General features: G+C 43.6%; 2 protein-coding genes across 2 annotated transcripts; both read left to right on the top strand.

Moving 5' to 3' along the window:
- Nucleotides 1–10,269: 10,269 nt before the first annotated feature.
- Nucleotides 10,270–35,366, top strand: LOC308149970 (uncharacterized protein; the record flags this gene model as incomplete). Its single annotated transcript, XM_080522847.1, has 5 exons — nucleotides 10,270–10,291; nucleotides 11,271–11,408; nucleotides 12,066–12,149; nucleotides 12,422–12,565; nucleotides 35,031–35,366. Exons 2-5 carry the CDS (start codon nucleotides 11,277–11,279, stop codon nucleotides 35,364–35,366), a joined length of 696 nt encoding a protein of 231 aa, XP_080378973.1. The 5' UTR covers nucleotides 10,270–10,291; nucleotides 11,271–11,276.
- A 10,404-nt stretch (nucleotides 35,367–45,770) lies between these two features.
- Nucleotides 45,771–110,508, top strand: LOC308165270 (aarF domain-containing protein kinase 1-like). The gene is made up of 8 exons (XM_080539421.1): nucleotides 45,771–45,955; nucleotides 71,866–72,024; nucleotides 72,518–72,676; nucleotides 74,260–74,376; nucleotides 89,777–89,926; nucleotides 91,626–91,823; nucleotides 106,005–106,198; nucleotides 110,332–110,508. The coding sequence occupies exons 1-8, from the start codon at nucleotides 45,911–45,913 to the stop codon at nucleotides 110,489–110,491; spliced, it is 1,182 nt and encodes a 393-aa protein (XP_080395547.1). The 5' UTR covers nucleotides 45,771–45,910; the 3' UTR covers nucleotides 110,492–110,508.
- Nucleotides 110,509–144,179: the final 33,671 nt, after the last annotated feature.

The following is a 144,179-nucleotide window of genomic DNA, read 5'->3' as shown; positions in this document are numbered from 1 at the left end:
GGAGAGACAGACAGGGTATAGGAGAGACAGACAGGGTATAGGAGAGACAGACAGGGCATAGGAGAGACAGACAGGGCATAGGAGAGACAGACAGGGTATAGGAGAGACAGACAGGGTATAGGAGAGACAGACAGGGTATAGGAGAGACAGACAGGGCATAGGAGAGACAGACAGGGTATAGGAGAGACAGACAGGGTATAGGAGAGACAGACAGGGCATAGGAGAGACAGACAGGGCATAGGAGAGACAGACAGGGTATAGGAGAGACAGTCAGGGTATAGGAGAGACAGACAGGGCATAGGAGAGACAGACAGGGTATAGGAGAGACATACAGGGCATAGGAGAGACAGACAGGGCATAGGAGGGAGAGACAGACAGGGCATAGGAGAGACAGACAGGGTATAGGAGAGACAGACAGGGTATAGGAGAGACAGACAGGGTATAGGAGAGACAGACAGGGCATAGGAGGGAGAGACAGACAGGGCATAGGAGAGACAGACAGGGTATAGGAGAGACAGACAGGGCATAGGAGAGACAGACAGGGTATAGGAGAGACAGACAGGGTATAGGAGAGACAGACAGGGTATAGGAGAGACAGACAGGGCATAGGAGAGACAGACAGGGCATAGGAGAGACAGACAGGGTATAGGAGAGACAGACAGGGTATAGGAGAGACAGACAGGGTATAGGAGAGAGAGACAGGGTATAGGAGAGACAGACAGGGCATAGGAGAGACAGACAGGGTATAGGAGAGACAGACAGGGTATATGAGAGACAGACAGGGCATAGGAGAGACGGACAGGGTATAGGAGAGACAGACAGGGCATAGGAGGGAGAGACAGGGTATAGGAGAGACAGACAGGGCATAGGAGAGACAGACAGGGTATAGGAGAGACAGACAGGGCATAGGAGAGACAGACAGGGCATAGGAGGGAGAGACAGACAGGGTATAGGAGAGACAGACAGGGCATATGAGAGACAGACAGGGTATAGGAGAGACAGACAGGGCATAGGAGAGACAGACAGGGCATAGGAGGGAGAGACAGGGCATAGGAGAGACAGACAGGGTATAGGAGAGACAGACAGGGTATAGGAGAGACAGACAGGGCATAGGAGAGACAGACAGGGCATAGGAGAGACAGACAGGGCATAGGAGAGACAGACAGGGTATAGGAGAGACAGACAGGGTATAGGAGAGACAGACAGGGCATAGGAGAGACAGACAGGGTATAGGAGAGACAGACAGGGTATAGGAGAGACAGACAGGGTATAGGAGAGACAGACAGGACATAGGAGAGACAGACAGGGTATAGGAGAGACAGACAGGGCATAGGAGAGACAGACAGGGCACAGGAGAGACAGACAGGGCATAGGAGAGACAGACAGGGCATAGGAGAGACAGACAGGGCATAGGAGGGAGAGACAGACAGGGCATAGGAGGGAGAGACAGACAGGGCATAGGAGAGACAGACAGGGTATAGGAGAGACAGACAGGGTATATGAGAGACAGACAGGGCATAGGAGAGACAGACAGGGTATAGGAGAGACAGACAGGGTATAGGAGAGACAGACAGGGCATAGGAGAGACAGACAGGGCACAGGAGAGACAGACAGGGCATAGGAGAGACAGACAGGGCATAGGAGGGAGAGACAGACAGGGCATAGGAGGGAGAGACAGACAGGGCATAGGAGAGACAGACAGGGTATAGGAGAGACAGACAGGGTATATGAGAGACAGACAGGGCATAGGAGAGACGGACAGGGTATAGGAGAGACAGACAGGGCATAGGAGGGAGAGACAGGGTATAGGAGAGACAGACAGGGCATAGGAGAGACAGACAGGGTATAGGAGAGACAGACAGGGCATAGGAGAGACAGACAGGGCATAGGAGGGAGAGACAGACAGGGTATAGGAGAGACAGACAGGGCATATGAGAGACAGACAGGGTATAGGAGAGACAGACAGGGCATAGGAGAGACAGACAGGGCATAGGAGAGACAGACAGGGCATAGGAGAGACAGACAGGGCATAGGAGGGAGAGACAGGGCATAGGAGAGACAGACAGGGTATAGGAGAGACAGACAGGGTATAGGAGAGACAGACAGGGCATAGGAGAGACAGACAGGGTATAGGAGAGACAGACAGGGTATAGGAGAGACAGACAGGGTATAGGAGAGACAGACAGGGCATAGGAGAGACAGACAGGGCACAGGAGAGACAGACAGGGCATAGGAGAGACAGACAGGGCATAGGAGAGACAGACAGGGCATAGGAGGGAGAGACAGACAGGGCATAGGAGGGAGAGACAGACAGGGCATAGGAGAGACAGACAGGGTATAGGAGAGACAGACAGGGTATATGAGAGACAGACAGGGCATAGGAGAGACGGACAGGGTATAGGAGAGACAGACAGGGCAAAGGAGGGAGAGACAGGGTATAGGAGAGACAGACAGGGCATAGGAGAGACAGACAGGGTATAGGAGAGACAGACAGGGCATAGGAGAGACAGACAGGGCATAGGAGGGAGAGACAGACAGGGTATAGGAGAGACAGACAGGGCATATGAGAGACAGACAGGGTATAGGAGAGACAGACAGGGCATAGGAGAGACAGACAGGGCATAGGAGGGAGAGACAGGGCATAGGAGAGACAGACAGGGTATAGGAGAGACAGACAGGGTATAGGAGAGACAGACAGGGCATAGGAGAGACAGACAGGGCATAGGAGAGACAGACAGGGCATAGGAGAGACAGACAGGGTATAGGAGAGACAGACAGGGTATAGGAGAGAGAGACAGGGTATAGGAGAGACAGACAGGGCATAGGAGAGACAGACAGGGTATAGGAGAGACAGACAGGGTATAGGAGAGACAGACAGGGTATAGGAGAGACAGACAGGACATAGGAGAGACAGACAGGGTATAGGAGAGACAGACAGGGTATAGGAGAGACAGACAGGGCATAGGAGAGACAGACAGGGCATAGGAGAGACAGACAGGGTATAGGAGAGACAGACAGGGTATAGGAGAGACAGACAGGGTATAGGAGAGACAGACAGGACATAGGAGAGACAGACAGGGTATAGGAGAGACAGACAGGGCATAGGAGAGACAGACAGGGTATAGGAGAGACAGACAGGGCATAGGAGAGACAGACAGGGCATAGGAGAGACAGACAGGGTATAGGAGAGACAGGCAGGGCATAGGAGAGAGAGACAGGGTATAGGAGAGACAGACAGGGCATAGGAGAGACAGACAGGGTATAGGAGAGACAGACAGGGCATAGGAGAGACAGACAGGGTATAGGAGAGACAGACAGGACATAGGAGAGACAGACAGGGCATAGGAGAGACAGACAGGGCATAGGAGAGACAGACAGGGCACAGGAGAGACAGACAGGGCACAGGAGAGACAGACAGGGTATAGGAGAGACAGACAGGGTATAGGAGAGACAGACAGGGTATAGGAGAGACAGACAGGGCATAGGAGAGACAGACAGGGTATAGGAGAGACAGACAGGGCATAGGAGGGAGAGACAGGGTATAGGAGAGACAGACAGGGCATAGGAGAGACAGACAGGGTATAGGAGAGACAGACAGGGCATAGGAGGGAGAGACAGGGTATAGGAGAGACAGACAGGGTATAGGAGGGAGAGACAGACAGGGTATAGGAGAGACAGACAGGGTATAGGAGAGACAGACAGACAGGGTATAGGAGAGACAGACAGGGTATAGGAGAGACATACAGGGCATAGGAGAGACAGACAGGGTATAGGAGAGACAGACAGGGCACAGGAGGGAGAGACAGACAGGGCATAGGAGAGACAGACAGGGCATAGGAGGGAGAGACAGACAGGGTATAGGAGAGACAGACAGGGCATAGGAGAGACAGACAGGGCATAGGAGGGAGAGACAGACAGGGTATAGGAGAGACAGACAGGGCATAGGAGAGACAGACAGGGCATAGGAGAGACAGACAGGGCATAGGAGAGACAGACAGGGTATAGGAGAGACAGACAGGGTATAGGAGAGAGAGACAGGGTATAGGAGAGACAGACAGGGCATAGGAGAGACAGACAGGGTATAGGAGAGACAGACAGGGTATATGAGAGACAGACAGGGCATAGGAGAGACAGACAGGGTATAGGAGAGACAGACAGGGCATAGGAGGGAGAGACAGGGTATAGGAGAGACAGACAGGGCATAGGAGAGACAGACAGGGTATAGGAGAGACAGACAGGGCATAGGAGAGACAGACAGGGCATAGGAGAGACAGACAGGGTATAGGAGAGACAGACAGGGCATAGGAGAGACAGACAGGGCATAGGAGGGAGAGACAGACAGGGTATAGGAGAGACAGACAGGGCATAGGAGAGACAGACAGGGCATAGGAGAGACAGACAGGGCATAGGAGGGAGAGACAGACAGGGTATAGGAGAGACAGACAGGGCATAGGAGAGACAGACAGGGCATAGGAGAGACAGACAGGGCATAGGAGAGACAGACAGGGTATAGGAGAGACAGACAGGGTATAGGAGAGAGAGACAGGGTATAGGAGAGACAGACAGGGCATAGGAGAGACAGACAGGGTATAGGAGAGACAGACAGGGTATAGGTGAGACAGACAGGGTATAGGAGAGACAGACAGGGTATAGGAGAGACAGACAGGGCATAGGAGAGACAGACAGGGTATAGGAGAGACAGACAGGGTATAGGAGAGACAGACAGGGCATAGGAGAGACAGGCAGGGCATAGGAGAGAGAGACAGGGTATAGGAGAGACAGACAGGGCATAGGAGAGACAGACAGGGTATAGGAGAGACAGACAGGGTATAGGAGAGACAGACAGGGCATAGGAGAGACAGACAGGGTATAGGAGAGACAGAGAGGGTATAGGAGAGACAGACAGGGCATAGGAGAGACAGACAGGGTATAGGAGAGACAGACAGATCATAGGAGAGACAGGGTATAGGAGAGACAGACAGGGCATAGGAGAGACAGACAGGGTATAGGAGAGACAGACAGGGCATAGGAGAGACAGACAGGGCATAGGAGAGACAGACAGGGTATAGGTGAGACAGACAGGGTATAGGAGAGACAGACAGGGTATAGGAGAGACAGACAGGGTATATGAGAGACAGACAGGGCATAGGAGAGACAGACAGGGCATAGGAGAGACAGACAGGGCATAGGAGAGACAGACAGGGTATAGGTGAGACAGACAGGGTATAGGAGAGACAGACAGGGTATAGGAGAGACAGACAGGGCATAGGAGAGACAGACAGGGCATAGGAGAGACAGACAGGGTATAGGAGAGACAGACAGGGTATAGGAGAGACAGACAGGGCATAGGAGAGACAGACAGGGTATAGGTGAGACAGACAGGGTATAGGAGAGACAGACAGGGCATAGGAGAGACAGGCAGGGCATAGGAGAGAGAGACAGGGTATAGGAGAGACAGACAGGGCATAGGAGAGACAGACAGGGTATAGGAGAGACAGACAGGGCATAGGAGAGACAGACAGGGTATAGGAGAGACAGACAGGACATAGGAGAGACAGACAGGGCATAGGAGAGACAGACAGGGTATAGGAGAGACAGACAGGGCATAGGAGAGACAGACAGGGTATAGGAGAGACAGACAGGGTATAGGAGAGACAGACAGGGCATAGGAGAGACAGACAGGGCATATGAGAGACATACAGGGTATAGGAGAGACAGACAGGGCATAGGAGAGACAGACAGGGTATAGGAGAGACAGACAGGGCATAGGAGAGACAGACAGGGCATAGGAGAGACAGACAGGGCATAGGAGAGACAGACAGGGCATAGGAGAGACAGACAGGTTATAGGAGAGACATACAGGGCATAGGAGAGACAGACAGGGCATAGGAGAGAGAGACAGACAGGGCATAGGAGAGACAGACAGGGTATAGGAGAGACAGACAGGGCATAGGAGAGACAGACAGGGCATAGGAGAGACAGACAGGGTATAGGAGAGACAGACAGGGTATAGGAGAGACAGGGTATAGGAGACAGACAGGGCATAGGAGAGACAGACAGGGTATAGGAGAGACAGACAGGGTATAGGAGAGACAGACAGGGTATAGGAGAGACAGACAGGGTATAGGAGAGACAGACAGGGCATAGGAGAGACAGACAGGGTATAGGAGAGACAGACAGGGCATAGGAGAGACAGACAGGGTATAGGAGAGACAGACAGGGTATAGGAGAGACAGACAGGGTATAGGAGAGACAGACAGGGCATAGGAGAGACAGACAGGGTATAGGAGAGACAGACAGGGCATAGGAGAGACAGACAGGGTATAGGAGAGACAGACAGGGCATAGGAGAGACAGACAGGGCATAGGAGGGACAGACAGGGTATAGGAGAGAGAGACAGGGTATAGGAGAGACAGACAGGGCATAGGAGAGACAGACAGAACATAGGAGAGACAGACAGGGCATAGGAGGGAGAGACAGACAGGGTATAGGAGAGACAGACAGGGCATAGGAGAGACAGACAGGGCATAGGAGGGACAGACAGGGTATAGGAGAGAGAGACAGGGTATAGGAGAGACAGACAGGGCATAGGAGAGACAGACAGGGCATAGGAGAGAGAGACAGACAGGGTATAGGAGAGACAGACAGGGCATAGGAGAGACAGACAGGGCATAGGAGAGACAGACAGGGTATAGGAGAGACAGACAGGGCATAGGAGAGACAGACAGGGTATAGGAGAGACAGACAGGGCATAGGAGAGACAGACAGGGTATAGGAGAGACAGACAGGACATAGGAGAGACAGACAGGGCATAGGAGAGACAGACAGGGCATAGGAGGGAGAGACAGACAGGGTATAGGAGAGACAGACAGGGTATAGGAGAGACAGACAGGGTATAGGTGAGACAGACAGGGTATAGGAGAGACAGACAGGGAATAGGAGAGACAGACAGGGCACAGGAGAGACAGACAGGGTATAGGAGAGACAGACAGGGTATAGGAGAGACAGACAGGGTATAGGAGAGACAGACAGGGTATAGGAGAGACAGACAGGGTATAGGAGAGACAGACAGGGTATAGGAGAGACAGACAGGGTATAGGAGAGACAGACAGGGCATAGGAGAGACAGACAGGGTATAGGAGAGACAGACAGGGTATAGGAGAGACAGACAGGGCATAGGAGAGACAGACAGGGCATAGGAGAGACAGACAGGGTATAGGAGAGACAGACAGGGCATAGGAGAGACAGACAGGGCATAGGAGAGACAGACAGGGTATAGGTGAGACAGACAGGGTATAGGAGAGACATACAGGGTATAGGAGAGACAGACGGGGCATAGGAGAGACAGACAGGGTATAGGAGAGACAGACAGGGTATAGGAGAGACAGACAGGGTATAGGAGAGACAGACAGGGCATAGGAGAGACAGACAGGGTATAGGAGAGACAGACAGGGTATAGGTGAGACAGACAGGGTATAGGAGAGACAGGCAGGGCATAGGAGAGAGAGACAGGGTATAGGAGAGACAGACAGGGCATAGGAGAGACAGACAGGGTATAGGAGAGACAGACAGGGCATAGGAGAGAGAGACAGGGTATAGGAGAGACAGACAGGGCATTGGCTCTTCACACATTGCCTTTCCTTGTCTCAGGCTCAGCATGGGAAGAGCCCATAATTAGTCAGAGTTGCATTCTGGTTGTTAAGACCACAATTCACATTTCATCTCAACAGGTTTGATTGCATTTGTTGTTAATTAGGCTATTCAAGAATTCTTCAACCTCAGGCACAGAACAGTGTATCAGTTTCATAAAAAAAAGAAAAAAAGAATGAAACTGAAAATGTTTCCATTTTGTTGATTATCATTATTTAAAAAAATAATAATAAATATTGCAATAGCCTATTTAACAATTGACAGCGCTAAGTACATTCATGGGTAGGCTTATCTTACCTTCTGTATCAAACAAACTATTCTGCCATCTATCCACATGTTCTGAAAGGTTTGAGCTCAGCAGAGCAGCTGTGGTAACACCATGTTCCTACCTGATCCCTGGTGATTGGCCACATCTATACAGTGTTGAATACCTCTACCAGTTGAGAAGGTCAGTCCTGTGACGATTTGTCTTTTCCTCATCATTCAGCAAGCACATCTTAACCTCTGATCCTCCACCTAGAAATATATGGTAAAAATGCACCGCATAAGCCATTCTGGTGCAGGTCATTAAGGAATCATACCCCACGATTATAATTATAATATAGGCTAATAATTACATTAAAACAGCTATTAGAGGTCGGTACTGAATACGGTATGCCGGTCTAATTAAAGTCACAGCCAAGTGAAATAATAATTTGTACTGTAAATTCTCAATGTGACCAGTTAGTGGGAACCAATGTAGGGTTTATACTCTTACTATTGCAGTAAATCTATAGGCGGGATTGATTAGGGTTTGTGTCAAAGTCGATAAGGGTTTGAACTGGAAATGTAACACATTAAAAGTGAATTCCTGTTTTCCCATACTGAGAATACTAAATAAAATGTGTACAATTGTTACAAATTGTTGACCGAGATTCTCTCAGTGAGGAAAATACAATACATCCGCTATACTAGGCCTACTGAATACGAACAATCAGCATTAGCGCAACAGTTGACATGAATAACATTTAGTATTCATGTTAAATTAAGTGGTCAAATGATCTGTTGCACCTGCTCATACCGAAAGATGAGTCCTGCTGTGATTTTTCCGACTTCATCTTCGTCCTCCGGTATCAAGAACATGTACAGTATATGGACTTCATAGCCATATTATACCGCACTTGCAATTCATTAAATTACCGGAAGACCCTGTTAGTGTTGCGTAAAAGTTTTGACCGGCTATCACCGTTTAAAATCTCACTTGTTTTCCTTTAATTGACCGTCTATGCAGCACCATTGTTAAGTGGATTTGTCGCACTTGCAAAATGCTGTGAAATGTTTGACGATAAAACATTTATTCACGTCATTCATTGTCAATATCCGTCATAATGCCCTATTTCATCACCTGTTTCCATGCAGCAGCCGTGATTTTCTGCGCGCTCTGTTGGTGCATAATAATACTAATACTACTACTAATAATAATAATACAATTATTAATATTAATAACAACAATAATAACGTTTATTTGTATAGCACTTTTCTTGCAAACATAATAATAATAATTATAATAATTATAATAATAATAATAATAATAATAATAATAATAATAATAATAATAATAATAATAATAATAATGACCTGCTGTATGCAGAGTGTCGTTATAAAGTTGGTACCGTTATCTTGATGGCGTAGCTTATATATTTGCCTATGTAGATACCATAGACACATATACCATGGCTCGATACACAATATGTTTCTGAAATTCATAAATTAATTGGATATGCAGACAAATAAAAGGACATGGCAACTTCCCTCTGCCCAGTACTGTCTAGTAGAAAGTACCACATGTTATACATTTGTCTAACCATGTCCTTACCGTTACTACTGCACCATTGCTTGTCCCAGTTGAACAACCTTCAAATTAAGTCAATGTTTATTGGAGCAAGAATAGTATTGTGTATGTGTCAGGCTAATATTCCTGATTAAGTTCACTTAGCACATCTTAAACAGTTAAATAATGCAGAAATGTTACACTTATATTAGTGACCTGAATTCGCTGTAGTTCATGATAATGAACATTTTGATAATGACAACAAAATTTCCCCATTGGGGACAATAAAGGTTTTCAATCAATCAAACAAAGATTAGCCTAACAAAACAGGCTATGGCGGGTAGGCTTCATGATTTAAATATGAGCAATAGATAGCCAATATCAGGATAGTTGACAAAATGTTACAAATCTTAATTTGAATCTTCTTGAGAAAGCAATGTAAATACTATAATTGTATATGGTTTCTTGTCTTGACAATCTATTCTAGCCATTCGAGCTCTATGGCAGAAAACAGCTGTCTCAACTACTGTCTTCTGTATTTGGCAGTCTGCTTTTGACGTAATCTAGGGGTTTGCGTTTATGTAGTATTAATTAAACTCTAGAGGTAGCTAAAAGAGGCGATGTCCACGAAAACAAACGTTATCTGTGAAATAGGCGTATATAAAATAAGATACATTCATTATTTGTATTAGTGTACTGTACCATTAAAACGCATATGGACATGTTCAATGTGTTCTCTACGAAAGACTACATCGCCCATAACTCTCCGCGCGTCAACAGAATGAAAACACAAACAAGGAACACGAGTTGAGAGGTCGAAGCACGAAACCGGTGAGTGAGAGACAGCACGCATGCAGCAAAGCACGCGAGTGCTTGATAAAGCTATAAAAACACATCTTCCATAAAGGTTATCAGCTCTCCTTTAGTACTTACACTATATATTGCGCTTAGCAAACATGTTCGTTTGAAACATAGGCTGCTGTCCTTCCATGTTACACAACGTATAGAGCCTATTCAATGTTGCATAACCCTTGTTCTTGCATGACTGCTCAGCCACTGGACTGACTGTCATGTGTCCTGTGCTGCAGTTTCTATCTGTAACATCCACTCGTGACATTATTATAACGGGCACATTGATTTATTACCGTTAGCTAGCTATAGCCAGCCATGTCGTTATTCTAAACAATCTACGTGCTTGTCAGACCCTAGAGCCGTTTGGCTGTCGAATGTCAAGCTCATGACGTCAGCTGGTGTTTTGTCGATACCACCTATCGAGATGCATGCTGGCTGTTAGGGTCAGGGGATATGCTGGTGCTGTCACTTTACTGTAGTAGGCTATGCTTGGTAGACAGTGTTTGAAGAATATTGTGCTACTTTGAGATACAGCAATGCTAGCTGGTAGGCTGATAACACAGTGTCTTTGTTTAGATTGTTTAGAGACAATCCCACTCTAGTTAATTAAGTCATACAGATACACCAACCCCACAACAATGTGAAATGAAGTGAAAAAAGTGATAGATGCTATGCTTCAGATGAAAACACTTTCGGCATTTTTTACATTAGAATGTCACTTACCTTATAAACAGTGATGCTGCAGCCATAACTTACAAGGGTGTATGGTAGGCCTACATGAGGTTTGGAGGCTGTCAAAGGAATGCACATTTGATGTTACCCAACCCCATGGACATTGACAATCTTGGAGACAGCTAGCTGTGATCATAACTCCATTATTTCCTGTGTTATAAATATAATCTTTTTAACAGCTTTAATCTGTAATTTTTCCTAATCTAACATATGTTTTCCCCCATAGCCCCCCATGGCTGGACGGCTACTGAAAGTGTCCTCTGTTGCAACGGCATTGTTCGCCTCCTCAGGATTCTACTTCTACAAGAGGCAGGTGGACCCCAGCGACATCAGCGTTGTACGGTTCGGAAGGGCCGCAGCCACAGTGAGTCATCATCACACTTAATGCTGAACAGCGGCTTGGTGGGGCATTGTTTTTTACATACCAAATTAATGGTCGATCTTTAATTTTCCAACAACACTAGAGCTCACAGCAAAGTGCTTAACGCTAGCTTACCATAAGCAATGTTTTGGTTGGCTAGGGGAATAGCACTACTTCATGTCTCTTGGCAGGGAAAATCACTGCACAATGAACTGCTCTCACTAGCTGATTTGTATACTGTCGGCATTAGCCACTAATCTGGCAAAAACAGATATAAGCCCACTTTCTTTTGGGAAAGTGTTCTCCACATCCATTCTGTCTAACTTCTGCTTCTTCAGCGTGCTTTTCTGTTTACATACCTCAGTAGTGGTAAGTAGTGATAGCAAGGAAAAAGGATGAAACCAGATGAAACAGTAATTGACCAAATAAAAATATTAAGATATCCAAGACATTTTTTCAAACCTGTTTCCATGGCCCACCTCCAACTTATCATGATTTACACAAGGAGTTAACTGACTGATACCTTCCCGGGAAGGAAACTCCGAACATTAAAGAGGTCTTACCAGGCTTTGAGACGCTAGCGGATCAAAGCCCAGAGAATGAGGCTATTAAGCCACTGACCCTCTCAATAAATGACTAAATCCTGTTTATTTCTTGTAGACGGCAGTCATCAGCTATGACTACCTCACGTCTTTCAAGAACGTGGAGCACGGCACAGAGGAGTACTCAGCGCTCAAGTCCCAGGTAAGGCATTTCCCTTCTCTACCAGTTTTCACTGCTTTGCCAAACAAGATCAAATGGCATTAGCAGAATGTATTCTGAGGTGTACAGAAACATCTGTCTGCTTGAGTACAAGCAAATGGCTCCAAATCTATTGGATGTCACTTCATGGTAAGACAATGACCCAAAACATACTGCCCGAGCAACTAGGTCCAAAAGTGAAATGATCTTGACTGGCCAAGTCTATCTTCAAATTAAAATCCAATTGAACATCCATTTCATTTTCTGATGATAAGAATTTAGCCAAAACGACCTCCAAACAAACAACAACTGACGGTAGCAGCAGTACAGGCCTGGCAGAGCATCATCAGAGAAGATACCCAGCGTCCGGTGGGGTCAATGGATCACAGACTTCAGGCAGTTATCGCATGCAAAGGATTGTCGGCCAAATACTATGCATGAGGGCTTAATTTAATTATATGACTCTGTCCCATGAGAACTTTTGGTGTTCTGAAAAAGTGTTGTAATTTGTGAATGGTGAACAAAAAAGTGTGACAATCTGTACTTTAAGGTCATAGCAATTGTTTGATTTAAAATCCATACTTTTGGAGTACAGTGTCAAAAGAAGAAAAAATACTTCACTACCCCATTACTTACGCAGGCCACTGTACTGTCAAGAAATGCTGTGAAGTAGGCCTAATTCATCTTCAGTACTCATATTAGTCTTACACACACAATGTTTTACTTTTTTTTTTACTAGAAGCTACTGTATGTCCCTCTGAGTACTGTTATGCCCTGACATGAGCCTTGGATTACCAGGTGCTAGCGTTGTAATAGATATAACAGGAGGAATATGGCAGGTGTGCATGTGTGTGTGTGTGTGTGTGTGTGTGTGTGTGTGTGTGATGTGGTAGTGACACTGACAGGCTTCTCTGCTTATCCTAATTCATAACATACCACGGCAGTATTGAAACTGATAACTTTCTCTAGCCTTGTTCAATACTCATTTCCGCAACCCTTCCTTATATTCACATTAAATAAGAAATACAGGTACTACAAAGACCTTGGGCCTGGCCTACCATTTATTCCTGTATACTGGCACCACTATCACCATGGGATATAGACCTAGCCTATACTGTAGCTAGCAACTCCAGCTCCTGTTTTTGTGTTCATAGACGTGCCTCTCTCTCAGCTTCTGTTGTCTTCACCGTGCCTCGGACTGGCACTGGGCACAAGGTAAAAGTCGTCCTCAAGTAGGATTGGCCGGTATTGAATTTTCTGTTAAACCGTCCCAAAATATAACCGCGGTTTACCGTATCAGGTACTGTATCATTATTATTTTCACACAACAAAAATGTGATACAAGTTCCAGTTTTATTCTCTGAACAACATCAGAAACAGAATAGCAAACTTTAACAACATTAACAACGTCTATAAAGCTACAAATATAAAGCTTGAGTGCAAATACAGCGGGTAGCCTATAGGCCTAAATAAAGAATAGTGCAAGGACATGGCATTCATTCTCCAGTGTCTGTCAACCAAACCAAATGAAATTAACAACAAATCTATGGGCTACAATGCAGTACAAATAAATTAAATTAAATGCACACCCTATAGCATCCAGTAGGCTTATCAAATAATAACAAAATAACAATAAATACCACCCATCACAGACAACAATAGGCAGTCATCTCTGATTCTGATCGCTCCTCTTTAGCTATCACCTTCTTCATGCAAATGCATACATTGCACAGCACACAGCCTCATCAAGATTTGCTGGCTCGCCATTGTCATTCGGTCGGAACCCGAAATGCTTCCAAATTGCAGCAGTGTTTTCTCGCTTGTACTCACCATATCTTTTTCTAATCTCCGTTCTGAGGAAAAGCTGTCACATGACTGTCTTTTTTGACAGGTTATTTATTAGACAAATTACATTGTTTACCAAAAGTTCTGTCACTTTCATAGCATCTTCAACCACACAGACAGTGGTGCTGGCCAAACACTCTTAAGGCGTTTATAGCAATTTATGACGGTATTGACAAATGCTATTTAAAAAAAATGCGGTTTAAGGTATAACCGTATAACCGCCCAACCCTTCCCTCAAGCACAGGTCTACGATCACATTAATCCTACTCCCCTAAATTAAAACATTAAAGGCATCATTAAACTAAAAAACTATCAGAGCTTTGGAGCAACATTTATATCCGTTTTCTGCCAAGAGGACCTATGATTCCGCTGTGATGTATTTTGTTTTGAGTCTAGCACTCGCTCTCAACGTGGATCAAACACTCTGAGAAAGGAAAACAGCGCAGCGGGAGGCCACAGGTGAGGTTTGACGGGGGTCATTCAAAATCAGAACTCCTTTTTTCCCCCAGAGAGACACAGAGTTCAGTTGCACCACAGATTTGCAGCATTGATCCACTTTCTAAAGCCTCTTTCCAAAGACGCAGTGCTCAGCAGCTCACATTTTGATAAGTCCTTTGAACTCTTCTCTTTTTTAAAACATTTTTTTGCAAATGGTGAAATTACAGAAGGCTAGAGCATGAAAGGTTTTTTTCTTTCTGAAAGGAAGGAGTGTGCGGTTGTGTCGGGGGTGAATTGAGTGTCGGGAGTGTTGGAGCACAAGGATAACAGCAAGCGCTTAAAGGGAGAGGAGAAAGCCACAGTGAACACTTAGTTCAATTCTGCCACTCCAGATACCTGACCCATACCAGGCCTCTCTTAGATTTCTATATTCACTCTTTTTTGCTCTTTTTTGCTCCCCTCCCACTCGCTCTTTGGGTTTTCGCTCTTCAGTCTGCATGCACCGATATCATCTATCAGGGGAGAGAGAGAGAGAGAGAGAGAGAGAGAGTGAGAGAGAGAGAGAGAGAGAGAGAGAGAGAGAGAGAGAGAGAGAGAGAGAGAGAGAGAGAGAGAGAGAGAGAGAGAGAGAGAGAGAGAGAGAGAGAGAGAGAGAGAGAGAGAGAGAGAGAGAGAGAGAGAGAGAGAGAGAGAGAGAGAGAGAGAGAGAGAGAGAGTGCGCGCCCCCCCCCCCCACAGTCACTAAAGTGTTTTGGGAGGCTCAAACACAGATGGTCATCCATTCTTGAAGTCCATTGGTAAAGCAGGGCTCAACATTAAAGCTTGTCCGGGACAAGTACATTTTATGTTCGAACAACTGGACTTCCTCCTGCAGTTGTCCGACGGACAACTAAAAACAAAAAAATAAATCAATATGTATTAATATCCGCAAAAAATGAATTCCTCCTTCAGTTGTCCATTCTCGCTGTGTGTGTTGCAGCAACACCTTTTCGAGCAAATACTACGATTTATAATGCTAGATTATGAAAATGTCTTTTGTGACTGTTGTGTTTCTCTTACAGTCATTATCTTTTTCATAATTTATGGCATTGAAATGTGTTAAATAGGCCTATTTGTAAAATGGAACCATTGATACCTGTATGAAATGAAATTGGCAAAATGTTTTCATGCCAATAAATATTGTTGGTCAGTCAATCCTCTCCACTGGGCTAAAATAGATTTAACAACTTGTTTGTCTGCTTTTGAAGCAAAGCATCTCAATCAAAAGATAATGCAGATGAAGATGTTAAAGCACTACCTATTTGTAAATAGTGTTGAACTGACAGACTCAACACCCATCAGCTCAATACACCATTTACTGACTCAGAGTAAGCAAAAAGCCAAGCTTGACAAGAGCCTTTTGAACTGACTCTAAAAAAACTAGTGGTGTCACTGTAAATCTCTGGAGGACATTTTGTAAAAAACCCTGAAGATAACAGTCATCGCTGTCTCTCCTGCCTCTCCCTGCCTCTCCCTGCATCCCCAAACTGCTGACTTGGCTGCTGTTTTAAAAAAAATGTTATTTATCCCAAATTGCCCCTGGGCCACAGTGACACGGCAGTAAAAACAGTTTTTACTCGCGCCTTCACACCTAGTGCCCTGTCGCATCGATCGACTACCCATCAGGAGCATTCAGTGCCGGGTTAAGGGTCTGTCGAGAGGGCCTGCGTCAGGCTCAAGCTGTTGGGGAAATGATTCTCTCTCTTCCTTTCTCACACTCTCACACACACACTCTCTCACTCATACTCTATCTCTTGCCTACTCCCCTCACCTCCACCCTCTCTCTCACCCCCACAAGGACAGCCATTTTGCCATCTCACACCACCGAGTATTGACTTCTGATCCGTGAAAAAGCCCAAGCTGAGGGACTGGGACCGAGACGGTGACTGAGACGGTGACTTAACAGACTTCAGACAGGGTAGAATGAACACTGGTGTGGTGCCATTGAACATTGCGAGGGGAAACTACCTACGGGACGAAATAACAATGGACATAACTACATACAAATGAAATTAATGTATTATCAAGGACAACCAGTCTGTACAGAAAGTATATCTACTTGTTTATCTTAACCAAATAGCCTGCTGATACAAAATAACAGTAGTTATTCAGACCCCACAAAAAAAGGTTAGCATACAACACAATGAAAGCATGGTAAAAATAAATAAATAATACTACCTCATAACAGTCAAGCACTCATTAAGGAAGCTGGAATTTTGTTTTGGACCATGCTCAAATTGAAGATGACCTTTGATGTCTGTAAAAAACTAGCCTATAGCTTATGATTTATGAAAACTTCAAACAAGCACATCCCGCCACTCAAACACAAATATTTCCGACCTCATCCACAAGGCACAAAAACACTCCCCGGATCACTGCATGAGGCACTAATTGGCAGCAAATGGCCCCTCATTTCACCCAGGCAACCTTTGATGAGCATGGTGGCTAAGTGCTCGTCGGCTAAGTGGCTTTTGAGCAAACCTCTTCAGGGAGGCAGAGAGCAGCTGGCCTCCTCGTCCACAGAGAGAAAGGTAGGGCGAGACAAGAGGGAAGGGGGGGCTAACAGTGTGGAACCTAGAGGTCATTAACTGAGCAGCCACACGGATCGGTTACGACGAGACACACACACACACACACACATACACCTCGGAGTCGGGGAGTGCTAATGCAGCTACACAACGTCTGATGTGATCATACACAAGAGCTCACAACAGCTACACAACAACACCTGGAAGGCAAACTCACCTCTGCTACCACGGCAGGATCGCTACCCGAGCAGCCGCATGGGGCAGTCGTGACAGGGAGTCGAGGCAGTTGTAATGCACATGTAGTGTTTGATACCATTCCTCTTAATGTGCATTACAATGAGCCCATCCACCGATTTCTACCTCCACCAGCCTCCCCTGGTCTAGGCTGAGGAGAGAGTGCACACAGGTCAGCATTTACAAAGTAATCATCTATCCGGTTATCCCTGCCATCCTCTATTGAGGGAACTTTATAACGCAGAACAATCAACAGCATAATGATGCTAAACAAGCCTTGAGCCACGGTGCTACAGCCTCACCTTCATGGCTTCATAATAATTACCAAGCAAACCTCCTCTCTGTATTAAATCAAGAGTCCTGCATTATTTCTAATCAGGGTGTGTAGCCAGGCTTGACCAGAGGGCCCAGGGCGCTCTGTACTGTGTGTGTGTGTGTGTGTGTGTGTGTGTGTGTGTGTGTGTGTGTGTCTGTGTCTGTCTGTGTGTGTGTGTGTGTGTGTGCATGTGCATGCCCTATTGCTCTGTGCACCCACACAGTGGCCATGTTGAACTGTGCTCTGTGTGTGTGTGTGTGTGTGTGTGTGTGTGATGATTGTGTGTGTGTGATGATTGTGTGTGTATGTCGTGTGTGTGTGTGTGCATGTGCATGCCCTATTGCTCTGTGCACCCACACAGTGGCCATGTTGAACTGTGCTCTTCAGTGTCCACCCCCCCCCACCCGCCCTTCACTGAGTGAACAACACCCCCCTCAGCGTAATGTTTTTCGCAGTGCAGGTGAGAAACTTTGACCTTTTGGAGCGCGGGTCGGCTGAGAGTACCTGCCTGGGCTCGGGGATTGACCTTTTTAAAACAACAGTGGAAATGGCAGAAATAATTTTAGCTGGCATTTACAGTTATTAGCTTTAAACTCTTCTGTTTGTTTTCCTCTAATGTGGTTTTTTAAGGTGAGTTTGAAGAAGAATAACGCCCTTTGTTGTATACAATGTGTGTGTGTGTGTGTGTGGTGTGCGCGTGTGCTTTAGGAAGGAAGGTCCTGACTTGGGCCTGTGTCACTCACTACTCCTCTGGACTGAGGGGACCACTGTGGGATAAATCACAATTTAGCAATTAGAAATGTGCGTGTGTGTGGCAGTGGGGCCCCCCATACAAGCTGCTGGGGGACAATTCAAGCCAAATCCCGGCACAATGTTTCAACTCAGAACATTTGGATTGCTTTTCTCTCTCTCTCTCTCTCTCTCTCTCTCTGACATTTACACTTCCTTCATTTGATAGCCTGTCACTCGCTTTTTAAAGTGTGCCTCTGTGTAAGCATATGGTGGGGATGACAGGCCTGGCATGTTCAGCTGTGGCTGGGCCAAGTGTGTGTGTCAGTGCGTGGGTGCTGTTGAGTTCTGTTCCCCTGCCACTGTCATGCCTGCAGGCAGCCACGTTGCCTGAAATTGTTGGGTATTTCCCAAGCAGGAGATATGTTTAGGTGGCATGTCTGTTGTTTGGGATGCAGGCAGGATGTGATTCAAGGATTTCTGTTCTGCGAATATCTGAGCTGAAGGGCATATAGCCTAGGTTAAACCGTGCGTTATTCTTGGAAAAGTTCTGTGAAATGGTTTTGTACGTTTGTGTCTGTGTCTGTGTCTGTGTGTGTGTGTGTGTGTGTGTGTATGTCTGTGTACGTGTGTGTGTGCACGCGTGACGTGTGCATGTGTGTAGGTCTCTCTGGCCCCATGCTGTGTGTGTGTGACCTGCAGTTGTTCAGGGATGACTAGGCACCAGCTGCTCCTCTGGAGGAGTGTAGCTACACCGGCAGAGGTGCACAGGCCCTGGTGCTCGCTACTGGATGCTGCTGCCTGCAACACAGGTGTGTGGGGGTGTGTGTGTGTGTTGTGTGTGGGTGGGTGGTTGGTTGGATGGATGGGCGGGTGCGTGGGCAGGTGCGTGGGTGTGCACGTGCCTCTGTTTTCGTGTTTGTGTATTTAAAGGTAAATCAGAGAGGCTCATCCCTCTCTTCATTGAGTACTCCATCTTCCCCCACTTTTAAGATAGCACAAGCACACTCTCTGTGTGTGTGTGTGTGTGTGTGTGTGTGTGTGTGTGTTTGTCTCTGTCTGTCTGTCTGTCTTATACCTCTGGATCAGGAGAGAGGGCAATAGCTTCCTATGGAGAAGGAAGAAGATGCCTTTAGTGACCCTCTCTGCTTGCTACAGTCATGGTTGAGTAACTGCAGTAGTGTTGTCCATGGTCCTGGAATCCAAAGAAAATGGCAACTGGTATTCAGTAGAAGAAATGTCAAATGTATTCACTTTGGCACGTGAAAACACTCGGCCCTGGGTAGAGACACACACACACACACACACACACACACACAAACACCTATCTTACCCTGCCCTGCCCACATAATCAACGTGATTTTAACTGTTGAGCTCACTCCCACACTTTTATGAGTGTAGCAGAATTTCTCCAAAATGGCAGCCATTGTTCATTGAGATTAATGACCAAAGTCTAGTAAAGAGAGACCAAGGTCACATGGGAGGTTTCCCATTCTGATTCTCATTAGCATGGGCATATTTCAAGACCCCTTCATTTATCATGGGTTTTAACAAGTTTTATTAACATTTCACACACCATCTAATGGGAATTTTTAGGCCCATGTAGCTCCCTCAAGAAAAGAAGAAGACGAAGAAGTAGGACACTTTATTGATGTCATGGAAATGACACACATGCACTGCAAGTTCTGGGCACAGGGTCAGCTCACGTCAGCGGCTCCTGGAGCAATTAGTGGTTAAGTGCCTTGCTCCCAAAAAAAAAAAAGAAGCCTACACAAAAAGCAGTGTAGGCACCTTAGCTACGATGCCAGCCACCCTCCAGTCACCAGCAGGTGACACCCGGCACCGTCCAGGGGTGGGGATCGAACCAGCGGCCTACCTCTGTGCCTACCTTCTGCCAAAACATTACCATGAAGCCTGTTTATTCTTACATATCTGACCATTCCTCACCTGTGCCAGGTATGATTTGTCAGTCTCCATGCGGTAAAGCAAGTCAATGGCACTGTGTTGGGCACATGGAGTCAGTCTATGAGAGAACAGCAGGGTTTCTCACACGTGGAAGGACAGAGATGCTCCTACCAGCATACAGGTTAGATCTCTCTCACCTGCTCTCTTTCTTTCACTGCAAAACAGAGCATATGCAGGATCGATTCATACATTTTCTGTGCTCAAAATTGAGCCCCCAAAGTGTGTGTGTGTGTGTGTGTGTGTGTGTGTGTGTGTGTGTGTGTGTGTGTGTGTATATATATATATATCAGTGGAGGCTGGTGACCTCCAGAATTGAGGAGGCCAATTTTTGGAAAAACGAAATTGACTACATTAAAAATAAAATTGTTCAATAAATCCTAAATGTTGTCTACCTATTCGATGTATAAATCGCGCCAGAATCTCGCCGACTTCCGAGGTCATTTTAAGCAAAAGTATTTGGCCATTTTCAGGGATAATAGCCATGGGTGTTCTAGACGTGTCCTGCAAAGGACAAGTTGATAGGACACTCGTAGCCACTATGGCGAGTGTTTCTTTGACTGAAGTGACTGGCGAATTCTCAAAATGGCTTCATGTGATTGGACGAACAAAAAATTTCAATCTTTCAGCCCTGGACTCAATGCATGGTGAGGCCAGGCCTCCCTTGCCCACCCATTTTCAGTGATTTGGCCAATCACATATTGCCATGCAAAAAATTGCATTACATTGACTTCTATGAGAAACCACTTTCCTGGGGGAGGCCTGGCCTCCCTCAATACAAACGGATAGGGATTCTGGCCTGTAGGTGCTTTACAATTGCAATATTGGGTTTTAGCCATGGAAAAATTCAGATTTATGAACAAAACGGAAATAATATTAATATTTAAAAAATGTAAATATGTTTTTTGTTAACTAAAAAACTAAAAAAATAAAAAATATATAATTATTGCTTTTTTAAATCTCTCTTCTCTCAAATTATTGGGGAGGCCAGGCCTCCTCCACCTCTATGGAGGAGCCTCCACTGATATATACAGTATATATATATATACGTATATATATATATATATATATATATATATATATATATATATATACGTATACGTATATTAGGGCTGTCAATGTTAACGATCATGGTTAATTTGGAAAACGTAACATGTTAAAAAAGATTGTACGCAAATTAATCATATTACCAAGATATATACATATTAGAACTACAGACCTTAGACTGAAGTCAGTTTACGATTCCATTACAGAACCTCCGTCAGCAAACACAAAGTCAGGTTGGCTGAGTGGTCTAAGTTGCTGGGTTCAGGTTGCAATCTCATCTGGAGGCATGGCTTCAAATCCTGCTTCTGGCAACTTTTTTTTTCCTTCTCAGTAATATGAAATACGGTGGACCCACTGCTTACATGTTACTAAATATTAAATAAGTTAGCTAAAGTTCCGTAGCTAACAAACCCCAGCCTCCTCCCTATAGAGTGTTGTTTAGCCTGTGATGTACTGTGTTCCTACATCACAAAACTAACAGCGGTGTCCACCAGGGGCCGAGAAGGGCTTTTGAAGAACCCATAAGTGGAAATCAATGCTGAATATCAATCAAAGACTTGAGTGTGTAAACACACCAGTGGCTTGAGGCTGACCTTCTCCTATACCTGCCTCCCATGGGGAAATATCCAATTATACAGTGTGTGTGTGTGTGTGTGTGTGTGTGTGTGTGTGTGTGTGTGTGTGTGTGTGTGTGTGTGTGTGTGTAAACCGACACTATTCAGATAAGATTAATCTGAGGTAATTAATATATATTCATTGGAAGTGCTGAGATGTGGAAAGTCATTATATGGTGCTGAAAATGCATCTTTTAGGCTAATGTTTTTGTCAAGAAAGCATGATTGGAGTCTAGGATATGAGGCCCCATGGCAGTACTCTCACTCCGCTGACTGTTTATTCTTGAAGTGATGTGTGTGTGTGTGTGTGTGTGTGTGTGTGTGTGTGAGAGAGTAGATTCACACCTAGCTTGTTGGTCCGAATCAGGGAGCGTTTCCCCCATAATTTGGTTGGTTTGGGCATGTGAACACAGCAATCCCACTCTGTTCCGGAGCAAATCAACCAGAGAGGGTGGTCTCAGTCCGCTTGCCATAGCTCCACGGAGCGATTTGTTTGCACTGAGAACGCACGTTACCCACAAACCGAATACAACTCAATTGTTGTACCCTGCACCTCGAAACTTCAACACACAATCACCTTTTGATTGTCAAACACACTATGTATTATGAAAATAAAACACTGAAAATAGATGACGGGTCAAACATAACACATCGATTTATTCCCAATTATTATTTCTAACAGTCATGGACATGATCGAACAAAGTCATTACAAGTGGTCACAACTTAACATTACGTTATATCTGACTCCAAAAGACATTTCATGATGACCACGCCCACATGTTAAGATAAATCGGCTTGCAAGGTGTTTACACTCATGCCAATAGCTGTATAATCTGTCTCATTAACAATGCATGTGAACATTAGACATCGATGGTAAACTGACAACCTGGGGGGTATTCCATTAACGTCGTATAAAGGAAAATCCAGGCTTATTTTCATAAGTCTCGCGAGAGTTGTCAAAAATAATGCTGGCTTTTTCGTAAATCTTGCGAGATTTATCAAAATAAGTCTAGATTTATTTTTAGCGTCGTTGATGGAATACCCCCCTGGCCACGATTATTCTGTTTTGTTTTAACAGAAAATGAGAATAGAGAATCAACAAAAGTTGATTGACACACTGCAAATTCTGACCAATCACAAAACTGTTAGCAAGCGCGTGATGTTGATGGCGTATTCAGAACCACAGCAGACCTGACGATCGTTTGCTCTGTCAAGATTGCAGTGTGAACACGAATCGAACCAGATCCAAGTGCAACATTGTAACATATTATGAATCAGACCAGTCTGAATCGGACCAAATTACAGGTGTGAATCAACCCTGAAATAAGGCCCATCTATTATCTGACTTTGACAGTTAGTTGGGGCCAAAATATAAATACATACAATACATCTGATCTCTGTAAATGTCACTAGGACAATGAACTATTAATCGTTGGCGAGCGTTCACATTCACAGGAACAACTCTCATCAAGTAAACACAGACCTTGCTATTCGATAGCTATGATGCTGCTGTAAGCACATTTATGATAGACACAAAGTTTTTTAGCGCTGTTTTTATTTCTTTTTTTTAAGCACATTTTTCAGCACTGCTTGTGGAAAGTGTTCGAGCAGGTTCATGGAAAGGATAGGGCTTTGATCCACCTTTCACCAGCCACTGTCACAAATTCATCATTTGAAATTGGTAGCTCTGTCAAAGCCCTAGGTTGTGATTTTGAATCCCACAGTAAAACCGTAAACCGCGGTTAAATTCAGGGACGGTTTAACGGAACAAACACACACAAACACTCTTCATGTTCCCTTAGCCCAGTCCCAGTCCCTTGCTGACTCTGCTGATAATAAGACACAGAAGAATAGCCCACACATCAACACAAACACCAAAAGGGGAAAAACAAAGTGGAGAGCTGCCCGATGCAGATATACACTTATCTGGGGCTGATTATGCAATCCTAAACACTTTCTCTCCCACTCTGAGGGCCTCTGGCTCTGGGAATTCAGGCTCCTCAGCTATTAGCATCTCATTACGGACCGACGCCAACAGCTGATTGGGAAATTAAATGTAGCTTACTTAGCCCTGATGAATAATGCATAGCAGATAGGCTACTGTAGTGGGGTGTGTGCATGTGTGTGTGTGTGTGGGGGGGGGGTGTGTGCTTGTGTTTTTATTTTTTATTTTTTTGATCTGTGAAGGTTGTGTGTGTCTGCTGTTGCTCTGTTCAGTCTGTGACTGATTTGCGTGTGTTTGTAGAGCAGGCTCTGTGTGTTATAGCCTTTTGTGTCTTGCAATTCTTGGCTCTCCTGTATGCCCTTGCAGGCTGGCACACATTGGGTCCATTATTAGTTAGCAGAGGAGGTGCTGGATGCTCGGGGGAAAGAGAGTTAAAAGTCTATGAGGAAGGCATTAGTCGCCCACATCAGAAACCAAGGATAGATATAGAAAAGCATAGCCCAAGTCAACGTATTTGCTTTTTAGCAGCACCTGGCTGTGGTGGTGCAGTTGTCCTGTTCCTCGTATAACCGATTGAATTGGAGATGTTTGGATTTTGTGTGTGTTTTTTTCTATCCTATTCTATTCTGTTGTGTTTATTATTCTGTTTCTATCAGAGCAACAGAGCTGTATTTACGCTAAACTGTTATCAGATGAAGTGTGATTTGACGGGAGCCGAGGGGAGAGAAGCAATGTTTGATTACGGCGTAGCAAGATGCGAGGTGCACCCTGGGTACCAGGAAATGGGACGAGTGTGCCAGAAGTCACACAGATGTTTCATTGTCGATCTAGTCTTCACAAAATCAGTGCCGTTCAGAAAGGCTACAGAAATAAAAGGCTGCATGGGCGAGGGAGATAAAATGATAAGATCATGTCATGGAGTGTAAGGACAAATGGAGCTGATTCCAGTGTTTTCACAGCTGTGCAAGAAAAAAGGCAGGAGCATAAGGTTGATTTGGAGGCGGACATTTTGAAGATTGGCTTTTCCAAAAAGCGCTGATTCACTCCCCACATCTGCACCGTGTATCATGCAAATTCACGCACAACACCTCCTCAGGGTAGAGACATTCCCATCACCCCTTGCTCTGATGGAAAATGTACCACATTAACACAAACATGCCCTCTGTAAGATAATGGCGGGTGAGTTTTTGAAATGGAAAGAGCGTTGAGATGGGTAACCTTTTTTTTCCTTCTATTAAAAAGGTAATCATGTAGGCTGAGTCTCTGAATCCCTCTGAGGACGACTCAGTAATATGAAGATGCAGTGGGGCTCCATCCTTTCACACTGAAATGAAATCAAAGGAAGTCACAGCTGATTGGGCTGATTCCTCCACCGAGAAATGTGACTCTTGGCAACGGTTGTCTGCTGCTGCTAGATCTCAGGTGTTTTCTAGGTACACATCAAAGAGCTTGTTTCCTGAATCCCCCTAAGGGACACGTTTACTAAGCATTTGAACCTGTCCAAAATGTGCACCTGCAACATCTACAGTAAGGGGAATGAAATGTGAGTAATGAAAACCTTTTGAAGAGGCAAGCACTCATTTCACACTGGTGCAAAAACGTGTCTTAAAGTCAATGGAGCTAACAACACACAAAGTGAATTTAGCCATCTCTAGAGTCCATAGTATAGACAATGCCAGACAATGAAACGTCTTTGAGGAAATAGCCTATGTGACCTTGAGAGTCATCTATACAGGTAAGGCGACAGCAGTCAATCCTCTGAGTGCCGCAAGTAACAATTTTCTGCCCACTTTTTCTCTGGTAATCATCTGATGGTAGTCCGTAATCGTTCTCCAAAGAGATAAAGATGCCGATGTGTCCCTATGCACAAATCTGCCCTAGCACCAAGTGAATGAAGTTTTCTCCCTTGGTTAGTTAAATAAACGTGATCCCATTGACTTAGTGATGGGGGTTGGGTGAATGGGTGGTTGCGGCCCATAATTGATTGACTTATTCCACCGAGTATTGGAGAGTCTTTTATTTGCCCTATCGGCTTCTCCTCCGCAGTTATTAATGAGAAACATTAGATGGGGGACTTGGCTTGGAGGGGAAACGAATTGTAATTGACTGTGCATTGGCAGTCTCCAGAGGGGGGCGTGTGTCCCCTCCAGGCTATAGTGGGGGATGGCTTCACTGCTGCTCAGTTCATTAGGGAGCGAAAGTTACATTTTTTCGCACTGTTTCAAAGCAATGTTTATGACCCTGTTGCCGAGTTCATTATGGGTTGTGTTTTAAGTGGTTGAGACCTTTGCAGATGCATAGCTGGTAAACCTAAAAAAAGAAATAATAATACCATTATGTGTTTAGATTTGGTTTGGTCTTTAAATTATAGTGCAGTTTCAATCAATCCTGGTCTCGAAAACTGGGATCTACATGCTTTTTTCCAGCCCAGAACTAGCATACCTGATTGAACTCAACAAATCATCAACCAACTGATCAATGAGGTGTGTTTATACTGGGCTGGAATAAAAGCCTGATCCCGCACTGTGGCTCCCCAGGATCAGGATTAAAGGGGGGCGGCTGTGACTCAGGAGGTAGAGCCGGTGTCTAATGATTGCAAGGTCCGCGGTTCGATCACCGGCTGGCCATGTGTCGAGGTGTCCTTGGGCAAGACACAGAACCCCAAAATTACTCCCAATAGGCAGGCCGCCGCCTTGCATGGTAGCTTGCTGCCATTGGTGTGTGAATGTTTGTGTGAATGGGTGAATGAGAGGCTATTGTAAAGCGCTTTGGAATAAGGCGCTATATAAGTGCAGTCCATTTACCATTTAAAGAAAACTGGTCGAAAAGGATACAGCATTGGACATGGTGTTTGTACCCTTCACCAGTAGATGGCAGCACTGACCACAGTCCCTCTTGCCAGTGTTGAGTCTCACAGAGGAAGATCGAGCAAGGAAGGGTGCTTCGCTGTCATTGTTGGAACTCAGACCGTTCTGAGGGACATATGTAAATATTGGGGGATACATGACTCCCGACCTTCAGGGGCTTTCCGCAGCGCTGCTTGGGGGAAAACACGTCTGCGGCGGGAATCCTCAAGGGAGTTGGCAGGGGAAATTGGAGCATTTAACATTTGCATCCCGGCTGCCCGGCACATTTTAGAGGAACACTGACAAGCCCAGTTCAAGAAATACCCATAAATACTACATTTTTCTGTCATTTTTGTCTTCTCTGCCATGGGCAGTGGCAACACAAACATTAGCTGGCACAATGTGTATGGGCAACGGAGGGCTGTCTGTATTGCTGGATGAAAGGAACTTCACTCTGGCTTACTGTGTGAGTGACATTATTAATTTCATAATCAATACCTTCTAATTGATTTTATTACTCTGCCGTCATTGATTAATAGGCTTGTGGAAAGCTAATTAAAATGCTTTTAGCACATGTCGTCTAGGCTAATACTTCCACTATAACCATTATAAGACTGATGTTCAAATTCACCAGCACTTATGGCGGGCCCCTCTATCTATCCATTAACACAAATGGACCAATAAAAGTACTCTGATTGCCGTTAGTGGAGAATTAAATGTTTTGGTCTTCAACCTCAGGGTCTGTGTACTGGATGATTTGCCAGGTCAGAGTCCTGGGCCTGAAGGTTTCTGGAAAAAAACACCAGAGATTCATCTGTGACATCAGTTATCATGGCTTTCCAAGTACTTGCTCAATTTGAAGTGAGCTTTTATTAGCCTACTGCTCATGGCTTCAATTAGTCCGTACTTTCTACTGAGTATAGGCTAAAGTGGACACAGCTTGTTTCTTCTGTACTGTCGAGTGAGTGACACACACACACACACACACACACGCACCGATATAAAGAGGCCCAGGCAGAGATCAGCCATGTGGCTAACTCAGGTCATATGGGTGTCCAGGGAGGATGATGGGTAGGTAGAACCCCACATAGTAGACCTTTCTCTGGGGACAGAGGTCCTCGCTTACCTCCCTCTGGAGGTGACCATGAACTTATCCCAGGGGAACTACAGCCATGGTGCTGATAGACACAAACACTCTAAAGGCCACAAGATCAACAGAGAAGATGATTATCTCTTGATCCTCAAAGAGGGAATGTGATGGCAACAGCCAATACACAAGACACAACAGCGCAGAAAAAGGCAACATCAACCGGTCAACATATAACATTAGACATAAAAAGAATACATGTTTTTGCTATTCCAGATACTTTCAGGGCTACATATTTCCCCTCTGCCTGTAGTAACTAACTGGTCCATACGTCTGTGCTAACTGAATCAGAAAGAATGACAGTATGTAATGAGATATTATATTAAATTGCTCTCTCTTGAAGTGGAGACAGCTGTATTATCATAATGGTAAGAGGAGTTTCATTTTGTATTTGTTGTTGGTTAGCCCCCATTTGACACATTTACACCCAGAACTATTGTAATTTAGATAACCCTTAGATACAGAATTTGACCCTGTTAGTGAAAAGAGCAAAAACTGACACGAAAGAGTGAACAAGCTCAAGTTAGCCATTTTTCTGTTGTCGAGGGAGAGAAGGATGGGAAGAGTGGGAAATGTTTGCCTTTTTGGCATGTTTTCGTACAGAACTAAAAGGTTGCCAAATGGTTATTCAAACCATGTGTGACTAAAACATGCTGTAGGGTGTTTTTTCTTTTTTTTCTTTTTATCCAGAAGGTTGCAGAATCACCCAATTTGCATTTTTAAACACTTAAAAAAAAAAAAACTAGGCCAAATACTAGCGGCATCTTTAATCGGATCCATTGACTTTGCATCAGACTGCCTTTTGTCCAGATCTCGACATTCAAAGGAAGAGTACTTTTCCTTGAGCGAAGCTGCATAATATAAACCTCATTTCAGCACTCATGCCGTGGGGTTGGAGATGACGGAGACATCTGTTTGATAACACCCAGAATCTGAACGTTTTAATTACTCTATCAAACAAAACAAATGGACGGGCGTTGGCGACCAAATCACAGGGGACAGGAGGAAAGCTGTCTCTCAATGTGAGGACTTCTTGTCCAACCCGTACACTCACATTATCTCTCTCACACACACACACACACACACACACACACACACACACATACACACACACACACACACACACACACACACACACACACACACACACATACACACACATACACACACATACACACACACACACACACACATGCTCTTGCTCATACACATCAGATTGGTAATGTCAAAGAGATTCAACACTATAGTGTTGGGATAGGGTCCATTACACATTCTTCGTAAACACAAACACATTCTGGCAGGCCATTATTGATGGCCTTTTTAAATAAATACACCTTTTTTATAAAGGAGATGTTTTTGTGAGGCTTACCAAGTATGTTATTTTTTACTGTCATTGTACTTGTGTTGAATGAATTCCGATCACTTCCTGTTGTTTGTGTGTTTGCATAATCAAAATGTACATGGTTTTCCTACATAATGCAAAATGTTTACAGAGCGCCACATCTAAACCACCCACGTCTGCAAGATTGCACAATTGATAGTGGTAAAGACAATTTCTTGTCTGTTTAGCTGTTAGTAGATAACACCACTAGCTTTAAATTACTAGAAAATTAGGTGTATTCTGAGCACACAAAACGAAACCTGATTTTCAAATGACTAAGAAAATCACCATTCCAATTTAATGACTTGACTTGGATGGGCAATGCATTTTTGTGTCCTTAAGGTATGTTCTCATTATGCAAATCTGATTAATATAGATATATACCTCCTCTCATATTAAATGTAGTATTATATCCCATGGTTGAGGCTCAATTAAATGTGATTGTGGTGAACTAATATAGGAAATGTGAGAATGTAATTTTTTGTGTGAATATGTGTGAATATTCAACATTTTGTAAAGGTGGCAGTGGGAATGGACGCTTCACTTAGATTCTAAACTGGCTCATTTACTTGTTTTACTTGAGCTTTACACTTTCATTGAAAAAACAAATTTTCTGATGTGTTGTTGTTTGAACCCACCCGAAACCCATCCTTAAATGTTTATGTGGTAACAAATGTGAAACCTGAAATGTAGAGTGCAGGAATACAGGAAACTCTTGAAGACAGACCTGCAAGTGAGGGATAGATTAGCATGAGAAAATATTGGTCTTGGGAATCCATTGTCCACAAACATTAGCCAACACCATGCATCATTTTGTCAAGTGTTTGTGTATCTCCAGTGCTCTGAATGTGAGGAAAGAAAGTAGCATTCCCTCAGTGACTGTTTCTCGGTGTGGAGGACAGAGAGTGGAGATGGATGTTGTAAAATCTAGCGCTTCTGAAATACCCTAAATGGTGATGATGATTGTGTTATCTCCATATGAATGCCATTCAGCATGATGATGATGGGTTTATTAACATGATACAGTAGGGTCTTTGAGAGAATTTAGGAGCCCCCAGAGGAGCCCCCTTGTCGCTGAGTGAGAGGGAAAAAGGAACAAATCAGACACCCAAGTCTCTCTCTCTCTCTCTCTCTCTCTCCCCCTCTATGTCTCTCTCTCTCTCTCTCTCTCCCCCTCTATGTCTCTCTCTCTCTCTCTCCCCCCCTCTATGTATAGGGTACTGTTCCAGTGCACGAGTGTGTGTGTGTGTGTGTGTGTGTGCACTCGCGCTCACTTGCACACACACTCATGTGTTAAGCACCCAGTGGCTTATGGTAGGACCATTTCAGTGCGCATGTGGTGCCGGTCGCCGATGCATGAAAATAAAATGAAATAAAATGCAGAGCATGAAATTAGCTGTGGCTCCCAGCAAAATCACTACTGTTCCTTTTTTCTCCTCTCTCCCACCTCCCTTTTGTTTTTTTCCCCCTGCATTTGACATTCAGTAATGTATTCATGCTTATCCTATTCTTTCCTTTTTCTTCCCATCACAGTAGTAGAATAAACATCTCAGTTCCAAAAAGCCTCATAGTTATAGACTCAGATATAGTCTTATAGACTGTTCGATTATAAAACAAATACAGTGTTACTGATTCATGGTGAACAATGTGGGGAAAGAGGATGTGGGTGCATACCGATTCTTAAAACGAGTGCAAGTTGAGTGGTTAGCCATTATGAAATCAATAATGTAGAGATTTTAAATCTACAATGCTAGTTTAATGCTACAATGCTTGTTTAATTCTACAATGCTAGTTCAATGCTACAATGCTAGTTTAATTCTACAATGCTCGTTCAATGCTAGTTTAATTCTGAAATGCTAGCACTCACATTAGTTAGTCCATTAGCATGTCTGTCTTCCAGGTAGTTCATGTCTCTTCTTCCAGGCCTTCTCATTCAACCCCTTTATTATAGCAGGAAGTCCCACTTTTACAAGGAAGACCTGGCCAAGTTGGCAGCTCTACTAAAAACATGAACTCGTAAAAAACATCAGACAGGAGGGTTGTTGGTTCGTTGTGGTTGTATTTCTCAATGCTAACACCAGAAGCCACATTTCCTCCTCTTCCCCCCCAGTGACAGAAAGCTAGATGAGCTCCTCTGAGCTGAGTAAAGAGCTAATCATGAGCATCCCAATAATAAATAGGCCTTGTTCATACTCCACTAATCCCAGTCATTTAGAGCGTGTGGCAGCAAAAATCAATTACTAGCACAGTCCCAGCCCTGCTCTACTCTACTCAGAATGGAGGGGCGAAACCAACCCTCCTGGCTCCTCTATTAGTATAGTCAAAGTGTGTGGGTGTGTGTGTGTGTGTGTGTGTGTGTGTGTGTGTGTGTGGGGGGGGGTGTGTGTGTGTGTTGTGTGTTGTGTGTTGAAACTCAGCTAGTGTGTCACATCTGAAAAGATAGACTCATGATTTTACCATAATCCAATATCCCACACAGTGCTGGTTCTCCATGCAATTAAAGGGGAGTCCATTCTGCCTGATTCTGTATTACCCTGCCTCACCCCGGCACTTAGTACCACATGCGGACAGTGGGAGAGCACAAAGGAAGGAAGGATTCCTAGAAAACAATTTGCCATCTGTGCTTAATAGCATCTGAAGGCTGGCTGATCGACCGGTGCCTCAGCGAATCGGCCCCAGAGCCAGCGCTTTAATTACAGCCCTCTACACGGTGCTCCATACATGCAGCAGGCACAGAGGAGAGGATGCCCATAGCAGGTGGACCCAGAGTCAAATAAACCCAGACACAGATGTACTACATGTGCACACTAGCAGGCACACACGCACCCACACACACACACACACACACGCACATACACAAATTGGAGAGGACAGGTAGTCAGGCACTGCACCTGCACAGGCCTGCCAACCCCCTGGTTCTCGCCGAATGGTCCTAAAGAGCGCTTCATCGCCCCAATGAGAAACAAAACACCTACATCATCATACCAGGAGTGGTTTGTGGAAACAAGACAATGGAATTGTATATATGTGATAGTGGTGAAAGGTGGACCAAGTCGGCAAGATCATTTTTCAGTTTTTTACAGATTATGAAAGTGCAGATTGTAAGCCTCCAAATGATGTGTCATATATTGAAATTAGTTGAAGAAGATATGCTTATTTGAATGTTGGTATACCTCAAGTCAACTAGCAGCGAAAGAACATTGTGCTAGCTAACTAACAACAAAGAACAACTGTTTGGCTAGCCTAATGGGCTAATAATCAAATATCTAAATAAACAAACAAACACTGGCTATTCCTCTTTGGCTGTACTGTAGTATTAGTGGGTGAGCCAGCTTGTTAAAAAATGCAGATTGTAAAACCTAAACAAGACTGGTATCCCCAAACTAACTTGTAGGAAGCAGAGAGTTAGGGCTGACAGTGCTGTGCCTTGTATGTTGTAGCTTAGTTTGTATGGATAAGGTGCCCCCTTCTCGCTTTTGTTTGTTATATCAGAATCAGAATTGCTTTTATTACATCCAATGTATGGGTACAAAAGAGTACAATTCTTAGGCTCAGGTTCTTCGACATTGGCATTGTAGCAGACAAAATCAACAATAATAGAATAAAGTAAAATAAATAAGGTAAGTAATAAAAAAAAAGTAAAACAAGCTAATAAAGTGATAATGTGATGGTAGTTGTACTACAGCGGGACCAGTTGTACTGCAGTAGAACAGTAGTGCAAAATGCTGTGTAGGTTACAATGAGATGAAATACAATATAATATATTGATTGGGCGGAAAAAACACTTAACAATTTAAGCGACTTCACGGTTGCCGACTTGGTGCACCTATCACCAGCCACTGCCACATATTGTACATATGATTCTCTAAGTTCCATCAGTGGTTTAATGATGTAAACCTATAGTGACTGTGGTACAGTAAATGGGGGTTTGACATGCCAGGGTTGTATAGTAACATATGGTAAAAACGTGTCTTAAAAAGTGTCTTTTAGACACTTCCACCTGATGACTGACACATTTTGATTTGGGGGTAAATGATCCGTTTAACACCCCAATGAGAATAGGCCTGAATCCTCTTTCCTGTGTTTAAACCCCTATTGATCAATACATAAGTGCCCAGTGAAACCTTTATTTCCTAAGGAAATTAACTCCAGATACTGTCCACATCCTGATTGTGTCCACATAAAAAGATAGGTGGAAACGGAAAAAAGACTCATTGTGATCTGTAAAAGAAAACGCACACTTGTAAGAAATGGACTGCACTTATATAGCGCCTTATTCCAAAGCACTTTACAATGGCCTGTTATTCACCCATTCACATACACATTTACACATCAATGGCGGCAAGCTACCATGCAAGGTGCCGGTTCAGTGTCTTGCCCAAAGACACCTCGACATTTGGCCAGCCGGGGATAGAACCGCTGAACCACTGACCTTGCGATCCTTAGACGCCGGCTCTACCTCCTGAGCCACAGCCGCCCACTAAGACCCTGAAACCCCTCACTGCAGGGTATTTAAGCAATAATGCCTGAGAGGTCTTGATTCATCGTTAATATTGTCAGGTCTAGGGGTTCTTAGGAGTTATTAGCCACGACATGCAGTGCCCTCAAACCCCCTACCAGGTGACAATATTGATGATAAGTCACGGCCTCGCATTATTGCTTTTTAACGGTTACACAAATCGGAAAATTCTGACAAGAAAACAATGCTTAATGCTTAATACTTATTAAGTATTTATTTTATGATAGATTGTGGTGGTTTCTGCCCTGCACTGAGAAATATAGTTCCCAAAACTACAAGTGCTGTCAAAGGGACGTGATACACAAATCTACTGCGGCGTTGGTATATCATAAGAGGTGATTTAACCGTGACATTATCATTATTAAATCACTCCTTCGAAGGCCTCTCGGCCAGTCACAATGCGTGTTTTTATCAGCCCGTTGATTAATGCTATTCAACCTCTCGTGTAATTAATGACCACACTGAAATGGCTTGTCTGAACATTCTATTTCCAGCTATTGAATTTCAAAGACCACACAGGCAGACATGCACAATAAGTGATTACAATATAAAGCAATGTTGCAAGACTTGTAATAGCACATTTAGGATAATGATGATGAAGTAAATTGCAAAGACTACACACACTATTCGAAATACATTCACAGGTAATTTGTTGGAATTTCTAATGTGAAATAATCAGTCAATCATGTGCACAGATTCCATTGTCAGTGTTTTGTGTGTGTATGAGTGCCTTTTCTGAACCTTCCTTAGGGTGTTGGCCATTTGCCCTTTCTGATGCAAAGCCAGTACCTCATGGTTTAGGGTCTGTTGAGGGGTCCCTGATGATAAGGAATCAGATAAGACTAATTGGATTTATTCTGGAGCCTTGTATGTTTTACGACAGGATCAAAGGGGAAGGTGTGATCTCTACCACACACACACTTATCTCTACCACACACACACACACACACACACACACACACACACACACACACACACACACACACACACACACACACACACAAACACTGTGAGAGATCAAATTGCATGTCTTCTTGCCAGTGGCCATCTTCCTACATCTTCCTACCTGAGCTATCTGAGTTCCTCACCTCTGTCTGATCCATGTCTCCATCTATACTTCTGCTCGGTGACTTCAACATCCACGTGGACTCCAATAGCTGCAGGTTTGCTGCTGAATTCCTGTCACTGCTGGACTGCTTCAACATCACACAGCATGTCTAAGGTCCCACCCACGCCAGAGGCCACACGCTGGATCTGGTGTGCTCCCCTGGCCCACCTCCCTCCTGCCTACAGTGCATGGACCTAGCTGTATTCGACCATCATGCCATCCTCTTCACTGTTCCTGTCTCCCTGCCCAGGCAGCACCCAAAACGCACCATCACGTTCAGGAACACCATGTCTGTGAGTGCACCGGCCCTATCCAAACTGATAGCGACCCACATGGTCTCGGCTCCCCCCGACACCACGGTGGATGGCCTGGTAGCCCACTACAATACTGCCTTATCCCTCAACCAGCTGAACAACCCCAGAACGTTGTTCTCCACCATCAACCGCCTACTCCGCCCCCCTGATGCCCCCCACCCCTCAGGAGCCCCTGATCACTGCTCCAAGTTTCTGGATTTCTTCTAGGAGAAAGTGGACTCCATCCACCACCAGCTCCTGGCACCAGCTCCTCCTCCTCCTCCACCCATGCCTCAGCCACACGGCGTCACTCCCTGAACGGCTCACCTGCCCCAATGCTGCCTTTCCTCATTCTCCCCTGTGGATGCTCCTCAAGTTGCTAAGTTGGTCTTCCTCTTCAAGACACCTCTTCTCTGGACCCCATGCCCACAGCACTGGTCAAGGACTGCCTACCTACCCTCTGGTCCTTCATAGTGGGCATAATCAATTCCTCACTGGAATCCGGCATATTCCCCACCAGCTTCAAAACCGCCTCAGTCACCCCCATCCTCAAAAAGCCTGGTCTGGAACCTGACGACCTCCACAACTATTGTCTGGTCTTACTTTCCTCAGCAAAATCTTGTAAAAAGCATTTGCCCACATGTCCAACCATGAGCTATATGAAACCCTCCAGTCCGGCTTCAGAACTCACCAAAGCACGGAGACCGCCCTCATCAAGATCACTAACGATCTCCTGATCGCTACTGACTCTGGCCGCATCAGCATACTCATCCTCCTGGACCTCTCAGCAGCCTTTGGCACAGTCTCTATTCCTCCTCAAACGCCTAGCTGACCACCGAGGCCTCACCGTGACAGCTCTCTCCTGGTTCCAGTCCGACCTCTCCAACAGGAAACAATTTGTCACCATCAACGGCTCCAGTTCCTCCCCAGCCCCAGTCAACCAAGGCATGCCTCAAGGCTCTCTGCTTGGACCCCATCTCTTCACTATCTACATGCTGCCCCTCGGCCAGATAATCCGCCACCACGGTCTAAACCTCCACTGCTACGCTGATGACGCCCAACTGTATCTCAGCACTACACTATCCTCTCAGCTCCCCCCTCAATCTCTTGTCAGCTTGAAATAAAAACATGGATGTCAGCTAACCTACTAAACTCAACAGCAAAAAAACAGAGCTCATGGTTGTGGCACCCAAGACGGTGCTCTGGAAGATTGGTGACTTTCTTCTCCAGGTCGACCCGTTGCACCATCTCCCCATCTCCCGAAGACCGCAACCTGGGTGTCATCCTTGACTCCACCCTCTCCTTCCAGTCACACATCAAATCCATCACCAAATCTGCCTTCTTCCACCTCAAAAACATTGCCAGACTCCGATCGTCCCTCTTTGACTCGAACAAACGATAACCGGCCAAAACCCTTGTCCACGCCTTCGTCACCTCCCACCTGGACTATTGCAATGGTGTCCTGTTCGGGGTACCCAGCAAAGCCCTGGACGGGCTCCAGTATGTGCAGAACTCAACTGCCAGGGTTCTTATCCACACCAAGCCCTGGCAGCCCATCACCCCCACCCTCATTCACCTCCATTGGCTTCCGGTCAAGTCCCGCATCGTGTACAAAATCCTCCTTCTCACCTACATATCCCTCCATGTCCGTGCCCCCCTGTGCCTAACTGACCTTCTGTGCCAACATAACCCATCCCGGAACCTGTGGTCCTCATGTCCCCAGACATGGGTCTGCTTTTCACCCCCCGCACCAACCTACGAACCTTTGGGGACAGAGCCTTCAGTGTGGCAGCACCGACCCTTTGGAACTCTCTCCCCACTGTGATCCACAATGCCCCTACCCTGGACACCTTCAAATCAGCCCTCAAAACCCATCTGTTCACCAAGGCCTTTGGCCCCTAGTTTAGTTTTTGTCATTGTCTTCTGTGTTTTCTGTTTTGTCTGTCTTACTGTTTCTATGTACATTTGTAAAGCATCATTGGGTTCCTTGAAAGGCGCTATATAAATCCAAGATTTATTATTATTACTTTTCCCTAATTCGTACATTTTGATACTGCTAGTCACCTAACTGCCCTTTTGTAAATCTCATTAAATTCCTTTGGACTGTGTGTGTGTGTGTGTGTGTGTGTGTGTGTGTGTGTGTGTGTGTGTGTGTGTGTGTGCGTGTGCGTGTGCGTGTGCGTGTGCGTGTGCGTGTGCGTGTGTGTGTGTGCGCGCGTGCGTGCGTGCGTGCGAGAGAGCATGTGTCATGGCATGGGCTTGTGTATGTTTCTGATGCTTAGTCTTCAGTGTTTGTGTATGTGTGTGGGTTTGCGTGCCTGTCTGTGTGTGTGCGTGCCCCTCTGTGTATGTGTCAGCGATGCATTGCATTGACCTTGTCTCTGCCATACAGTAGTCAATTAAACCCTCTGCAGCTAGTCAAGCCGTTAGTGTTGTCTTGGAAGGGGCGTTTGACCTCTAGGGCTGGGTATCGCCACTGATTTCCCAAAACGATTCGATTCCGATTCACAGCTTTCGATTCGATTCCGATTCGATTTAGTTACAATATCAATTTTCCTTGAATATGAAGAGATTCTCAGAACTAATGCTATAAATGGTTCAAGGAACCCTATAACATGTAGCATTGTTAAACATATCGATGTTTACATTAAGAATTGACTCCAAAGCAGTTACATGAATGTACTTCTTATTGGAACATAAATGAACATCATTGACCAACATTTTGCTAAATCAGACACTACAAAAAGTGCTTTTTAACGTGCTTTACTGCAGCCAGTGTAAATAAAGGGGCTACAAACATAGCCTATCGGTAAACAAGACATCACATATCCCTCAGGACTGTCTCAAATAGCTTATTTGCATTATATATATATATATATATATATATATATATATATACAAAATAAAAATGTGCAAAACTCAAACAATAGTGCAATAGATGAGGGTATTTTGGGGAACAAAAAAACACATTGTAAACCATAATGTCCATGAAACTAAAGCCCTTCATTACTGTTTTCTCACTTTTTGGAGATTGGAAGATTTTATTCAGGAATAAACATAATTGGAAAATCAATGATTATTAAAATACTGTAGTATACAGTAACAATAAGTCAGTGGAAACACCACAAATCTACGGAACCACTTATTGAGGCATCACCCTGACGTGAAACATGGAAAAGAGGATCCGAAACAAGCCTCGCTGATAAAGTGGCAAGTGATTGTCAGGTACGAGTCCATTGCTCTGGATGTCCAGCTGTCACACGTTATGGCAACTCTCTCTGCTGGCTGGAGTGAAGTTGCGATGTCACGTTTCACCTGCGCGGACATGTCTGGGACTATCACTTCACTCAACTGTTTGCGTGTCGGTAACACGTAGCGTGGTTCTAGTACACTGACGACACTGACGACGCTGTAGTAATTTGTTGGGCACGCGGAGAATTTGATTGTAATTTGCAACCAAACGTCTTTATCAGCGAGGCTTCTTTCGGATCCGCTTTTCCATGTTTCACGTCAGGGTGATGCCTCAATAAGTGGTTCCGTAGATTTGTGGTGTTTCCACTAAATTTAACCTCCACTGCGCACAGCTTGCATATGGCTTTGCTTTTGTCCTGCTCATCTCTATCGTCATAATTTTTACATCCAAAATGCACCCAGACATCTGCCTTTAAGCCTGGTCGTTGTGTGAGATATGATAACTTATTGTAGCGCGAGATCTGGCCACGAGATCTCGTTGCGGGTTGAAGCTGCAAGCAGGAAAAAAATAAAATAAAATAAAAATAATGAAAGATCGATCTCGGGATTTATGAATCGATAATCGCTCATTCAATGAAGATCGATTCAGAATCGGGAAATCGATTTTTTGAACCCAGCCCTACTGACCTCCCCTTTATCTGATCAGACCTTGCATCTGGCCAACACACACACACACACACACACACACAAACGGGCTGGATCGGAATAGCAACCAGCTCATTTAAGACAGGACACAAGCATGGCGGGGATTCCTAATGAATGTCAGAGGCAGGCTGTGGGAATTTGGAAGTGAGGTTTGAAGAGCCTCCTTAAGAGCCTCTTCATTTGAATGCACTTAAAATGTCTCATAAAGTTTGACGTTTGTATTTGTTTTAAGTGTAAGTATCTTGTCTTCCCCTTGCCTGGCGTGTTATATCGTCACAGAACCCTTGAGCTTCACTGTATAGACCCAGGCTTGGAACTCTATTGTGGGACCCAAAGCGCCACCACAGAGACTATAAATACCGCCTATCATATCATACATGTCCTCAACCCTGGGCCTCATGCTGAAGCTCAACCACAGGCTTCTGAGTAAAGCCCAAAGCTCTGTCACAGGTCCCCTCCACCCCCATGGTGGAGCCATCTCTGTTACTTCATCATGAACCTGACATTAGAGCTACACCAGGGGGGAACCACGGCTCCCACACCAGCGCATATTCCGTCGCTCCACCAGGGGACCCACAGCTCCTCCAAAGAGCCCCCATACCATCACAACGCCGACCCAGTCTCCAGTGCATCTCCCCGTTTCCCCTTCGGGTGACTCATTATTGGATGGTAATGTTTTGTCACCACTAGGAGCTCGCCAGCACCCTTCCCGTTCCCCCTCCGGCCCTCCATCTGGCCCACGCTATCTCAGGCCCAGAGTGAGGCATGGCAGGGAGATAGAAAATTGGTCAATCAAGGAATTTTAAACACTCTTGTGTGTGCGTGCCTGTGTTGACGGCAGACGAGATTGGGAGAGGGAGAGAACACAGAACGAGGCAGCTATAACTGTGGATTTGTTAACCCTTGGGCTAGATTTGCAAAACTCGGAAAGTCCTTTTTTCTTTGTTGCTCCCAAACAATAAAGTTCTGTTCAGCTCTACAATAATGGAATCACACCGAGAGTCTTTTGCGCAGGAGATGCAGGAGGAAAAAAACATTCAGGAAATCTACCGCCCTGGGTTGTGAGAATGTCTAGCCTACCACTATTTCAGTTTATTGTAAACATGTTACCATTCACAGAATGACGGAACTTTTCACAGAAAGCACAAAAGGTTTTCACAACAATGACTTTGCAACCCCCTTAGGACAAGATGACTACAGGTAATGTTTTAATGCCTTTCTGTGTTCTGATGTGTTCAGAAGAATCCAATTTCCACTGTCACTTCCCCAGTGCCTTGTCGGTCCATTATGCTCTAAAGTGTGTGTTTGTGTTTATGTGTGTGTGTGTGTGTGTGTGGCTGTGTGTAACAGACAGAGTCATTGTCATGTATTACTGCAGTGACAGAAGAACCAAACCCAAAGTCTTTACACTGCAGCTCTTCAGGACTGGAGTTGACCGTGATGATGATTATCAAAGAAGGTCAAATGGAAGTTTGTGTTTTAAAGAACCATCTCTCGCACACACACACACACACACACATGCACACACACACACACACACACACACACACACACACACACACACACACACACACACACACACACACACACATCTTTGTCTTGGCTCTCCTGTGGTGTGATACCTAGGTTTTATTGATCAACAGAGCATTAATTTGTGCTCGCTCCTGTCCAGCATATAAAGACTGCATTAGAGGCTCATTGATTAGCAATCTTAGCTGCAGGGCCACCAGTGGTATTAGGAGCCAGATGTCGATGTACCGGCTAATGGCAGATCAGGGCTTGACGTCTTCCAGTGGTCATAAATGTAAGGTGTCAGAATGTGGTTTCTAAACCTCAGTGGCTGGAGAGGAATTTGTGAGTCTATGAAGCTCTCCGTTCCTTACCTCTGTCCTTTTGCCCTTCACTCCTTCCTTCCTTTCCTTACCTCTGTCCTTTTGCCCTTCACTCCTTCCTTCCTGACTTTCTTCATTTCTTTCATTTTCCCCCTCTCTCTTGAGTCCAGATTGAGGAAAACATTGGGAGAATTGATACAGTAAATTGATACGGTAAACTCTTGGTACCTGTTATATAATCTAACTACGGTAGCTTGTATTAACATACCGTTGCCACAAAAAGAAAGTTAGCTTGGAGCTAGAAGCTAAACTTTCACACTGGATCTACTCAATGCGGGACAAACACAACCAAGTCTCGAAGCAAATTATACAAAACAAAGCAAATGAGATCTACTCTTCAGTGGGTGATGGAGCCGGCAAGGAGATTGTGGCTAGCAGGGGCTCGAAACATTTCTGAAACGCAACAAGCTTTCACTGCGATTATTGTTAACATAATATTAATTATTAATATTAATTATTAATAATATTTAATATTAATATAATATAACAGTTTAATCTGGTCGTTATATGCTGTAAACTGGCCGTTTACATACCGGTAGGCCTCTTTGATTAGTTTTGTTGGATGACACAGGGCGTATTTTCACTGTGAGAGTGAAAATGCAGTGCCCTGTATTTTGCTATAATTGACGCTGAATCTGATTCTCATTGACTGTGCTGTACATGCCAGTCTGCCATTTGTTTTGTTTTGTTTTGTTTTTATGTGGCATTGGGCACATGTATGTTATATTTTGTTAATACCTGTGGTATTCCAGTTTACTGGTAATCTGATTGTTATTATGATAACTTAACTGTGAAGTTAATGTATTTTCTTTGTACAATTTTCTGCAGGAAATTAAGGGATTGTCCATGAGAGTTTAATTTTAAGAAATAAAGGCCTCCCTCTAATATAAGCCTGCCTCCAGAAAAGGCCTGGTGCTCTGCGGCTCAGTAAATAAAGGCCCTGGCCAATATTAGAGGATTTATGGTATATATATAAACCCCTCAAAAAAAGTTCTGAAACATTATTTTGGTTGATTATTCCTCCCCTTTAGTAATACCAATTGGTATTGTATTTTATATCGTTGGAAAGCCTGATTAGTCACCTTTACAACAAGGTATAACTTGTAAGGATCATGCATTCGTGGAATGAGCAACACAGCTAAACGTGTGGGTAGCGGCCCAAAAATATTTGCCAAAATCCCCTATATTCTTCTGTTGGTATTCATTCTCGTTTTGAGTTGCTTGGTCGATTGGATGATTGCACTCTCCCACAGTAATAAGGAAAAAACAACACATATTGGCAATTTTTACACTTTATTAATTTTACACTGTCAGGGACCTCAGTAGCGTGTGGAAGATCCATACGCAGTCACAACAGCTTGGCACCTCCTCCTCATGCTGGTCACACACTGCTGTGGGACGGCATCCCATTCCTCAACTAGGCTTTGCCGCAAGTAAGCCAACATGGTTGGTCACTCTGGCACGTACAGCACGCCCAAGCTGATCCCACAAGTGTTCAATTGGGTTGAGGTCTGGACTCATGGCCATTCCACCCTCTCCACTCCCGAATTCTGGAGGTGCTCTGTGATGATCCTGGCTCTGTGGGGGCGAGCGTTGTCATCCTGGAGGACGGAGTTAGGTCCCAGATTCTGGAGATATGGGATCGCCACTGGCCCCAGAATATCATTCCTGTCAATTAGGTGCCATTCAGGTGCCAGTCACACACCTGTGACTGACATACACCTGCCAGCACTTGAAGCTCAAAACGAGAGTGAATACCAACAGAAGAATATTGCAGGGGATTTTGGCAAACAATTTTGGGCCGCTACCCACACGTTTAGCTGTGTTACTCATTACCCACGAATGCATGATCCTTACAAGTTGTACCTTGTTGTAAAGGTGACTAATCAGGCTTTCCAACGATATAAAATACAATACCAATTGGTATTATTAAAGGGGAGGAAGAATCGACTGAAATAACGTTTCCAAACTTTTTTTGAGGAGTTTATATATATATGTATATATATATATATATATATATATATATTAGAGAGGGGACGCGATTTATAAAAAAAGAAAAAAAAAAAGAATTAATTAGAGGCTTTGTAATTAATTAAACGAAATTAATCACATTTTAATCGCACATCAATATTTGACACGAGAAGCAACAGTTCTTAATTCAAATGGATTTGGTATACGAGTGAATCAATGAATAGACATACCCGGTATACAAGTTTAAAGCAGCAAAATGTATTTTAGCTACACAGACCAACAGATCACACAATGTACCTAACCTAATGTTACACTAACCTCCCCACCCTCCCCTACCCACCCAAATATCCTTGTTCAAAATAATAAACAGACCAACAGTTTAACATAAAGTCACAAGTGCCATCTAAAATGGTAACAAAAAAACCTAAACCTAAACCTACTACTTCTTCTGCTACTTCTTCTTCTACAAACTAGCCTGTTTACATTTTTACACTCCAAGGTTGTCCAAAAGAAACGGTTCTACCCACATACTCTCATTCTAGATTGTCTTCATTCCCTCTCCTCTCTCCCCTTAACCCTGAGCTTGTTGTGCTTATTAAGACCAGTGATGTTCCAGAGAGGAGGCCAGCCAGGTGAGCCTTTTTTGTTCAGCACGTCATTGTAATGTCCCCTTTGTTCACATTACTGTCCTCACCCTGAGTAGCTCTCTATATGTGAACTATGGTGGTTCCTGTGAAGATGGCCCTGTAGGGGCCCTGTGATTTCTCACTGGTCCACTAAGTGTGTGTGTGTGTGTGTGTGTGTGTGTGTGTTGCACCCGCACTCATTTCTTTTGCACCCGCACTCATTTCAGCCCTGCCCCTGCTACACACACACACACACACACACACACACACACACACACACACACACACACACACACACACACACACACAGTCATGGTACTCAGATATCCTCTTGCAGTTATAATGAGCCTGGTGGAGTGAGAGAGTGAGGGGGCTGGAGATACTGTGTGTGTGTGTGTGTGTGTGTGTGTGTGTGTGTGTGTGTGCACGCTTGCGTGTAAAACGCCACCTTCCAGCTGCTTTCGGGTGTGTTAATAGGCTTTGCTCTCAAAGGCCCTGCGATTGGATGCCTTGTGTTTCAAGAGAGTGGGCCGTGGGGGTGGGAGCAGCCTATCCTGGAGTGGCGTTTCCTTCACGCCCCATAAGGATCTACGTTGCCACAGCGATGTGACTCTCGAGCCATGACGCTTTCCCCAGTGGAGTTAGGGTGGTACTGTTCTGCCTGCAGCCGAGGAGGAGGAGGAGGAGGGGGGGGAGAGAATAGAGGGAAATATGAGAGAAAGACTGTGCCGGTTTGGTGGGGCACTGGGTGCCAGGACTTGAAAATGACAGGTGGCACACTATTTTTCCACAGAAGGATGGGAAGAAAAACAACCAAAAACATTCTCCTCCTCTCCCTCTTCCTCTCCTCCTCCACTCTCTCCTTCTCCTCCTTCACCTCCTACCTCCCCCTCTTCTCAGGTCTTTCTCCTCTCTCTTATTAGATTAAATAAGATTAGATTAGATTCAACTTTATTGTCATTGCAGAGTACAATACAACGAAATGCAGTTTGGCATGCTTTCAGTTTTATGCTGTTCCCCCTCCATTCCTGCATTTCCTACTCCTTGAAATCTTCCTCTCTATTATCCTCTCTCTCTTTTCTTCCTCCTTCTCCTTCACTCCTTCCTCATCCCTTATTTTTCATATTCTCCTCTACTCCTCTTTCTTCCACTCCCAACTCTTACAATTCCTCTTTGACACACCCACTCTTTTCCCTCCCTTTCTCACCCTCCCTCTCGAACCTTCTGTACTCCTTCTCTTCTCCTTCATATTTCCCCTCTTCTCTCTCTTCTCTCTCTTCTCTCTCTTCTCTTTCCCCCTTCTCTCCATCCTTCTTGGGCCCCCATCCAGTGTTTTCTTTATTCCCCAAGGCCCTGTTGTTGTATTCCTTATCATTAACCACCTCCTTCTCCCCCTTCCTTTCTCACCCCCTCTCCACCCCCCATGTCCCCTCATTCTTCTGTTGTGATTGTGTTTTCAGTGTTTTTGGGGTGAAAACAGCCCATGTGTTGGGATCAACTGAGAATGAAATGTCTTTTAATTGCTTGGGTAATTATCTCAGAGTTGTCACATCTGATTGTGGTGAAGAGTGTGTTGTGCCTCGAGTGGATCTGAAGCAATGCACACAAACGCACACATGCACACACACACACACACACACACACACACACACACACACACACACACACACACACACACACTAAATTGCCCACAGGACACCCTCAAATCCCCCACCCACTGCATTCTGCATCCCCAGATTCTGCAGCAAGTATATATGTGTGTGTGTGTGTGTGTGTGTGTGTGTGTGTGTGTGTGTGTGTTCTCTCCCCTGTCCTGCTGTACATTTTTAATTGACCCTCTTTTTCTGTCTCCCTGTTTTCAGACAATGCTGATGTGGACTGGCCTCATGGGGGCTGACTGTGTGTGTGTGTGTGTGTGTGTGTGTGTGTGTGTGTGTGTGTGTGGCAGGGGGTTAGAGAGGTTAAGGGGAGCTCATTTCACGCCCCTTTATTTGAGCTGGTCCCAGGAGAGAGCCTCTCTATAAGCATTATCAACTCCACCAGCTGGCTCAAAGAAGGCCAGACGCTACAACGACACACACACACACACACACACACACACACACAGCTGTGCGGCGGCCTGCGTTCTGGCCACTAAGGACGCTGACGACGATGCTTGCGATGATGACAATGGAAAATTCGAATTGAACAAAATGTGCTTGTGTCGTCACTCTCCGTCCCCTCCCAGGTGCATCGGCGCTCGGCGGAGAGGCTGCGGGACCTGTGCTGTGCCAACAGGGGCACCTTCATCAAGATTGGCCAGCACCTGGGTGCCCTGGACTACCTTCTACCGGAGGAGTACACCTCCACACTCAAGGTCCTGCACAGCCAGGCACCGCAGAGCACCATGGAGGAGATTCAGCAGGTCATCAGAGAAGAGCTGAGCAAGGAGGTGAGATATATACTGTATGTGTGTGTTTTTGGGTGGGGGCGGGGGTAGGTGTGTGTGTGTGTGGGAGGAGATATGTGTGTGTGTGTGATGGGGCTTGAGCCGGTGATGGTACTGTCATGGTTAGTTGGGTATAGTATGTTGTATCTCAAAGCATCTTATTCTTTTCATCTCTTCACATTAAGAACAGATAATGACCAAATGGAATTCACTGTTTTATTGTCAATCTTATACACAGCACAACAATCATGTAGACAAAATACAGTACAGAACACTTTTCATATCTGGAGAACACACTATGAGTTATTTGAACTGTTCAATTCTTTTTTTTTTTCTTTTTTTTAATTTTTTTTTTTTTTCAGATTTTATCCCTTTTTCACCCAATTTGGTAGCCAATTTAACCCAACTTAGCATCCAATTATCCCCTGCCTATTGCATTGGATCCGCCGCCCGACCCCGTGGCCGGCAGTCCCAGAGGAGGGCGCCAGGCAGACTAGGCTGACTGGCTCCTCGAGCCCAGTACCGTTATTCCGGCACCCCAGGGGGCGGTGTTGCGCGACGGATCCTAGTCCAGAAATACTCCTATACCCCCCCTCGGAAGCGGCCGGCCAATATGCCGCTTCCCGTGTGCCTCGGCCATATTCTGGATCTGGCGAGCCGGGATACGAACCCCGGCCCCGGTGGGCAGCATGCACTAGCGGCCAGTGCGTAGACCGCTACACCACCGCGGGGCGAACTGTTCAATTCTATTACATCCCCAAGATGGTATTTGACTTGTACATAAGTAGGCTCTTGTTGGTAATTGTGTAAAGAGGTCAAATCAACCAGCTTTTCAGCATCCACTAACTCAATGGCCTGTGCAAGGTGTGGGAACTCAACTTGATAAGCTATGACGTTTCTATCAAAACATATAGTTTGAAATGGTTGATATTCCGAACAATAAATCCTAGAATGTACAAGAAATATGTTTTTGACCAGTCCAAATTCTGGCATATTATCATTCAGTACTTTGGCAAAGATCATGGACTTCAGAATTATGTATTTATTACCATTTATCACAAGCCATTTTGCTGTTTGCTTGACGTATCTGATGGCGTGTTATTACGCCTATCAATTTACATTGCGACACTCCTCCCTGCTGCAGACAGAAATCCACGACCCCATAGCACTAGCATTTGCTAAATGTAAGGACATTTTATGTGTGTGTATACATTTTATTTGTTTTTAGTCTGACTGCACTAGTTTTAAGATATCTGTGGCTATATATGTTTACTTGTTTTAAGAAATGTTAGCAAGTTACATTTTCCTGTTCTGTTGGCAAATAATTTTGCTTATTTTAAGTAATATTTCCCCCATTTTATTGCTTTTCTTTTGTTTTTGAGAGCTGACTTTTTTTGCAGTATTCTCTTTTCTACTTATCTCTTTTCTAGCCATTTATCTTTCTCTCTCACACATCTCTTTTTTTGTTTTGTTTGTTTCTCTTATTTTCCTTTCTCTTTCTCTCTCCATCTCTTTCTCACACACAAACACACACACACACACACACACACACACACACACACACACACACACACACACACACACACACACACACACACACCAGTTGATGTCTGAGAGACTGTCAGAGGGAGAGCCAAAGCTGCTCTCCCCGGTCCCCCTGGTTCTATTTAGATAAGGAAGTATTGATACCACAGAGATGCAGGGAGGCAGGCAGTCCCTCCAGGCACTCTCACTGCCAAACACTGATCCTAGACCTCCTCTTCCACAGACACTGGATTAGACTCGTCCAAGATGCTATTTAAGGCTTTCAAGTGTCAAATAGTGACATGGCATTCTTGTAAAAGTGACAAACTACATCTCTACAACTGACAACAGCTCACACAAGAACCTTATGGAGATATAGGAATTATTAATTATTTTATAGATACAGTTCTGACAGCTGCAGTATTCTATTGTTACTTTGAAGCCTTAAAAGTGTCGCCATATAGATTGGATTTGAAAGGTAGATATACTAGACATCAGTTTTGTCTCATTAATCAATGACTTGATTCAAGTCGTCCTGAAATCGTCCCCTTGTTGTCAATAAACATGCCTGTACGTCAGTTGTAGAGGGCCTTGAAATTTCTGTTGTATTTTGATGTACGAAATGAAGAGTTTGCTCTATCCTTTAGAAGTGTTTTTGGTGTCAATAAATGTCAAATTAAAAGTGGATGACTCTGCAGTTCTGACAGCAGTGGGAAGCTCGTTCCACCAGCAGGGTGCCAGGACCATGAAAAGTTGCGACCGGGTAGTGTGACTGCTGCATCCCCGTAGAGGTGGTTATGCCAGTCAGCCAGCAGAGGTGGAAGAACGGAGTGAACGGATAGGTGTTTGGGGGCTGACCAGAGGGAAGTGGAGTCTGTTCACACGGTTGAATCTCACTTGATCTTCTACCATGGTTTTGTTTTTGTGAATATCATTTAGGTCATGTAATGCCAAGAGTGGATGTATGTCATGCATGCTTAGAGCATCACATTCTCTGAGGGGACGCTACTGGAAGAATAACTGCTCTCTGTCTCTCTCTCTGAGGGGGATTGTGTTTGTGTGTGTTTGTTCAGGTTGTATGGCTGGAGGTCTGGGTGTGTTTGCGTGTATGTGCACACTCACAACTTTGCAGCTGCTCTGTCATGCAATACTGGCTGAGTAAATCACATTAACAAGATGCGACAGGATTTTTGTCACTAATTCTTTACATCAAATGTTGGCTTAGGTGTTGACTGTGTGGTTCATGATATAATGTTAATAATGGATTTCTTATCTCATTAGACCACTCAGGCCAACAAACCCTTGCAAAATAAGCTTTTGCTCATGGTAGTGAGAAGGTATGCCCCTTACTGTTGAAATAGGTAGTTTTCTGGCTCATGAGTGCTTATCAGCTGAAATTATGCAAACATCCTGTAGCATCTATTTAATTGAAGTTAGTCAGATAGGTCAGGACACACACACACACCCACATCAGCTCAGTGCAGTCAACGACAGATGGCAGACTAGTCACAGAGTTCCAAGCTGGTGACTAGAGCATGTCTGTACTCTGCTGCGTTACATAAGAGAGAGGATGGAGGGAGGGAGGGATGGATGGATGGAGGTAGTGGAGGAGATAAAGAGAAGGTCAGGCTACCAAGGAGGACAAAAGAACAAGGGGTACAAATGATAAACGGGGTGGAAGAGAGGACAAAAGGGGGAAAATAAGAAAAGTTGAGGATGAAAAGGAGGTCTTGATGATGATGATGATGATGATGGTGGCATTTAAAAAAATAAAACAGGGAGGGGGACAAGAGTGGGTTGGAGAGTAAATTATAATGTGATCTCAACGAACCTCCCTAGGCAATTCCAAGGACAAGGGTAAACCAGTGAGGAGAGATGAGGGTAGGATTCTCTAGATCAGACCTGGGCATTGTGCGGCCCTATGGCTGTCCCTGGCCGGCCCTGTGTGAGGTCAAAAATTAGTTTTGTTTTCATAATAATAGAAATAACATGTAAATAAGTGTAGGCAATGCGTCCAGTACAATTGCATTGCTTTTATTTTGAAGGCGACAATTTTATTTTCAATTTACGTATGTGCGTGCGTGATTATGAAATGCCGCTTTTCCACTACCGTGCCGACCTGTGCCGTACCACGTGAGCCCGGTTTGTTTTGCTTTCTCCACTGCCAACCGAGCCGGGCCGTTTTAGTTCTCGTTTCAGAGGGGTAGCGAGAGGTACTTTTTGCCAGGCTGTGTGACGCTGCAGACCGTTGATTGGTCAATGCATCATAGAACTTTTATTTACAACAAGCGATTATTATGGCGATGTGCTGTGCCTATGCTAGACATGCATTGTCGGTGTGTGTGCACTGCGTTTATATCACAAAATGTACATGATAAGTAAAGGTAAGCTAGCTAAGTAAGTAATCTAGCTAACTATGATTGGAAACAAAGTACTATCCCGTTAGAATTATAGAAGATCTAGTTGTGTTTTCCTGCTGGTCTCGCTGCCTGGGTTTGAACAGACTTTGGGATCAACTACAACATCTCCATAGCCTACGCTACATTCTAACTTTGCATCCTCTGAAAATGGTGGTATGTAAGTATCTTTCGCAAACAATAGCAGCATTTAAATAGTTTATGTTCAACTGGAAAAGGTAGTGATCACAGAATTTCGTGTTTTGACTCTGCTGGGAGTTCGTTAAAAATGCCTTCAAAAAAGCCTTTCTCTAAGCCTTTCTCAAAAAAGCCTCTATGTATATATAACCTATAAAAATATATATGTTATGGTACATGTGGGAATACGGTACATGTGGGAAAACTAGGGTTAGGGTTAGGTGCTACGTCGATTTGGTACATGCTGGCATGTCTAACCCTAATCCTATCCCTATCCCTATCCCTAACCCTAACCTTAACCGTAGCACCCTAGCACCTAACCCTAACCCTAGTTTTCCCACATGTACCGTGTTCCCACATGTACCGTAACATATATATCTGCCATATATCATACCTCCACTATGATTGGAAATTAAGTAGTGTCCAAGTGAAGTGCTCTTATGACACGTAACTCCTCATACTGTCCCGGGTCGCTCCAGGTATGTTGTGTATAATGGAGAAGCGTTTCTGAAAATATGGTACGGGTAGGATACAAATGCGTGCCTTACCGAACCGTACCGTACTGATAAAAAAAGTTAAAAGTCGGAAAAAAAAAGTTTCAGAATAAAAGTCTGGGAAAAAAGTTTCAGAATAAACGTTTTTTTTTCTCTTGCTCTTCTATATTTGACCTACTCCACATTTTCATAGCCTTATCGTAACATGTATTCTTACCAGTAGCAGCTAGTCAAAACCATTTACTGCTTTTTATAAAGCGATAAAAGTACCGTATTTTCCGGACTATAAGTCGCGGTTTTTTTCATACTTTGGCTGGTCCTGCGACTTATAGTCAGGTGCGACTTATATATCAATAATTCATAATCTCTGACTGACATGAACTGACATACGGTAATCTCTGACTGACATGAACCAAGGAGTAACTTCCGCTAGCGCCTCATACACGATAGAATAGCCATTATACTTGACAATGTGGACATTAAACACGACAATGTGGACATTAAACATGATGTTATGGACCTTATACACAATGTTATGGACGTTATAAACGATATTAAAGTCATTTATTCCTTCCAGAGACTGTTCTATGTTGCTAAGTTACCCCCGCGAGGCTATTTTGCTACTTCCGCTAGCGCCACATACGCGATAGAATAGCCATTATACTCGACAATGTGGACATTACACACGACAATGTGGACATTAAACATGATATTATGGACCTTATACACGATATTATGAACGTTATACACGATATTAAAGTCATTTATTACCTTTCAGAGGCTGTTCAATGTTGCATTGTTTGTAGGCCGCCCTTCATCCTAACTACTTCCGTTTTTCACCAAGCTATCTTTGTCATGGCCTTATACACGATAAATAGTCGTTACACTCGACAATGTGGACATTAAGCACTATATTATGAACGTTATACACGCTATTATGAACGTTATACACGATATTAAAGTCATTTATTACCTTTCAGAGGCTGTTCCATCCTGTTTGCTTGCTCCCGCGACGCCATTTTGCTAACCTTCGTTAGCAACGCGCTAGCTAGCCCTGGCTTTACACTCGATAATTTAAGTATTTCTAACCTTTCAGAAGAAGTTTTAAAGTGAATTATGTCCTTCCTGGGCTTACAAATCCTCTCATGTCTCTTCACAGTGCCAGACTAGAGTCAAGCTCAACAGGGTCTTCTTTCCCCGCTGATTCCGCCAAGCCCGTTCCCTTGAACCATGCGACTTATAGTCCAGTGCGACTTATATGTGGTTTTTTCCTCTTCATGACCCATTTTTGGCCTGCTGCGACTTATACTCGGGTGCGACTTATAGTCCGGAAAATACGGTAATATTGAGCAGAATTAAGTTCAGCCTACTGGTAATTTCCCTCCACAATAGTCCCGGTTTCTCATATGGCCATTGTGAAAATGAATTGCTCACCCCTGCTCTAGATGCTGCCATACTCCTGCTCCCAACACAGTGTTTTCTATTACACCGTAGCCCGCTGTGCATGTAAATGTGCATCATCTCCCTAATGATGTGTAATAGTGTGTAGGTGTGTGTGTGTGTTGATTTTGTAGTGTTTTCTTCTCGTAACATGCTGAGTTGATGATGCATGAACTGTAAAGTCAGCCGCGAATCTCGATTCATCTCTTCCTCCCTTCACTCCTTCATTTTTTCTCCCTCCCACCTTCTTACTCTCATCCTCTCTCTCCATTTCTCCCCTTTCCTCTACTTGCTCATACTTTGTCTTGTCTGTCGGATCTGTTCTGCTACAATGCCATTGTGTAGCGGATGATAGGTTTTTTCCCTTGTAAACACACACACGCACACACACACACACACACACACACACTCACACTCCGTCTCTCTCTCTCTCTCTCTCTCTCTCTCTCTCTCTCTCTCTTCATGAAGATGGATAAACACTGAATACCTGTAAAATTCATGATGATCAATACAATATCCTTAGACCAAGATAGACAAAAGGGCAAATCAATCAAATGTATTTGGATGTAACTTCTTACATAGACAAATGTCACTAAGTCCTCCACAACAAAAACAATCCTAAACAATCAAAACAATATGATCTAACACCAAAAGTTTGACCCCTCAAAAGTAAGTAAAAAATACACTTTTGGGAAAAGGGCACAGTGGCAAGGAAAAAGCTCCTTGGGAGGAAGAAACCTTGAGAGGAACCAGACTCCAGGGGTAGCCATGCTCCTCTGGCTGATCAGGTGCTGAACAGTAAACTAATGTGGAATGTGGCGTGGCTCAAAGGTCCACAGCTTTCTGGTGGGACCCAGGTGGGGCAGTAGGGACCAGGATATAGGGTGGGGGGTAGGCTCAGTCTGGACGAATTCAGGAACTGGATAGATTAAACAGTAGGAGAGATGCAGCATAAAGTAAGGTGGTGTAGTTGATTAATTGATTGATAATGAATTCTTATGTTGATATGTAATTTAGAATGAGCACAGGAAACTCAAGTCAAGCAGCTATACAATACCCTTTATTATAATATTGGTTACAACAAGGAAAGTAGAAAATGAAGGGCCTTCCTCTCCCCACTGAGGCACAGACTTTAATAGACAAAAATGTCTCCCGCCCTCATCCGCCCCCCTATGACCTTGGCTTCACAATAACAGGATACTCTGGGAACATTATTGCTCAACGATTATGCAAGTAAAGAGAAATCAGTTTCTTAGTATTTGATATAATCCACTACAGTGGCCTGAGTAGAGGTAGAGAGAGAGAGGAACAGCCCTCGAGTAGTCTCTGTAAGGAGAGAGGAACTGCCTTGTAGTGCTGGGTTTTCCTCTTTCTTTCTGTGGGGACCCATTAACATGTAACACAGCCTATTCTCTCCAGAGGAAGAGTGGTTCCAGCCTCTCAGTGCAGACAGCTACTGGTCACACTCGATCTGAATCACACGCACGCACGCATGCCGACACACACACAGGGATATGAACGGACATGAGGCTTTTCCAATTGAATTCAATGGACCTGATGCAAAAAATATCTTTAACACATGTCGGTTTGCTTGGCAACAGTGGGTGACCATGTTGCGTGGGTCCATATGAATGTGACACCGTGCCCTCTGTTCATTCCTCACACACACACACACACACACACACACACACACAAGCACATACACACACACACTCTGCCCTCTGCCCACCACACACCCCCACAGGCTCACACTGTCCTTCCTGTCTCCATATGGGCTCTTCCTCCTGTGACTCATCATCTTCTTCATCACTGCCAAACATTGGGAGTTACTACCCACCCTGCCTTCTCCCAGTACAATCCCAACACCACCAACCTCCCCACCCACCCTACTGCTGGTGTCACCATTACTGCTACTACTGATACTACCACCTCTAAACTAGAGGCCGAAGGCCTTGGCAAACAGGTGGTACTTGAGGGCTGTTTTAAAGGCGTCCAGGGTAGGGATGTTGCGGATCACTGCACGAAGAGAGTTCCAGAGGGTGGGGGCTGCCACACTGAATGCTCTGTCCCCGAAGGTTCGCAGGTTGGTGCGGGGGGTAGCAAGCAGACCCGACTCTGAGGACTGCAGGTCTCGGGGAGCGGCATCTGGGTGGCGGAGGTCAGATAGGTACCGGGGGGGGGGGGGGGGGGGCGGGCATGGAGGGACTTATAGGAGGAGGATTTAGTAAGAGATGCAGGTCTTGACCGGAAGCCAGCGGAGGTGGATGAGGGTGGTGGTGATGTGCTGCCACGGCTTGGTGTGTGTGAGAACCCTGGCAGCAGAGTTTTGGACAGTTTTGTTGGGTACCCTGAACAACTACACTATTGTATGGTCTGGCAATGTTACTTAGGTGGAAGAGGGCAGATTTGGTGATGGACTTGGTGTGAGATTGGAAGGAGAGGGTTGAGTCAAGGATGACACCCAGGTTGCGGACTTCGGGAGATGGGGAGATGGGGCAGCCGTCAACCCGAGGACGAAGTCGCCAACCTTCCGAAGCAGCGCCCTAGGTGCCACGACTATGAGCTCTGTTTTCTTGCTGTTAAGTTTGAGAAAATTAGGTGAAGTTTTTATTTCACGTAGGCAGTTGACGAGACTTAGGGGGGAGCTGATAGGATGGAGTAATGCTGAGATAGATTTGGGTATCACCAGCGTAGCAATGTAAGTTGAGGCTGTGATGGTGGATGATCTGGCCGAGGGGGAGCATGTATATGGTGAAGAGGAGGTGTCCAAGCACAGAGCCTTGAGGCACAGCTTGGTTGACTGGGGCTCGGGGGGAACTCGAGCCATTGACGGTAACAAACTGTTCCCTGTTGGAGAGGTATGACTGAAACCAGGAGAGGGCTGTACCGGTGACACCTAGGAGGTCAGATAGGCAGTTGAGGAGGATGGTGTGGGAGACTGCATCAAAAGCTGCAGAGAGGTCCAGGAGGATGAGGATGCTGATGCGGCCAGAGTCAGCAGCGATGAGGAGATCGTTGATGATCTTGATGAGGGCGGTCTCCGTGCTGTGGTGTATTCTGAAGCTGGATTGGAGTTGCTCATAGAGCTCATGGTTGGACATGTTCTGATGGAGTTGGCCGGTGGCTGCTCTTTCCAGAATATTACTGAGGAAAGGAAGGTTGGAGATCGGCCTGTGGTTATGAAGGTCATCAGGGTCCAGACCAGGCTTTTTGAGGATGGGGGTGACTGAGGCAGTTTTGAAATTGGTGGGGAATATACCAGATTCTAATGAGGCGTTGATAATGTCCACCATGTAGGGGCAGAGGGTGGGTACACAATCCTTGACCAGAGCTGTGTGCATGGAGGGGGTGTAAACACCAACAACCTCCCCACCCACCCTACTGCTGGTGACACCATTACTGCTACGACTGATACTACCGCCACTGTAGTACTGCACACACTGGGAGTTACTACCAGTCCTGCTGTCACCCAGGAGAGAGTAAACACCAACAACCTCCCCACCCAGCCCTCACCCCGTCTCCACCATACTCCTGGTTTAACCATTACTACTACTAGGCTACTGCCATTACAACTACAACACCACAGTCATACTAGCTAGGGTTACTAGCAGGCCTGTCATCGCCCAGTACAACAACTCAAACACCCTCTACTACTCCACTACCACCACTACCACCACCACCACCACCACCACCACCACCACCACCACCACCACCACCACCACCACCACCACCACCACTGAGGGTTACTACCAGGCCTGCAATCCCCCTGCACAAATAAAACAAAAACTACTACTGATACTACTCCCACGGCTACGACTACCACCCCCACCACCACTAGAACTACTTCTACAACAGTACTACAAATGCTTTTTTATTGAAATTGATGAGTGGTTTAATGACATTTCATAATGAGATTATAAAATGAAATGAGAATGGAATGAGAAATGATACCCAAGAGATTTGGATTTGCCTTCTGTATTCCAAGCAACACTATCTTTATTTCTCTGTTCCATTCGCATATTTCTTTCTGATTTAACAGCTTGAGGAGAAGCAGTACTGATGAGCAAGGCTTGGAGTGTGTGTTTTGTTTTTCTGCCTTTTTCACTTCATTTCCGGTGTGTGTGTGTGTGTGTGTGTGTGTGTGTGTGTGTGTGTGTGTGTGTGTGTGTGTGTGTGTGTGTGTGTGTGTGTGTGTGTGTGTGTGTGTGTGTGTGTGTGTGTGTGTGTGTGTGTGTGTGTGTGTGTGTGTGTGTGTGTGTGTGTGTGTGTGTGTGTGTGTGTGTGTGTGTGTGTGTGGGTGTGTTTTCTCTTCTACTGCCATTTGTGGTGACATATGCAGTCCCACTGTGTGGATCTGGAGTGTGTGCCTTACTGGTGGCTCTGCAAGCTGTCAGCTCCATTATCCAATGAAAGTGCTGAAAAGCAAGGCTATGCAATATGCTGTTTTACCAAATAAAATATGCTCCCTGCTGTGAACAGCACTGTATCACGTCCCATGCATGATAAGCTAACACCAAATAACCTCCCCCCAATGAGTGTTAGATAGGTTTGAGATGGTTGTGGTTGCATAATGTTGCCTGACTGTTTACCTGACTATTAGTCACTAGTTTTTTTTTTAATGTTGCTGTCACCATTGGCAAACAACACATCAGACTCTTGATAGGAGTTGAATGCATTGTCATGTTGTCATTTTCTTTTTCTTAATTTTCTCTCTCTCTCTCTCTCTCTCTCTCTCTCTCTCTCTCTCTCTCTCTCTCTCTCTCTCTCTCTCTCTCTCTCGCTCTCTCTCTCGCTCTCTCTCTCTCACAAACCCAGGGACTCTCTGTCCTGTGCATCTGGAATCTGTGAGGAAAGCCAACCCTGTCAGAATCAAAAGATGCCAATTGACGCGCTCTTTTTTATTTTTATCACCAGGAGGCATGTTGGCCACTTTACCATTCAGATCCTGACACTGTTGCCGCGTCGACCAACTGTGTTTCCATGGGGACCACTTTGTTTGTGTCATAACTCATTTTAGGGAACGTCATTTCACCACAGGTGCCACCTCCGGGACAGGGGCCAAGCGCGCATACATTAGCATATTGATAAGCAGAGGAGAAATTAGCATGAGCTATAATGGGATTGGCATGGGAGAGATGGAACGATAGAGGATGCACAGGCAAGGTGAAGGCCTCAACCACCTTTCTCACAAGTGCACATCATCTGAAGGTACATTGTTGTTCCAGAGATGTTCTGCTCGGGGGAATACAAGTAGAGTTGCACGTCTTTACTCTGTTTAGCGTATTTGCATAATGAATGCGTCGTCTGTCTCAGCTGTTCTCACATGGGATTCCCATGATCGTTACATCAGGCTTACATAATTCATTATCGCATGACTTAGTCATGAGCGCCTGGTTAACCCCCCCCGAACTTACACTCAAAACATGATGTCCACATTAGTCTTTTCCATGTCTCTCTGAGGTAATACCGTAGAACGCTTTCAAGGGTAGACACCATTAGAATTAATAAAGATTTATAGGGTCTTTATAGGTCCAATCACACTTAGGTTGTATTTATCCCATGTTTAGAGGGTGTGCAAAAGCCTAAAGGCTTAGCAAATTGATCTTATGTGAGAGAATCATCAGGGAAGCATTTATTTTGACCTTGAAGAGTTGTTAGGCACAGGTGAAACGCTTAATTACCTGTGTCCTGTTGGGTGTAGCCTCTATGATCTTGACCTATAGATTTAATAAAATGCCATTTATCAGACACCCCTTATTGAAAATGACATACAGTACAGTGAGCGCATACATGTTTTCTGTAATCGATCCCACAACTTAAGTGTTACTGATGCCATGCTCTACCAACTGAGCATGGCATCTACAAGACCACACTGCATCTGGCTACTCAGACACAACATTTTTCATGACATGATCATTGGAGATAGAGAATTGTGAATGCCAATTTGTGGAAAGAAATACACCCAGTTGCATTTGCTCTTCTTTTTCTAGGAGTGGTCCCTGTTCGTTTTCATAAACCTGTCCCTGTTCTAGTATATACATGCCTTCAAAATCTTACAGAACATATTGCATACTTGGCTTCTTGGGAATTTAACAGTGTTATAATGAAGGCTTAACAGTATTAGTATATATACCGCTAACCATTTTCGAATGTGACTGCATTACAAAGTCCCTGTAATGGCTCTAGAATGTTCTCTGACTGCTTAGAGGATGCAACTGCTGAGGCATGTGTGGCGAGCGGAATGGAAAGTAGAGAGAATGCCTCCTGGGTCTCTCTCTCCTCTCCCTCCACTCCTTGCATGGGAAGAGATTAAGACATTACCATAAACGCACACAGCACTATCTCTTTCTCTCTCTCTCTCTCTCTCTCTCTCTCTCTCTCTCTCTCTCTCTCTCTCCTCTCCATCTCTTTCTCTACTTGCCATCTCTCTATCTCTCCCTCTATCTCGCTCTGGTCCCCTCTTCTCCTCTCCTCTCCTCCCCGAGGCAGACCAGTATCTCTCCATCTGTGCAGTGGCCATGCCTCCTCACACATTACCAACCATCTCAGACATACTGGCCTTCTCTACTACTACAGTCGGAAACAACATCAGGTCTGTGGTATTATGAGCCATGAACGAATGCACTGCAAAGGAAAAACCAATTGGACCAATGTGAAGCCCATTCAAAATCCCTTGTGGATCCACCAACATTGATTTAAAAAAAAGAAAGAAAAGATTTTGGCTCCAATCTAGTCTTCAGCTATGGTGAAACATGATTCAGCCCCGACCGACGATTGACTCTCTGTCAGAATTCCAGTTCAAGTTCTAGAGTTCAGAGTGCCAGTTCAGTGTGGAAATAGGATGCTCAGCTATAGCGTAGCGATCATTACTGGTCCCAGTAGACATTCTGACAGGCCTCTCTGATCATGATGCATGTTGTAGCCCAGGACTGAAGCACCTCTCTCTGTCTCCCATCCCTCTCTGTCACCATCCTCATCCTACAGACTTAAAAAACGCCCCAATGTGAATGGATGACTGAGGTGGATCTTAAGGCTACACACATATCTTCTTTTTTTTCCTCACTTTGAAACTTTGAAGTGATGGATCATTGATTGATTTATAATTTGTTGACATGCATAATAAACAAATTCTAATTACATTGACATGTTTAAAGCATTTGTCCATTGTTATACCGTATAAGTCAAATACAGTTTTAGCGAGCAAGAGAGAGAGAAAGAGAGAAATATTTAAAAAGTGTGTCAGCACTCTAGTCTTGCCGTTTTAACACTAGAACAGCCATGGGTGGGGTAATTTGTGAGTACATGTTTTTTTATATCTTTGCACCTGATCAAATTTCAGGACCCTCCTTTCATGGCTTTTCCTAGATATGTGCGTTCTACCACCCAGTGTCCTTACATTTTCAAAATCACATCAGGATAAGCTAGTATAAAGCTATTTTACAGTTTTTGGCTGGCTAATTTACAAGGCGGCCAACTAGTGGTCGTTGTGTGTAAAACAAACAGCTTCCCATTGTAAAGACTATGGTCATTTGACCCCCGGGGCAGCTCTTATAGTAGGTAAAATAGACACGGCTGTTCAAGTGTTAAAGAACTAGTGCGTATTTCTTCTGGAAGTGTTTGATTTTCGGTTCTCAAAATGTTCTCAAAACGTGACCAGATATTTTCCTTCACAGTATCTTGTATTAAAACAAAATAGTATTAAAAGTGCAGTTAATTTATTTCATATAGCAAAAGGATAATGTTGAACCTTTCCAGTGCTAATCTCTTTTTCTCTCTGATTACGAGAGGCCCTGCTATGCCTACTTTCATATTCATCGTTTTCTCTCCACCTCTCTTTTGCAGCCCTCAGAATGTGTGATTAACATCTTCAACCAGAGGGAGGGACATAATAGGGAGAGGTGACACAGAGAGAGAGAGAGAGAGAGAGAGAGAGAGAGAGAGAGAGAGAAAGAGAGAAAGAGAGAGAGACATATACAAAAGTGTGTGTGTGCACCCCATAGTCACTAATCCACAAATTGAGCTAACGTTTTGTGGGAGGCTCAAACACAGATGGTCATCTGTGCCACTCTTGAAGTCCATTGGTAAAGCAGGGCTCAACATTAACGCTTGTCCGCTTGTCCGGGACAAGTACATTTTATGTTCGGACTTCCTCCTGCAGCTGTCCGACGGACAAGTATAAACGAGAGGGCCCTTGTGTCAGCACTCTAGTCCTGCCGTTTTAAAGAACTAGTGAATTTTTCTTCTGCAAGTGTTCGTTTTTCGGTTCTAGAAAACGTTCTCAAAATGTTCTCAATATGTGACAAGATATTTTCCTTCACAGTATCTTGCACATGGATAGTATTAAAAGTGCATTTGGGACATACCGGTACCTGGATATTGGCTAGTACTGTAGATGTAAAAGCTTCCCATGTAAAGAAGAACTGTCACTCACCCTATCACCAAAATGAGGAATGATGGATTGTATTCAACCTGGGGATAATGTATTTTTTCTATCTTTCTATGCCTGATATTTACCTATCAAATGCATTGTTCGCAGACTGTTAGTTGCATGTGCTGTAGAATTGAAGCCTTGCCTTTCAGAGTGTGTAAACAAGCTTATTGTCCTGAGATGTTCACTCTGTGTACTCTTGAGCACTGCAATTTAATCTGGAAGTTTCTAAACTGCAATGCACACCCTGTTATTACCCATCAGAAACAGATTTCATATCCCACAACACACACATGCACACATTCTCTCTCTCTCTTTCTCTCTCTCTCTCTCTCTCTCTCTCTCTCTCTCTCTCTCTCTTCTCTCTCTCTCTCTCTCTCTCTCTCTCTCTCTCTCTCTCTCTCTCTCTCGCACGCACGCATGCATGCACGCACGCACGCACGCACACAAACACACACACACACACACACACACACACACACACAAAAACACCATATCAACACTGCATCCTGCTCATGTAGCTAATATCCGTTCCCCGAGTGAAAGAATGAGAGAGAGGGAAGACAATAAGTGTTTTAATTACACCTTTAAAGAGATGATCCAGCGCTTGCCACAGCCATTAGGGTGTCAGTAGCCCCAAATAGTACCTTGTGTTGTGTTTGTGGGAAAGCTAGTGATTAATCCTGTCAGCCATGTTAAAATGACACTGGCACAACATGTTGCAAAAGCAAGCAGGTCACTGAAGAGAAACATATCCCTTAATGAGGATACCAGCATTGGTGTACGTGTGTGTGTGTGTGTTTTCCTCCGTGTAGTGTGCAAATGTGTTCAATCCCAAGGCATGGAATGAAAACATAGTTTTCTCACCTTTTTTGGTCCCTGTGGCATCCATATGTATTACCTTCTGTAATAACTTTCCCTGAGAGCACTCAGTCTGATAGATGTAGTATCACGAGAGGAGCTGAAGAGCTACTTAGAGACCGCTGTTCAAGCCTGAATCGGTTCCTCGAGCTGGCCTGAATCTCTCTTAGGCAGACATGCTCCCAAAGTAAGAGATCATATGGGCATTTTGGATTGATTTATTTTAGTTGTATTTATTTTCTCATCATTGTATAACTTTGTTGTTGTTTGACTTTGCTCTGGGCATTATGGAATAGAATTATTTAAAATTGTGGGGGGGGGGGGAAGTCCCATTACACATCTATAGAAAGAGCAAAAGGGGAGGATTACTCTAAGCATATGACTAAGTTGCTGGTCACACTAGTCCGTCAGAGAAACAGACAACAACCTATACTGTATGTATGTGTATGCATGTATGTATGAAGTTGCTGTTATCTGTGGGCATAAACAAACAGAGGCACGACCACTTCGCTGTTTCTAATTGACTAAAATGGACGAGGCGTATAGTGTGCCTGTCAACAGTTCCGTTAAAAACGGACAAACCGTATGAAACAAACACACACACACACACAAACACACAAACACACATAGGAGGAGAGGATAAAACAAGAGGGTGGAGAGAGAGAGGGCAGACAAAAAGAAATGTGTTTCTACAAACAACTCCTCTCCCACATCAAAATTAAATGAGACCAATTGCCCCCCCCCCCCCCCCCCCCCTCCCCCGCCCCAAGGGCAGAGGTCTAAGTGTATGTGCTTGTATAAATATTCTCCCAGATGAGTTTTTTTTGCTCCTACAGCGGTTCCATGTAAAAATGTCAGTTTCTATCACGGCCAGCCTGGAGCTATATTGTAGTAGGGAACAGCAGGCCTGGGTGCTGTGACTCGTCATGGCCTGACCACTCACAACATACCTGGCTCTGGAGCATGACGCAGTCACGCTGCGGCCCAATTATCTATAGAAGGCTACTGAGCCCAAAACGTAGGTGGAATAAATGTCACTGCAATGACAGAAGACTGTGTGTCTCATTATATAAGATTGCTTCCGTTGAAAAAGGCCATTCTGCTTATCATCATTTCCCTGCTTTTACTGAAAATGTCTCAAAACCGAGTCAAGGCTAAATATAGGCTGGATAGCATAAAGATCTGTTCAATTGTTTTCATTAAAACAGATTGTGTGAAAATAATAAATGTTTTATAGCAAATGTTTTGCGCACAAATAACATGTTGTGTCCAAGAGGCCAATAGAAATGTGGTAGTAACATATGTTTGAATAGGCTGCAGTTTCCATTAAAATCCATCTTTTGCAACTTCTTCTTCCCATGTTAAGTCAATGGTAAGAATGCAGGGCTTAAAGTACTCCGGCACAGTGCCGGATTTCCGGCGCGGGAGAATAAAATAAAATTTAAAAAAACTGCAATTGCGGCATTGCGCCGACGTGCTGGCGGGGGCGCTGTTTCACAAATAACTTAGCTTTCGTGTTTGCTAGCGAAACAGCTGATAGTTGATGTTGACTGCTCAAGGAGAATACATATTTGAAAGTACAGAATGCCTGAGAGCCTTATATTGCATTATATTACATTATATTTTGAATGGCCATCTGGTGCCTGAATATTGTTTTTTCCTTTACATATATAATGACATTTCCACCATAAATTGATGGCGAAAGGGCACAAATTGGTGCATATCAATTCACCAGAATGCAAGAAATTAAGTGTTTGATGCTCGTTTAAGGACCCCCAGACAGCCCTGCTTCATGGGTCCCCCCCGATGTCAAACACCACTGGTACCACCTCCGCCTCATTTTGAGCCAGGAAAAACCCTGAGTAGTGACGGGAAGCCTTATGGGACGTGGTGCCAAGAAGGAGAATATAAGTGATAGTGGCTTAATAAGTAATCAGTTTGTTCTTTTAAAGACATGTATATATTTTATTCTGTATTGTTATAGTGATAGTGGCTTAATAAGTGATGCAATCAGTTTGGCCTTTTAAAGACATCTAATTTTATTTATTTTTTATTAAGTATAAAACAGTATTATGAATGAATGAATGGTCTTTATTGTCATTACAGTTTTTCCCAATTGCTAAAACACAAAAGCCAATTCTCTAAACCAAATGACCAGTTCTCTAAACACATTTAATAAAACTAGCTCCCATTTGCCAAAACCATAAACACATTTCACATGAAGACACAATTCACAAAACACAATCCTCCTTTTCTCATAAATCTAAACACATTTTGTCTTGCTAAAACACAAGTTGCAAAAAACTCTGCTCAAAATGTCAAATTCTCAGATTAAAGCTCATGTGATGCAAAATGCTTGCCACAGTCAGCAACATTTTAACACAATGAACACACCTGGCTTCATTCATTAAACATAACGACTCAAAATTTAAGACACTTGTTGCAAATGATTGTGGTGTGTGTGTGTGTGTGTGGTATAGTTCCATAAATAAATAAAAAAACATCACACCCTGAACATTGTTTTCAGTGAGTATTGTTGTGTGTAATGGATCCTCTGTAGTGTTTGCATTGAGTTGTGATACAGTACAGTATTGTACATGTTACGGTACATGTGGGAATACGGTAACATTTTTCAAACCTTTATTTACGTAAAACTCGATAGGACAACAGTGCAACAACTTCGCGGCTGAACTTTAGTAAAATTTCGGACATCATATGCCATTTAAAGGGGGGAAATAGATATCTAAAAATGCATGACTATCATGCAAAATCAGCCTTACTGTAATGTAAAATATGTAATGTTAGATATAACGTTAGACAGGGAGCGCAGATTTATTTTTATGCATGACTATCATACATGTGGGAAAACTAGGGTTAGGGTTAGGTGCTAGGGTTACAGTAAGGTTAGGGTTAGGATTAGGGGTAGGGTTTGACTTTGAGTTTTGAAGAGAGAAGGTGTGGTTTTGCTTATGTAGCTTTAGAAAAGTGTGTTGTGTTTAGAGTTTTGGGGAAATGGAGGAAAGTTTTGTGAAATGTGTTTTAGCAATTGAGAAAAACTGTAATACAGTACAGGTACCATACAACGACATTTAGGAGGGGGGGCTCCCCTGGTGCTTGGAAAAAGACTAAAAACACGAGGGCCAAGGGTAAAATAAAAAAGGGAAAAGAGCTGGTTTACATAAATAAAGGCTATGTACACTATCTACTATACTACTATACTATACAATAAAACACTGTGCTGTACTCTATGCTATGCTATAAATATCCTAACCTTTCCTATATCTGAACCTTATGTACACAAGGGTTGTCATATTGCACATAGTATTGTTGCACATTCATTTAAAGTATTAATGCATTTTAATATTGAGACATATATTTTGTATTGACTATAAAATAGTATTAATGCATTTAAACATTGAGACAAGAAGCTGTCTTCTGTACCCGCTCTCCCAATATCTCAAACTGTGACCCCCCTCCCCAAGAAAAAGTTTCAGGCACAGGATTTTTTCCCACTTTAAGCCCTGAGAATGTCTACATTAATACATGGGACCCAATGGACTGTATAATCTACTGGGGCTCAATTGAAGTTCCACTTTTTTGCCTATACAATCTTATGTCATTTAAAATATTTGTTTTGCATTGACTATGAATGAATGTGAGAGAAGAGTGTCATGTTCCATGAGTATGAAGGCAGATTTGGTGATGGATTTGATGTGTGACTGGAAGGAGAGGGTGGAGTTAAGGATGACACCCAGGTTGCAGGAGATGGGGAGAAGGTGCAACCGTCAACCTGGAGGAGAAAGTAACCAACCTTCCGGAGCAGCGTCTTGGGTGCCACAACCATGAGCTCTGTTTTTTTGCTGTTGAGTTTTGAGTAGGTTAGCTGACATCCATGTTTTTATTTCAAGCAGGCAGATGACAAGCGATTGAGGGGGGAGCTGAGAGGATGGTGTAGTGCTGAGATACAGTTGGGTGTCATCAGCGTAGCAGTGGAAGTTAAGGCCGTGGTGGCAGATGATCTGGCCGAGGGGAAGCATGTAGACAGTGAAGAGGAGGGTCCAAGCACAGAGCCTTGAGGCACGCCTTGGTTGACTGGGCCTGGAGAGGAACTGGAGCACTTTGATGGTGACAAATTGTTTCCTGTTGGAGTGGCAGGACTGGAACCAGGAGAGAGCTGTAGTGGTGAGGCCTAGGTGGTCAGCCCCCTCCCAAATTTCGTTGTTTGGTACCTGTACTATATTAATGACAATAAAGACCATTCATTCATTCATTCATTCATAAGGAGGAGGGTGTGGGAGACTGTATCAAAGACTGCTGAGAGGTCCAGGAGGATGAGTATGCTTAGGCGGGCGAAGTCAGGAGCAATTAGGAGATCGGTCTTTGTGCTGTTGTGAATTCTGAAGCCAGAGTGGAGGGTTTCATATAGCTCATGGTTGGACTTGTGCCGGTGGAGTCGGGCGGCAGATGCTTTTTCAAAGATTTTGCTGAGGAAATTAAGGTTGGAGACCAGCCGATAGTTGTCGGAGTCGTCAGGGTCCAGACCAGGCTGTTTGGGGATGAGGGTGACAGAGGCGGTTTCGAAGCTTGTGCGGACTATGCCGGATTCCAGTGAGGAATTGATGATGTCCACCATAAAGGAGCAGAGGGTAGGTAGGCAGTCCTTGACCATTGCTGTGGGCATGGGGTCCAGGGAACAGGTGGAGGTCTTAGCCCTGGTGACCAACTTAAGCGGGGTACACACATAAGGATTTTCAAAATCTTAACCGAAATCTTATCTGAGACAGACCCCACACATGAAGATACAAAATCTTGGATTGAACAGCCTTGATCGTATTGTGTGTGGTGTGCGCCGATTTTCCCATTTCAGCACCCCACAGACATAAAGATTTTCGTTACTCCAGACTCTCTAGAGTCTCGTTCCCCAAGCCAGAAATCTCGCGTGAACCCAGCCTTTTAATATTGCCTTTAAATTACAAAATAATTAAATTAAGATTATATAATGATTAAAGCACTTTGAGCCGCAACGTTTGCAGGAAAAGCGCTATACAAATAAAGTTATTATTATTATTATTATTATTATTATCTAACGTAGTACCCTGACTGACCTGTACGAGACAACCATGTGCGACAGGGCAAATAAAGTGCCGAATAACGAAAAGAAGAAGTCAGCTCGCTTCTTGATTGGCAAGCAGGGTTGCCAGATGGGAATGACATTTTCCACCCTAACCACAGTCTAAAACCGCTAATTCCACCCAAAAATCTGTCAACCCTAGGATTTCTGGTATTTGACATTTACGATTGCCGGCCACGCCCATTTTCCGAGCAGGTTGTCGGGAGAGATTGACTCTTAACACACCTCACACCACAGGATTTTGTTATAGGAAAATGTTAAGATCCATCTGATAATCGGGCGTTTCTGTGTTTGGTCGGAAGGGGGAAAATCGGGCCAAAATCGGCCAGAAAATCCTTATGTGCGTACCCCGCTTTAGCAACCAGTGGAGCATCCACAGGGGAGAATGAAGAGAGGCAGCATTCGGCCAGGCGAGCCGTTGAGGGAGCAACGCCGTGTGGCTGAGGTGCGGGAGGAGGAGTGTGCGTGTGTGTGTGTGTGCGTGTGTGTGTGCGTGTGTGTGTCTGTCGATGACCCTGAAAATTACTCTCAGCGGGAGCTTTTCGGGGTCATTGCCAAGAACACCTGTGATTTCTACTCACACAGCCCATGGTGTTCTGCCACCAGCACTAGCTCTCCCTGGGATGAGAGAGAGAGAGAGAGAGAGATCGGGGGGGGAGAGAGAGAGAGAGAGAGAGAGAGAGAAGTGAGTGAGTGAGTCAGGAAGAAGAGGAAAGCAAGAAATAGATATGCACTAGAATAAAGGGAGCATTATAGAGAGTGAGAAGCAAATGGGCCATTTGAGGTCAAGCTGCCCTACTCCTCACTTTCACCCCCACCTCCCCAAGTCAAAATGCTTTCTCCTTCTCTTATGATTGCCAGTCATTAAAGGTGACATGGTTGGGTTATTTGAATACACTTACAATAGTTCCATTAAAATACATGAATTAAAAGTTTGTCATGTCTTTCTTTTGTGAAATATTGATAGATAAATGTGGTAAACGTTTTATAAAAGAGTTATGGAACTTGAAGCCGTGGTATTGCGTGGATATCGGCACAGCTAGGGGGTGTAACAGCACTCTGCTTCGCGTCGTGCTTAACCACCCCGCTAGCTGTGCCGATATCCATGATATACCACGGCTTCTCATTCCATAACGCTTAATTATCATGAGACAATCACCCCAAGGATAATTTGAAAGGCCCCCCAGTTAAAATAGTCATATCGTTGGCTCAGAATGACGATGTCACAGTTGGACAGAAGAATTATTGGTTGGGACCAACTTAATTTCACAAACATAATGAGCTCTACTCACTTTTTGTATTTTATAAAACACACTATTATTTATTTGTTTCTGTCCAATATTTCCCTTTCCTGGCCTTGAGAGTGAGCAAAGCGTTATTTGCCAATTATTAGTTATTATAGTTATTATATTCCGCCATGTCCATTTAAATGCATCGAAAACGAAAGACAATTTCCATTTGAAGAGGGACAACTTGCATTTTGTATTTCAAAAATGAAATGAACATCACCAATTTCAAAAGAAGATTAAATTAATTAATTAAATTAATAATTGATTGAAAAGATATACTTTACTATAAGAAATGAGAGAGAGATTGTGGTGTGTGATGTCAACGATTAGAGGTAGTATACTGTACCTTAAACAGATGCAGCATTTACTTACCTTCACTCATTCATATGTATGCCTCAGTCTCCAACAGAATATGTAGTTGTGATTTACAGTACCCTCAAATAAAAGCATCACTTAACTCATATTGTTTGATTTCAAATCCAAACTGCCAAAGTATATTGCACTGTATTGTATTGTCAGGGTCTTTAGGAGGTTGAAACATTTGTGTGTGCGCATGTGTCTGCGTGCTGGTACTCGTACATGCACATTATTTTCTTTCCTGATCCATTCCCTCACACACTGCGGTCCACTTGACTTCACCACTCAGTCTAACTCAAAAAGGCTCTCAACAGAACAATATCCTTATTACCATTGTATTTTCCTTTTCACACTTTTTCTCACAGAAGCGAGCCCCATATAACGTATGTATTTTCTTCTCCTATTTTTTCACTCCTAGTTTCTCACTTGTTTATTCCTCTCTCTCTCCCTCCCTCAATTTCTCCCCCCTTTCCCCTCCCTTGCTGTCTCCTTTTGTTTTATTAATTTGACTGATTGAAATGACTGCTTTGCTGCTACAATCATGGCCACCACCCGCCCCGTCAGTCACTCAGGGTTCAAAGGTTGTGTGGTGTTATCGGGCTGTTGCAGCCACCACCGAGCTGATCTGTGTGCCCAGTCATCTGGGGGCTTTAGATACCACCCCCCCCCCGCAAGAAAAAAGGCGTAGATTATCTGATAATTTCACAAAAGGACAGACCGGGTCAGAGATGCAGGCGCTGCCGGATTCTCTCTCTTTTTTTTTTTTTTAAGACAGACAGAGAGACAGGGAGGAGGAAGAATATGTACCAGAGGCTAGAGGAAGGTTGTAAGATGACTTTTGCTTTTTAAGATTAGCTTTTCAGGGGGTGGGAGGTGGGGATTTGTAGTGTTTAGGTAATGATATGGATCCTTTCTTTCGTAGAATAATGCTAATATCTATTTTGTAATAATTATTTATGACTTGATTGTGTTATTGTAGAATAGGGGAAAGTATTGAATGTGAGGTGTTTGTTAGTTTATTCATGCAATATACAATCATGCAGACTATTAATACATGTATACAACACAGTCTTTTGGTAGGAAGCATATTGCATGTGACAATGTTAAATTAATACACTGCCAGATAGACCTGAATGACACCAAGGTGTTGCGGTGGGGAGCATATGTGGCTGTGACACCTTGTTATGTTAACCACACAGGCAATTATAACACAATGGAGTGTGTCTTTGGGGGAGTGTATTGATTATGACACATATGCATAGCAGTGTGATCTAATGACTTCAGTCCCAGAGGACTCCTGCTTAACCTTCACACCCAGGCTAATTACGTGCGTGCCTGCGTGCCTGCGTGCCTGCGTGCCTGCGTGCCTGTGTGCCTGTGTGTGTGTGTGTTCAGGGTGAGATACGAGCTCTTTATTCCATCTTCTTACTAATCCATGAATTCTGTACCCAGCCATGTTTCCCAACACACTGTGTGTGCATGTTCCTGTGTTCTCTGCATGGGCTTCCGTGTGTTGACTATTGTGTGTGTGTGTGTCTGTGTGTGTGTGTGTGTGTGTGTGTGTGTGTTTTTTTCTTTTTCTAGGATCTGTGTGTGTGTGTGTGTGTATGTGTTTTCTTCTTCTAGGATCTGTGTGTGTATATGTGTGTGTGTGTGTAGAGATCACCAATCTGCAGGTGAGGAGGTGGGTCAACACATTCAGGTAGACACATGCCCATTTTACCCTGGCACTGGCTCCAGTCACCTGGCACAGGGCACAGCTCACCTGACACCACAGGGCAGACACAGACCATGGCTCCTCGCCGGCGTCTGTATCTACCTGCTCCGCTGGCCATTTGCTGCCCGCTCACCGCCTGTTTGGCTGGTGGCAATATTCTGGCTGGTATAAATGGCATGTACCCAAAAGTCCGGCGCCAACACTCTCCTCAATCATGAACACATCGTCCAACGCTCACTGGATGTGTAAAGATGTTGTTTTCGGATGATTTTACCTAGTATTTACTTACTTAGTATTTTATTTCTATTGTGCGTGAGTCGTGTGTTCATTCGTGTGTCTGTGTGGCAAGGTCATTGGGGCGCAGTGTGTTAGCCCGCTGCTCTCTCTGGTGTGAACGCGCGAAATGAGCTTGAGCTGTGTGGGCTGATGTGATGTCATTTTCTCAGGGAGGTCGGGTGAAACGCGCCACCCACGTTCACCCAGGCAGAGTGGTGTGGGAGAGGTTCCTCATCCGTCTCTGTCTCATTCTTCACTCTCCCAGTCTCATCCATGTCCCTTTCCGGTCTCACCTGTCACTCTTACTGGTCTCATCCCTTTGTCATCCATGTCTGGTCCCACCGTCTCTCTGGTCTGGACGACAGTCACCAACCAGAATATGGACGTGTCACTTACAGTACAGGAGGATGCAAACATGCCTTACAAAGAAGCAGTGGTCAGTGTTTAAGCCATCTGACGTTTAGAGTCTGTAGGAGCCCAGATAACGTGTTCTTTTTCTTGAATATGTGGAACGTTTACCCATCTCCACAGGGAACATGCTCTACTGTAGCGGCTGGTGTCATGGATGCAGATTAAGACTAATCCTCGACTAAAAAACATCCTCAATGGAGATTTTCCGTTGCAAGTGTGATTTTAATCTTGAACTATTCTTAAGCCTTGTCCGTGGACCCGGCTCTATAGGTCCCATACATCGCAGGTTTGGATCGTACAAGGCTAGGTAGTATGGCAGAGCACTCCCCAGCAAAGACACACGTCTATTATAGAGTGATCTACATACGGTCTCGGAGAGCCTGTTATGTTATGAACATTCCATCACTACCTCTGAGAATTCTACACAGCTTACAATTTAAACCTTATACATAATAACATATAACCTGATAGTCCCGTGCCCATGTGAAGCGGAGAGGGAGCGAAAGAGTGACAGAACAGCAGATGAGACACAGGGATGGAGGAATGATCGAGCAGAGTTTGAGACGGAGACAGAGAGAGAGAGATTGAAAGAGAGAGAGAGAGAGAGAAAGAGAGAAAGACGGAGAGAGAGAGAGTAAGAGATAAAGTGATGTAGCTAGGACCTAGTGCCTGTAGGCCTGCCCTGTGTTAGTCAGATGGATAGGCTGTTGTTTTCCTGAGGTTCCATTAGAAAAGCCCAGTCATGCAGCAAAGCCCAGACTCACTGATTGATATGGGCGACTAAACTATTCACACCGCATACACACACGCATGCCCTCACACACATGCCTGCACGCACAAACGCACGCACGTGTGTGCGTGTGCGTGTGCATGTGTGGCTGTTACTGAGCCACAGAGGAGGTGGATCCCTGTTTGACTATAACCTTTGAATTTTAAGTCCAAACCTACCCCACCTCCTCTCCCTCTCTCCACCGCTCTCTTTTGAGTAAACCCATTCCTCCTCTGTTTAACCTACCCTTGAAAGGCTAAGCAAAGGACAGCTCTCTCCCTCTCCCAGTAGAGAGACTGTCAACATCATCTTATGCACTGCACAGCCGCTCCTATGAACCGCATAGAAACCTCAGTTGCTCTCTGAGTTAACTATCTATCTATGTATTTAGTCATGCATAGGCTTTCCACATTTCAAACCACACCGGTAAACTAACCCTCCTCCCCTCTCCTCTAACTAACCCTCTCCTCCCCTCTCCTCTAACTAACCCTCTCCTCTGCTCTCATTAACCCTCTCCTCTTCAGCTCTCTTAGCTCTTCAGTTGCTTCTCTTCACTTCTTTCTCTCCTCTCACTATAGCATTCAGTTCATCTCCCTCTTTCTCTCTCTCTCTCTCTCCCCAGCTGGGTGATCTGTTCATCTCCTTTGAGGAGAAGCCCCATGGTGCTGCCTCCCTGGCCCAGGTCCACAAGGCAGTGATGCGTGATGGGAGGACGGTGGCTGTGAAGGTCCAGCACCCAAAGGTGCAGAGGCAGAGCTCCAAAGACATTCTGGTCATGGAGGTCAGTGTGTGTTTGTGTGTAGTTCAAGTCAAGTCAACGTGTATTGGTCATCTGCAAATGATACAGGATGTAAATAGTACAATGAAATGCTTACGTTGCAATTTTCCTCTCATCTGTTCAAATATAATAGGTAAGTGTAAATAAGGCAATATAAGATTACGTTATCAATACAATACAGTAATACAGAGCAGCAGTGATGGTACGGTAGTGAGTGTGTGTGTGTGTGTGTGTGTGTGTGTGTGTGTGTGTGTGTGTGTGTGTGTGCGTGTGTGTGTGTGTGTGTGTGTGTGTGTGTGTGTTTATTTGATATGAGTCAGTGCAAATTTTCTTAGGTGCTGATAAGCAGCAAGTAGTGGAGATGACCAGCTAGAGTTAGCTGTTCAAATCTTATGGCCTGGAGGTAGAAACTTTATTGGTACCTGTCGGTCTTCGACCAGATGCACACGTTCTCTCTGTTTATTATGCATCTCATTGTGTGTGTGTGTGTCTTCAGGTTCTGGTGAGGATGGTCCACAGGCTGTTCCCAGACTTTGCCTTCATGTGGCTGGTGGAGGAGGCCAAGAAGAACATGCCTCTGGAACTAGACTTCCTCAACGAGGGGCGCAACGCTGAGAAGGTGGCATCCATGATAGGACACTTCCCCTTCCTTGAGGTATGCAGGGATGCATGTGTACACACACACACACACACACACACACACACACACACACACACACACACACACACACACACAAAGACTTGCACTCTCATACACTTGCAGATAGATGATTTCTTAATTGTCCCCCAGAGGAGAAGTTGTGTATTATCCATCATCTCCCCCCACCCTCCATTATAACAACATTGTTTATGGACCAGGAGCTCTCAAGTAGTACTGAAGTCATGTCAAGATGAATAAAAAGGGCTATAAAAAATTGTCCTTTTGGTGAATTAGCTTAATGTCACACAAACAAAAGAGGAACGTTTATTGAAGTAAATTTATTCTGAAAAACAGAATCTGTCATCAAGAATTATTTCTAACAAAACCATGTGTGTCGCAATTATTGGCACCCCTAGAAACTCTTATGAGGAAAATGTAACTGAAGTGTCTTTTTCCATTTATATATATATATATATATATATTTTTAAAAAAAATTAAACGTTGTTCAGAGTGTTTTGGAAATGTCAAGCAGTAATCCATGACTTCCTGTTTCACTGGGGTATAAATATGACACAGAGGCCACATTCCCTTCATACATCAGCATGGGAAAGATAAGAGAACACACAAATCAAATCAGGGAAAAGTGTGTTGAGCTTCATAAGTCAGGGAAAGGCTATAAGAAAAATTGCTTCTCCCCTGAAAATACCCGTATCTACCGTTAGGGAAATACTTAAAAAGTTCAAAGCAACTGGAACAGTTACACACCTGCCTGGAAGAGGACACACATTTATTTTGCCCCCATGCACAGTGAGGTGGATGGTAAGAGAGGAAAACACATCCCTAAAGGTCACTGTTAGTGTTTGTGTGTGCATGTGTATGTCTGTGTGTGTGTGTGTGTGTGTGTGCGTGTGTGTGTGTGTGTGTATGTCTGTGTGTGTGTGTGTGTGTGTGTGTGTGATAAAACATGTAAAGAGACATAATAAGTGTGTGTATGTAGGTGCTTATCGGTGTACTGTTTAAAAGGGCTGGGTATTTCTATTTTATTCCTAAAACTCTCTTTCCCTCTGCGGCCTGAGAAATGCGCTGAAAAACAGCCATGGCTGTTTTCCATAATGGCTGTCATTCCCACGTCCATATGGACCCTGGCCCTTCACACGTTTTAACTTCTGTTTGTTGGGTTGTTTTTGTTGTTTTTCTTAATTTAATTCCCACATCCCTCTGTTCCTCTGCGGGCCTGAATTGGAGCCAAAAAATGGCTGTAGACCAGGAAAGTTGGGTGTTCTTATATTATTTATATTATTAGTTCATATCTGGGAGGGTGGCAGAGGAATAACAGAGGGGAAAGAACAAAAGATCAGATGTGTCTGGTCTGCTCACAGACACACAATGGCCGTTCTACTGTACATACTGTGTGTGTGTGTGTGTGTGTGTGTGTGTGTGTGTGTGTGTGTGTGTGTGTGTGTGTATGCATAGTCATCTTGCTTCTACCTATCTGATCCTTTCAGATATACACAAGTGTCCAGGTGTAGGGGCAAGGGGTTTGTTTTGGACAGGGCATTACAGTTCTGTCCCCTATTCTCCCTCCTATTCACTCTCAGGTTCCTAAGATCCACTGGGACCTGTCTACAAAGCGTATCTTGACCATGGATTTTGCGGAGGGGGGCCAGGTCAACGACCAAGACTACATGAAGAGGCATGGCATCAACGTCGATGAGGTAAGATAGCACGCCTGGAGGGTCGACGTGACCAAAACATGGCACTAATGAAAGTCAAATGTTGTGTTGGAGCATCATTGACCATTCAGGCTGCAAAGGCCTCCCAAATCACCCTTGAAGCCACGTTTAATCAACACTAATAGAGGTCACTGTTTTTCAAGATCTTGACACTGATAACTTACGGTATGTGATGCAATGCTCTATGGGCCAGGTTTAAAGTGCTAAGCATTTACACTTGTCATTTCTTTACCACAGGGCTAGTGTTGATGCCTAGTGTTGATGGCTAGTGCTGATGGCTGATGTTGATAACAGTAGAGCAATAATGCAAACTTCCACATGTCAGGAAACATAGCCCTAACACTTTTTGTTATGATTAATGATATGGAAATAGCATTGTCGATTTGAATATGTGTGCAGGCCACAACAAAAATAGATTTTGGTCCTCAAAAGCTGCGAGCCACAAATCGGATACCTCAAGCAGCAGCGGGGGAGAGAGGGAGAGAGGGAGAGAGGGAGAGAGAGAGGGAGAGAGGGAGAGGGAGAGAGGGAGAGAGGGGGAGAGGGAGAGAGGGAGAGAGGGGGAGAGGGAGAGAGGGAGAGGGAGAGAGGGGGAGGGAGGGGGAGAGAGAGAGACTGCCTGCAAAAAAGAGCACTGACATCTTCTAAATTGACCCTGCTAGGCTGATGTATTGCACCTCCCTCCGTCCATTCCTACCCTCCCCTTCACACTCCTCATCCCTCTCTCCCTCCATCTCCTCCTCGCTCCTGCCCCTCAGCAGATGAGGAGATAATTAGAGAAATCTCTTTTTCATTAGTAATTCCTGGAACGTACACCGAGATGGATTCAATTTATTCTTGTTTGGCTCGTCTATTGTCATGGCCACCGCTGCCTGTAAGACGGAGTAGTGTTTAATTCTGCTGCCTGGTTGAATGTGTGTGACTCCGGGCCCAGGCAGCAGATATTGGCGGGGGTTCGATACCGATCATTACACCTAGGCACAATGGTGGAGCACAAAAGCCATGTGAGTCTGTAGAGAGCAGCCTAATCCAGAGAAAGAGGGGTAGTGGTAGGAATCATAACTGAATGATGTGATTGATGCGGCGAGATGTGTGTGTGTGTGTGTGTGTGTGTGTGTGTGTGTGCGTGTGTGTGTGTGTGTGTGTTTGTGTGTGTGTGTGTGTGCGTGTGCATGCGTACGTGCATGTGTGTGTCAGGGAAAATGGCTTGTGTGGGCCTTCAGCAGAAAGACCCAAGACAAAATCAGCAGAAATACACTAATGGATTATTGATTGATCATATACTCTCTGTTATCACAGAATCATTTGGCTGGGAGATTGCAGCGGGGTTATTATTTGTCTGTTATTTGTTGACTCGGACATGTCCTCCTGAGGTGTCTGGATGGTAAAGAATAATCCTCTCTCTCCATCTTTATCTCACTGTCCCCAACACACTCTCTTTATCTCCCTCGGTTACCAACTCTCTCTTTCTTACACACGCGCACACAAACACAAACACACACACACACACACACACACACACACACACACACAGACACAGACACACAGACACACAAACAAAACATGACTAATTACAATATCTAATTACAAATGACATGTACAGAATAAAAAACATTCCAGTTCAACTCTGCTTTCACATGATTAAATAGTTTCTGCTCGGTATGATGATGATTTGAGCTTGATATGATACAGCTTGATGAAATGATTCTGTGAGTGGTTTATCAAACAAGCTCTCACTCACTCACTCACTCACTCACTCACTCACTCACTCACTCACATGTGTGGGTGTGTGTGTGTGTGTGTGTGTGTGTGTGTGTGTCTGTGTCTGTGTCTGTGTCTGTGTCTGTGTCTGTGTCTGTGTCTGTGTGTGTCTGTGTCTGTGTCGCAAACTGAGTAGAGACGATCAGTATGGCAGAAAGAGGCGCTGGGTTTGAGATGGCTTCACAGCAGGTGGCTAACATCATCTGATGTTCAGTGAACTGGTGTGTGTGTGTGTGTGTGTGTGTGTGTGTGTGTGCATGTGTGGGTGGATGACTTTGCTCACGTGCCTGTCCTTGCATGAGTGACTGAAAATACTGTGTACTGTATGTGATTATGTGTGTTTACACACACCATAAAAAAACTATAGCTTCAGTCACTTAACATGACACTGTCATACACTCACCCTTGGTTCGCCAGACATGCTGTGTTGATAAACAGATGGCGAGGTGCAGGGGTAATGGATCACTGGTCTATTAGTAGTATTCAGTTGGCGGTGTTCTAATGGAATATGATTTTATGATTAATAGGTCAAATTAGCCTCCAGTAGTGTTCATATGCGGGTGCTTCACACAACTTACATTCCATCAGCACTGGCCCTACAGGTGTTTTCTGTCTTTCCTACTCATTGGCGCGCACACACGCACACACACACACACACACACACACACACACACACACTAACGCAATCGAGTTCCTAACTATCTCAAGTGGCTCAATTTTCCTAGCGACTCAGTGACTGGGAGGAGAGAGGGGCACCCAGTGGGGAAATGAGCTGTGTGAAATCTCAATCAGCCTCTGCTCTCAGACTAACCTTGTTGTAAATCCCACAACATATGTTTACACACACTGTCATTAGCAGCTAGCCATGCATCCATCCAAGAACTATTCTTAAAGAATTGCATTTCAGCATTGCAATCAGCAAAACAAACACTTAAATTCAAGATGTTATTGTCGATCACATAACTGCAAAGTGCTACACAGGGTCAGTGGATGTGAGCTTCCCTCCATCCCGGATATATACAACAAACGGTGTGTCAGCAAAGCCCGGAGCATCATCAAAGATCCCGGCCCCCCCAACCACAGCCTGTTCGAACCGATGCCGTAAAGGCGAAACCTCTTCCAAAACTCAGAGGCTAACCAACAGCTACTTCCCCCAGGCGATCAGGCTCATAAACAGCCTACCCAAGCACACCCTATGTATACAGACTACCTAAACCTTAAGCTCAGAGCCACTTTAATACTATTTATCTTATTTACTATCTGTACTGCTAATTGTATCCTGTCTTATTTGTCACATATGTCCTGTAGTATTATCACTTTTTTATCTTGGAGTATGCCTATTGCAGGGCTCGACAGTGCGACTGTTTTGGTCGCATTTGTGAGTGAATATATTTCTGTGCGACTTGGAAATACATTCAATCGCACCAGTGCGACTAAAAGACTGCTGAACTACTGTCATGCGCAGTCAAACTTATGTGTATAAGCGATGAGGGAATGAAAACAGTGAACAGAAACGCGTGTCGCAGAAATGCTTCACACGAGTCCTATATGCGCTTAAAATGCACATAATGGGTATATGGGATACAGCTCTCATAGTTCGTAGCGCTGTGTTTTGTTAGCCGCTAGCTGCTAGCAGCGTTTGCTTCCGGTTTCATTACAAAGAGGTTAACCCTATGTGCCTGACGTCTAACAATATTCAAATGACTCTAACTTCATATTTTTTCGGATTTCAATGTATGACACATCATTTGAAAGCTTATGATCCGTAGTTCCAATCCACAACACGTCACATTTGAAAGTGTTTATTGTTTATATATATTTATATTATACAATTTACCAGTCATATTCTGGAATGTGTCTAAATGTTAAAGTTCCATAAGTATAAGCAAAATAAAGTAACAGTTTGTAAGTAAATAGTAGCATTTAAAAAATAAAAAATAACACGAACCGTGAACCGTGACCCAAAAACCGAGGTTCATACTGAACCGTGGGCCAACTGAAATTAATATTCTTACTTCCCCTTTACATTGTGTGAGTCTCCATTTTTATTACGGCCAAGAGCCGGTTATGATCATTTTGATATGTTATGATTATGATAATTTGTTGTCGTTGTTGACAAAAATTGCGCAATTTGTGCTACTGAAATTCTTGGTGTGCTACAAAAATTTTCAACATGGTAGCACAGTGCTACCTGGGGAAAAGGTAAGCGTCAAGCCCTGACCTATTGCCTTATTGTCTTGTGCTGCAATGTCACAAACCGAAGCCTAAGCATTTTACTGTCTTAAACTTGTGTAATGTGATGTAACAATAAAACCACAAACTTGAAACATAAATAAATATATTTGTCTTAGGTTAGGGGCTCACAAACGACATAAAAACATACACCCATGAAAGACTTACATAAAATGACATTAAAACAAACAATTCCATAGATAAATAAGAACATTTGTGCAAAGCTGCATTAAAAAGTAGTAACAGTAGGGAGCGTAGGGTTGTTTAAAATTGATATTGCAGTGGAAATGTTCTTGTAAGTTCTCTTTTTGGCCAGAGGTGCTCTGAAGAGGCAGCTTGATGGGAGCAGCTGAAAGGAGTCGTGAAGGGGGTGTGAAGGGTTCTTAGTGATGGAGTCACACACACACACACACACACACACACACACACACACACACATACACAGAAGTTTCATGTTTATAGACAGTGTTAATCTGGGAGGCGTGTGTAATCTCCTGCTCCTCTCATGGGATTACAGACTGCATTGTGGTGTTCGTCCCTCCTAATCCCACCATCCTCTATTTCATACATCTGCAATAACGCTTGTCCTTTTGACAGGGAACATATTAGATGTCTGCAGGAACTCCTGTATTTGTATCTAATCCTCGTCACAGCACGTGATGTGTTTTGGGATACTACAGATTGGGATTGCATGGCATACATCACTTGCGCAGCCTGTCGACTTTAAACTTGTATCGGCTACAGGCTACATACTATATTATGGTCACGTTGTCGTGGATATTATAAAAAAGCGTTTTTAAGTACCTTCTTCTAAAGTATTCTAAATTATACAGCTATGTTTGTTAAAACAAGTTTTTTGAAGTACATTCTACTTAAGTATTCTAAGTTATACGGCTATCTTAATGACAAAAATAGTACATTCTACTCAGTATTCTAAGTTATACAGCTGTTTGGCGCTGTCTAAATGGGCCCGGCACGTCACACAGGGACATTCAAGGCCATCACTCCTCGGAGCTGTATTCATTATGCATTAGTCCGTCTCTGTAGCGGAGGATACATTATGGATACACAGCATGTAAGCTGTTCGTCACAAATGCCTCTGGAATAGGTTGCCATGATTACAGCCACGGCCCAATATCAGCCTTCATAAAGAGCCAACCCTGAACCTGGCAACCCTCACTGCTGCTCTCCCCGGCCCTCTCATTACAGCAGGGGCTGGTGTGACAGTGCTGATTATGTGCGGAGTTGATAACACTCGTACATCAAACACACACACACACACACACACACACACACACACACGTTGAATGTACCATGGAAAACATGCACACTCATAAACAACACGCTCATCAAACATAGCCACATCCACTATACACACACTTACATGCTCACACACACACACACACACACACACACACACACACACACACACACTGTACGGGGACCCACAGAGCTGGCCGGCCCGGCCATTAGCCAATGATGATGAGCGTTATTAGACAGCTGATGAGATAGATATGGAACATAATAAATGACTGGGTCTTGGGCCAGGAGAATGGATAGAATTATTAACTGGCCGTGGCGTCTGCTAGGCCCCGTGTGCGAGCCGCCGTGTGTGTAATCAAAAGATTGATGATGGCCCAAATAGACTTTTCTCTGGACTCGGCCCGACGTGCTCTGAATAGATGAGCAGGTCTCTCTTCTGTTTTGTTTTTCGGTGGGGGTTTCTTCTTTGGTTGCACTCGCAACCGACAAATGAATTTAAGGAAATTGAAGTCTGTGTGTCTGTCTTGTCTGTCTGGCTGTATCTCTGCGTATCTCTGTCCACGTAGAATCTAAGCAGAAGGAAATGAACAGCTGAGCAGTTTTAGTTGTGTCTTTCCTCTCCCCCTCGTTAAGTCTAAATCCCCCCACTAGCAGTCCCTTGAGCGTTAGCAGTGGGGGGAAGCAAGATCTCCCAGTCCCAGCACACTACACCTCACACAGACAGACTCACGGGGAGTAGCAGAATGTACTGTAGTGGAACTGTAGTATGGCTAGATTCTGCCTGATTAGCTTTCTCCCTTTTGGTCTCTCTCTCTGTCTCTCGTTCTCTCTCTCTCCCTCTCTCTCTCTGTTTCGATGTCCTTCTCTTTTTTTATCTGTTAGTCCTCTGTGATCTGTGTCCCATAGACTGGTCTCTTTTTTTCTTGCCCGTAATCTAGCACGTTAGCTGGTATGGATAGCTTGAGACTAATGTGTTCTAGACCCAGCACCTACCCATAAGGTTCTGTACCCAGCCTGTAGCCCATAATGTTCTAGACCCAGCCATTTGCCCATTATGTTCTGGATCCTCCATCTAACCTATTATTTGATCGCAACCCAGCACCTACCCATAGGTTCCAGACCCAGCACCTACACATAGGCTCCAAACCCAGCACCTACCCATAGGTTCCAGACCCAGCACCCGTCCTCTCTGTGGAGGTGCAGAGCGTCGCTAAACAGTAATGACATTGTTGTATCGATGAGGTTTTTCATTAGGCCTAGAGGAGGCGGCTCATATTCTCCCTATGACAGACATCACTCACTGTCTTTACCCAGGAGAGAGGGTGCGAACTTGCAGCCAAAGGGTGAGAGGGATGGATTGTAGCAAAAGGGGAGATGTGTGAGGGAAGAGATCAAAGACGGGAAGTAATGAGATGAAGTGAGAGAGAGTATAGGGAGAGGAGTGTGTGCAGAGTGAGTGAGTGAGTGAGAGAGAGAGAGAGAGAGAGAGGAAGAGAGAAAGTGAGAGAGATCAGTAATGAGTGTGTCTCTGTGGGACACTGAGACGATACAGGCTCCTAGACATGACATGAATCATACGGATTTCTCACACTGATGGCCTCCCCAGGCCTCACACACACACTCACACACACACTCACACTCACACTCACACTCACACTCACACTTACACACACACTCACACACTCACACTCACACTCACACACACACACTCACACACACACACACACACACACACACACACACACTGGATCACGTCTTGAATGCCTCTTTAGGCCCATCTCTGGGGAAACATCAGGAGTGAGTTGCTCTGTGTTTGTTGAAGCTATTAAGGGAAGTGTATGATAGATGACATTTAAGTTAATGATATATGCAGTCAGTCACTCTCTTTCTTGCTTTAAAATAAGCCTTGTATTGATTAATAGCACTTGTGACTGCTTAAAAGAGAGGGGGGTAAAGAGAGGGAGGGATGAAGTGAAGTGGCTCATAAAAAGAGAGAGAGAGTGACAGCTGGATACCTCACACACACAACTGTAAATCACACACACAAAGCACTCATCGTGGACATTACTGTAAACTGTCTGTCCTTATTGCATGTATTTCTGTATGACATTGCTGTCATTAGACTAAATAGTTTTAGTACCTTGCCTCAGTATGTGTATGTGAGTGTGGGAGTGTTTGAATGTGTGTGTGTGTGTGTGTGTGTGTGTGTGTGTGTGTGTGTGTGTGTGTGTGTGTTACGGCCCTACCCCTACCTGTTGAGTGGCGCACGGTTTGGAGGTTTCAGTGAGGAGAAGGGTAAGCCCTCGATGGGGCATTTGTGACAGGGTCTGGTTAAAAAGTCCTCAAGTAGGACATGGTCATTTTAAATTTGTGTCCAGATTATGAAAGTGCAGACTGTACGTTTTCAAATGATGTGTCATACATTGAAATCTGAAAATAGTTGAAGAAGATATGCTTATTTGAATGTTGGTACACCTCGAACCAAATAGTGAAACGCTCTCAAAACACACACAAAACAGCTGCTAATAGCTAGCACTAAAAAGGAACATCGCTACGAACATCTAACTGCATATTTAGCGCGTCACAACACGCTGATTGAACGTCAACATGCTAAAGCCATGTTTCACTTCTATTAAACAGCACACAGGCCATGGCTACGTAGTCCCAGCCACCCTGCCCGACCCAAATACAGCAAACCCCAGTCCCTCCAGGTGACCCTCATTACTAGACCAACCTTCCCCCCCCCCCAATATCAGTCAGTCCAACAGTAATGGAGCGAGCCCCTCCCTTACACTGCCCCTCACATTTGATGGCTAAGCCTCGAGTCAACAAGTGCCACTCAAGAATAACAGGCACCAACATATACACACACTCTCTCTCCTCTCTCTCTCTCTCTCTCTCTCTCTCTCTCTCTCTCTCTCTCTCTCTCTCTCTCGCTCTCTCTCTCGCTCTCTCTCTCTCTCTCTCTCTCTCTCTCTCTCTCTCACACACACACACACACACACACACACTTGAGTGTTGGCACACCGTATCGCCGACAGCTGTGCCATTATACCCTTCACACTCTTAACCACATAAATAATAATAACACCACGATCTGTGCCATCGAACTCATAAATAAATAACAACAACAACAGCTGCCAGTTGGACCTAAGGATCAAAGTAGCCGAAATACATTGAGGAGGTAGGTCAGAGTTGTAGACTGATTTACAATATCAATATGCCCCGGGTTTTATTTTTAAGAATAAATCAGCTTTGAATATTGGTAGATACGTAAAGATGCACTAGCAAGCTGTTGGCCACTAGTTAGTGCCAAGTAACGCACAACTTAGCGCTAGTGAACTAGACATGGACCTGAAAATTGCGTACTACGGCCCCCAATTTCATTCAGCAAATAGTGCTGAGCAGAGAAAACAATACGTTGCAACTCAGAGTACTCTCAGTATGATCCGTTTTTGTAAACATGCATTGCATGTCAATGTCAAAACGCTAGACACTGACAGAGTATTAAAACATCTTACTGGATTATTTAAATATTAAGGTAAAGATGGCCAACATTTTTGCACATGCAAATTGCGACCCTCAGGCTGCATGCTCCTTTCTCTTCCTTTTCAATCAAAATAATAATTGAAATCAAATAATTGAGACTCAAGAGGAACACAGGTTGTGGAAGCATGCCAAAATGTTCCTGATCAGATAGCAGTTAGTTTGGATGCCTGCATGTGGCTGAAAATAATATTTGATTTCATGAAGCTACCATATGCACTGTTGTCTCTGATTGCTCGGATAAAGCTTTGGCCAAGCAACAAAATTAAACCAGCATTATAATTGAATGAATAGATAAGCAACCTTTCTATCATTATTGGGCATTTATTTTTGTGAATACATTTTGTTGAATTGTAAAAAGGAAGGACTAGCGTTTGTAAGGACTATAAGAGTTTCAAATGGGCTTTTACTGATACAGTATCACAAAGAACACCAGCACCCAAAGAGGCTCTTGAAGACCAGGTCTTCGACAACCTGATTTGAATTATAATAATCTAAAATAAATAATAATATATTAACCTTTCTGTCATACTGGCTATGTGTATGTGTGTGTCTGGTGATGTGCTTGTGACTTGTCTTAAAGGGGCAATCTGTGATTGGTACATATTTCTAAAATGAATAATAGCCGTTGATTATTGAAGATTATAAAACGGATGGGTGAAATCAAGCAATCTGATTGGTTCATAACCGTGGTATATTGAGCGTATACCACAGCTACGATTAGTAGAGCCTCATCACAGTTCGAAATGAATACGCCTGTTTCACGGTCAACATTCCAAATATAACAGACTTTTAATTCAATCTCAAGGACATTTTATCAACTTAAAAAAAAATAATAATAATAATCCTACGCAAAGTAACCATGTAGATTCCCAATATGTGGTCTGTTTATCAAAATAAAGCCTGTTTGAAAATGTGTCGAAACGTTTTCGGAGTGCCCTGCCTGCGTCCACTACAGCCGCGCGCTGTGACAACAGCACTTGTCAGCGTTCCAAATCCGTTACAAAATATCAAACACATACCATACTACAATCCGTTACAAACTAACAAACGTTTCTGAAGCTAGGTAAAAGATATGGAAATGGAAACATTTCAGGTGAATTTTGACCTCCTGGGTGGCCTAACTATGGAGGAGTGGTTAGAGTGCTCTCCAGGTAAAGTTACACATAAACGCCGACATACCGAGATAACTGACAGAGAGCTGGACCAACTGGAGAAAGACCGAAGTGAACACAACACCGTGAAGCAGACCAAGTGGGTACCGTGAAGGTGCAAATAATGAAAATGTGTAAATAAATGCTAAATTCCTATGAAATCTACAATGCTAGTAGCCTAGGCTAATGAAAAAGAATGTTAGTGTTGTTGCTTAGCGACCAACTGCAATAAGAGGAACTATTTTATTTGAGGGGAACTATTTAAGATGATTAATTACGAATAAAAACTATTTGAATTTGAGTGTGCTTTTCTAATTCATATTGACAGTGTTGGTAACCGTTTCATAAAAGCAATAGCTCACTTCAGGCCAGTGGTATATGCTTATTATATCACAGCTAAGGGGGTTGCCGTCCCTCCGCTTCGCGTCAGGCCGAACAACGCCCCTTAGCTGTGATATAATAAGCATATACCAATTGCTTAAATATAACTTATAAACAGGGGTGCACATAACTTTTTGGGGCCAGTGCTCAGAGGAGCACCTAGGGATGCTGCTTGGTGCTCCCTGAGCTCGCGAGTCACGACCCGTCCCACAGGATGGATAAAAAAGGGATACATGGATAACTTATATTAGCAAAACGACATTTATTCATAAATAAAGATGAACGAACAAATTATTGTGTGCAAAACAAAAGAAACAAATGCAAAATCAAATGACTGCTCTTTAAGCATGAAAGTCTGTCAGACTCTTTTAAACACAATGAAATCAACTGACATCTCTTTAAGCACTGCTCTGTTCTGTAAACACTGAAATCAACTTTTCAACAAAAAGTTACAGCCTAAGCATTTATTTATGCTACAAGCTTAATCATCATCATCACTGCTCTCTTGACTGCTGTAAGTTATCATTGTCCTCAATTTCAACCATGGTAGAGGATGTTGTAGGCTATCATCACTTTAAATAGCTCATTATTTTGATTGTGCAACAAAGTCTTTTTTTTTCTTTTTTCTAATAGAATTCCCAACCATATCCTGGGTCAGGGGTCTATGTGCGATAATGAAGCTGTAAAACAAACGTCTGAACGTTTGAAAGCTTCAGAGAAAAGAAACGTGTCCCTTGGTGTTGTTTTTCCTTTTAGCGACGAGTCGTTCGGGACTGAATTGATACGCGGAATGAAAGTACAAGTTACGATACTTTCCGAATGTTTTCGTGAGGGGAGTCGCCGTGGTCGTCGTCGGTCGACTGTTGTGATGGATTACTCGTCGGGCCTTCGGCTGAGGGGACGGCAAATAGTTACTTAGTGGGGCTTGCTTCTTGGACCCAGCTGTTGGTGCGCAAAAGCGCCTTCATGCGGCTGATCTGCCGCGCAGCATGCATTTTGGCGACGCATGCGCACTGGCGCACCAGTTATGTGCACCCCTGCTTATAAATGCCTCATGAGCTTAGAGCAACTGTCTAACCCCAAAATATAATCCTGTTTTGCTCTACCGGTTGTAAACAATGCACAGTGCTTCAAAACATGGTTAAAATTCTCATCTTAATCTAAATCATCGTCAATCCTCGCATGTCGTCATTCATCTCTTGGTAGATCTCCCATCCCGTAGCTGTTTACCACTCAACGCTTTGTTGTTCTTTGAATTACAGATTGCACCTTTAACCAAAAATGTGTCTCATTTCATGTCCTGACTGCCTGTGTGTGTGTGTGTGTGTGTGTGTGTGTGTGTGTGTGTGTGTGTCTGCTCTCCCTCTCTCTCCAGTGACAAATTGGAGAAGCTCTAATTAATAGCCATTAGTGGATGCGTGTTTCCCTTTGAGATAATTTGTTTGCTGTCCGTGTCCTTGTTAAAGTGAGTGTGCGTGTGCGTGTGTGTGTGCGTGTGCGTGTGCGTATGCGTGTGTGTGTGTGTGTGTGTATATATGTGCATGTGTGTGTGGCTGCATGCATGTGTCCTTGCGTAAGCGTATACGTGTGTGTGTGTGTGTGTGTGTGTGTGTGTGTGTGTGTGTGTGTGTGTGTGTGTGTGTGTTTGAGAGTGTGTGTGTGTGTGTGTGTGTGAGAGAGAGAGAGAGAGAGGGAGAGAGATTAATGACATGCAGGGCTGCTGCTGGCTCTCTAGACAGATTCCCAGTGTCTTCCACAGGCAGTAAGTGTTCCTCTAGCAGCATGGTGCCTTGTCCGACAGACAGGTATACAGAGAGAGGGCACAGGAGAAACAACTTGGAGAGATGGAAGCTATAGCTACACTTTGTTAATGTCATGGTGCAGGAAACTATTCAAACCTAAAAGGTGTGTATGTATGTGTGTAAGCGTATGCGCGTATGTGGGAAGGCTTAAATTAATGCACTTTAATGAATGTACTGCAATGCAATAAAGGTCTCTACGTTTTCAAATCAAGACAGAAAAAGTCTCCATCCCTCCCTCCCCCCTTTCCTGTTCTTCCTTATTCCCAGCCTCATCCTCTCATTAGATTAGATTAGCTTAGATTCAACTTTACAGTACAAGTATTATACAACGAAATGCAGTTAAGCATCTAACCCAAAGTGCAAATAGTGATATAAGAACATGATATGAATAAAACAAGAATGATAATGATAGGTAACTATGCAATATACAGTATAGAGGTAGTATTGTAACATCAGTTTAGTTTAGATGTATATACAGTTATGAGCTATGTACTGTTAGGTAGAGTGTACAGTGTGGTAGCTTATGTACAGTATCTAATGTGCAGATGTATAAAGAAGCATATACAGTATGTGCAAAGGTATTATTGTAAACATCAGTAGTGCAAAGGTTATAGAGTGATCACATTAACCAGGGGTGTGCAGCCATCTCATCCTCTTCTACTGACCAGACGATCCCTACTCTCTTCCCTTTTTTTTATGGTATGACTGTGATATGACACACATTCTGGGAGAGTTTCTGCAGACCAAGAAATACGGACTGGGGGATGGTATTATCTGCTATACCAGTGTTTGACCACCTGATGTAACATAAGATACATAAGACTTATGTGAATTAGGACCTGTGGCAGTTCAGTTTGATTAAGTTATGGCATTAACTTCGACTGGTTACGGTTAGAGTATTGTCTGGGGAAAGCATTAGCAAATTAGCCTAAGCAACAACAATTAGGAACAGGTGTCCCCAGCGTGATTTGAACCAGCAACGTTCAGGTTAAAAGTCGGGTGGTTTACGTACGAGATGCTATGAATATCAATATTATGAAATATGCTATCAACGGTCTTACAAAGCTACAGCGAAATCCTTAGTAATGAACTGACGTCAGATTGTCTGCTGGTACATTGTGTTGGAGAGACAAGTCAGGCTTACTGGCTGCCACTGATGTCTTCCCCTATCGCCGCCCCCCACCCCCCCCCCCCCTCTCTCTTTCGTGATGTTGCTATTTTTACACTGGTGATGAAAGAAGCTGTCCGATGCTGAAGCCTGAGAAAGAGTCTCCTCCTCTCTCCTCTCCCTCCCTCCCTCCCTCTCTCTCTGTCTGTCAATCTCTGTCTCTCTCTCCTCCTCCCCCTATCACATCACAGAGTGTGAGACATCTGCATCTCTCTCACTCACGCACACACACACACACACACACACACACACACACACTTCGTCTCCCCCTCTCTGACAGGCTGTCCTCTTCATGTACTGTAGGCGAGCAGTGATCATTCTGTGCCAGTGTTTTGTGTGCGTGTGAGAACGGGGATGCCCCCTTTCATCCTTGTTTAGTATGCCGCCCCGGCGACAAGCGACCTGTCAGCGAGCGCTGACACCTCCTATACAGTAACCTGGTCTCTCTCCCTCGCTCAAGTCATCTATTTTTCTCCCCCTCTTTTCCCCGCTCTCCCTCCCTCCCTCCCTCCGCCCGCCAATCCCCCCCCCCCCCTCCTTCCCCCTGTCTCTCCTCCTTCTGTGGAGGCAGTGGTGAAATGGGACAGAAAATGGAATTCATGTGTTTGTTTATTTTCCGCTCACTCCATCGCCATTCGGTCGTAGCGCCGCACTCCACAGCGAGAACAGGGGGAATGATCCGAGAGAGAGAGAGAGAGAGTATGAGAAAGAGAGAGAGAGAGAGAGAGAGAGAGAGAGAGAGAGAGAGAGAGAGATAGGGGGGGCAGGAGATGAGGGGATGGACAGTGATATATGCGGGGGGGGGACAACAACAGAGAGAGGGAGTTTGGGAAGGAGGGATGGCTAGATTGGGTAGACTGAAGGAAAGGCTTGGAGAAGGAAAGGGCAGGAGAAAGAGAGAGCAGGTGGAAGAGAGGGAGAGGGCCCTCGTCACTGCTCTCTGACCTTGTTTTGCACTTCATTGACGTGCCCTTTACTCAATTAGAACTCTCTCTCTTCTCTCCCTCTCTCTGTCTCCTGCAACACTCTCTCTCTCTCGTCCCCTTTCACTAGCTAGAGTTCCTTGCCTCCCTTCCTCCCTCCCTCCCAGAAGCACAGTGCCCGCGTGTGGGAAGGAACATGTCTCATCCCCCCCCAGATACCAAAAAGGGGGAGGCCATGTAGGAGAGGCCCAGGATGCGCTGGGCCTTTTTCCTCTCTTAAATTTGAGGAGAAACGTGTTTAATCTGTGCTATTGCATTGTTTAGCATTAGACATTAAACGTTGCATGCTTAAAGATAATCAAAAAAAAAGACAATACCACCCTCTCCACTTCTTTTCTCTCAGACAATGGCCCGATTGACAACGTGACTATCCGTCTGAGTCAGAGAGAGACATAATTGCTTATTTTCTTTTGAAAATGTTTTGTGTGTCACAATGTTGGAGTGCCCGATGACTAACCATGACTCACATCCACTTTTCACACACACACACACACACACACACACACACACACACACACACACACATTGATTTGGGCTTTGTATTAGGGTAAACTGTAAGAATTCCATTTAAATGTGCCACTGCATATTCTAGCCCATCTCGGTTTTTCCCATTATTGCATTTCTCTGTAAAGATCACTATCAGATCTGATCCCCCATGGGTCAAAGCAAATGGAATGATTGTGTGTGTGTGTGTGTGTGTGTGTGTGTGTGTGTGTGTGTGTGTGTATGATTTATAATAAACCCGTTTGTGACTGTACATTGTATGCTTTGTGTTCTGTAGACATTTTTAAGATACCAAATTGAACACATTCTTGTGTTATCCCACCATACCGGGGAGAACTGAACCATTTTAGATAATGTCTGTCACACACACACACACACCCGCACACACACACTCCCTAACTCTTATATATATATATAAATATATATCTGTATTGTGTATGTCCTATCTTAACTACTGTAATCTCTCTCTCTTTCTCTCCCTTCATCCCTCTCCTCCTCCTTCTCCTCTCTCTCTCTCTTCCTCCCTCCCCCTCTCCTCCTCTTCATCCTCTCCCTCTCCCTCTCTCTCTCCCTCCCCTGTTGTTCCAGATCTCTCAGAACTTGGGGAAGATGTACAGCGAAATGATATTCGTGCACGGCTTTGTGCACTGCGACCCCCACCCAGGCAACGTGTTGGTACGGAAGTGTCCCCAGAGCAATAAGACCCAAATTGTGTTACTCGATCACGGGTTGTATCAGGTGAGACAATCGCCCAGGTCTGGCCTAGGCGTCCGGAAGCAACTGGAAAAACACGATTCATCACATTATTACAGTCCATTTTTCAACCCGCCGCCCACCCCCTGGGTTCACACACACACACACACACACACACACACACACACACACACAGGCTACGCAGGCTAAAAGCTTTTCAATAAACTGCAGAGATGTGCTTTAGAGGAAGAGAAACACAGCATATAGTGTATTAGGCTGGTTCTTAACACACAAACACAGACACACTCACACTCTCACTCACACTCTCACGTGTGCACTGACACTCATACATGCACACCTATGTTATGACACCCTATAACAGACCCTCATGGGCTGTGCAAATACACACACACACACACACACACACACACTCACATGCCAAGCATACAAATCCTCTGTGCTGCACTAAACCCTCTCCAGTTGATGTTGGACTTGTAAGTGCATTCATGAAGATAATTTGGTGATAAATATGCACCACTGAACCATGTACATAAAAGACTAGAATGAAAGAGAGAGAGAGAGGGAGAGAGGGGGGGAGACACCATAAGAGAAAGAGATGGAAAGAGATACCACCAGAGAGAGAGAGAGAGAGACCACTCTCCTTCTCTCCCCCTCCTCCTGAGAATAATGGAACCAATTTACCAGTAATGACTTCAGATTCCAGCCTTGCTTTGGACAGAAATGTAATTCCTCCTCTCTATATTATTACTAGAGGGTGGCATTTTTTCCATGTTGTACATTGCCATATTAATTAAAGCGCAAGTGTGGTAAAGTGCCGCAGTGCTCCATGGGTAATAATGCTAATGAGAGCGGAGGTTCACTGTGTGCCGATTGGCTGTCCTTGTGTCAGGCATTAAAAGCCGATAAAGCATTCAGGATTGGAAGAATGTGGTTAATGCATCAGAATGCTCACATGTCGTGTGTTAGGAGATTGACACGTGCAAGCATGAACATGCATTGTGGACGTACACACACACACACACACACACACACACACACACACACACACACACACATACACACCCACACACACATACACACACACATACATACATACACACACACACACACACATGCACTGTTTGCACTGTTTTAAATGTGGGATCATTTAGGAACGGGTTGGAGGATTATTCAGTCAATTGTAACTTTCTAAAGAACAATCTAAGGCCCTATGCACTGTGTAATAATAATAATAATAATAATAATAATAACAACTTTTATTTGTAACCGTTGCAGCTTAAAGTGCTCCAATGTGTGTATGTACAGTGGTGGAGGGTTAGAGTGGTTGAGAGTTGCCTGTGTGGCTCCATAGAGCATAATCCTGGCAACACATAGGTTGTTAGGAGTTTGATTCCTGCTGGGACCATATATCGAAAGAACATGTACACTCACTGTATTGGAAGTCACCTTGGATAAGAGCATCTGCTAAATGGCACATTGTATATATTAAATGTTAGGAAGGTTGTTGAACCTCCCAGTGGTTTAAGTTCCATTTCTTCTACGGTGGTCTGACAGGGTGTTATGAAAGTTTGTGAACCTCAGTATTTTCTGTCGCCCTGTCCCAAGACCCTGCACCCTAACTTCACACTAGACCCGTAGACGTACTACTGCTGTATCTCTATGGCTGGACGACCAGACTATGAGTCACTATCAACGCCAGTGTTTTTCTGTTGTCTTGTCCCAGACCCTCCACCCAGACTTCAGACTGGCCTACTGTCGCCTGTGGCAGTCTTTGATCAAGGGGGACATGAAGGGGCTGGAGAGGTACAGCAGGAGGCTGGGGGCTGGAGACCTGTACCCCCTCTTCGCCTGTGTCCTCACCGCTCGCTCCTGGAACGCAGTCAACGCCGGCATCAGCGCTACCCCTGTTTCCAACTCTGAGGTACGGGCACGCTCACACACACACACACACACACACACACACACACACACACGCACACACTTAGAGTTATGCACATATTCAATATGTATGTATTCCACTGCAGCACAACCCTCTGTGTAGGATGAGAAGCGGGGTTGTGTGTGCGCGTGTGTGCGTGTGCGGGGTTGTGCGTGCGCGTGCATTGGACAGGCACCAAGATGCATTGTCTCTATAGGGGGTGTTGTGCCATCTATACAGTGATAGAGACATGCAATTATACTTCTGCTATGCAACCCTTTATGGCTCTCTTTAATACATCTTCTAGTTCAAGAGTGAAACGAAGAGTAACTGGTGTCGACCATTCACCTTTGGTAAGCCTTTGTGTGACTCAGATCACGGCACCTATATAACATTTTGTGTTAGTATGATACTACAATACCTATGTTGGGTATTCTAGGTGCTTTTAAATCTGAGGCTGTGTCCCGGAGCACCTGCAGCTAGACACAATAGCAAGCCCATTTGCTGCTACAGGTGTAGAATATAATAGTGAACTGCGGATGTGTTACAATCCAGCTCGCTAGGAGAAAGGGAAAGCAACATACAACCCGATGTAATGGGTGAAAATGTAAGTTATTTATGAACTTAAGAAATGAAACAGTCTTTTTACAAGCAATTACCAAATCAACAAGAGGCAAAACAACCTATGGGCTGTGGAAATTACATAGTCACTAGAACATCAAAAACTAATTTGCAACAAGAGCCAAATTTATGTCAAATACCATCTTGGGGATGTAATATAATTGTACAACAGTTCAAATGACTCATAGTATGTATTTTGTCTACATGATTGCTGTACTGTGTATAAGATTGACAATAAAGCAGTGAACTCCATTTGGTCATTATCTGTTCTTATGTGAAGAGATGAAAAGGATATGATGCTTGAAATAAGAAATTCTGACTTCGACAAAGCAGTTTTGTACTTGTCAGTGTACACCTTTATAATTCTAGTTTCAAGCATTACCTTACTCAGAACCAGTAATACAATCTCAGTAACAAGTTGTAATATCTTATTATGAGAAACAAGTGAAATGCTCTAAGACAAAAACTGCTTTGTAAGAAGAAATATCTTGTCAGACAAAAAAACAAGCATATTGCCTTGAAGATAGGTATTTTCATCGTACTTAGATGTTACTTTTTGCAGTGCGCTCCACACCCCTACATGTTGCATAGAGACTGGTGCCCAACAAACTCAATAGGACAAGCACATTTTTACAGTTCATAACAATAGGATGTCCTGTTTTGATTCCAAATGGTAAAAACTGATAAAGAAAAATAACAAATCTCAACAGCAGAATCTCTGAACAGCAAACACAAACATACACACACACACACCCCGTCTTTGCCAGTAAAATTACGGGGGGATGTTTTGAAGTAGTCTGGTCTGAGGTAATTACAGACAATTATAAAGGCTGTGACATTCACAGAAAGGGAGTCATCTCATTTGCATGAGAAAGAGGTGATAAGAACATACTGTATTGTGAGCCGCGGGATAATAGGCGTTATAAGAGAGCGCTGCGAACGGGATTGAGGGTAAAATTGCGACAGCGATGAAGTCTGTGAGTCGTGTGACTTTTTTTTCAGTTGCTAAACAACAATTAGACAAGATGGTGTGTGTGTGTGTGTGTGTGTGTGTGTGTGTGTGTGTCTGCCTGCCTGCCTGCCTGCCTGCACGCACGCAAGTGTGTGTTTAGAAGGTAGGGGACATTGGTCTTGAAGACTTTAGGAGACATAGGGCCATATTATGCACTTCATAAGTCTTAAGCAATAAGACGAGGCGGTAGATCTAAACTTAAGACGTGGAGGCGTGGTCAAGGCCACTTTGCTATTATGCGTGCGGTAGTGGGCGCCTAAAACCCGGCGCTAAGCAAAGAAATTAGTCATGGGTGTGTTTTGGGCGTCTTCTCAATCAACCCAATCAGCGTGCCAGGTGCCATTCCCTTTAAGAACCGGCTGCGTTGAGTCATTAGCGCTATGCTATTATGGAAGTCCTAAGAAGGAGGTCAGCGCGCTTCTCTGCCTCTCCCTTCTGAAATAAAGCATTTATACTGTGACCGTAATTGACGTCTTGCCGTGAAGCCACGTGCGTGTTCATGTGTGCCCACATGCATGCGCAAACCACGGAGGCGCGCTCGTGTTTCAAAACGTGCATGAAGTCTAAACTTAAGAACTTTTCAAACCACTTCTTAGCGCTAGGAGCAAAGTCAGGTCGCATAATAGCAGGGGCGCCTAGTGCACTTCATTAACATATGAACACTCCCACAATGAGTAATATATGCACGGGAGTATTACGTCTTATGTGTGGGCGCCTATCGACACCGGCATAATAGCAGTAGTGCGTATGAAGCGCATAATAAGGGTGGCGGTAGGTCTTAACCTGGCGGTGCGTCTTAATTAAGACTTAAGACGGCAAGTTAAGAAGTGCATAATAGGGCCCATAGTATGTTCACTTAGAACAAAGGGATGTACAAGCTGTCTAGTAGAATAACATTGTTGGGAGAACAGCAATGGTTAGTAAGTGAGGTCTTGACCTAGAACCAGACTTATTCAATATACACAAATATACACAGATCATCTGTCTGAGTTTACCTAGATCGTAAATCGTAGTGGGGGTTTATGATTCAGTGTCGGTCCGTCTGTCTGTATGGCAAGTTGTTCTCCGACATCACTGGGACAATTGATCAAACTTCCACCTGCAGGTTCTCTCTGTGTTTTTACCTTCCAATGGGAGTTTATAGGCACCCCGCCTTATACTATTGTATTTAATGTTGTTTAACTTCAGACGGGAAGCGATATCAGAGTGGAGCCATCCAATTACACCAAACCTAATGTATTACAATTTTCATTAGACTTAACATGGCGTAAGTGACTGAATCTTGCTCATGGTGGATTCATGTTCACAAGTCATTTGTCTACTAGAGTCTTGTTGGGAGTCATATATATATATATACTGTATATATATGTATGTACAGTATGTATAATAGCATCCCACTTAAAGAGTTGCTACGGGATTTGAATGTTCAATCCCTAACTCTAAAATTGGTTCTCACTCAAGCAATGTTGTCAATAAATAAGCTGATTGGACAGAGAGGGCCACACCTCCCTGCTTATTTTGCAAACAATATTGTTATTGGTCTTAAACTGAGGACTGTGTAGTGAGATTAGAAAACCATTGACATTGATGATATGAACCATACAGTTGTACAGCTGATACTGATATTATCATGAACAATACAGTCAACATTTGATTCATGACAGAAATCCTGTAGCATCTTTAGAATCTAAAAACATCTCAATAAATGGTTTAGCTTTTGAAATGTTTTAAAAACATCCAACTCAAACATTAGGATATATGTGTGAAAAGCCACATCTAAATGAGCAGATGTATTATTATTATACTACCTAACTTGGTATAATATTGGATGTAAAAAGAGTGAGTGAGTGTTTGCACCTTAAGTACAGCTAGTGCGCGTGTGTGTGAGAGATGCAGTAATGAGCCTGGGTTGAGTGTGTACAGTGTTGTGGCTTTTGTAACAGTGCTGAGTGGGGAGGATAATTACACATGCTGGCAGACGAGACTGCTGATGGAGAGAGTGCTTTCTTCTCCTCCTGAGAGAGAGAGAGAGAGAGAGAGAGAGAGAGAGAGAAAGAGAGAGAGAGAGAGAGAGAGAGAGAAAGAGAGAGAGAGAGAGAGAGAGAGAGAGAGAGAGAGAGAGAGAGAGAGAGATTATGGGAAAGGAGGAGATGGACAGAATATAAGGGCAGGAGAGAAAGACAGGAAGAGTTAGAAACATGGAAAGAGAGAAAATAAACGCTGCAGATATGGATATGGAGAGGAAGAGAGATGGACAGTGGTGAGTCAACAGTGAGAGTGGCCAGGCTGTAGTGATTACACACACACACACATACACACACACACACACACACACACACACAGTACTTGCCATGTTCCTCTAATCGTTTTGTTAGGCTCCCAAACCGAGCAAGAACTGGGAACATTAGTGGTGAATCAGAATGAACGCAATTTACATTTATTGTGTCAGAAAGAAGCACTCGCTTTGAGGCTAAATAGGAAGCAGTAATCAGGAGAGAGCGAGGGAGGGAGGGAGGGAGGGAGGGGTGGGGCTGTAGGATGGAGATGAATAGTCAAGAGCGAGAGAGGGAATTTTAGAGACTTGTAGTCAGATAAACATAGAGAGTCAGAAGATGTTGTGTATAGAGAAAAGGAGTGATAAAGAGGAGAGAACACGAGAGCTCTAGTGAGGTAGAGAAAGAGAGAGAGAGAGAGCACCTACTCTGTTGTGGGGAAATTGGAGGGGAAACACATGAAATTAGCCTGTCACTCAGAAGCTCTCCACTGTCTTTGAAATGTCACTGTTTCTTAGCTACAGCAGCACACACCTGGCCTCTGCTCTCCCCGACTGAGCTCAGTATGGAGCACTGGCACTAGACATAGACATGCATGCATACACACACACACACACACACACACACACACACACACACACACACACACACACACACACCATACCTGTCAACATTGGGATTTGAAAATATGGGACATTTTCCTACCACTGTCCTCAGGATACCCCTTACATTTAGACAAGGGTATACACAGTCAATCCTAACATCACCACTAGGCAACCATAGGATACCCCTTACGTTTAGACAAGGGTACACACAGTCAATCAACCACCTGCTTCAGTGTAACACGAATTGGGTTAACTAGTTCCTACATTAAGTAAGTGACTACAGGTAGTCAGAATCAGCTACCTGGTTGAAGGTTAAATACTTTGAACATCCCTGCATTGTATACATGAAAACACAAAAGGGCATATAAAATCTTAACATACTCCAAAAATGTGTTAAATTATATTATTAATAGGTTAAAAATACAGGAGATTTATGGGAAAATATTTAAACGGGAGCACAGTGGGAAAGAAAGGTAAAATACAGGGGAATCACAGGAAAAACGGGAGGGTTGACAGGTATGACACACACACACACACACACACACACATACACACACACACTTGAGTTATGGCAGATGCAGGAAAGAGCATAGATGAGCAAACACACCTAAGTGGTCTACTGAGTCCTACTGGACACACACACACACACACACACACACACACACACACGCACGCACACACACAGCAGCAGCAGCATCAGTGGGTGTTTGTAGGGCATCCGTTATCTGAAATTGAGTTGATTCTGAAACTGGAAATGAGCTTTTTGGACCAGACAGAGCTAAGTGAAAGACAGTCCCCTGCAGGTTAACTCATGTACTGAATGTCAATAGTCTCCTCTCCTCTCCTCTCCTCTCCTCTGCCTTCTGCTCTCCTCCTTTCATCTCTTGTCCTCTTTCTTGTCCTCTTCCTCTTCCTTCTCCTCTCCTCTCCTCTACCTCCCCATTCCATTCATACACGCACACACGCACACACACACACACACACACACACACACACACACACACACACACACAGATAGACCTGCACACACTTAGATAGATACACATGCAAAATAAACAAATTGAAACACATACACACAATACGCCTCAAAGATAGAAAAGAAATGGAAAACATACACACACACACATGTGCATGCACGCATATACACACACGCACACACTGGCTCAACCTACCCCCTTACTTGTTAAGCACTACTGTCACGCTCTAAATAGGTTCGTGAAGATGCAGTGTGTCTCCTATAATGAAGTAGTGTGTGTGTGTGTGTGTGTGTCCTTATCATCTGTGTATGTATGCAGGTCCCATAGCCAGCCACAGCCAGAACATCAACCCTCATCTGTTTCCCTGTTTAGCCTGAGACAGCCTAGTTAGCCTTTGAGTGTGGGAGGGCAGATAGCTTTCACTATGAATTATAATAGGGATCGGACTACATCCAAACACACACACTTTCTCCCTGGGAGATGACAACACTCACACCTGGATAGGCCTGTGGGGTGGATTGACTTACGAGGACGGAGTAGGGTTAGTGAGGAAATAAATTGTTTGTGGCTGCTTACACTCGCCACTTAAAACACCAATACGTCTGCTATCTCCACATCTGGGTAACCTCAGGCGCACACTTAAACACGCACGTACACGCATGCATGACAGACACACACGCACACGCATGCATGACAGACACACACACACACACGAGGATTATTATTATTATTATTATTATTAATGACATTATTGGTCTGGTGCGATGAACTCTTCTCCGAGTCACTTCAGATGAGATGAGATGACGATGCATTTTTGCACAAAAATGTCCTAGCATCTCCAAAGCTTTTTTCCGTCACCACCGTCAGAATATGCAGCAAAAAAACCTGGGATCCCTCTGAGTCCTGAGCTAGCAGTGCTCTACTGCTCCTTCATGTCGCATCAGCCCTGAAAAATGACCCTGTAGAGCAGGGGTCGGGAACCTTTTTGACTGGGAGAGCCATAAAAGCCAAATATTTCTAAATGTATTTCATTGAGAGCCATATAGTATTTTTAACATATAATACATTAAATATGTCTTACTTTTAATGTGATTTCTGGTGCTGCATGGTTTTGCTGATGTCCTTGTAGTCTGGTTCATACGTGGTGAGGTTGAGCTTCATGCAGGCGTTGAGGCTTCCATCAGTTAAACGTGAGCGTAGGTTGGTCTTAATGTTCCTCATATGCGAGAATGACTGCTCACATACATATGTAGAGCCAAACATGGTCAATACGGCAATACTAACACGCTGCATTGTGTGGTATGTCACAGGAAGCTCGTTCCAAGTTTTCAGAATCAGCTGGTCTTCAGGTTGAAGTTTTTTCATTTCTGTCCACTTGTGTTCCCTCGCCAGCTCTGCTCGCTGTCGCGCAAGACTTTCCAACTCTCCATTAAGTGTCTTGAACTTACTCATCCACATGTCTGATGCCTTCAGGTCAGCAACTTCCAGCTCAAAGTCTCCCATAGAGACCCCAGGGATGCATGTCAGGTCGATTTTGTCCACTGCACACTCATGTGGATGAGTGATGAACTTGAAAAGACCAGTGCGCGCACGAAATTCTCCAAAACGTGCTTTGAATGACTGCAGGAGATTGGACGTAAAGCCAGCTAGCTGCTGGAGATCCAGATGTTGAGTGGAGTCACTTGCTAAGCATGCATCTCTAAATTGTTGCAGTGTTACAAAGTGCAGAAGACGACCTGTTTCAATGTCCCTGAGAAAGACTTCCAGCTTGCTTTCAAATGCAAACACTGCTTGTTGAAGGGATGAGATTGTATTTCCAATACCTTGCATTTTCACATTGAGCTGGTTCAGATGGCCTGTTATGTCCACGAGATAGTGAAACTGCAGGAGCCAGTCAGTGTTGTCTAGCTCAGGATGCTTGACGCCTTTCATTTGAAGAAAAGTCCGGATTTCACTCAGGCAAGCTGCAAAACGGCTGAGCACCTTTCCCCTTGACAACCAACACACGTTGCTGTGTAAAAGCAGACTGGGATAATGATTCCCAACTTCTTCTAACAGAGCTTTAAACTGGCGATCATTTAAAGCTCGGGCAACAATGAAGTTGACCACTCGAATGACCAGCGACATCACCTCACTTAGCTCCTGGCCACACGTCTGAGCGCAAAGCGCCTCCTGGTGCAGGATGCAATGAAGACTTAGGATGGCTCTCTTTTCATGTTCACGGAGAAGCGCTACAAATCCTTTGTTCTTCCCCAATATACCATCAGTAGCACCATCAGTACAGACATAAATAAGTTTATCCATCAGCAGTTTTTTTTCTTTAGCAAACTCCATGAAAGACGTGAATAAATCCTCTCCTCTGGTTGTCCCTTTCATTGGCAAAACAGCCAAGCTTTCCTCACGCAGTGTGTCACCTGCAGCATACCTGGCAAATATACTGAACTGAGATAGATGGCTAACATCTGTTGACTCATCTAACGCGAGAGAAAAGTATGTCACCGTCACCGTGACACCCACGCAGTTGCTGTTGACTCGTCTGCACTCTCCGCTGTAGCTCCTCGCATGCCTTTTTCCTGCTGTCCCCCGCTGGATATTTCGATGCAAATGAAGCATGATGCGTATCGAAGTGCCGCTTTATATTTGACCGTTTCATCGATGCAATTTTATCATTGCATATTAGACATACCGCAGATCCTGCGATCTCCACAAATGCAAATTCCTCTGTCCACGCAGCCTGGAATGCACGGTAATCATCGTCTTTTTTTCTTTTTGCCATCTTTCTCGTTACAAGGGTTGAAGCGTATAAGCTAGTTCACTATCTGATCAAATTGTTTTTTATTTATTCACCTTTACAACGACCTCTGACACTCTCGCGAGACATTGGTTCCCGACCCGACCCACGGGTCACGGGTCATGGGTCCCGTGAAGAGTCCCGTGAAATTTAACTTCACAACTAATTTCTGTTTACTTTAAAATTACACAGTATTATTACGCAATATCACAAGTATTTTAAAATCAGTTCCAAACGGAAATTGTTTTTTTCAACTTTTTTTTTTTCAACTTTTTTTTTTCAACTTTTCAACCCAATTGTCTGGGAGCCATATGCCGTCACCGGAAGAGCCATATATGGCTCGCGAGCCATAGGTTCCCGACCGCTGCTGTAGAGGATGGCATCGGGTAGCATCCCTCTGAGACCAAAGTAGTAGCTAGTAGTAGAACATCCTCTGGTTCTTCATCTGCATCTGCTCCATGATGTTACCAAAGGGTGTCATGTGGTCCAGCTTCTTCTTGAGCTCTTCCATCCGTCTGAAAGTGGCACCGGTTGCCTGAACCGTTCTCCTCTCCACACACCTGACCATGGTTACCAGCTAGCCTCTGATGCTCACCAAGTGCTTCATTCTGTCTTGAATCTCTTGAGTCATTTTCTTGTCCTTCTCACCGATGTCCATGTTCAGGTCATCCCCCTGTCCAGTCAACTTGCTGTCGCACTCCCTCGTGATGTCACGGATCTCCTCCCAGCTCCCAGTGGACTTCCCAACAGAGTGGTAGAACTCCTGTAGAGTGATGTGAAAGTCAACCGCATCCAGATCACACTCGCGGGTCACTGTCACACTCACCTGTGCCGACGTTGAAGATCACAGGCTCAAACAGCCCAACGGTGCCATTGGCAAACATCCTCACACCTTAGATTCTGAATGACATGGCGAGAGTTGAATGAATGTGTTCCAATGTGAATAGATTTCCAATAATCCTTCGCCAGAGAAACACGAAACTTGTCCTAGCAGGTCCAAAGAAGACTGGATTCAGAATGTGCACACGTGTGCGTGTGCGTGTGCGTGCGTGCCAGTGTGCATGCATGAGGAACAAAAGAGAGTGAAAAATGTTGTGTTTTTTGATAGTGTGAAGTTTGTGCCTGTAAGTTTGGAAGTATTTCAGAAAAATGACAGTACCATCCTCTATCTCTCTCTGCTCGGGGCGATATATATAGTGTTATCATTATGAAGAGTATGGTGCTGTTAATCTGCCCTCTGCTAGTGACTGCCCATCTCTCTCTCTCTCTCTCTCTCTCTCTCCCTCTCCCTCTCCCTCTCTCTCTCCCTCTCCCCCTCTCTCTCTCTCCCTCTCTCTATCTCCCTCTCTCTCTCTCCCTCTCTCTCTCCCTCTCTCCCTCTCTCTCTCTCTCTCTCTCCCTCTCCCTCTCTCTCTCTCTCTCCCTCTCTCTCCCTCTCCCTCTCTCTCTCTCTCTCTCTCTCTCTCTCCCTCTCCCTCTCTCTATCTCCCTCTCTCTCCCTCTCTCTCCCTCTCTCTCTCCCTCTCTCTCTCTCTCTCTCTCTCTCTCTCTCTCTCTCTCTCTCTCTCCCTCTCTCTCTCTCTCTCTCTCTCTCTCTCTCCTCTCTCTCTCTCTCCTCTCTCTCTCTCCCTCTCTCTCTCTCTCCCTCTCTCTCTCCCTCTCTCTCTCTCTCTCCTCTCTCTCTCCCTCTCTCTCTCCCTCTCCCCTCTCTCTCTCTCCCTCTCTCTCTCCTCTCTCTCTCTCTCTCACTCTCTCTCTCTCTCTCTCTGGCAGGCACTGCAGCTCAGCGGTTGCTCAACCATTACCCATCACAGCTCAGTAGGGCACACATAAACTCACTCTCGCAAGGCCACAGAGTGTAATTTGCCCCTGTGTGTATCCTTGGCATCTGTAATGGGGAGGTCTTTGAAGTACAGCTCGCTGCTGAAGTGAAGGTAGAGAGCTTCAAAGAGAGAGTGTCCATGGTCGAAGCAGAGGAAAAAGTCCTCTTTCGATGTCAGAACTGACTCCTTCCTTTCTTCCATCCTTTCTTCCATCTTTCCTTTCTTCCTTCTGTCACACGTTCCTTCCTTTATTTCTTCGCTGCCTTCCCTCCTTTCCCACCTATATTTATTCATTCCTTTACTCCCTTCCTTCCTCTGTGCTCCTTCTGTTGTTCCTTCCTTCCTTCCTTCCTTCATTCATTCCTTGAGGCAATCACTGATCTGAGATGGATTGGACAAAGCAATCTAGTGATAAGTGATGTTATCCAATCGTATACAGATCAATCATTACTCTGCTTAAATGGAAGGAAGTATCCATTTTAGTGTTGGAACGGGGCCGATGTGCTGATGGTTGTGGAGCTGCTTACCTTGGCTGCCGGAGTGGAACGGCAATAATAATGGTGCAGACACAATGATAATTCAGAGGCACTGACAGAGCTGCTCCCTCATAAACGCACCCAGACTAACTAACACACACACACACACACACACACACACACAAAGGAGTAATGGGCAGAGGTGCAGGCCGTATATCTCCCCACGTAATAGATCTATGAGATGTATGACACAGGCTGGCATGGACACACACACAAACAAACACACACACCCACACGCACACACCGCTGGGTTTTCACGTTGACTTTGGCCCTGGCCCAGTGTACAGTAATATGCCAATGAGGAGGTGTATAAATCTACCAATAATGCATATGTGTGTGTGTGTGTGGTGTGTGTGTGTGTGTGTGTGCACGCACGCATCAGGAAGTGTTTTGTCTGAGGATGGTTTATTGAGAAGGGACAAGCTCAGAGTTTGCATTGGTTGCAGGAGGGACACCAGAAAAGCTAGCCAGGACACAGTACTCTAAGCCATTAGCTCACTGCCAGATCAGTGGGGTTAGCACTTTTTGGACAATTCCATTGGTTCTATTGTGCTAGGCAAACTCAATCAAGCACAGCAGAAGGGTTTGAAATGATTTGGAATTAAGCGTTATGGAACGAGAAGCCGTGGTATATTGTGGATATCGGCACAGCTAGCCGGGTGGTTAGGCACGACGCAAAGCGGAGTTTAAGGATGTCAAATTAAAAAATGTTTTCATTTTAATTATTTATTTTAAGGTCTACTAGATGGATACTCTGCCCTGGATTAGGATGTTTTGGGGTAAGGTGGCCAAGGGGTGGGATGGATGGATGGAGGGATGGGTAGATAGATGGATAGTCTCATTAAGTCAGACCCTCCTTTTAAATTGAGAGTCTGACAGCACACCCATCGCTAAGTGGGTCTTCAAAAAAGAGAATTTAAAGCACTCAGCTCACCAGGGAAATGCTAGCATCTAAAATCTCTTTAGCTGGTGCCATGTTTTAATTTTCGATGCGTGCACAAACCAATTTGTAAACCAGAGCACAGGTGGATGAGAAGGGTCGTCATGAGCAGCTCAGGTTGAGTCCATGGCGAAGTGTGTTCCGAGGGGTGTGACAACTTCCGTGCCCAGTGTTTACTTCCTGTGCCCTCAGAATCTCAACGGAGAGAGATGAGATTATCGGTTCAGAGATGGAGGGATGGATGAATGGGGTAGATACTTATTTAGATTCCCGTTAGCTTTCACTGTAGCCTCTTACATGGCTTGGCTCTCAGTCTTTGTTCATACCCTCACAAAGATTACAACATTTCGGCTAGGGGAAATGGGCTGGGGGTTGATGGAATTAGGGCGGCATTGTCCATGGGATGAGCGACAGGGGATGCCATCCAAACGGATTGGCTCACTGACTCCCCTCCCTCTTTCACAAAAACAGATTCCACTTTGAATCATGTTCTCTAATCTGGACTCTCCTGACTCTCTGTGAACCTCCTACTGTACACGTCCCACACTAGTGCTACTGTGGCAAGATGTTGAATCCACTTAATCTCCTAATCCTATACCTCCTCCTCCTCCTCCTGCTCCGTTTCAGAAGGGGTGTGGAGATTTCAGGGCCTTATCGGATTAATGAAGTGGCAAATGCAGGCTTGGGAGTGTTTTCCTATAAGCTCTCAATTTATAGGTTATTATATGCCTGGAGGACAGTTATTAATACTAATGGTAGGTAGATGGACTGGAATGGAGTGGAATGTGGAGATTGGAGAATATTCAATTGGACAGTGGTTGGATAGAATGATAATGGAATAATGCTACTACTAATAATAATAATACTATTATTCATACATATTTCCAATCATAATACTACTACTACTAATACTACTACTACTACTACTACTAATAATAATAATAATAATAATAATAATAATCATATAATCATAATAATGATCATTTCCTGATTGGAAATATGTATGAATATCCTATGAAGTGATTCACAGTGTGTATAGTAGTAGACCCAGTCCACAGCAGGAGAAGACAGACCCTGGGGTAGAGCTATCAAATACTAACTTTGAGAGCGTTTGCTTTGAGCGTACGTCCAGAGAGCCAGATTCACAGTGTGGGGTTTCGGGACTTTTGGGACTATTCCATTGGTTTCCATTGTGCCAGGCAAACTCAATCAAGCACAGCTAAGTGTTTGAAATGATTGAAAATATATTTATAAATATAATACATTGTTACAGTCTGGTGTAGAACCAGCCAGCCAGACAGCCAGACAGCCAGACAGTCAGACAGTCAGACAGCCAGACAGCCAGCCAGACAGCCCGTCAGACATTCAGACAATCAGACAGGCATACAGGCAGACAGGAGTACTCATTTATTCCCTGCTCATCTGTACAGTAGCCAGCCATGGGTATCAGACCCAGACCCAGAATCTCTCAAGGCCGGTCCAAATCCACTGCCCTGGCACAACGTATACAGAGAACAGCAGATCCAGACAGGGGGGGGGGGGGGGGACAAATTGTACAGACCAGAGAAAGACTGTCTCTTTGTTATTCGGACCAAAGTAATGATAGGCAGTACTTTTGAGATGTACTGTAAAGATCTGTATGCAATGTCTGAAATAGCTTTTAGGCTGTATGTAGCGTGTGCAAATTGCCCATGCATTGTGATGTAAGATGTGTAAATTGTAGGCTGTCTTGAATTCTCAGCGGGTTTCAAAGAGAGTAGCGTGGAATTGGTGCTCTCTACAGAGAAAATGTAATGTACATAAATGAACCTCTCTCTGTGTCTGTCTAATTGTATCTCTCTCTCTCTCTCTTGTTCTCTCTTATCTTTTCACTCCCCGTGTTTTTAGTGTTTTTTCCTTTACAATAACAGTATTTCCTGGATTCTTCTGCTTAGACCCTGACACTGACTAGATAAAGAAAGGATTAAAGAAAAGGCACAATACTAATAGAGAGCATTTTTGGGGGAGAGACAGTATTTACTGTACAGAACGAAAGTCAACAGAGTTCCTGTCCTTGTGAGGGCTGTGGGAGAGAGATGGTGCTGCGTAGTGGTTGTGTAGTAGTAGTGTTAGTCTGTCCTTGTGAGGGCTGTGGGAGAGAGATGGTGCTGCGTAGTGGTTGTGTAGTAGTAGTGTTAGTCTGTCCTTGTGGGGCTGTGGGAGAGAGATGGTGCTGCGTAGTGGTTGTGTAGTAGTAGTGTTAGTCAGCACAAACACTCCAGTCTGTGATCTCTCTTACGACCTGTTGGCAAATACATTATCCACTGGGATTTGGGCTGAGTGTGTGTGCGTGTAGACAGACTCCCAGTGTTTGTGTGTTTGTGTTTGTGTGTGTGTGTGGGGGGAGGAATCACGGTTGAATGTTTAGTAGAGAAAGGGAGAGAGAGAGCTTTCTGGATGTCATTGATTCTCATCATAATATATATATATATATAATTTTTTTTATATATCACAATTGTGTTGTCTATTGACCTAGTTCTCTTCTGCCCCCCCCCCCCCCCCCCCCCGTGTGTGTGTGTGTGTGTGTGTGTGTGTGTGTGTGTGTGTGTGTGTGTGCGTGTGGCCAGGACATGGAGATCAGGACCAACGCGGCCCTCTACCTCCCTCAGATCAGCGAACTGCTCAACCGCGTCCCCCGACAGATGCTACTGCTGCTGAAGACCAACGACCTGTTGAGGAGCATCGAGACCACCCTAAAGACCAGAGCGTCATCCTCCTCATTCATCAACATGTCCCGCTGCTGTACGCGCGCTGTAGCCAGGTAAACAGCTCACCTTTAACCCATGACCTTAAAACCCTGGCCCCGCCGCCACAGAATAGAGCTAGCTAAAATACCTGGGAGAGACAGTATTGGTATATGCACCAATTTGGGTAGTCATTACTAAATGCAGGCATTTAGTCGTTACTAAACCCCTAGTTGTTACTAGCTAGTTTCAAACTAGTTGTTTACTAATTTCGGTTGCACCACGCCAATCTTTTGCCAATCTTAGCTAGTAAAGTATCTTGATTTAGTAAAAACCTACGCTATAACTAGAGTTAGGTTGTACTTAGTAAGACATGTTGCAACCAGCCCCTGACCTTTAAACACCTGACCCCGAAACCATAACCTGCCCTACACCTACCCTTAAACTGACTTTACACTCGCACACATACATGCACACACACACACACACACACACACACACACACACACACACACAAATGGACACGCACACACATTCACAATATACCCTCCTTTGTGAACACACATACTCTTTTTTGACACACACACACACACTTCTGTAGCACATCAAAGGACTCAGCGATCATTATTCCTGCTCTAGCCAAATGTCTCCATTTGTCTCTAGCTGGCTGCCTGGCTAGCAGCCCCCCCCATCTCCTCCCCCTTCTCCTCCCCTCTCTGCCTCTTCCTCTGTGTAATTGGTTGAGTGAACGCTGTGATTATATTGTACTTTCCATGGCAGTCAGCAGCGGCCATATTGATTCAGTCTTGCCATTTTAATGAAGAACTCTATGATTGTCTCCCAGAGAAGAGAAAAATCATTCGAAAATTGGGGGACGGAGGGAGGGAGGGAGGGAGGGAGGGAGAGAGAGAGAGAGAGAGAGAGAGAGAGAGAGAGAGGAGAGAGAGAGAGAGAGAGAGAGAGAGAAGAGAGAGAGAGAGAGAGAGAGAGAGAGAGAGAGAGAGAGAGAGAGAGAGAGAGAGAGAGAGAGAGAGAGAGAGAGAGAGAGAGAGAGAGAGAGAGAGAGAGAGAGAGAGAGAGAGAGAGAGAGAGGAAGGAGTGTCAGGGTGTTTGATGGGGAGGAAAGTTAAGAAGGGCGGAGAACAGGTGGTTGAGGGTGCTGGTTGGTGAGGTGGGAGAGGGAGGGATAAAGAGGAGGGGTGGGGTATAGGATGAGAAGGGGTGGGTGAGGGTGTCTGAGAGAAGAGGGAGAAGGAGGATCGGAGGCACAGAGACATGAAAGTCAATGTTGTCTGCTTCAGTAGCTCTCTATTAAAGCTAAGCGGCAGCAAAACACTGCATGCAGATCTAAGGAACATGAGAGAGACAGGCCAGGGTGACTGGGAAAGAACATGAGAAAGACAGACAAGACATGAATAAATATTGCTCAAAAACTGGCTCGAAAACATGTTGTTGTCCTTGTTGTTGTGTTGTTGTTGCTGTGGTTGTTGTTTTTTGTTTATCTATTAGATCAGAGTACAATTCTATCCCCCAATGATATCCCAAAATGTGCTGTCGGCACATCATAGGGGATCTGAGTTACGGTCGATCAGAGCTGGCCAGTTTCCCAGACACAGATTGAGCTGGACGGAATCACTCTTTCAAATGGAGACTCCATTGAAGATGCTTTTTTGTTTTGTTTGAATAATCTGGGTTCCGGAAACCAGACCCCTGGTGTTTTGATATCCATCCATCTTGTATTGTACAATAGGATATCCCTGATCTCATAACAGAAGTCCGTGAAACCCATAATCAGCTAAATCATCAGCTGTAGAAACCCCACAGTCATTTTGAATCGTGTGGAAATTATTTGGATGATTTTCCCGATATCTTTTCTACGTTTTCCACATGTTTGTCAACGTTATTCCGTCCACTTTTTATTGATTTCTTTAACCCAGTCCTGTACTTGTGGCTTCATATTGCTGAAGCCTATGATCAGCTCATGTGTTTGTGTCATTACTCAGAAAAAGTGTGTGTGTGTGTGTGTGTGTGTGTGTGTGTGTGTGTGTGTGTGTGTGTGTGTGTGTGTGTGTGTGTGTGTGTGACAGGGGCAGCTATAAACCGGCTTTTTCTTTGCTGTGTAATTGGTTGGGAGAGGAGGGCGTATCCTCTCTCCTGAAGGGAGGACATGTTCTCCTACACAGTATAGGCTGCACACACACACACACACACACACACGCGCACACACACACACACACACACACACACACACACACACACACTGTCTCTCACAGCTGAGCTAATCATGTATCCCCCAAGTCTGCGCTGTGACAACACTTGAGCATGTCTGAAGATGACTCCTTATAAAATATTCAACAACTCTTGGTTGTAATCTCTGACACTGCAATAACGGAGTCCCGGGGAGTCCTGGTGAGCCTCTTGCATCCCACAGGCATACTGCTCTGGCTGTGTCTCCGTCTGGTTCTCACATGCTCAGTGCATAGACACACACAGTACAGGATACAAAGCACATTTTAGGTAGTAATATCTATCAAGGGATAACACACTAACTGTCTCCTTCCCCCCTTTAACCTCTCTCTTTCTCTCTCAGTCTCTCTGTTGTTTTCTTCATCTCTCTTTGTCTCTGTCTTTCACACAATATTTCCCTCTCTCCCTCCCTCCACCCTCCCTCCACCCCCCTTATGTCCCTCCATCCTACCCCCCTTAAACCCTCCCCCCCTCCCTCCCTCCCTCCCTCCCTCCCTCCCTCCTCCCTCCATCTCTTCCTGTCTGCTGAGTTTACCCTGATCCACCCCTTATGATGTCCTGCCGTGACCTCACTTCACCCTATTACCTCCAACTCACCATTTCCTGCTATTATAACTCTTGTGCGTGCGTGAGTGTGTGTTTAAGTGCCAAACTCCAAGCACTATACCATCATGTTCTAGGCAAACCAAAAAGTAAAAGTATAATATAAGAAAACACATTTGGGAAGAGTTGTCTGAGTTGATGGGTAATTTACAGATGGTGATGTCATTTATTGGCCTAAGATGATGTCATTCCACGTCCTCAGATGATGTAATGCACTGAATATGCCACTTAAAGGTCCAGTATGTAACAGCCAAGCATTCTAAAAGCTTCTAATGGTTATAATGACTATGTTTTATTGGTAGAAATCAGGGAATGAGATCACTGGAAAGATAAATGTAATTTAGGAAAGCTATTTTGGTCCTGTGAAAGCGCTTTCGACAATGTTGTCATATATACATGTATATATATATATATATACGGTATATAGCAAAACAAGGACATGGGTACAATGGAGACTATTTATTTTCTGACCAGTCTCAAACAACAAAGCACTGTTAACCAACAATGTAATTGTATCGTTTGTAAGTCACTTTGGAATAATGCGTCATACATTTAAAAATAATGCCAAAAACTTTTAAAAAGTAAGATGTGGAAGGCAGTTCTGGTTCGAAAAGTAATTAAAATTACTTTCAAAAAACATGAAGTGGAGTGGAGAGAGGGCCTGGCCGAGCCACACCCATATTAAACCCAATGACGTTCATCCAGGTGATTGACATTCACAAGCATATTTGGCTTACTTTATTATAGGGATGCTCCGATCTGGATTTTTGGGGCCGATACCGATCACCGATTTTTTTCCTCAAGATCAACCGATACCGATACCGATACCGATTTTTAAAAAAATACATAACTGTAGGCCTACTGACTGGATAGCCTACATATTTTTTGCTTTTTAGACAAAAGTTTTGATCCATTAGGCACCAAGCAAACGCAGACCCATTTTTATGGCATAGTAAAAGTCTGGCCTATCACCCAGTTAGGGCCTGAAGCCCAAGTCAGTCGATATGGCTGTATAAAAGACATTATAAACGTGGCCTTCATGGTTTACATACTGTTACGTCCTCCTATGTTTTCTGTTCAGTTATCTGTCTTCCCCAGGGAAGAAAAAAAAAAAAAATCGGTTTTTGCGATCGGCCATTTTTACCGATCACCGATCGAGTCATTTGGAGTGAAATCGGCCGATTTAAATCGGTGGCCGATAAATCGGAGCATCCCTACTTTATTACCTTATTCTACTTTATTATTACTTACTTTACTTATTTTACTATATTCTATTATTGTTGATTTCATATCCTGCTGCAATGCCAATGTTGAAGAACATAGGCCTGAGAATTTTACTCTTGTGTACCTGTAACGGCAGGCACAAGCGGAGCAAGGCGGGTTCGAGGACACGGCGTCTGCAGATCTCTGTGTCGGAGTCCCTGACGCTCTGGCAGATCAGCCTGTACGAACTGTTTCTCTGGGTTAAGGGGTCAACGCTAGGATCCTGGGTCGCCTCCCTCCTGGGCTGCCTACACTGAGGACAGAGAGAGGAGTACGTTGGACCATGGAGGACGCAGGAACAGATGATGATACGCACACATGTTACGCACACACACACACACACACACACACAGACAGACACACTCTTACGTATACAAACACACACACACACCTGCATAAAAACACACAGTATCACACACACACAGTGCGCTCCAATGACACCTATAAGTGTAGAGAGATATGGAATGTCTGCCTTCAGTAGAGTGAGATATGGAATGTCTGCCTTCAGCATAAAGACAGTGGGGTAAACAGACAGACAGACAGACAGACAGACAGAACAGGTAGACAGTTGTTCAGACAGACAAACGTAGTCAATACACACAGACCGACATACACCTCCCTGTGCTGTACCATGTTGACTCGTTGTACTGTGTTGGCCAGTAAGCATGGGGTACTTCACCTGTGGTTGTGCCGGAACCAGTGCTTGCCATTACTGCTCGCTCTCTCTGTCTCTCTCGCTCCATTTGATGAAGAGACAGAATTCAGGGACAGTTTGTGTTTTTAACCATGATTCTCGTGTATTACTCCAGCTTCAACAAAAAAGTGCTGAGCTGAGCAAAAGGCCTCCAAAATACAGCATATTCTACAGCATGATTTGTTATTGTACCTTGTCCATAGCAATGTTTTTAAGTGGTGATCATTCAGTCAGAGTTTAAGTGAACAGCGTGGAAATGTGTTCCATGCCATTGCTAGCTACAGCGTCCAGAACTTCCTTGCTCACCGTTTGCCACAAAATGTAAAATGAAACCATGTGCGTATGACGAAGAAGTAATATCCATGTTTTGTATTGTACACATTTTTGCAATGATACGCTGAATGTAGTATGAGGTCAAATCAAATATGTATACACTCACCGTATATACAGTAAACTGGCAGATGGGTTGTTTATTCATTTGTACAGTATTACCTCAGAACTGTATGTATGTACGTGTGTGTTAATGCACATTCAAGTGTCATATACTGTATCTATTCAGAAATGGTTGGACCGTACTCAGATGTACATTCCTGTTTCTTTCTCTCTTTCCCTCCTGCTACTCTACTGTATCTTTCTCTCTCTTTCTCTTCAAAGTCTTTGGAACAACTTGTTGTTACTGCCCAGCTCTTTCTCTCTATGAATGGTTATTCATAGGTCATGGACGCATTGTTAACCAGCTAAGATATTTGGGCTGATTTTTGTTTGACTATAAATTAAGTCAGAAGGAACTTTCTGATCGATTCTGTATCACTTTTGGTTTTATTTTATTTTAAGTTTTTATGAACATGCAAGATATTCATTTATGCATATTATGATTGTAATTTGTTTAGTTTTTAGTTTTTTTTTCCTTGGATTCTTCTATTTATCTCCTATTAAGCTGTTGGAGATATGGAGGAGGAGATTGTGTTCACTCTTAATGAGTTTGCATGGAGAATAGAAATACATGGAAAATAAGCCAAACTGACCTAAACTCTTTGTCTAGTTCTTTGTATAGCAGACATTTGTTGTTTTGTTTGTTTACTGTTGTTACATAGTTGAAACAGAGTTTATATTGGATTCAGTAGAGACAAATATACAAAGAGCAGTAAGGGAGAGGAAGCGAAAAAGGTTAGGGCTAAGGTTAGGGTTCTCAACCCCCATCAAAAAAAGTTATTTTCTTCCCTGAATATTAATGTTGACTAATATTCTGTGTTATATCACAGAACAACAATAACACAGCATCGATTTCACACATGTCCGGTGCAGAACAAACAGTAGGCTACAAAACTGTATATTACAACTAACATTGTTTGGTGTTTAAGTGTGCTGGTGTTGCATTTCGCCAAATTGCTGTTTTATGATGCTAATATTTATAAAAATGTTATTGGACTTTGGGGGGGGGGGGTGGTGGTGTCACAATATGGCGGCAAACGCTAGGGGGCTATTATTTAAATATTTTATTTAGTATTCTATGGTATTATTTTCATAAACTGACCACTTAGTTCGAATTTCTCATATCAAAACATAACAAAGTTCAGAGCTCTGCCCTCTGGGAGCGCTCAGAGATGGGCGCTCTGACTGAAAACACGGTTTTGCCCGAGCAAACTGACCGTTCGTGCATTTACGAACGTACCCGTAATAACACTGCTGACAGCTGATCAATCGCAAGCAGAGTAGTCGTTTCCTATAGCAACAAAAGACGCTGACAGCTGTTCGGGATGTGCTTATGTGTTCGTTTCCAGGACCTCAGAGGAGCAACATATCACAAAAAGGCGATCGTATATTTTAGTTTGTAAACGTTAAGACGAACACATCGCAATGCTAACCTCAGAAAGGCACTAGGGATAACATCCACAACAACACTTAACAATAATACATTTATGTAATATACTGTAATGAACCTGCGAGGGGAGGGAACATTCGTAGCTGATTTCTCTAGGTTCGATTATTGGTAAGCGACAGAGAGCTTTCCGGACTGGTTTATTACAATACGATCGCTTTTTTGAGATAGGTTGTTCCTGCTGTGATGTTCTGGTATGGTGGTATGGTATAAGGCAGGGGTGCCCACACTTTTTTGAACCAAGATCTACTTTTCAAGTTGCCAGTCTGCCAAGATCTACCAGTCTAGTTTAAACATCGCAAACGTACACGCACGTACTACAAACAAACAAACACACACACACACACACAGTTCCAGCCTGCATAGTACAATACACTTTCTCTCTCTCTGTCACACAGCCACACAGGAGAAGACCATCACAAACCCTCCTCTTTGCTATTCTCACACACAGCACACACACACACACACACACACATTTGCCAGTCTGCATAGGGAGCCATATCACAAACCCTCTCTCTCTCATCTCTCTCGTCTCTCTCTCTCTCTCTCCTCTCTCTCTCGCTCTCTCTCTCTCTTCTCTCATCTCTCTCTCTCTCTCTCTCTCTCTCTCTCTCTCTCTCTCTCTCTCTCTCTCTCTCTTCTCTCTCTCTCTCATCTCTCTCTCTCTCTCTCTCTCTCTCTCTCTCCTCTCTCTCACTCTCTCTCTCTCTCTCTCTCTCTCTCTCTCTCTCTCTCTCTCTCTCTCTCTCCTCTCTCTCTCTTCTCTCTCTCTCTCTCTCTCTCTCTCTCTCTCTCTCTCTCTCTCTCTCTCTCTCTCTCTCTCTCTCTCTCTCTCTCTCTCTCTCTTACACACACACACACACACACAGTCACTTTTTCTCACTCACACACTGACAGCCAGTCTGCAGTACCATAGCCAACTACTGATCCAACAAACAGAAAAGTAAACCAGATACAAAACAGGTAGTTCCCTAGTTTGAAAGGAGGAAATAAATGCATTTCTCTACCTTAGTGGGAGACCTGGCACTGGGAGGAGGCAGCTAGTTTCTAGTAGTCAGGGCTGTAGGAGCTGGTTGCAAGGTGTAGGCAGGCTTGCAAGGTGTCATCAGCCACTGTGGATCTGTCATCGAAAAGGCAATCTGCAGCCTCGAGAAACGCTTTTTTCACAATTTCGCCGTCTTTGTTTTCTTCTTGTGTTTAACAAGAACGTGACTGACGCGATAAGAAGCTATCGTTGCAGCCGTACGTTTTCGCTCTTTTGCCACATTTCCCTTCTTCGAAACAGCCATCATAGAAACAGCCATCGTAGATTTGCAGATCAGAAAGACGCACTTCCAATATCACATCGTGTAAAAAAGTCCTCCTCCCATTCTGGATGGAAGTTGTACGTTATTGGTTTCTTACTTGGTCCAGCTTCCCCACTCATTTGTATACCCTTTCTTTAGTAGTATATAGTAAATAGTAGAAATTGGAAGGCTAACTAGTTAATTAGTCTCGCCGGTATTTAGTATTTTGTAGTTGGCGATGTTGACTGCGCATGCGTGGTGAACCGTGTGTTAGGTGAAAAGATCAGATCGCAGACTGGCTTACCTGTATGTCAATCAAGTGGCAAAAGCCATAGTGAGGATGGATGATAGGCGAACTTTTTTTTTTTTTTCCTTTTGGGTTTTGTTCAATGCCATGCGATCTACCCATACTACCTTTGAAAAGACGGTTTGTCCGAGCGAACTGACCGTTCGTGCATTTACGAACGTACCCGTAATAACACTGCTGACAGCTGTTTTTCATGAGAAAAATACTTTATGCGTGACCGCCCCCCAAGAACACCTCAACGCCCCCCTTTAAAAAATATTTTGGGAGAAACGATGGGTTAGGGCAGGGGTCGGCAATTAGGTTTGGCCTCGGGCCAATTTTTTTTTGAGCCACTAGATGGCGGGCCCGAACTTTTTTTTTTTTTTTTTTTTTTTTTTTTAACACCAGGGGAGCCACCCCTCCTAAATTTCGTTGTTTGGTACCTGTACTGTAGCAATGACAATAAAGACCATTAATTCATTCCATTAATTCATTCATAAGTAATTGATTGTTAAAAAATGTGACACATTCTAATGCTTTGACTTTTCTTTCGAAAAATGTACACATCGCTAGTCAACTAACACAGCTTGTTTTGTGAGCCTGCTAACAATGTAAAGTAGTGTTGTAGTTAACTAGGTAACAATGTAAAGTAGTGTTGTAGTTAACTAGGTAACAATGTAAAGTAGTGTTCTAGTTAACTAGGTAACAATGTAAAGTAGTGTTGTAGTTAACTAGGTAACAATGTAAAGTAGTGTTGTAGTTAACTAGGTAACAATGTAAAGTAGTGTTGTAGTTAACTAGGTAACAATGTAAAGTAGTGTTGTAGTTAACTAGGTAACAATGTAAAGTAGTGTTCTAGTTAACTAGGTAACAATGTAAAGTAGTGTTGTAGTTAACTAGGTAACAATGTAAAGTAGTGTTGTAGTTAACTAGGTAACAATGTAAAGTAGTGTTGTAGTTAACTAGGTAACAATGTAAAGTAGTGTTGTAGTTAACTAGGTAACAATGTAAAGTAGTGTTGTAGTTAACTAGGTAGCAGTCCAATCCATTACGTTGCAGTATTTTGGCTTGACTAGCAAGTTTGTGTTGTGATTCTCAACAACGTTGAAACGTAGTTTCACCCTTTTCCATAGTTTTGAATAATAAATGTGTGGACTGACGATGTAGCGCAGCCTAGCTTATTCTAATAATTATTTAACATACTTTCATTCTGAATGATTCCCCCCTCCTCCCAGACAAGGTCACATTATTATTGGATTGGTTGTTTGCCTGCCGGGTGAAGTTAGCTAAACATTTAACCTGCTAACTAGCAAGAGAAACATCATGTCACTCTCCAAAGGTGTAAAGAGGAAAGTTGACGGTGAAAACAGGGCATTTAAAGAGGAATGGACAGCGAACTATAATGTTCATCCTACCTGGTTTCATCAACGCAAAGCCGTTGTGAGACTCACATCTTCCGTGCTCACAATGTTCCCTTTCTATACATGCGAGTCGTCCTTTTCCTCAATGAATATGATAAAGACGCACGAGAGGAATCGATTGATGCAACAAAAAAAAATGAGAACTGCCTGCGGATTAAAGTGACGTCCATATAACCAGATATCAAGCAAATACTGACCGATGGGAGATGCCACTTTTCACATTAAGTGAGTACCAAGCCTGTCGTTATTGTATTTAATAACCTAATTGTATTTTGTATATTTTGAATGAATGGCTCATTGTAATTATTATCCCTAATAGCGTGTTTGCTCTGTCGTTTCAGGAGCATAGGCCTATGCACCACCACCCCTCGCATAAGCGGATTACTTTTCTTTCTTTTCTTTTTTTCACCGATTTTGTTGTCAATGTTTTTCAGAATATTAAACTGAATTTGCTTTGTTACTGTTCATATGTGTGTTGCAGTCACATATACGTAAACATTACGTTTGAATTATTTACTGAGCTGGTGTTATTTTTTTCAAACCACACGGCTATTTCAGCACTACACGTTGTCCACCTACTTATGATTCACTATGAGGGGTTCAGCGTCAGTGCGCTTCGGTGCACCCCGCTGCCTGATTGTCTGTCCCTGTGTCATTCACTCTCAACATGGATAAAAGTACAATAAGCATTATTCAGGTGGAGGTAGATTCTCTATTCGGACATTATAGGCGCTATATGTGGGACTGTCGGTCGGATATTGTAAAAAAAAAAAAAAAAAAAAAAAAAAAGTGGATTCTCCAAATATTCTGCTGGGCCAAATATTATTGGTGATGGGCCAGCAATGGCCCGCGGGCCGCCTATTGCCGACCCCTGGGTTAGGGGGTCATTTTTTTAATACGGTGCCATTTGGACTTCATAACTTGTGAAAAATAAATTGTTGATTTATCTATATTTTAATGTTCTATTATATAAAGGACATATCTAGCTTGCTGAAAAACATAGTGGTCGAGCTCAGGCACCTACATTTTATTTTATTTAGAATACCCTCTGTAGTTGAATAGGGTGAGTGTCTCCAGAACAGAGTGGACACATAACAGGGTGGACACTAACAGGGTGGACATTTTGAGTTAAAGTTAGCCTTTAGCCTGCCTGTGTTAGCATAATGTAGAATGACCATGAATACTTGATGAGGAATCTAATTTGCACTAAATACTTTTTTTTGAAATTATTCAATTTGATTGATCTCCTCAATATTTAGGCATAACAGGGTGGACACGTTATGGTCAACCACATTAAACTCACTGGATAAAAACATAAAAATCAGATGGTAAAAGAGGTAGAAAATCACACAGCTTACCACATTTGAAATCCCCTCCACTGATGTGATGTTACCTCATGAGAGTGATGTGATTGAGAAATATGGTTTTCTTTTAAAAGGGACATTAACACAGCATAACAGGGTGGACAGTGATCGCAGGGACAAGCAATATTGTAAGCAAAACCTTGTTTTTTTTACAAAAAAAAATAATGGATAAAAACTATATTTGATTTCAATAGATATTGATCAGGAAAATGAAATAATAATAACATATTTGGAAATGTATATGTTTTTAATAGTTATTTTTTGGATTGAAGTTGAATGAACAACACTGGGGACATCCCAAATCCCATGCAAAATCCAATTTACATCTTTAACCAAAGCTTTTAAAATGTAGAAAACAACAACTTAGAAGCCCATATATCATTGTATTCATAATAAATAACAATTGACTATACATGTAAAACCTAATGGAATTAGTATTTGTCCAAATTTAGACAAAATACAACATGATTTAGTACTGGGGACGGAAAAGGCACCGTATTAAAAAAATTACCCTAGGATGAGGAGGAGGTATAGAAGGTTAGACAGGCAGATGGAGTAGAGATAAAAAAAAGAAAACAGAGAGAAAGAAGAAAAGAGAGATACCTTCGCTCTTATAGCACCAACAGGTGTGCTCTGTGATATCACTTCCTCGTGTGTGCGTGCGTGCAGTGTGTGCGCAGTCGCCATGGCTGAAATGGATGGAATTGTTGAATCCCTGTCACACTCTCGTTTACAGCACCAAACGCCTTAAGCCCCGTGGCAGCCAATCTCTGCTAACACACACACACACACACACACACACACACACACACACACACACACACACACACACACACACACACACACACTCTATGAGGAAGTGATATCACAGAGCACACCTGTTGGTGTGAAGTGTGAAGGTATTACTGTGGCGCTCTCATTCTTTCATTCTTATCTGTAGGATTCATTCCACCCAAATTACATAATTACCCAACAAACAAAAAAAGGGCTCTTGCAGAAATATATCATGTTTTGCTATTCTTGGAATGCAAGTGTTATAATGGAGATAATGGGCTTATGTGTATGATTGTTTTCACTGCCAAGTCAGGTGAATTGAAATTAGCCACGGGTTTGTCCGTACATACTGTACATATCCAGCAGGATTTAATTGAGCAAGTTGAATCGTTTATGCTGATGATAGAAATAGAAAATGTATCCACATTGTCTGTTGAATATGGTACCTGAGGCTAATCTTGGTGAGCTACTTGTTTAATATGCTTATTTTCACTCTACTGTATCGCAGATGTTAAGTGATGATTAATTTGTATTATTCAATTAGCACTGTTTCCCATTTCAACCTAGTATATAATGGAATGCCGGAAACCATCGGGCAAATCTCAATTCCAGCACCAGTTTTACGGTACAAATTATCCGTAACCTCCGATCGGCGGTCAGTCAATCCTAACTCCAATTTTAACTTATCTTCTCATATTAACCACCAGGGGAAGGGGAAAAACTGCCATTCTATCATTCTTATAGTGACATTTTGACCCACTCACCCATCCAGCCTTCCTGTCCCTCATACCTCAGGTTTGAGGCTCTTTGCCTATGAAGGTAGGAGCCTGCAGAGCCCCCTACCCCCCCCGCTTTAGAGAGGCATCCCAACCAACTAAGATGAAATGCTTAGTGAAAAGCACAGTCGTTTAGTCTGGGGCCTTGGAGAGAGGCTATGTCACTTTGATTTTGTTCCAGTGTTCCTTGGTAAATAAATGAGGTGTCACAGTCAATCACCCAGCAGAATCCCACCCAGCAGCCTGGTCCTGTTCCGCCTCCTCCCAATCCTCCTGGATGAAAGAAATAGGAATCAGCATGCTCTCACTCTCTATGCTCTTTCTCTCCCTCTCTCTCTCTCCTTTTTCCCCTCCCTCCCAGCCACCCAAAACTGTGGTCCACTTGCCTCGCCCTGGCTGAGCTAGTACTGGAATTAGTTTGTTTCTAATCAGCATGTCCTCTTCCTCTCCTCTTCCACTCTGAATGACTGATGGCTAACCCTCTCTGATTGCTGATAGTACTTGTAATTCTGCTTTGCTTTGATTTTGTATGTGGAGGAAGCAAGGAAGTGGTCAGTTGTAATCACATACCAGTATGTAGTAAATAGGGTGAACTTACCTGATATACTTACCTAATATAACGTGCACCATTACTCCACAGAGAGTTTGTTGAAGTCTAGTGTGGTGGAACATTTTAATAGAAGCTAAAAACAAAAGGTGTACTGGTATTTAACAGCCTATCGTACAGACAGATGTAGACGTACAACCACATCAACAGAGACCTACTGTATAATAACAGTAAACACTGCTCCATTAAAATGACGTCCAATCAGGATACACCACAAAACCTTTACTTTACCTTTAAAAACTTTCTACCATCCCCGAGAACACAAGACCTGAGATCTTGTCCAAATTCGAAATCGGAGATTGTGCCAGCCACATAAATTGACAGATCTGGATGGACAAATTATAAAGGGCATTTTCTACGAGAGTGAGCTGCAATACATTAACGGAGAATGGAAGAAAAGTCAGGTGGTTAGGCTGGGGCCCTTCAATAGTTGGGTACCATCCAGGCAGATAACATAAGGCTTTGATGGTTCAGTCACCCCAACGCAAATATTCAGAAACAACTGCATCAGATTTTTCCATGTCATTCAGACTGTCAAGTCAGAAATGCTGAATATTGTAAAAACAACCAAAGAAATCTTATGGCTGGAAATAAGGGCCAAGAACTGTGACGCAGAAGATTATGATTGGTCAAGCAAAAGGTGTGACTTCATCAGGTAGGGAACTGCTATAAAATGCTTGCCCCGCTGACAGGAATGGGCTTTTTGTCTGCTACTTATTCTCTGAGCTGCTGTAACTTTGCTAAATAAAAGGCCTCTTGAGTCAGTTGATTTAAGCTCTTTGTGCTTTATAGGTTCTACTCAATCTAATCTACTAAGAATCAATTAAATCCACAACAAGAGGAGGGAGGAATTGCATCATCAAAACCATTCATTCACAAGGTAAGAGCAGTGGAAGGCAACATTGTCCCACTAATGACATACAAGAGTCATGCCACTCTCTCTTTAGGAGGCCTGCTTGCAAAGAGTCATCAATGCACTCGTCATCTCGTCTCTCAAAGAGAGTAAAAAATAGTATGTAGTAGTATGGCCTACAGGTGCAAAGATAACAGAGGTCACAAATGGATTTAGCAGACTCTATACATTCCCGAGTGTCATCAGAACCATTGATGGGAGCCATATTCCAATTCAGGCTCCCTGTGAGTACCCAGAGACATACAGTTAGGTCCATATATATTTGAATATGGTCTTAAAGTGCATACTCTCAGCTTTAGGGTAAAGGTATTCACACCCAAATTGAAGGAAGGGTTTAGGAATTACACCTCTTTAATATGTAGTTCCCTCTTTTTCAAGTGACCAAAAGTAATTGGACAATTGACTCAAAAGCTTCAAGCCAGTATGGGCTATTCCTTCATTATTTCTTTATCAATTAAGCAGGTAAAAGGTCTGAGTTTATTCCAAGTGTGGCATTTGCATTTGGAGCTCTCAATGCAAGTGAAACAGGCCATCCTTAGGCTGCAAAAACGACCCCAAAATCCATCAGAGTGATAGCGGGAACATTAGGAGTGGCCAAATTAACAGTTTGGTACATTCTGAGAAAAAACAAAACACACCGGTGAGCTTGGTTCTAGACTTCAGGCAGTCATTGCCTCCAAAGGATTCTCAACAAAGTATTAAAAATGAACATTTTATTTATGATTATGTTTGTCCAAGGGGACTGTGTATAAAAATGGTTGCAATTCCTAAACGTTTCATCCAATATTTTTGTTCAACCCCTTGAATTAAAGCTGAAAGTCTGCACTTCAATTGCATCTCGATTGTTTCATTTAAAATCCATTGTTGCGCCATACAGAGCCAAAATTATGGAAATTGTGTCACTGTCCAAATATTTCCGGACCTAACTGTACGTGAATAGGATGGGTTTCCACTCCATCCACCTGCAGACAGTCTGTGACCACAACATGATCTTCAGTGGATACCCTGGCTCAGTCCATGATGCCAGTTTATAGAGAATCAGATTTATATGCCTCCATTTAAGGCAGCCCTCTCCAGATCATGCCCGATGACACACATGTTTTGATACTGCTCTGTCAGGCACCAGGACAGTCATTGAAAGGTTTGTAAGGCTTTGTTTAGAGCCACCAGTTTTTCACTGGTGGCTGGTTTTGCGATAATAATTAGTAATGTGATTGCGCCAGTTTACTGCCTACTGCCTGCTTTCAGAAAACACAAGATTATTCCCTGTCAATAACTTACAAAACCAACTAGTGTGAAAAACGGATGACCCTAGTTGTATTGTAGACTAAATTACAATCAGTCCAGGTTAGAACGGTTATTCATTTGGAGAGCCACTCATCATGGAGACACTGGGTGAGAAACAGCATGTCTTAGCTGTACTGTAGCGTTATCTTGGTGTTGAATTAACTTGTGTGGATGTGCACACGCTGTATCTCACCCATTGTGAAGGATGGTGTTTTAGGTACACATGAACATGCCAATAGCTATAACTGAGATCCTGCTGGACTCAGAACTTAGACAATGATAACAACTGTCACTGTTGTGCTATAGTGTTACTCGCTGCATACACAACTTATGGTTGTCATATTTTGCTATACAGATCTTTTGCACTTCTCAAAGGACGCTCTTTCGTTGCTTGAAGTACCTTGATATGAACAGGATCGATTTGATCCTAATGTGCATCATGGCCTGCATAACCTGTGTCTCGCCAATGAGGAGGATGTGGAGGACATGAATCAGGTGTGTCATAAATAACTGCTAACTATGCCTTTGTTTTGTAACAATTGACTTGATTCCTAGGACGAAAGCCATATTCATAGTTTGTTATATTCATGGTTTGTTAAACAATATTCCAATGACCAGCTGATTTGCACAGAATATGCAAAGACCTGGCTTGTATGAGTATATGGGGCCAATTATGAATAATTCATTCACTCATTTATATGAGTAATCTATAATAATCTAATCCATAATCTAAAGAATTACACAATGTGAGTCACAAATTAGGGTAGATAATCAGGTTAATAACAGCGGATGGAGGTTTTGCTTCACAACCATGTGGCAGCAGTTTTAGGGAAAACAGGTGTCCCTAATGTTGTGCAAAAACAGTGTACAACGTCCCTTATGCGAGTGCAATCCTAACAATCATTTACTACACAGGCTAGGCAGGAGGAGCCACAAGAGGAGCCACAACAGGACATCAGGACCAAGAGTGGGTGTTGCCAGTAGCTGCTCAGAAGAGACATCCTCACTCCAGGTCTATAATATAATGACACACACCCCTGTAAACTGTGACTGTAAATACTATCTTCTTCTATTATCCCTGGGTGCTCTCAGAGCGTATTTAGGAATGCACACTACACAACTTGAAATGGCACAGAGATGGGTACAGAGAGCCAACGGCAGCACTTGAAGAACACTTCTGAGTCATCTGAAGTCATAAGTCTGGGTTTGGTTCAAAATCTTATAGAGCATATGGATCAATCACTAGATCTATGGAAGACGTATCTCTCTCCCAATGACTCCCCAGTTCCAATTCCAAGTGAGCAACGATATCTGCTCCATCATTGAGCATCAATCACATGGGATGATTTGGTTTTGTAATCCCATTAGTATATTAAAACCCTCTAAGTCCTGGCTTTGCAGAAACAGGATCAGTCCAGGACTGAAGTGGGTCACTCATCAATCCTTCCACTCCAACTAGGATTGGGGTCCAATTCCATTTAAATGTTTGAAATCTCAGGAATTCCAACTTCAGAATTGCTATTTGTTGTCAATTAGGAATAATTATTGAGAATTATTTAACCCCCCCGCTCCCGCCCCCCCCCCCCCCCCCCTACCCCCGAGAGCTCTTAGGAGTGCTACTGTATGTGGCCCTTGACATTTTGAAGCTATCCGCGACGAAACAGTGCTTTAAGCTTCTGCCACAGATATTAAGTAGAGAGGCAACCATGAAAGACGTGTTATAATCTGCTATTGGAAAATCACATTATTCCTCCAATTTCGTCGTTCTATGAAAAAAAAAAAGGACTGCGCTATAGGGCTGGAGGATGGACCCACTCTCTCTTTCTTGCTGTCCACATGTTTGGAGATGTTTAAGCCCCAGTATTTGAGACAGAGATTATTTTACTCATGATGATGAATTTTCTCTCTGTGGGATTACGGCCATTTTGTCCTTATTTCGCCTCCTCCTCCTTGTCCTGTGCACTCATCTCTGCCCACCATTTCGCTGTCCTGTCTCAAGAACTGATTAAAGAGAGGAGGATGGAGCAGTTTCACTAATGCTGAAATAAAGAGCACTTACAGTATTGAAAAGTGCAATCGAGGTGACTGCTTGATTCTTCATGGTGCGTGTTTTTGGAATTAACAAGGAATATATATAACAAACAAAACATATTAAATTCTACAGCTCAGTACATTTGATACATTTGTTTCTTCGCTACCTGCCTATCCATCACTGTAGATAGACAGACAGACAGACAGACAGACAGACAGACAGACAGACGGACGGACGGACGGATAGATAGATAGACAGACGGATAGATAGATAGACAGAAAGATAGATCGATCGATAATTGACTGATCAAGGATTAGAGAAAGACAAAATATTGGACAATATTATCTCAGTGATTTCTGCTGTGTGTGTGAATGTCAAAGTGCCTGAGTGTGTGTTTCCTGTGTTAGCATGCGTGGCTGGTTAAAGCAATTTCACAGCTGACTGTCTGCTTGTGTTGGGTCAGATACTGTGTTTGTGTGTGTGTGTGTGTGTGTGTGTGTGTGTGTGTGTGTGTGTGTGTGGACTCTGTAACCCTGAGACCGGTTTCCACTGTGCTTGTTCCCCTGACACCCATCCTCTGACCCCATCCTCAACCTTCAACACAAGAGATCAGACCACAGAGAGTCCACACAACCACTCAAACACATTTATAGCAACAACAATAACTACGGTGTACAATAACAACAGAACCTTCCAGATCCATGATATCACGGCTATTTGCATCAGTGGTGCTCTGAAGGTCCATTTTGGATTACCATAGAAACAAAACAAAAACAGAAACCCCATCTACATCAGCTGGCATAAGAAAATGCAGTGAGAAAAATAAACATGCTGTTCTTTTTTTTCTGCTTCAACTGGAATCGAGTTCATTTGATAGAGTGACATAGTCACTTTGGACCAGTCACAGAAACAGCAGTTTTCTTCCCAAAAGGCATTCGTGGCTCTCATCCTGTCTCTGGGAGATGGAATGCGGATGAGATAGCGAACAAAAAACATATCTGTCCTTTGATCTAATCTCAATAATCACCAAATGGCTTTTCCTGTCGCCTTGGAAACAGAGTGAGATTAGATGACCTTGTAACAATGTGTTAGTTAGTGTAATACTATGAGACAGGCCCAACCTAAAGCTTTAAGGGAGACACACAACCTTGAAACCTGCTGTGTGGTGTGTCCTCTGTGCACTAGGTAACCCTGGCACTTCCATTTATAAAGGCACCCACCGAAGCAGTTCTTCAAGCCTGGTCGTGAGGACCCACAGACTGGTGCACTTACACTTCATTCCAACTCAGTTCTCACACTCGTTTTATAAAAAAAAAATCCACGGCACTCTTCAAATATGTTTTGCCTTCATTACAGCAAATTAACATTTCCACAAGGAAGTATGTGTGTTTCGGCTACTTAGTCTTCATCATTTCTAACACTCCTGGTTCAACCACTCAATTGCACAAGCGCTGGAGGATGAGTTGAATCAGATGAGTGTTGGGCTGGAACGAACGCCTACCCGCCCTGCAATTAAAGATATCCCGAATCTCATGTTACACTCCGTTGGTAATAGATTTTGTGGTGACACCTAACCCTATGCCAAACTATACTAATATATACTATACATGTATCAATTGCACAATCACCTCTGTCCAGATGGAAGGAGCATTCAAGTTACCAAAGCACTATTCAGAACACTGTTGAATCTCATTACTAGCCTGTAACAGCACATTACACACACCATCAAAGGATCGAAAAATCCTACTTTTATTTTCTCATGTTCACATTCAGAGTAGCAGCGGCAGCATTTTCCTTCTTCCTCTCTCTCTCTCTCTCTCTCTCTCTCTCTCTCTCTCTCTCTCTCTCTCTCAATGAACTGCCAATGAGTGGGTGTCAGGATTCACTTTACACGCTGCTTCCCCATATCTCCTTTTCTATTTGCTCCTGATCGATCATCAAAGCAGCCGTGTTATCTGTGTTTAACGTAATTAGTATCCCCAGAGCCGGAGGAGGTAAAAGTCACAGAGAGAGCGGGTACACAGGAAACAGCTGGTGTCCTCCCCGATGACTCAGAAACCCCCTGGATGCCTGACTCATCTGATCCTGTGATTCTCTGGGTGGCGGGGGGAGGAGCGGGGACATCCGATCGTTTTGAATTTGCTAGAAGAGGGTACAGTACATACAATCACCGCTGGACTGGCCTTACAATCTACCTGCCCGCTGGCAGGTGGGCCGCGCTAGTTTCGGGCCGGTCGGGCTGCCCCCCCCCCCAAAAAAATAAATATATATATATATAAAACTAGCGCGGCCGACCCCAAACTAGCGCGGCCCAAAATAGCGCGGCATCAACTAGCGCTGAATCAAGCGGCGGCCCCCGTTTATACTAACACATGGGCTGGCCCAATCACATGCTTAGGCCCTGCTGTCCATCGGCCCCCTCCCCCACTCTGATCCCTCGGCCGACAACCCAAGTGCAGTGTCATGTTCGTAGATAAGATAGTGAAAGGGGGTGCCCAGAAAATTAGGGAGAAAAAAGTAAGAAGCTAGCAGAGGATGCCTCAAAATGTCAGAAACTGACAGATATGTTCTCTGGATCGACTGTGGGGGCTAGGCCTACTACAGATACAGCAGCCATGTCTCATCACCGTGGAGTACGTCAACAGTGAGTGAGTACACTGGTTCACACTTGCATTGGTATACTTGCTGTCCATGTCACTTACTCCGCTCTATAGTTTTTTTTTTACAAATGGTATATTCAACAGACTGCCAGCATGTTGATCGGCGGTGTCGGACCGATTGTGTTGGGCCGGTCTGAGCCACATGGCAGGGCCTAATTTTTGTCCCAGTCCAGCCCTGCATACAATAAAACAACTTGTTCACTTCTCCAACAGGAACCAATGGCTCATCAGGAATGCTTAAGCAGTGCTCCAAACTCACTGCCAGGAGAGAGTGGGCCAGTTCTATCAGTGTGTGACGACTTGTTTATACGTTTTTTTTAACGTTTTGTTATGTAAGTGCATTTCAGCTAGCTTGAGTCGTGCATTTCAGCTAGCATCAACAACAACCCAAGTGGTTTACATAAAATGTTGTGAGATTCATCGGCAAGCAAATTGCATGTACCTCTGACACTGCTTAATAGAATGGACAACAAGTCAATTAGCTGGTGAGATGGATATTTTTTCCTACCCTGTCGTGCTTGGTCTGACTTGGATGGTGGGGAAAAACAAAAGTGTAAGCATAAGATGAATACTCGCTCAGTCTCTGCCATGGTCTGAACTGTACAATGACTCTTGTGAGTGCCCTTCATATTCATATTCATATTCATATTCATATTCAAGTTCAGATTTGTAATGGTCCACTACGCATGACGATGATGTAACATCACCACTCCTGCACAGCTTGGCTTCCTGAGGAACAGAGATCTGTGACACATACACGCACGCACACAAGTACACACACACAGCGGGGTACTTTGTGAACACTCTGGACATGAACATATTAACACTACGTTTGAAACACACTCTTGAATGCTGTACATTTACAACCACACATTTACCTCATGTTTACAGACTGTTCCCGTGACGATGCCATCCATTACAGTAACACATGCTCAGGGCCACTTGGGTTTCTCAGGTCTTGTCCCAGCAACACACGCACGCACGCACGCAGGCACGCACACAGGCACGCACGCACACACACACACACACACACACACACACACACACACACACACACACATGAACAGCATCTCATATCATATCATGACACTGGTTGTATGCCTCTAGGGCTCTCAAGTTGAAAAAGCAGCACTTTTATCTGCTCTTTTTCTTTCATAAAACATTGATGTTTCTCCCCCTCATGGCTTTTATCAGAAACTTCAAACCTTCTATTATTATGGGGGGAAATGAGCTATTGCGCTGAGCTCTAAATGAAAGAGACACACGACACACAATGCTTAATCAATAAGGCCAGACAACACTCGCTGGCAGAATGAGTCACGGAGGGGAAGAGAATGAGAGGGGGAAACAATCCTTCAACGACCCCCCCCTCCCCCCCTCTGTCTCTCTGCTCCGTCACTCCAGAGCTGACGAAGAGAGACAACAATCCAAAAGTCACACTGCACATGTAAGCAACATAATTGATTTCAGTTTTCAAGGGGACCATGGATATGTATTTAACAACAACTTATTTGACAACATTAAGCTTCAGACACCAGCCTACATTGTCCACCATAACAGCTATTCTGTACATTTATAACAATGCATTTTTATACTGTGCGTGTTGTGAAGTGTGTAGTGTGAATTGATAGGCACATAGATTACTGGTTTTATATTAGATTACTGGTTTTATTATATCATATTATATTATAATTATATTATATTATGCAAGGTATACCCTTGCAAGGTAAACTGTCCTAGTTTCATGGCTGCCACAGTCGTTTGGATTAGTTATCCCTTTAATAGGGCGTATCCCTTTAGTTTGAAAAAACTAAAGCTAGTTTTTAGGTAAACGTTTGGTGTGGGCTTGGGGTTTTAAACATTGTACAGTCTTGCGCAGCAGCATAGAAAGACCCATAAGGCCATACACTTGGTTTACTTTGTTGAAAATATTCACAACATCCAATGACTTACAGTGTCTGTTGGTTTTGTGAGAATTCATTAACATGTGAGCCACTGTAAGAGCTAAGCATTACAGTAAGGCTGGATTTCTCTCTCTGCTGAATGCTGGTGAGAGCCTTGTTTTTTCCTTCACTTTTTGCAATGCATTGCTGGATTTTAAAGTATAAATGTTTGCAACTTTGAAACGTTGCTATTGTATATGTTTTGACTTGAAGTTGGATAGAATTTTCTCTGAAACAAAAGAGGTTTTGTAAACAACTTTGACTAGAAATTGTCTAAGTGGAGGAGAGAATCATGATATGAATAATCATGACTAGGGCACTATACACTTCTCCAGACAAATACCATTGCCTTTCACCTAGTCAGGTCATGGACTGGAAAAACTTGGGGTCCTACTCATGAGCGATAGTGAAAGTACTCCTTGACTGTCCTGGATGACACTGATAGGATTCCAATATAGACTTTATCAGGAGTGAATTAACATTGCTGTGTAATCACCCTCTATTCTAGACAAGCTCAATGGCTTGACACTGCAGGTCACTGGTTTGTCAGGTACTCTTTGTCAGTGTGAGTGTTTTCTCTCTCTCTCTCTCTCTCTCTCTCTCTCTCTCTCTCTCTCTTTCTCTCTCTCTCTCTCTCTCTCTCTCTCTCTCTCACACACACACACACACACACACACACACACACACACACACACACACACACACACACACATCCCTGAGGGAAACCATGACTTATATACTCTCAAGCTGAGGAGATAACACTGTGATCTGATCAATAGCACTTTGGTGGCCAACACTCTCTGTTTTGTTTTTACCCAGAGGACATACTGTTGGAGGGCAATAGAAATCCTAATGGAATCTCTCACCCCTCTCTCTTTTCCTCTTTTTCTCATTATCGCTCTCATTCCTCTCTCTCTTTCTTTCTTTCTCTCTCTCTCTCTCTCTCTCTCTCTCTCTCTCTCTCTCTCTCTCTCTCTCTCTCTCTCTCTCTCTCCTCCTCTCTCTCTCTGTAATGTTAACACAAACCTTATTTGTATCAATCATCATAATCAGCCTACTAGAATACATTACACTCTATATTGCTATAGACACACATGAAATATGCTTAAACTACTTTTATACATTTCAGCCACTCACTCATTAAGAGGGGCTGATGCTCTAACTACTGCTTGTTGGGCCTGCCACTGGAGGCCTCAGAAGGACAATGTAACTGCACATTAGCATTGGACTCATTGTATGCAATATATTGTATCTCCTCATTCTATGAAATGTGACACGGTCTGGTGAAAAGGTCCGCATGTCGGCAATTCTCAAGTCGCACAAATGACCAAAAAGAAAATGTGTTTCCCGCTTTTTTTCATATTACGAAAGTTTAAGTGTTGAAGAGCCCACTCAATATAACAAACAACAGTTTTAGGATCACTAAATACTTATAATTTGTGAATTGGATTCACTGTATCGTCTGCTGTCCTGCCTCATAGGCTAGTGATACATGGCTTGTAAAGAAACGTACGTTTTAGGACGTGTTCAAAAGCAAGGACTGTGTGATCATCTAATTATGTATAGTTATGTGTTTTTAGCATGTTGATTATCTATCAGCATGTTTTGATGTGCTAAACATGCAGTTAGATGTTAGTACATAGCAATGTTTTCTTTTTAGCTTCTAGGTAGCTACCAATGCGATGATTGCAAACGCGTGTTTTTGATTCAGAGCGATTTTCTCCAATTCTCCGTTTCAGGTGTACCAACATTCAAATAAGCATATCTTCTTCAACTATTTTCAGATTTCAGATTAAAAAATGACCTTTCCCTACTTGGGGACAAACCCTGTCACAAATGTGTTTGCAAACATTCTGCTGGATAAGGGAACTTTGTTCAAGGTTGGTAGGGTGTGTGTGTGCATGTGTGTGTGTGTGTGTGTGTGCGTGCGTGTGTGTGTGTGTGAGAGAGAGAGAGAGAGAGAGAGAGAGAGAGAGAGAGAGAGAAGAGAGAGAGAGAGAGAGAGTACTCCTCCTTCCCTTGTCTTTCCCTCTGCCTCTCCTCCCCTTCAGACATCACGCCATTCAGACACAATTGAAAATTCTTGTCTCATATCGTCTCCATGTATTATTGATGTGGGGGTATTCCTATCCTTTAAATACATGGCCCAGACACCCAGACATATTATACCCCTGGCCCAGCCCAAGGGAGAGTTGCTGGGCTACAATATAGTACGGCTATGGTGTCAAAGTTAGAAGTAAGAAACCCTTCTTAATCAGCTTTCTCCCACTTCATGATATTGAAACTAGCTGGATCTGTGGGATATCTGATCAACAATGGCTGCCCAGATATCAGCATTAAAACCCTTCAGATAATCTCTTCTAAGTACCGTAGACCATTTTGACTGAGTGAGCCACAACTAATCTGCCTTAGACCTTTACAACTTCTCTAACAACTGATACATGCCAACTTCAACAATAATAGATGAGATTATTCATCTCTTATAATCACAAAATGTGATTGTGAGTGGATGGAAATTGGGGTCCACTTTAAACTATTAAAGCATATTGAAGTTACCGATACTCTAAATGGTGAAAATGCAGCAAAGACATGACAGACAGTTTGACTCCTGTTTGAATGACGAAAGAAAAGCCCTCATTTGACAGCGGTAATTGTTCACACACACACAAACAAAAGAGAACGTTTCGCTATCTACACTGTAGATCTACGCAGTATATCTCCCTCACTTCAAAGCTGGACAGACTTCCGTTGGGATGAGAATAGAGATGACCTTCCTCTGGGTTGGGAAATTGTGGTCAGTGCTCTATCTCTGCCATTTCTGATAAGTAAAACGGATCTCTTCTCTCAGATAAACATAAGACGTCTGCAAAGAAAATGAGGAGGACACCATCAAACAAGGGTCAAGACAAGAAACCTACAGTAGCGATTACCATAATTACTGTAATAGCTATCATCATAATTATTTATATGTTCTCTGGTTCTGAGCTAACTGTCCAAAGCTCAATACTTTTTTAGGGTCTTCTTTGTAATCAGTGACTTTCATTGCAAAGTCTTGAATAATGGTTGAATAAAGTAAAACTACACTTCAAACTGCAATGGTGTCATGCATAGATTTGGAGTGAGAGATGATATCTTGTGGGCACTGTAGCCTACAGTCTAGGTGTTGGCTGGCAAGTGAATTGCTGTGAGGTGAGATTTTCACAGGATTGTGAGCTGATATTCTTCAATATAACCTTTGATATGGTGATGATTGTGTGAGTTGAGCACACAAAAAAGGTTCATAATCTCTCTCTCTCACCCTCTCTTTCTCTGCACCATTCCATTCACTACAGTATTTAAGTAGCCATTTGTTTTGACAAAACACAACTCGATTTTCTCAATTTTCCTGACTTGACTGGTCACAAACTGTCATACTTTGGTTAAAGTAACCCTAGACAATTGTATCATTTGATGTTTTCTTAATGGTAATAAAGATAATTTTCATGTATATCAAGCTTTTCTAGAACCACAAGATACTATGATGAAACAAATTGAGTTTATGGAGTAAATGAGTAAGCAAAATATTCAACACGTATAAAGGCTTTGTATGGATATGAATAAGGAAGGTACGAAAAATAAAACCCATAAGGAGAGGGAGAAACACTGGGGAATTCTTCTTAACCAATTTTGTCTGAGAAGTGTTATCAGATTTGCTCTCCACCCATCATCTATCCTACTCTGGATGGTGTGTGCTGTACTGAATGTGTTAGAGCAGGTATTAGACTGGTTGAGCCTCTTTGCAAGGCTACACATGAGTCATCCTGACATTTGTTCAATGTCACATTACTCAGTCTTCCTCAATGTGAGGTGTGTGTGTGTGTGTGTGTGTGTGTGTGTGTGTGTGTGTGTGTGTGTGTGTGTGTGTGCGCGCGTGTGTGCGCTTGCATGCATGTAGTAAAAAATGACAGCAAAGTGCTGCATGATTGATCCGTGTGATGCTATAACTCCTTGTATACTTAACTTAATGGTGCCATCCATGCCCTACTCTAATTTTTCGTCACTCTTTTCTTTCACAGCCTTTAGATGCTTTTAAGACAGGGCCCCTGTGTGCAATCATGTCAAAGGGTCAGCAGAAATGGGTCTTTTTGTGACACATTCTCTCCATCGTCACTTGTTTCTATAGGTGTAAGAAAAGCCATTGTGATATTTACGCCTTGCACTCAATAGTTCATAATAACTGGAGACGTAGCTGCCATGGCCTGTATTCTGAGTGGTGAGTGTTATTGACAGTGTCTGTGTTGAAGTGGTAGGCTGGAGACAGGGTTGTGAACTGCACTCACTCAAGTGGTTTCGTTTGTTTTATTCTCTCTCTGCTTACCTGTAGGCTGCCCATATTTGCAGATGATTTTACACTCCATTTGGCTGTGTTTCCAGATAATGTCTCCTCTCTCAGACACACGTTTGAAACCTGGGCAATAAGGGACTTGCAAGTCTCTATCAACTAGGAGACATGAGGAAAATAATTTACATATCTAAATCCAAAACTAAACGAACATATTTTCTACATAGACAGCACGTTACAGTACCTGACAGTTGGTTTCCTTATTCAGTGTCCAGAAGCTATTTAAAGCACATGGCACAGTGTTAAAGCGTAATGGCTGTGTTAAGGATTGAGCCAATTAAGACTTTTCTAAGACGGTATCTGTATGATTATGATAATTATCTTTGAGGAGGAATAAAAAGAGGGCAGAGAGAGAGAGAGAGAGAGAGAGAGAGAGAGAGAGAGAGAGAGAGAGAGAGAGAGAGAGAGAGAGAGAGAGAGAGAGAGAGAAGAACAGTGTTCAGGGATCAGAGAACTGTACATACAGGACATAATGAATAACAGGCAGGGCAGAAACGGCTTGAATCAAAGCTCACTTTTCTGTAACCTGTGAGGTTATTTTATTGATACTATACAGTTTGTTAAAGGCTCTGGTTTGTATTTTGTTAAACCTAAGATTTTCACATTTGCAGAGTGAGAGTGAGAGAGAGAGAGAGAGAGAGAGAAGGAAAGAGAGGAAATGAGTAACACAACATCTGTAAGCAAACAGGAAGACAAGAAAGCAGTGACAAACAATGATATAATAATACTAGGGTAGGTTGATAATGTCATTAATAAATGTTCTGCTAAAAAAGGAAAGTTTGACATACTGAAGGGAAAATTAGGAGAGATAAAGAGAATAGCCAGGAAGAAAGTGGCCCAATAATGACAGAGTATGTGTATCACCTGAGGAGATAAAGAGACAACATCATTGCACTCTGAGCAGGCATCCCAAATGTAATGCACTCATAGTGACATGACGGGTTACCCAAACATACATACAACATTTTTTGTTGAAGGGCCCAATAGCCCCCCGATTTCTGCTTAAATTTGATATGTTTTATCGGATCAGTTATTTATAACACTGTGAACTGCATAGGCGAAAAAGGAGCATACCTAGCCCTTCAGAGATGTTTCATGTGGAAGTCAAGTTGGCATACTGAATTATTTGTTCTGGACATAACCAGCAGATGTATGCTGGTGATCGGATAAATATTGGATGTGTGGGCAACCTAAACGCACACCAGTCACTTCATTGGCAGAATGGTTGGTTGGCATAGGACACAGCAGACCACACTGAAGGTCAATATAGCCCATATTTTTTCTCTCTCTTGAAAGTGGTTACATTTTGAAAGTGGCTCAAAGTTGATGAGGGACTGTGAAGTGTCTGCAGCTCTATTGACCAATAATTGACTATCCCATGTACATTTGATTAAAAAAAATCTTCATTTGGCTAATTCTATTAATTCGAACATGATGATGATGATGATGATGATGATGATGATGATGATTAATTATAATAATCATAATAATTTGCCCTGCACTTGGGTTCTCTAGCACAGTAACACACACAGAGGTTCGATGCCAATTACTGAGGCCATCCATCAACACTTTGAGATCCCCCAGGCCTCGTACTCCAGGGGGTCCCCATTCACTGCCAATGGTTGGCCAGGTAGCGCAGGCCTGTCCACATGTGCTCCATCTGGGCCTCCTCCTGGATCTCCCTCGAAGCCAGTATCAGCTTTATTCATTGTTGCACTGCCACCCGTCTGTAAACATAAAACCATAGTCTTCTTTTAAATGAATGTTTCACTGTCTATCTGCCCAGTCTTGGTACAATGCATATCCGCCTTCAGACAATCTCCAGCCTGTTATCGGACTCTCTGTAGAGACCAACCCTGGTCCAATGTAGAAGGCATCCGACTGCTGCCTCTATGACCTGCTGTTCTTCCATTGGACTACTGGTGAAGGATATGTCGGTGTAAGTTTGTCTGCAGTATTCCGGTCTTCCACCGATACACATAATCATGTTTTCCAAATACCCAACCAAGACTTGTAAGAAGAAAAACATTGAAGATGGTCTTCTCCGTCATGTTGGTGTCATGATCAGATGAGATGTGTGATGAAGTGGAGAAATAGCAGAGGTATTTCAGTTCCTCTAACTCCAATAGACTAATCAGAGATTGTCCATGCTCATCTGTTTGGAAATAATGTTGTGTAACACATGTTAAAATGTTCCTTGCACATCTCAGACACACATCAGACATTCAACAGGTAAATAGTAAAAAAAGAAAATGCTAATATCTCGTCTGCCCAAACAAATCCTCTGAGTCATCTAAAGGTTCATGGAAAGATCTTGGCACAGTGTCTGCCAGTGACCCAGTATCCGTGTGCACACACACACACACACACACACACACACACACACACACACACACACACGCACACATGCACAGGATCAAATCAAATAAAACTTTATTTACACAATGTGCTTCACAGATTACAAGGAAGATAAAATAACAATAGAGATAAAACTACAATAGAGATAAAACAACAATAGAGATAAAACAACAATAGAAATAAAACAACAATAGTAGCAGACATTTAAAAGGCGAGATTTAATAAATACGTTTTGAGGCAAAAACATTTTTTTTTTAAATGTCCAATCAATGCTATGAGAGTACCACTCTGGGGACACCAAGGGCATCTACCCTATTTACTTTAGGTATCAACTGATAGAATAGCTTGTAAATTCAGTCTGATCTAGAAACCTTTCCTGAGCCCTTATTGTCCAGACCCTGATTCCAAATTGGCACGATTATTTTCAGCTCTGCACTAGGATAGCTATTGTGCAGTGAGCTTCCTGGCACAAAATGTACATACTTTGTAATGCCACAGATGCTGCACATTGGTTATGGTTGAGGTCATTGTAAATAGTGTTTTACCTTTTCAGGTACATGTATAACAACCAACAAATAGCACCCACGCATGCTCCTCTAGCGGTCTCTCAGTTCGTCACCAAAATGACCTCTCACAGTTCATCACCAAGTGACTCTATTTTTCACTTTCAAATGTATGCCGAAAGAAAAATCCCTTTCGCAAAGTTTGACTAACTAACTCTATGCACAATACTACTAACAATTCTAACTGAACACTGTGCAGCTTCAACGTTTGGTAATGAAATTAGCCTAAAATCTCCCTTTTTTTTTTTTTTTTTAACCATGTTTCCCCAAAGTGGTTATATATATATATATATATATATATATATATATATATATATACCATACACCATATACCATATACCAAATACGTTAAATACCTGCTCCAAATTAATATTCTGATATGTCTGCATATTATGATAGCTATCAAAGCAACCTGGGCTTCCATAACACCAACACTGCATTGATGCAGTAATTTGTGCAAAAGGAGCCCAGACCAAGTATTGAGTGTATAAATGAACCTACTTTTCAGAAGGTCGACATTTCTGCATTTTAAATCCTTTTTTTGATTGGTCTTATGTAATATTCTAATATTTTGAGATACTGGAGAAAAAAAAAATCATGAGCTGTAAGCTGTAATCATTAAATCAACATTAAAACAAAAAAGGCTTGAAATATTTCACTTCATGTGTAATGAATCTAGAATATATGAAAGTTTCACTTTTTGAATTAAATTACATGATATTCAAATGTATGTAGGACACCAATCCGCCTCCTGACCATTTCCAGCTTGCTGTGTTATCTGACTCTCTGTAGAGACCAATCCAAGTCCGATCTGTACTGTATGTTGATGCGTTTAGGACCTGCTGCTCTTCCCTGGGACTACTGATGGAGGATAGGTCGATGTAGTCATGTCATCTAAAATACTCCTGAGCTTGAAGCCACGTCTTCCGCTGAATGAAGCGTGTCCCCCCTGTTGCTGTTCTATCTGACCATCTGCCTGATGTGTCTGGATAATAGGGATTAGGGATCTAGTGGACCAATAGCAGAGGTGTTTGGAGTGCAAGTTGACCAATAGCAGAAGATGTCAATGCTCACCTGTTTGGAAATATGTCTGTCCAAATGTTCCTTCCTTGGGCACCTGTGCAAACATACAGCAGGCAGATTTAAGATACAAAAGGTTTTCTCTGGTTCCCCAACAAATGTCCATTGTATTGAATCGAGCCAATTCAAATGATCCTTCCGTCCCTCCTCTCTCTACTCTCTTCTCAGAATATGAGCCTATGAAGATCTGTGTTCCCTTTTCCTCTTTTCTCTCACTCCCTCCATCCCTCCCTCCCACTCATGTCTGACACACTGTCTGGAGATCTTGACGTTTGTTTTCCAGTCAGAGGTAATTTTCCTAGAAACAAAAGTGTCAATTTTCTCAACAAGCCTCTCAGCGAGTCTGCCTATAAGAGATGGCATAATAGAAAACAACAGGCTCACATCGTTCTCAGTACTCCTCCAAATGAACAGCTCACACTGGCAGGAGAACATGCCACAGGGAGCATGTCATCAATGTAATAATGATAAGGATGAGGATTCATATAGCTATTTTTAGTGCTTTGATGCTGAGTATGGTTGTGGTCAAGATGATGATGGTGACGATACAAATGAGAGGGAAAATGATGATGATGATGATGATCAGTTGAGGGAAAATGATTCAGAAAATATAAATGTTTACTATTATAATGACAACGACTGTAATGATAGTACTGTACAGTAATTACTGTCAGAGTCTGCAGAGCTACAGTATGTTTTAACTGTTATATTCTACAGTACTTATGATGCCTCATTAAGCGGATATTCGAAGTACCAAAAAAACACAGAATTCTCACTTGCTACAACAAAACAGCATTCCTTTTTAGTGTCAAGTGCTCTCCGTTGGGGAGCTGTGTGTGAGCTGTCGGAGGGTGTGTGGGCCTTAGCTGAGTCAGCTCTCTAACACTGGGACTACGGTAATTAGCTACCTTCCATGTCTACCTTTATGTCTCACAAAGCTACAGGATGAAAGGACCACAGAGTAGTTTAGCAGGAGTAGCACACACACACACACACACACATTCAGAAAGTAGAGAAATAATATACTCTGTGTGTGTGTGTGTGTGTGTGTGAGTGAATGCTATGTTTACATGCATGCTCTTTAGATCTTAGATTTCATATGCATCTGCTCTTATACGTGTGTGTGTGTGTGTGTGTGTGTGTGTATGTGTGTGAGTGCCTGTGTGCGTGCATGCGTGTGTGTGTGCATACGGTATGTGTGAGTCATTGTTTGGCCTCAGGTGAGTCAATCAGCCAGTTAGACTGAATAAGCTCTGGGCACGTGCAGTACACTAGCTACCTGTGGGCTCTCCATTGATCCACTTGACCCACAGGCTTCCGGGTGTAATTGAAAAACATTGGCTGAGACCTTTATGAATTAACCACAGAGATCAATGCCTGAATAGAGAGAGAGAGAGAGAGAGAGAGAGAGAGAGAGAGAGAGAGAGACACACACAGAGGGAGAGAGGGAGAGAGGTGGAGCAATTGAGAGAGAGTGATGAATAGAAAAAGAAAGGTGGAAAGATACAGCAGAGGGAGCAAGAGGGAGAGAGAAAGAGGAAGAGGGGGCATGAGCTAAGGGAAAGTTGCCAAAGCAGTCCAACAGTATAGTATTTTATAGCACACACAGACAGAGGGTACCTCTGTACTGGTGTAGATACAGTAGGAGGGCTTTTGTTTCAGGTGTTTTTGTGATACAGTGGGTAACACCTGCAATGTTCTGGCAGTTTATAGAAACATAACACGGCATAGGTGTCATACAAAAGAAATCTTTAATGGGTTGAATTCATAACTCCTTCCTGGGTGTGGTTTGTATTTCGTCTTTCTCTGGGAGAGGAGAGGAGAAGAGAGGAGAGGAGAGGTAGAAGGAAGGAGAGAGGGGATAAGAGGAATAAAGGAGAGGGCAGTCTGTTGGGTTGGCATCCTGGGTTCTGTGGTAAGGCCATACAATCTTAAGCTGATTTATGGTGTGGCAGTGGCAGTGTCTCAGAGCATGTGTTTACCATACACACACACACACACACACACACACACACACACACACACACACACACACACATTTATATATAAATGCAACATCATGCAGCTGAGTTTATTAATAAATCAGTGTCAGTTATTTATCAATTTGGATCAACTTAATGTCTTTATACCAGAATATCTGGCTATGAGGTTTTCTTTATTTCAACTGATGGGAAATGGCTGAGTTTAGGATCATTATGAGATGATATAAGACAGTATAGCGCAGCCATAGATTATACCAAGTCTTATAATACATTATGAACACATAATAACTGTATGCTCTGTGTTACCACATTTTAAAGGGTAAACAAGTCTCCCAAATACACTTGTCAAGAGTGCCAAATGTAGCCTACAGGTCTGCAAGGGTGCAAAATACAGTGTGGGCTACTGTCCCCAAGCTGTGCTTTTACATCATTTTCCAATGAGTCGGAAATGCTGTTAAGCTAACATGCTTACTTTGGAGTGTTTGTGAACTGGTGCTGCCGCTGAAAATATCTATCACGGGATTTGGAAGGGCTTTGCTCCGCAGGCCGGCAGAGTTCGATCCACGGCCGACGTTCACTCAATAATCCGCCGGATTTGTGATGGATCATTTGGGCTATGATCAATGCCATTGTTAACATCTATTGATCGTTATATTATGGTTGTCCAGAGAAGACTTATTGTGTTCATTGAAAGGTGATATTATTAGGGAAACAGACTATTGGCCTACACAAAATAAATGCATACTTTTTTCTTTTTTTTAACAGCCTTTTGTCTACGACTTTGCTTTAATTAATAATAATGAAAGAATGCTAGAAAGATCAAATTAATCCAGCTCAGGAAGTTCAAATTGATAGTGTTCAGGCCCGTGCTCTCCACGGTCCTGAACCACGTGACACACTTCGTGCAAACCCCGTCGATTCAGCACCATGGACAGCGCATACAACCCTCTCAGTCAAGTCTCCACACTTTCCACACAGGAACAGACATGCTCCCCTCCTGAAGATGTGTGTGTGATTTAATAGGTGAAGGCAAGTGTCAAACTGAACTAATTCAACTGTCTAACAACTGTCTAACAACTCAATTTAGATGTGTGATATCTTACACCTAGGCTTTTCAGGTCAGTGCAGGTAAGGGAGAGGGGTGCAGAAGAGGAAGCCACTTTATAGATGGAGACACCCATGGAAATAGGATAGATTGATTGATTGAAAATTTTATTAGAAGATTTGCAGAAGTAGGTACATGAAAGTACATATTACATACATGGTCAACTAACAGGATAAAAACCCAAGAAAGCCACTGGCTTATTTCAATTGGGGTCCTTGATTCTCAATTCATCGTTACATGTAAGACAGACAAAACAAACTAGTACTATCTACAAGATAATACAGACAAATAACTATTACTATCTACAAGATAAAAATACATCCATCATGGGAAGAACAATACAACAAAACATCAGGTATGTACAGCGGGTAGGACAGGTGGGGACATACACCACAGGTGGGGGCGGGGGACAAAACACAAAGTATGTACAGTGGGTAGTTCGGGTCTTTTAATCTGATTTTTGATTTAGAGGGTCCAGTTACGGACTGCAGCCTCCTGTAAATGTTTTTTGAGAGTGGTTTGAGAGACTCGGTCTATCACGGATTTCGCCCCTTGTCTTAACACAAAAGTATGTAACTGTACCGACCCGAAAATCCTTGCCACGCGTGCTGCGTTGAAGTCCATGTGTGTCCCAGGCTACGCCTTTAAATGGCGCGCGCGTGGTGCTGAGGAGAGGGCGTACCCGTGCGGCGGGTGTGTGAACATCCTCTCCTCGGCCGTCAGTCGCACCAGGCTCTGAGAGCGGCTCTGTGATGCACTGTGGCGGATACCGGAGAGGGACAGTGGAACAGCCCGGTAGCTCGGTCACGACTGGTACTGTGTGGTAATAACTCTCGCATCAGCGCGGTATTTATTCTATCAAACCCTGGATTAAAATGCGTCTGTTTTAGGAGTTAACCGTTGGGATTATTATGTTTTGGATATTACCATTTTACTAAGGTCAGTCGTGCTTTCTTTTTATATATTCGAATTGCCACATGCAGGGTCCTCCTCGTTGACAATATTGGCTACAGCATTCAAAACCTGTTTTAATCATTCGATAGAACGTTTTATTTGGATGTGTTATCTGTTTTGGAAACGGTGGTCATTTTAACATGTTTTAGTTTCTGCTGTCGGCTACATTTAACAAGTTCGACGTTGAGGACGGCGCTGTTTTGTTAAAAGTAAATAATCTTAAACTAGGCATAGTCTCATAATATGAAATGACCGCGAACATAGACGATCAGAGGCCTTCTGAAGCTTAGCCTAAGCGAGTAACATTGCACAGTGGCTTGAGGGTTTAAAAGTGGGGGCATTTCTGCAGTGTCGGGTCGGGTGAATCTCTCCAAATTCCCTGGTCAGCGGGGCCACGTTGACAGGCGTGTACAAGACCCCTGGGGCCGATAGAATTGCGGTCACATCATCCCGCTTTCGGCCACTGGCACTTTCCGCTCCCCCCCAAAAAGCAATATTTATCATTTTAATTATTCATCTTGATCAAACACAGTGGGCATTAGGCTACATGTTGAATAATCGGCGCTAAACAATAACTTACTATACTCTCCGTGACCACGATTTCGTTCTGGTCTGAAATGCAGGCTACTGTTGAATAATGTAGAGAGGTGTCCAGTGTCAAACGACAGTTCGCATGGATGAGGTTATGTTCATATATTACCGACAAACAAAGTAAACAAAACCACTTTATCCAAAACCCGTTTGGCAGAATCAAGTCAAAACAATCGGCTACAGACAATAGATAAGAATAGAAAAGAAAGGTGTGTTCGTTTTTATAAGGTATCGCTTACAATTAAGATGCTGCTTTGAATTTGATATGGGGACATGACCTTCTATTTTACATAGATGGACACTACGCAGCAGACCATGTTGAAACCAGGTAACTGGCATTCCCCTTTCTCTAATATCCAATTATTTCGAGAAGACTTCACTAACATAGCCCATAATCTTAACGAATAGCCTTTTCATGTAGAAACCCGAGGGAGAAGAACGTTTTGTGTCACCACACAGACATTTTTCCACTGCCATTTTGATGTTGTACATAATCGATAGTAGCCTACAGAACTTGACACATAATATACATCTTGGACAAATAATATAAATATGTGAAGGTGAAACATTTCGGGTTAGGTCAGAATGTTTTTTGGGAAAAGATGGTGCAGCAAAGCTGATCTTTAATTTCTTTTTTACATAAGAGAATTCGTTCCCTGTGGAAACAAATGGGGGTTCCTTTCCGCCGCAGAATATCTAGGGAGGGCTTTTTTAGGGCGCTCTTGAGCTACATGGAATCTGACGTGTATGTATGCTGGAATTTGTAGGATTGAGCTATCCAGTCTGACCAGTTTGTCACCTTAAACAGCAATACTTTCAGCATGTCATTATCCAATGCATTTGTTTTCAACAGTGCTAGAAGAAACACATAGGCCCAGTTTAAGTGTAAAATGTGCTAATACACTTCAGTGGAAAATCATGTAAAGGAGGTGGTAAAAAATGGTGGTAAAAAATGTCATATTTAGGGTTAGGGTTATTTCAATAAAAATCTGACAATCACCGTTGCTTTTAAGGCAAAAATAAAATGTAGGCTACTGCAATTTGACAGAAGAAAGGGTGACGGTTTGATTTTATTTATCATTGTACCACATATTCGATGTGTCGGATTTGAAGGGTAATAGGATTAGCGAATTCTTCTGAATTTATGTAGGGGAAATTCCTAATCAGGCTTATTCAACCGGCAAAATGTGCCTCAGAAATGGGCGTGACCCCTGTGAAATGCGTCTCTCCATACACTGCAAGGCCTGAAGGTAGCCGATCCACTATTGCTCTTCAAAAAATGATCCTTTGAGATGAGATACTATAGCATATTTTTCCTCACAACGTTTAATAAATATCTATACGATCATATATGATATAATTTGTAAAAGAAACATGTTGATGAACACAAAATGGTGGTTTGTCAAAAAATACAAATTCCTTTGTATACTTTATTCCCTTTTGTAGGCCTATATTCGAATCAACATAATTATTCCTAAAATGTGGAGGCCGACTGAAAACGGATCATGAGATAAGATAACTTATTATTTTTAAACAAACGAAATTATTTTATAGATAGATGTATACAAAATACATCCTTTTTTTTTGCTTTTACACATACAGTTGTGTATGCGGTTGTTGTGCTCTATGCGGATTCTATTCCTATTAGGTAATTATTGAGAGCTTGCTGTTTTTACTGGGCTGTCCTGGATTCGGACGTGTGGGGCTGTGTTTTGTCTAATTTGGCTGTCCTGCTTTTCCTGGGCGCTGGTTGGCAGGCGATTAACTGCGCTGACAAATCAACCGAAAACGGCCAAGGGCTCTCAAGGTAACGCTAATCCTTACAGGCGGGGCAGGGAGTAAAATATACGTAGCATATTGAGAATGTGTATTTTTTTAAGCTATCCATTTTCATATAGGAAATTGTGTTTGTGTTTTTTTTCCTTGCTAGATTATAGGCCTAGAGGATGTGATTTTGTTGACGCAGATAAAACACAGACTATAGGCCTGTTTTGTCCTGATTGGGTATTTCCATTGAATTTGAAAGGCGTTTCTTTTTCTTTTTTTGATCCAATATTAAAGATGTGAGGAAAAATAATCTCCTATTGTGAAAATTACGTCATGTCCTTTTAGATAAAAATGGATACCTAATAGTTCACAATAATTGTGTGCTTCCTATACAGAATGTCCTTTAATTTAGTGACTCGTTTTCAACCAAGGACATTTTACTAATGGGTACCAAATGACGTAAAATGCATGAAATAGGCCTTCATCATAATAGATCTAAAGCAATAATAAATCAACAAACAATAGTATTTAAATGATGATTAGCTTGATAATTACACAATCAACAGAATAATCATACTAATACATTTTAATTGCCATTTAACCTGATAAATAAATCAAAGTCAAGGTTTTTCTATGTGAGTTTACATGGTGGTGAACCTGGCCCTACACAACATACGCAGGCATAGCTCGCTAGCACAGTGATGTAATGCTGGAGTGGGGTGCTGCAGCAGAACGAACCCGCGGCGCCCATAGGGAGGCGTGTCTCTCCTGCAGAGAGCTGGATGCCCATGCTGTACCCACGCTGTGCCCGGGTCTGTGCCCGCGTCTGTCTGCGGCCATTCAAATACTGGAAAAGAGATTCCTCCTTTTCCTTCTTTCCCTCCCTCCCTCCCTCCTTCCCTGCCTTACCTGCCTCCTGGCTTTTTACCCTTGATGTAGCAGAAATTTGATGGGTGTAACCAATATGGTGGGGATCCCTTTGCTTTAACCCCCCTTAATGCTGTTAGATTAGTGAATGTTTAACAGAGGGAAGGAAGGAAGGATGAGATGTTTAGGTGTTGGAACAAGGCCTGTCTATCGGAGCAGAGGGATGCATGCATCAGTCGGAGTGGGGCAGGTGGAACACCTCTCTCTCTTTATTTTGCTCTTTCTATCCCCTCTCTTCTCACCCCCTCTCCCTTACACACACACACACACACACACACACACACACACACGCACATGCGCACACACACACACACA

Source organism: Nansenia antarctica, assembly GCF_963989245.1.
Source record: "Nansenia antarctica genome assembly, chromosome: 1".
Taxonomy (NCBI): domain Eukaryota; kingdom Metazoa; phylum Chordata; class Actinopteri; order Argentiniformes; family Microstomatidae; genus Nansenia; species Nansenia antarctica.
Note: the sequence above shows the minus strand (reverse complement) of the source record. Positions and strands in the feature narration are given on the sequence as shown.

Bases quoted from the DNA above. Each gene is read 5' to 3' on its own strand.
- LOC308165270 (XM_080539421.1), top strand. From the start codon at position 45,911: ATGGAGGAGATTCAGCAGGTCATCAGAGAAGAGCTGAGCAAGGAG. The intron at 72,025-72,517 runs GTCAGTGTGTGT...GTGTGTCTTCAG, and splicing joins AAGACATTCTGGTCATGGAG to GTTCTGGTGAGGATGGTCCA. The intron at 89,927-91,625 runs GTGAGACAATCG...GTCTTGTCCCAG, and splicing joins TCGATCACGGGTTGTATCAG to ACCCTCCACCCAGACTTCAG.